The 103,148-nt window shown below is 36.4% G+C and overlaps 1 protein-coding gene across 2 annotated transcripts; it reads left to right on the plus strand.

Moving 5' to 3' along the window:
• The first annotated feature begins 260 nt into the window (after nucleotides 1-260).
• On the plus strand, nucleotides 261-100,651 carry STRN (striatin). 2 transcript variants are annotated; one of them, XM_047852469.1, is made up of 19 exons: nucleotides 261-649; nucleotides 31,482-31,585; nucleotides 39,494-39,567; nucleotides 47,715-47,793; nucleotides 50,241-50,408; nucleotides 52,278-52,413; nucleotides 57,533-57,668; nucleotides 60,425-60,535; nucleotides 62,621-62,707; nucleotides 63,172-63,315; nucleotides 67,838-67,974; nucleotides 73,619-73,794; nucleotides 75,922-75,969; nucleotides 76,756-76,877; nucleotides 80,189-80,356; nucleotides 82,048-82,188; nucleotides 86,631-86,735; nucleotides 88,359-88,445; nucleotides 88,562-100,651. In XM_047852469.1, exons 1-19 carry the CDS (start codon nucleotides 416-418, stop codon nucleotides 88,729-88,731), a joined length of 2,427 nt encoding a protein of 808 aa, XP_047708425.1. In that variant the 5' UTR covers nucleotides 261-415; the 3' UTR covers nucleotides 88,732-100,651. The 2 variants fall into 2 exon arrangements, with proteins under 2 accessions (XP_047708425.1, XP_047708426.1); XM_047852470.1 differs by lacking the exon at nucleotides 62,621-62,707 and having other exon boundaries at nucleotides 262-649.
• The last annotated feature ends 2,497 nt before the right edge of the window (nucleotides 100,652-103,148 follow it).

A 103,148-nucleotide genomic window follows, 5' to 3' on the forward strand; every position in this document is an offset into this window, starting at 1 on the left:
CGTGCGAGGGGGGCACTGGCGCGCAGCCCGCTCGCGCCCGACCGGCGGGTGAGGAAACCCGCGCTCCCGGCCCAGTCGGCCCCCACAGCCGCGGGCAGGGGCGGGCAGGGGCGGGCCGGGGGCGGAGCTGCGGCCGCGCCCGAGTCTCTCGCAGCCCCACAGGCCGCCGCGACCACGCTTGCCGCCGCCCCGCCCCGCGACTACAACTCCCAGCAAGCCCTGGGCCGCCCGCGCGCCGCAGTTGACCCATTTCCCGGCCCGTCCCGGGCTCGGCCGGCCCCCGCGCCCAGGCGGCTGCTCCCTGCTGACTGGGGTGTGGGCGGGGAGCGGCGGAGGCAGGAGGAGGCGCTGCTGGCCGCCGCCGTTGCCTCCGCTGCTGGGCTCCTGGGCAGCTCCCGGGGTTTCTGCGGCCGCCATGGACGAGCAGGCGGGTCCCGGCGTCTTCTTCAGCAACAACCACCCGGGCGCCGGCGGTGCCAAGGGTCTCGGGCCTCTGGCGGAGGCTGCCGCGGCCGGCGACGGGGCGGCTGCGGCGGGGGCGGCGCGAGCCCAATACAGCCTCCCTGGGATCCTGCACTTCCTGCAGCACGAGTGGGCCCGCTTCGAGGTGGAGAGAGCCCAGTGGGAGGTGGAGCGGGCGGAGCTGCAGGTAAAGACCCTCCCGGCCTGGCCCTCTTCATCCCGCCTCTTCGCTCCCTTCCGCCCCGCCCAGGACCCTTCCCCCCTCTCCCCCTTCGGCCCCCCTCGTCCCCTCCCCCTTTGCTCCCGCCCATCCCACTCAGAAACCGCATCTCTTTCCCCCCTTCACCTTTGCGTTTCCCTGACCCCGCTGCCTTGACCTAGGTTCCCACTCCAGCCCCTGATGCGTTGTTTACCCTCCCCGTTCCTTTTCGTCTGCTCCTTCACACTCTTAACTCAGTCTCATTTCAACTCTCTTGCCGTCCCACATTTTAGGTCGTCCCTTTCAGTTAACTAATTGGGCTGACAGTAGTTTTGAGAGACGTCTAGCAAATCATCCTCTGCCCTAGTGAGTCCCATCCTAGGTCTAGAGATGTTCCCTGCGGAAGGTATTGGTAGTTGGCTCCTGTCTCTCTGAAAGGGAGGTGACCAAAGCAGACAACCGAAGTTGTGTGCGTGGGGCCTTGACTTTAGGCAAGAAGCTGATGCTGGGCTAAAGTATTATGAGGGATATCAGCTCCTTTTTGATGTATGTAAACGTTTCTTCTCTTTTCCTCTTCCTCCACCCCCCCCCCAACCCCCCCACCTCCGCGTTTCTTTTAGGTATTTCAGATCATGAAGAACCTAGATGATCACCGTCAGGTGATGGTTCGGAGATGGTTTCCTATTCTCAGAATCTGAAACTTCCCAAGGGTTAATTTTATGCCCAGTGTTTTGTGAGATTGCCTTGTACTTTGAAAGGAACTAAAAGGGACTTTAAAGTTGGTTACATTTCCTTGCATAATCTGCAAGATAAAGCATATCCAGGAAGGAGCTGTTGTGGGCTCTTAGAAGAAAGTGAGGCTGATACTTTACAGGCCATTCTGAATTGCTAAGTGTGTTTCCGAAGCTGATCTTAAAACTTCCAAGGCACACACCAATTTCACAAGGAACTCGGAGAACTGAGTGGCTGTGCCTTTCTGTTTTTTACTGGCTAATCTTGTACACTTCTGAAATCTGAGTATAGTTTTGGTTGGTGAAACACTTGAAGTTAAAATGCTACCCAGCGTGTCACTTTTTTTGGTAACGGGTATTTTCTTTGGCACTTAAAAAAAGAAAAGAAGGAATCTGTTAAATAGAAAATCATGTGCTGGAACAGGGTGCTTTGGCCTAGTGGAAGTGGCTATGGAAAGAGGGAGTAGACAGCGTTTTGGTACCAGCTGTGCTTACTGCTGGCTGTGACCTTGAGGAAATCCTTTAACCTCTGTGAACTTCAGGTTCATCATTTATTTATTCAGTACTTTATTGAGTGCCAGCTGTGTGCCTCGAGGGCCTGGGATGAACACAACTGACAGAGCTTCGGCCCTCATAGAGCTTACGTTTTAGTCGGCAGGCAAACAAGCAGCAAATGTAAGTACATAATATACCGAACCATAATGGCACTTTGGATGAGGAAAATAAATCAGGTACAGAAATAGAATGTGATAGGGACAGCTATTTTATTTGTTTATTTTTTTTATTAAAGTTGTTTACTTATTTTGAGAGAGCGAGTGAGCAGGGGAGGGGCAGAGAGAGAGAGAGAGAATCCTGATCTGGGGTTCGAACTCACAAACTGTGAGATCGTGAGAATCCCAAGTCAGCACTGAGCCCCATCTGGGGTTCGAACTCACAGACTGTGAGATCATGACCTGAGCTGAAGCCAAGAGTCAGAAGCTTAACTGATTGAGCACCCAGGCTCCCCGCAGCTTTTTTATTTTAGATGGGGTGGGTGAGGAAGGCCTCTGGGAGGAGTTGAGTGAAGCGAGGCAGTGACCCATAGTTTCTAAAATTTCTTCTCATTCTTTATTTCCACAGTTCTATGTTTGTATTCTTTGGCAACTTTTTTTTTTTTTTTCAATGTTTATTTATTTTTGGGACAGAGAGAGACAGAGCATGAATGGGGGAGGGGCAGAGAGAGAGGGAGACACAGAATCGGAAACAGCCTCCAGGCTCTGAGCCATCAGCCCAGAGCCTGACGCGGGGCTCGAACTCACGGACCGCGAGATCGTGACCTGGCTGAAGTCGGATGCTTAACCGACTGCGCCACCCAGGCGCCCCAGGCAACTTTTTTTTTATGTCTGCCGTTATGTACTTTAGTATCTAGTCTGTTGGTATTTGTAACTTTTCTCAAAATGAATCTGACCATGTCTGTATAGTGATAAGCAGACTTGAATGCTTCATTTAAATTTATTAGTAATTCACTTTATTAGACAGTGCATTCCATAAATGAAATTGTGGATTTCAGACTTCAAGGAAGTGTTAAAGGCAGGCTTTAGCGTTAACGTTGTTCGGGTGTGGAGAATGATTTTTTTATGTGGCTGCTTAAATTTTAATTTCCAGTTTAGGGAAGGTGAGTCACACTAATTTGGTCAAAAACAAACAAGATAATAACTCTTCCCTTTTTACTTGTGGAGGTTCGGGAGTTTGCAGCTCATCTTACCCTTGTCCTATCTCCCAGTTCTCCCCTTCCACCCCTCCATTTCAACTTTTCAATTTACCTATAATTGTAGTCACTCTTCAGTTTTACACACACACGCGCACACATGCTATTTCTGGGATTTTTAATGGCAAATGTTAAAGCTCAGGTAGGTTTCCAATTGGTGCTCCTCACACTGAAAGCACTACATTTTTACAGTATCTTTTCGTTTGTGCTTACACTAAATTAAGCATCCAGGGAGGAACTTTAAAAATGTGTCATATTTTCCAAACAGAACAAATAACATACTTTTTGGGAAGAGAGTTTGTGGGAATCTCACAACTGAAAACATATTTTTAAAGTAATTTCTTTTTATCAACATCATTAAATGTGAACATACCCCTTCGTTTTTCTTTTGCCATTTAAATTTTTCTAGAAGAAATCGGAAGTCAGAGAATGAGTGGTGATGAAATTTGGATTAATTGATGTCCTCTCTTTGGTTTTTAAATCTCTTCTCAAGTCATTAACACCGAAGTCAACAAAAATACCTTTAAGATTCAGGCTAATTTGTCCCTTCAGGAACCTGTTAGTCTTGCTCTTTCAGATTGTCAGGACAGAGTTGTGCAAGGCAATCCAAGCTGTCACCTACCTGGTCTGCCTTTACCACTTCCTCCCTTCTTCAGGTCTTGGGAGGAAGGAACCAGTTATACTGTGCTGTAAACTTGTCATTTTCCCCTCCTTGCCCATCTCAGTTAATGTAGAATTCTCTCTCTCCTTTTAAAAAATTTTTTTTAATGTTTATTTATTTTTGAGAGAGAGAGACAGAACGGGAGCAGGGGAGAGGCAGAGAGAGAGGGAGACACAGAATCTGAAGCAGGCTCCCCAGGCTCTGTCAGCACAGTGTCCGACGTGGGGCTCGAACTCACGGACCATGAGATCATGACCTGAGCCGAAGTCAGATGCTCAACCAACGGAGCCACCCAGGTATCCCTAGAATTCTCTTTATTTTTGATAATCCCCCTCCTGCCTCACTACCACCATTCAGATGAGAATAGGCAGTTAGTTCATGGGAAAAGAATGGTTAGGGTTATTACTGAGCTTTATATTTGTGAAAGGAATTGGAGTTGGAATACTAATCATAACAATCGAGGGAAATTTCTTTATGTGAGACATTGAGCTAGATGACCTTCAAGAAGTATGCAGTCTAGTTGGAGTGATAGACAAGCAAGATGTAGAAAAATCAGAGTGTTTATCATTGTGGGGGCTTAGATTTTCTTAGAATAGCACAAAAGAGAGCTAGCAGTGAATGGGGAGAATAGCAAGAAGAAAGAACTTAATGAAGTAATGAGAACCTATTTGAAAATTACTGACTTAATAGAAAGCAGGCATGTAAATACAAAACAAAAACTATTGGCCCTAGATTTTGGGGGGTGTGTGTAGTAGGGAGGCTCTGTTATTTACCTGGAAATGTTAGAATTGTATGAAAAAGGTGATATGATTGAGTAGCTTAGGGCATGTGGCATAGAGACTGGAGTATTTATTAATCTGGATTTTGGCATTATTGATTCATATTCAGTCAACAAGTGTTATTCACCCATTTTATGCCAGCTCCTGTTCTAGGCACTGGAGAAACAAGATGGTTAAAATAGATCCTACAGGCAGACAATAATGAATACTTACATACATAAAATGTTAGGTGGTAGTAAGCACCACAGTCATGTGGTTGGTATAAGGGGGATATGGAGTGCTTGGTGGGGTGGAGTGGGGAAGAAAGGCTTACCTGATGAGATGCCATTTGAGCAAGACCTGAAAAGGTGAAATTAAGGAGGGGGTGTTCTGGGAGGGCAGAGAGAACAGTAGGGGGGAAAGGAGCATGCTTGGAATGTTTGAGGAATAATGAGGCACATGTGGCTAGAGTAGAGGAGAAGAATGGAAGAAATGCCATACTGGGTCTTGCCCATTGTAAGGATTTTAGATTGTACCTCAGCCAGATGGGTGACAGTTGAAATGTTTTGAGTAAAGGAACAGCATCGCAAGGGTTTAGAATGCACTTGGAGGGAAGACAATGGTAAGAGAGTCATGGAGTCTAGTTAATAATCCAGGCTGGAGATGAACTAAGCTGGTAGTGATGAGATATGTGAATGTCTATTTTGATACGTATTCAAAATCTAATGGATTCTGAATGCATTTTTGAAGGTAGAACCAACAAGATGTGCTGAAGGATAGGATGTGACGTTTGAGGAAAAAAGAGTCAAGTATGACTCAAAATTATTTTTTGTCACTTTAGTTCAGTATTTCTTAGCTTTAGCTCAACCTTAGAATAATCTGGGGGAACTTTTAAAAATCTTCATTTCCTGTGCTCTACCCCAGACCAGTTTAATCAGAATTTTAGGATTTAGTGCCCCTGGTATTAGTGTTTTTTTGAGCTCCCTCAAGAGAGCACGGATTGAGAACCATTGCTTTACTTGTTTGTTTCTGATTTTACATGTATTGTTTGGACACATCTGTTAGTATTCCAGATATGGATGGCTTTTTATAGAATTGGGATATAATTTTTGTTACGTTTCTATTATTCTTTCTGATGATAGCTGGCATTTTATTTTTAGCCAGTAGAATATTATAATTTGATTCACCTCCCTCTGACTGAGAGAGATAATGATAGAGTAATTTCTGAGCTGGAATGAACTTTGGAAAAAATCAGCTGCAACCTTCTTCCGCAGGTAAAGTGAGGCCCACAGAGAGGTTGAATGACCGAGAATGAAACAGGTTTTTGTACAGACTGTCACTTAAGTCTCCAGATACCTGTACAGTTTTTTCCAAGCCCTTAAATTCATTATCTTGCTTGATCCTTAGACCCTTCTGAGATAATCAGTCACACTAATGCTTACTTATCATTTTTCTTTTTATTTAAAACAACAGACCTGGAGATTTTACTCTGTTCCACTGTTTTCTAGCTTATTTTATTGTCTACATTTAATATTTTTTTCTGGACTTTGTGTTCTGAGTTTCATTATGATGTTTCAGGGTGTATATTTCTTTTGATTTTATTTGTGACTTTGTTAGGCTCTTTGAAAAATCTACATGATCCTCAATCATTATCTCTTTAGATTTCTGCAAAATCATCAGTCACTATCTCTTTATATTTCTGCTTTATCCCATTCTCTTTTCTTTAATCTTTAGGTCTCTGATTACATGTATTTTAGACCTTCTTTATCTGTTTATTCTGACTTATTTGCAGTCCATTAATTTTCTCTTCAGTTGAATTTAATCTTTTAAAGCCATCTGATAAGTTTCTAATTTTAATTATTACTGAAGTTCAGTTTGGTTGCATTTTAAATCTGCTGGATTTTTTCTTAATAGTTTCCTGTTCCCTGAAGATATCTTCAAGTTTCTTTTTCTTTAAACCGAGTGAGTATAGTTGTTTTTATAGGTGGTATATCTGTACTTCCTCTGCATGAAGTCTTGGAGATCTCTTTCTGTGGTCTCTTGTTTTTGCCGGTCCTTGTTCATGGTAACTTATTTCTTTGTATGCATAGTTATTTTTGTGTGCTGCTCACTGTCCTTGGAAAGGTGTTAAGACTAATCTGAGGTCTCAAATAAAGGTGTCTTCTTTAGAAGGTCTTTCATTTGCTCTGATGGGTTTTTGGAGGCATTAGCAATCCACAACCATTTTAAAACCAATTCATTGCTTGAGGTTTTGGACCACCCAACTGATGCAAATTTTGGCCGCAAATACATTTGAGGACCAGCATCCTTCACCTTTGCCTTGAAGGAATATGCTACAGGGTCTTAGCTAAATGTGGGACATATCACCTGTTAGACTTTTTACTCCGGATGGTCCTGGTCTTTAGTTTTTGCTCTTTGGGTCCTATAAGGCTGTCCAAACTTAAGGTTCAGATTTGTTCTGATTGGCTAGTACCTCTAGAGCAAAAGTGGCTTTTGTTCTCTTACCTTACTAGGTTCCCATTTTCCTTTCAATTTTGGCCAAATAATTCCTTACTTCTTATCAGCTTTGCCTTTTAAATATGTAAAAATATTTTGTCCAGAATATTTAACTGTTTTCAGTAGAAGAGTTAATTTGAGGCACTATTACTGAAAACTGAGTTATCTTACTTTCAAAAATTGACAAATAAGAATGGCCCAGTAATTATCTGTAGAGAAATATAATTGATACTTTTTCTCTATTAAGAGATATCCTTATGTGACCCTAAACTTTATTTACTATCTAAGTTTACTTTTCTTTGAGTCCCAGTGGTGGGGGGGAGACTATAACTTCTCTCCAAAATCTTGGTAAAATTAAAGCAGAATTTAAAACAAACAAACCAACCCCTTTATTAATCAGTCCTTGATTGGTGTTTGAAAGTCCAAATAATCTGGACTGATTTCCCTTTGTCAGCTTACTCTCTACTTGATGTCAGGCTTATTTTATTTTATTTTGTTTTATTTTATTTTATTTTAATTATTTTTACTTAAAAATTTTTTCAAAAATTTTTAATGTTTATTTTTTTAGAGAGAGAGACAGAGCGTGAGTAGGAGAGGGGCAGAGAGAGAGAGAGAGAGGGAGACACAGAGTTTGAGGCAGACTCCAGGCTCTGAGCTGTCAGCACAAAGCCCAACGTGGGGCTCAAACCCACAAACCATGAGATCATGACCTCAGCCGAAGTCGGATGCTTAACCGACTGAGCCACCCAGGTGCCCCAGCATACTTTTTGATTTATGAATGTTATTAATGGATTCCAGGTTTCAATTCTGGGCCATTAGAAATAAACTTGCCCTTGGGATCTTTGGAGTTTCTTGCTTTAGTGGTCAATTTGACACAACAGTCTATTGTCATTGTCTCTTGCAGTGTGGCTGTGGAAAGTATGGGCCTTAGTTCCATCATTTCCAGTATATAATTTTTCTGGGCCCCATCTTTGTTTGTAAATATAGCCACCAAACAGAGTAGTTGTAATTTTAGAAAGATAGAGTATGCAAAGTTTGTGACCTATAATAAATGTCCAATAGGGGTGCCTGGGTGGCGCAGTCGGTTAAGCGTCCGACTTCAGCCAGGTCACAATCTCGCGGCCCGTGAGTTTGAGCCCCGTGTCAGGCTCTGGGCTGATGGCTCAGAGCCTGGAGCCTGTTTCCGATTCTGTGTCTCCCTCTCTCTCTGCCCCTCCCCCGTTCATGCTCTGTCTCTCTCTGTCCCAAAAATAAATAAATGTTGAAAAAAAAAATTTTAAATAAATGTCCAATAAGTGGTTTGCTTTTGCTGGTTGAGATTTCTGTGGAGAGAATGCTTTTAACTGTTTTATTTATTTATTTATTTATTTATTTACTTATTTGGTATTATTTATTTAAATTAAACTTTAGGAGCCAAGAACTAGTTTAAGTGATGCATTTGGCATAGTGGCTACTTATGCCACTGTTAATAGTGACAGTAAAACTGACAGTTTAATAATACTGACAATAAACCGACAGTATCAGAAGTAAGGAGCAGGCTAGAGATGTAGTAGTAGATGGTAATAGCTGGAAAACATTGAGGACTGGAGATAGGAACAGAGGAACTTTGCAGTTCAGGAGAGAAACCTGAGGCAGGAGAAGAAGCTAAGGAAGGGGGTAGAAGAAAAGAAGAGACAGAGGGAAGAGAGATGGGGAGAGCAGAGACAGACAGGAGGAAGAAACTGTACACATGAACCTGTTGTTAATTCCTAGAGTATGTATTGTCTGTAGTCTTCATCTTAGCACATGTAACTGTAGAATTCTAGGGCTGACGGGGATGCGTGTGCACACGTCCCCTCTCTTTGCCCTGCATAGCTCGACTCCCAATTTTCTATTCCCTTCATTAGACTAAGAATATTTTACCTCCTGTGGGACCTTAGAACTTGCATAGTCTCATCCCTTGGTTTTTTTTTTTTTTTTTTTGGTGTGGTTTACAAAAGTGATATATTTTTTTTTCTACTTAATTTTATTTATTTATTTTTTAAAATTTGCATCCAAATTAGTTAGCATATAGTGCAACAATGATTTCAGGAGTAGATTCCTTAGTGCCCCTTACCCCTTCAGCCCATCCCCCCTCCCACCACCCCTCCCGTAACCCTCAGTTTGTTCTCCATATTTATGAGTCTCTTCTGTTTTGTCCCCCTCCCTGTTTTTATATTATTTTTGTTTCCCTTCCCTTATGTTCATCTGTTTTGTCTCTTAAAGTCCTCATATGAGTGAAGTCGTATGATTTTTGTCTTTCTCTGATGGACTAATTTCACTTAGCATAATAGCCTCCATTTCCATCCACGTAGTTGCAAATGGCAAGATTTCATTCTTTTTGATTGCCGAGTGATACTCCATTGAATATATATACCACATCTTCTGTATCCATTCATCCATCGATGGACATTTGGGCTCTTTCCATACTTTGGCTATTGTTGATAGTGTTGCTATAAACATGGGGGTGCATGTATCCCTTCGAAACAGTACACCTGTATCCCATGTATAAATGCCTAGTAGTGCAATTGCTGGGTTGTAGGGTAGTTCTATTTTTAGTTTTTTGAGGACCCTCCATACTGTTTTCCAGAGTGGCTGCACCAGCTTGCATTCCCATCTCATCTCTTGTTGTATCAGTTAGGGCCACAGAGAGAATAAGTAAATGGTCCTTGATCACTCTGAATTGGTGGGGATTGACTTTAGAACCCACGAGTCGTACTACCCAAGCCCAGGCATTGTTCTCCATACATCATCTCCTTTTATTGGTCCCTTACCCTGTGTAGCTGCTTCTGATCTGAAGTAGCCAAGTGAATTACAATATTTAGATGATTAAGTATGCTTTGAGTAGCTGTCATAATGTAAATTCTTATATATTTCAAACTTCAAGCAGAACAACTTAGTGAAATGATTGCATTTTAAGGGGCTCAGGAAAGTTTTCAATGATTTGTGTTCCTCAAAGGTGTTTAACAATGTGTCACTCTAGTTTCTTCGAATCGTTTTATTTTTGTGTAGAGAATACTGATGTAAAATGTTTATTTCTTTAAAAAAGTCTGCAAATTCGGATCTTTTCCAGCTTGTTCTGAGGGTAGCCTAATTATGTTGTGTGTGTGTGTGTATGTGTATATCTGTATATACATACGTATATATACTAACTACGCTATATACAGGCACATATGTATATACTAACTTTATATGCTATACTGTATATACTAAACATATTAAAATATGTATACATGTATATTTTATACATATTTTATACATATATATGTATGTATATTTTAATATAGTTAGTGTTTATTGATCGTATATCACCTTTTGTGTAGTGCTTTTGTTATTAGGTTATTCTCAGCCCATCTGTTTTACATATGCTGTTTGAACAGAATAATAATGTCAACCATGTATTTGCTGTTATGCATTAAGGTATTTAAAGAAATAAAATCACTTTCTTTGGCAGACAGTGCTATTTAACTTTTATAACAAAAGTACCTTATCTAAATAAGATGATGGAATATTCGAAAATACTGATATGCAAGAAGGAAATTTTATTGTAGACTGGCTTAGAAGCAGTATGGCTCAAGGAAAAATGAGTAGTGTTCTGTTTTGTTTTATTTTTTTTTTAATTTTTTTTTTTAACGTTTTATTTATTTTTGAGACGGGGAGAGACAGAGCATGAACGGGGCAGGGTCAGAGAGAGAGGGAGACACAGAATCTGAAACAGGCTCCAGGTTCTGAGCAGTCAGCACAGAGGCCCAGGCGGAGCTCGAACTCACGGACCGTGAGATCGTGACCTGAGCCGAAGTTGGACGCTTAACTGACAAAGCCACCCAGGCGCCCCTGTTTTGTTTTGTTTTAGATAAGAACAGGAGAAGAATAAGGAGTAGAAGCCCTGGAATTAAGGGGAGCGCTGGGAAATGTTGAAGAAGGTGGGGTGGAATAGGTATTTTGGGTGTGGTGAATAGGTTCTTGGCATGACTGCACTACAGAGATCCAAGGAAAGGGCCGGGGGAGTGTTACACACAGGCTTCATTAGCACTCATTTACATATGACAGAAATTGGATCCAATACCAGCATATCTAGTTAGGAGAAATAAATAAGATGTCAGATTCCATAAGGGTGATACCAATTTCACCTGATGGAAAATTACAGCCCAGTCTGGGACTTGCTCTCAGTTTTTTTGTTTGTATTTCCTAAATGAGAAGGTTCAGCAGTAAGCAAAGCTTAAATTATATGCACAACCAAAACCTGCTCCTGAGGAATGTGGATTCATGTAAAGCTAAAAGGGAACAAGGAGGAGCCTGGAGATCTGGGTCAGCACACTTATTGAACTTCAAAGAGTCCTTACTTGGGGAAGATGGTACCATGGTCCCAGTACTTTAGCTTTTGTTTCCTCTTCTTTCCCCTCCAACAATAATAACAGTTTTTATTGTTGTTGTTGATCCCTTACCATGTGCTGGGTACAGTGTAGAGCACTTTACACGTGTGATCGATTTTAATCTTTACAAAGCTCTTTGTGGTAGGTAATAATTATTCCCTAACTCATAGAAAAGATAAATAATTTGCCATAAGAAAAGTTTGAGTGGTGGGACTGGGCATGGTAAATGGAAGGAAAAATATTTTGACACTTTTCTTCTTCTCATGCTTTTGAGTCAATGTATAGGGTTGGGATATTTTCGCTCCCTTGTCTGCCTGGTGAATTTCTAATCCTCTTCCAAGTTTCATTTTACTGTCTTTGGGAAACCTCCAGACACAGTGAAGTTTCATGCTCCCCTAAGAGCTTGTATAAATAACAGAAACACCATCCTGATCAGTGATTGGGCAGTTAATCTGGTTGAAATGATACCAAGTCATTTAAGTTAAAAATAATATAAACGCATAGTCATTTGTCACCGTAAGACCAAGCCCACCTGCCCTTCACTTTTTTTTTTTTTTAAGAACACTGATTGGAGTTGTGTGTTGTCTTTCTTGAAAAAGCTACAATTACAATACATTGGTTATGATTTCTGGTTTTGGTTTTCCTTGAGTAAAGTACACAGTACAGAATCCTCGATTTTTATGACTTTTCCCTAGTCTTTCACAGTTGTGTCACCCACATTTAATTTGATAGCAGGTCTCCTGCTTAGTAGGTCTCCTTTGTTGTGTTGTCTTCCCAAAGCATTCAACTTAGTTTTTCTTTTCATACGTATGTTTTATTGGTTTATGTAATGTTTAATTGAATTATGTAATCAAAGCAACAAGTGCAATTGGCATAAACAGGTTTGGGAGGAAACCAGATTGACTCTTGGTGAGCTTATACAACTTGACTGAAAACGCAGTGTATGGGTGAATTATAAAGAATAGCATACTCTAGCTGTGAATACTTAATGTGCCCTGGGCGTTGGGCAGTGTTTTACCAAGGGACTGAAGAATACTGGTTAATCCAGAGGTTTGGTTAAGAGAGGATTAGTGTTGAGAACTTCTGTGTCTCAGTTATACCACCTGTCTCCTGATTTGTGTGTTTCCTCACTAGGTTTTGAGTCACTTAAGCGTGTTTTAAGGTCTAGCAGTTACCGGCACATAGTAGCTGCTTACTAAATGGTTCTTGAATGAACGAATCATATATTAGACTACACTGTTACTGAATATGTATTAAATATATGTGTTTAAATATGTATATTATGTCTCAGCTAAATTGTCATAAGGGCAGGTCCTGTGACTCAGACATCTTTGATATTTACAGCATTTGTCAATTTTGTGAGTGTACAATATATGTTGGCGTATATGGGAGCAGAGGGTCTGTCCCTCTTTCTGCTAGCTAGTTCTGTCTTATGACTTCCCTTGGAAAGGGCCTTTTAGAGCAAGTAGTGTCTGTATTCTGTTGTGTAGAGAGCATTGCCTGGGCCCTGCCAAGTCATTCTGACAGAGCTCATTTTTAGGGATGCCACTGGCTTCATAATTGCAGGTTGATGTTAGCTGCAGCAAATGGTGCTTGGGTTTTGGTAGTTGTGAGTGTAGGTTTGTTTTCTTTTCCCTTTGTGTGTTAAACACTGACTGCCAGGAAGTGTCTTTGGCATGGTGTCCTGAAAAGTCTTTACAATCAGCAGGGTCACATAACATTTTTTTCTTTTCTAAAATCCATGCGTTCAAATTTTATACACGTTCCTTATTCCTTCTGAATAGATAACGAATTATTTTTTTTCTGTGAAGATGAATCTTGCTTTAAATAAAATATGTAGTTTTCATTACTTTGTATTCTACTTTTCCAATTGTATTTATAGTTGCATTATTAATATACTGTGATTTTAAACTTTTTTGAACTCTGCTACTTTAATAAAATAAAAATGCCCCAGTTATCCATAATTTAGAATTAAAATTCGGACTTTTTTTTTTTTTTAACCCCTAAGCCTGCTTCTTTTCATCAAAGATGAACGTTTGGTTTTCCAGATCCTTATAGCTAGCCAAGTGAGAATGAACACAAAAAAGCTGAAGTATGGAAATACCAAAGTTGCCAAAGCTTCATAGAAAATACGTTGTGGTTTAACAGTGGAAAACAAGCAGATATAGTTCCAGCTCCTGTAGAGCTTATCATCAAATGATGATTCTTAACTTTAGAAAGACCTGAATCCATTATGCCAGTGGTAGTATCCACTGTGGCAAGGCCATTTTAGTTTTTCCCATTTAAAAACCAACCAAGCCAATAGGAATAATAAAAGAAACCCCTTTGTCAGCAGTCTTACCCATTAGTAGACTATCTTGTTCTCTTTCATTTCAATAGGATGTTCTCAACATCCTATCTTGTTCTCTTTCATTTCGCTGTTAATTTCTCTGTACAGACCACATTTAGGACCTTTGGTTTTCTACTAGTCTCATTTTCCTCCCTCTCAGTTCCTTTGTTCTCTTTCTCTCTCTTGGGTTATTTATTCCTCAGTCTCTTATGATCTTGCTTTCAGGCCACTGTTCAGATACTTGTTTGCCAGATTATACTGTTTGTTTTTTTGTTTGTTTGGTTTTTGTTCCCCCCCCCCCCAGCTGTTTCTCTTTGATTTGAATCTTCCCACTCCAATTGATTGCTTTTATATAGATAGATGTCTTATAAAATTATATCTCTAGGGGCACCTAGGTGGCTGGCTCAGTTGGTTAAGCATCCGACTTTGGCTCAGGTTATGATCTCGTGGTTTGTGGGTTTTAGCCCTGCATCGGGCTCTGTGCTGACAACTCGGAGCCTAGAGCCTTCTTTGGAGTCAGTGTCTCCCTCTCTCTCAAAATAAATAAACATTAAAAAAAAGGTACTCTTTTTTCTTTTTGCCTATAGTAGGTTTCAAATCTCTTCCATGATTAGACTGTTTATATTTCCTACCTGTTAGGGTACTGTTCCTAAACCAACATAGTTTAATCTTGCTTTGCACATAAGCCACGTCTACTTTTTTTTTTTTTTTTTTAATCATTGCTCAAAAAGTTTCATCATTCTGGAATGTCCTTCCACCACCTCATAGTTTGTATTATTCTTTCAGATTTATATATTTCTTTATTCAGATTTAGCTTAATCGCATTTCCAACATGAAAAGTTTTTGGTTTTGGTTTTGATTGTTCCTTTTTTAATACTTGCTTTGTCATTTGGCACTTAGGATGTGCTATCTTTTACTGTTTACTGCTTTTTATGAATCTGTTCGATTAATTTAACAAATGTTTATTGGGCATCTTCCACATGCAAGTGATTGTTGTAGGCATTGGGAATATAGCAATCACTTGCACAGTCTCTGCCCTCTTGGAGCTTTAGCAGCTTCCTTTGTACCACATTTTTAAAAATTTTTTTTATTTACTTCTAATACCTAGTGCAGTATGTATTAACATTATGTGTTAATAGTGATAATATTACAGTTGAGTTCAGTTTTGCAAAACGGAGCCCAACTAATAAAACAGAAAAAAACCCTGCCTTGCTGCCAACCAAAAACCTCTGATAACTATAGAGAAATCGATAATTTTTCTGGAGAGTGAGGATATCTTTTGGAAGGTGGCTGTTGTCTTTGAATTCAATTATACGTTTTTTTAAAAATTAGCCAAAGTAATACTGCCTTTGAAGATATCAATTCAACTGTATTAGTCCCCCATACAAATAAACAGAATGTAAACAGAAATAGAAAAAAATACTCATTGTCTGGGAATCAGGACTTAACTCACATATCATTTTGTTTTCCACATATCACCTTCAGTTCCGTATAATCACAGAGTGTTAAACTGTTTCCTTGTATAGTTAAGGAAACTGAGGCTCAGAAAAGTTTAATAAGATCATACAGATTAGTGAGAGAACCAGGAGTAGGAATCTCCCAATTCCCATATCAAAGAACATTGAAGTTTTGTATAGTATATTTTAATAATTGATGTGCGTAGTTCTGGTCCTGAGTTACCAAGAAAAATTATGTTCCCTGGCTTTTTTTTTTTTTTTTCCCCAAAACAAAAGCAGGAATTTGTTGATCTTTAAGATTCAGTGTACATCAAAGCTTAAGTTTATCTCAGGTATTTTTTATGTGTGTCTAGTAAGTCTTTACTATTTTCCCTACTTTGTGTTCTCTTGGTTTCTTGTTTGAATAAAAATGGTTACTGATATATTGACCTTATTTTATATATACATTTTTTAAATCAGGAAATGAGTGTTTTATGAAAATCAGGTAGTTGTTAATAAAAGCTTGTTTTTAATAAACTTGACTTCCCTAGTTAAGGAATCTATGCTGATTTTTTAAAAATGTTTTTGTAAGTTTGCTATATTGTGAATTAGAGATTTAGAGCATGAATCACTGACTAAAAACCACCAATTTTTCTATAAAAAAAGTTTTAAGTTTTTAATTTTTATTAATTTTTTTAATGTTTATTTATTTTTGAGAGAGAGGGTGGGGCAGGGGCAGAGAGCGAGGGAGACATAGAATCCAAAGGAGGCTCCAGGCTCTGAGCTGACAGCACAGAGCCCGACATGGGTCTCGAATTCTCGACTGTGAGATCATGATTTGAGCAAAAGTCGGATGTTTAACCGACTGAGCCACCCAGGCACCACAAGAAAGTTTTTTTTTTTTTTTTTTTTTTTTTTTAATTTTTTTTTCAATGTTTTTATTTATTTCTTTTGGGACAGAGAGAGACAGAGCATGAACGGGGGAGGGGCAGAGAGAGAGGGAGACACAGAATCGGAAACAGGCTCCAGGTTCTGAGCCATCAGCCCAGAGCCCGACGCGGGGCTCGAACTCACGGACCGCGAGATCGTGACCTGGCTGAAGTCAGACGCTTAACCGACTGCGCCACCCAGGCGCCCCAAGAAAGTTTTTTTTAAGTTTATTTATTTTGAGAAAGAGAGAGAGTGGGAGGGAAGAGGCGGAGAGAGAATCCCAAGCAGGCTCCACACCATCAATGCAAAGTCCGACGTTGAGCTCAAACCCACAAACTGTAAGATCATGACCTGAGCCCAAATCAAGACTTTGACACTTTTAACCAACTGAGCCACCCAGGTGCCCCCCAAAAAGAGAGTTTTAAACTTTATTTAGAATTCAGAGTTAAACTTAGACTTTATTTTTAGAAACTGTCTAAATTTTACATGTGGCAATACTAAAAAAAATCGAGAGCTGGACAGTGGTTAAGGTGGTAAAAGCAGATTTTAATCAGAGACTTTTGTAATAGGGGGAAAGAGATCTCAATGGGCCCAATTCTGAATACAACAAGGAAAATTGGGAATTTATAGCCAGGGCCAGGATGGTGGTGGTGGTGTCAGTGGATGTAAATTATGAAGAGTAAACGTCAGAGGTAGGGGGATTCTGGCTAAACTGACAGAATCTGACAGGATTCTTGCTGAATCCAGGCCAGAGTGACCAAATGTCACCTGGGTACCGGGGGGGTTGAGGAATTTGATCAGATATATTGAGGGTGAGGAGATATTGAAGGTGAGGGATTCTTGCCAAAATGACTTAGAGTAAGATTGCTGCAAAAATTGGGGGATGTGAAGGTGGACGTGGAAGTCTAAAGATCTGGCCTCGTGGAGCAGAGGGCTCACAGGAGCCTGACTGAAGTTTGGTTGAGGAGAGACTCTTTGTCAGAAGAAATGATTTCTTTAAAATAAGAATAGGTGTACATGTGAAATACAAGATACTCAGCCATATCTCTGGTATCTCCCTCGTTCTAGTCCTTGTCACAAATGTACTCTTTAGAGGTAAATTCTACTAACAATTTAGTTTGTGTCCCTACAGAATTTTATGTGTATGCACACATAAACACACACTTGGGCTTTTCATTGAACTTGCATTTACTTGGCAATGATCATTTATTGCCTTTCTTGTTTAATCTATTTTTATCTCCATTCTCATATTCTCCTTTCATTTTTCTTTATCTTTGTAAAATATTTTTTCTGTACATGCGCTTTTTATTTACAAAAATCAAATTATGTCTATTTTTCCTCTTTTTAGAAATATCCATTTGTGATATTTTGTATACATTAACTGTGTTACTTTGAACTGTTTGAGAATTTCTTTAACATAGTAATGGTTTGTTGGGCATGCATAAACCTAATTTGGCTAAATTGCCGATTGCTTTTGAGAATGACTGCCCTTTCTACATTACCTACCAGAGCATGATCACATATAGCTTGGCATTATCTAGAATTCTACTTTTTTGCTAATCTCATAAATATAAAGTTATATCTCCTATTTATATTAGCTTTCATTTTTCTGGTTATCACTAAGATCAGGCATCTCTTTCTGAGCTTGTTAGCCTTTTGGGTTTCCTCTTCTCTAAATTGCTTATTCATATCCTTTATGAGAGCATGGAATATCTATTTCTTGAGATCATCTTCTGTCTATATTAAAAGTAGGATTAGTTTTTCTTCTTTTTCTATAATTTTGGTAATTTTTCAGGTTAGTGTTACAGTTTTAGCAGGAAACAGAATGGTAGTTCTATTTATTAAAGCTAAATAAATCTAATACTTGTAGAGTAGGTTAAGATAAAGTCATTGGGATTTGTATTTATATTAGGAATATTACTTAAAATAATAGGCATTGTTTTATGTAATGGATTTAATTCTAAAAAGGCATGTTTTCTGGATCTTATTCTCTTACAAATTAAAGAAGGAATATATATAAACACACTCATAGAGGTATCTGCATACATATATCTGTAGACACACACATACTTGTAGCTACTTTAGCTGATTTGGGACATGTCATAGGTTTGTGTATATGAAAATCAAGGTTACCAAAATATATTTCTAGTCTGAAAGCTGCAGTCCTGCCTTGCCTACTGCCTGTAGGGCGTGACCACCTTAATAATAAAATCAGCAACATATAAATTTACATTTCAGTCTTACCCTACTTCACTACAAGGTCTTTAAATTTAACTCTCTAGCATCTGTGTTTTCTTCAGATCTCTGTTAGTGTACACATTTATGTTTTAAACGTGATTGGTTTGGGGGCACCTGGGTGGCTCAGTCGGTTAAGTGTCCAATTTCAGCTCAGGTCATGATCTCACGGTCTGTAAGTTTGAGCTCCACATCAGGCTCTGTGCTGATAGCTCAGAGCCTGGAGTCTGCTTCGGCTTCTGTGTCTCCCTCTCTCTTTGCTGCTCCCCTGCTCACACTGTGTCTCTTTCTCTTTCAAAAATAAATAAACATTAAAAGAAGAAATCTTTTTAATGATTGGTTTGTACATAACTATTTGGTGTCTTTTTTTTGTTTGTGTAACAATGAAATGAGTTAATAAAACACTCAGAAGAATATAACAGAGGAAGAACTCAATAAAAAATGGCTTTCGTTAATTTTATGTATTCATATGTATATATGAATATATATATGAATATATGAAATTAATATATGTATATACATATATACGTACATATATGTATATATGTATATACGTATGTGCATATATATGTGTGTAAATATATATGTGTGTGTATATATGTGTGTGTGTGTATATATATATGTGTGTGTGTGTGTATATATACACACACACACACACACACACACATATATATATATATATATATATATATAGTTGTAGTTCCTGTACTTACTTTCAGTAATTATGTAACCCAGACAGATGTCATATTTGCTTATCTTTCTATCTCTGCATACAGGAAAGTTCAGAAGAGAATTCAGCAAACTGTTCACATTGATTATCTCTAGGTAGTGGAATGGGGGTAAAGGAATGGATTTGCTGGTTTTGGCTTTATATGTTCATATAAAGTTTGAATATTTTCCCCCAGTTTTTGGTATTTTTAATGAGGAAGAAGAATTTTTTTTTAAAGCTATCAAAATATAGCTTATTGAACTACTCTCTTAATGAGTACTTGGATGGTTCTGTTATAGGACAATAGTCAACATATGGCAAAATAGTCAATATTAATAATTGTCATCAAGGAAGTACTCATTAAAGCAATGAGATACTTCTTTCTATCTATGAATTTTTAAAAATCAATGACAGCACCCAATGCTCGGGGGAGATGTGTTAAACTTTAGTTTCATACATTGTTGTTGGCATTATCAACAGTATCTATCTGGTCAGTATCTATTAGGAAACATACTTTGACCTAGTAATTCAGTTGGTTGTGGTCTATCCCAGAGAAATAAATAATTCCCTTAAAAGTCTATAAGCATGAAAGGCAGCCTACTGAATTGGAGAGGATATTTGCAAATGGCATATCTAATAAAGGGTTAATGTCCAGAATATATAAAGAACTTATGCAATTAAACATTCAAAAAACAAATAATCTAATTAAAAATAGGTACAAGACATGAACAGATGTTTCTCCAAAGAAGATGTACAGATGGCCAATGGACACATGAAAAGATGCTTAACATCACTCATCATCAGGGAAGTGCAAATCAAAACCACAATGAGATATCACCTCACACCTGTCAGAATGACTAAAATCAAAAATACAGGAAGCAACAGATGTTGGCAAGGATGTGGAGAAAAAGGAACCCTCTTGGACTGTTGGTGGGAATGCAGACCGGTATAGCCACTGTGGAAAACAGTGTGGAGATTTCTCAAAAAGTTAAAAATAGAACTATCGTATGATCCACTAATCGCACTGCTAGGCATATACCCCCCAAAATACAAAAACTAATTCAAAGGGATACATGCACTCCTATGTTTATTGTAGCATTGTCTACAATAGCCAAATTATGGAAGCAGCCCAAGTGTGCATCAGTAGATGAATGGATAAAGAAGATGTGTTTATATATATGTAAACACAGTGGAATATTTTCAACCCTAAAAAAGAATGAAATCTGCAACAACATAGATGGAGTTAAGTGAAAAAAGAGTATAAAGTTAAGTGAAAAAAGTCGGAGAAAGACAAATACCATATGATTTCACTTATATGTGGAATTTAAGAAACAAAATGAGCAAAGCAAAGAAAAAGAGACAAACCAAGGAACAGGCTCTTTATAAGAGAACAAACTGATGGTTACCAGAGGGAGGTATGTGGGGATGGGTGAATAGATGATAGGGATTAAAGAGTACACTTATCATAGTGAGCACTGAGTATTATGTAGAACTGTTAAGTCACTATATTGTACACCTGAAACTAATAGAACACTATGTTAACTACACTGGAATTAAAATTAAAAGCTTAAAAAAAGTCTATATGCATGAAGAACATCATTAGCAATTTATTTTGTAATAGTGAAAAGTTACAGTCTGAATGTCCAACTATAGTGAAATGAGTATTAGGAAGTGAACCCTGTTAACAGTGACCTAACAAAGGTCGTATATTTCTCACAAGTCTGGTGGTGGGTAGTCTTTTTCTCTGACATAAGCTGGTGCAGTTATTCAATGATGACGTAAAGAAACTAGGCTTTTTTCTGTTATTCTCTTCTGCCATCCTTCACCCCCAGTGTGTTGGCTTATTGTCTTCTTTGTTGCATTATGATTATAAAATTGCAATAGTTACAGACATCAAGGGAAAAGTAGCAAAAAGGTTTGCTTAGGTGTTTTTTGTTGTGTCTCCTTTATCAGTGAATGATAAACTTCCCCATAAGTACCATCCCCATGCCCAGCAGGTATCCATATATATCTCATTGGTTACATAGCCATGTTTGGCCACAACAGAATCTAAGAAAGCATGACTTTTGCTTTCTAGACTCTGTAGTGGGAAGTTACAAGGTAGAAAGTGGTTGGAAATGTGTATTTTGAGTAGCCAGTCCAGAAGATCTGTTGCAATGGTTAAGTAAGTATGGTAACTTGAAGGTCTGTAATAAACTCCATGAAAATGATGGTATAAAAACAGTAATAACACAGAAAATTAGATTAGTTACATACTGTGTTTAGCAGAATGCCTGGTTCTCAAAAACCCTTATTTTCTTGCCTCCTGACTGAACATTAATTTAAGTGCCATAAAGTAGTAAAACAGTATGTACATACAGAGGAGTTTTTCTTTAATAGAAAATAATAAGTACTCTTGGGCTTCAGAGAAGGCTTGAGCTAAATAGGCCAAGACTTGGCATTGGTAGAATTTGAAATTTCAGAAGAGCGTTTGGGGAGGTAGTGGAGATGAAGAGAGGAACATTAGCCAAAGTGTGGGACTGGGAGAGTTCAGGCCATATTTGAAGACTAAAATACTGTCCCCTTTGATTGGAACACAGGATGTGTTCAGGAGAAGGGAATGTGGAAGACAAAGCTGGACAGGTGAGGTGGGAACAGATTGTAGATAGCCTTAAATTCCATTGGGAAGATTTTGGGCTTTAGTTACATAGCATTGTAGATTTATAGGTCCACAATGGAGACATAATGAATGAATGTTTTAAATATGAAAAGTGTTGCCTCTTGAAGACTGTTTCTTTAGAGATTATATATCAATCGAAAGGGAATTCGATTGGTGTAAAACATGTTCAGAACTGCTTTGAAGTTTTCTGACCATAAAATGATACACTGTAGAAAACTTTTCATATGCAAGGAATACTTTCTGAGACTTTTTGTGAATCCTCAGGTTTTAAAATTCAGACCTCTTTGTGTGGGATCCTTGCTTTCTCTGAATTTTATTTCCTTTGAGAGTCACGTTTCATATGTATATATGAATTCCTGTTAAGTTAATAGTCTTCTCAGTGTTAATGAAAGTTTTATTTCTTTTGATGAATCGATTTTGCTCAGGTTGGAACACTTGCTGAGTCAGTTTAATGATTTTTTTTTTTTTTTTTTGTATAGAACAGTTGGTGGACTTGTTCACATTCATACTTACAAGCTGTTACCAAATTTGACATTTTCTGACTAAGAGCTGTCACTTTCTTAGTACTTATGTTTTTCTTCACTTCCAACACCACTGCTAGCCATTTGGCTTTCTTTGGGGTTGGGAGGAGACATTTTTGATAAGCTTAGTTTTTAAAAAATTATTTTAGAGTTATTGCTTTCGACCTTTGAGATGTGAATGCTTGTTTAGGCTAGCATTTACTCTGGATCTGGCCTCTAGCCTCACATCGTCTTAATGGAATGTTTTCTGGGTGGTTCTCAAACAGTGATAACTGTGAATATTACATCTTTGAATGTCAAGTTTATTATACTGCACATTCACAGATCTGTCCCTTGACTGATATCTTATTCTCTCACTTCACTCTGTGTATGTATATGAATATGTACATATTTTTCTTTTTCCTTTTTCCAGCTTTATTGAGGTATAATTGACATATAACATTGTGCAAGTTATAGTGCACAATATGTTGATCTAATACACTTGTATATACACATACATGTATGTGTGTCTACACATGTAATATACACACATATGTATATATACACACATATATATGTATATGAAGTTTCCATTTCTTTGTGCAAATGTTAGAAACATTTGTAAAGATTTGAGATATAGGAGGACATGCCGTGAGAATTGATTGGTTGAGGGATAGAGGAACCTTTATAAGGAGTCAAGAAACCTGATGTGCGATTATTTATATTTTGCCATCACCTGATAATGTGTATGTAATTAATTTAGTGTTTTAAATGTGAATTTGACCAGTGGAGAGTTTCTTGTGTAGGACAATTTATATTTGTAATCATGTATTTAGGGATGGTGGGATTGCTGTGAAAGAATACACCCCTGTCTCTTGTAGAACTTCAGACATAATCTGTCACTTAAAAAAAATTCCTCATCTTTTCTGGAAAGGAATACTAGATAAGTAAAAATAATAGCATGGAGCTTTTATGAGGAAAATTTCAGGAAACTCACTCATTTGTTAAAAGATAAAGCTAGCTGTAAAGTTAATACTAGATTAAAATACAGTTTCTGAGATGAACATCAGTTTTGTACTTGACCCCAGAATTGAATAGGCATCCCACTGTATTTTGTGTTTATTTTTTATATTCAATGCTTTTGCCCATAATTGTGTTTCTGGTTCTAGTTACATACAACATATGCTACTGGTCCATCTGTGTTGTATTCAGCATACAATGGTTCTTCTACTAGACTGTTTTGTTTTGTTACTGTCATAGCCCTAGTGTCAATAACTGTACCTGGTGCAAGGTAGGTGCTCAGTTAATATTGTTAAATGAATAAATGTGAATATTTTACTAAATTTACTACTCAAATCCTCAGTTACTAAGAGACCTCATTTTCTGGTCTTAGCTTTTTTCTTTAAAAATTTTTTTAAATGTTTATTTACTTTTGAGATAGAGAGAGAGGGCACAAGCAGGGGAGGGGCAGAGAGAGAGGGAGACACAGCATCCGAAGCAGGCTCCAGGCTCTGAGCTGTCAGCACAGAGCCTGATGCAGGTCTTAAACTCACAAACTGTGAGATCATGACCTGAACCAAAGTCGGATGCCCAACTGACTGAGCCACCCAGGTGCCCCTTAGCTTTTTTCTATACATACGTGTTCTGGTCTTGCACCATCACTAGATTGGAATCGCACTGTGAGTAGGAACCTGGTTTTATTTGTTTTTCCTTTTTTCTTTACAATAATTTGGACTGTGGTGGGTAATAGGTATTCTCTAAAGATGTGATTTTAACTGAATGAAAAATGATCAATTTTATTTTTTTTATCACGAGACTACAAAAATATAGTCATAAACAAGAAATTTGGCAGAGAAAACAGCTAATGTGTCTTTGTCTGTCAGCTTGAGGGCCTATATAACACTTTGTACTTCTGTGGCATAGAGAGCTGGGGTTCTGGGACAGCTCTGTTTCTTGCTCTTTAACGGCCTATTTGCTTTATTTTTGGCTTTCTAACTATGTCACAGATGGTGTAGGTCAGTGGTTCTCCAAGTGTTGTCCCAGAATAGCAGCATTAGCATCACCTGGGTACTTGCTAGAAATGCAAATTCTCAGGCCCATTCCAGACTGAGGGTGGAGCCTGGCCCGAGCAATGTGTGTTATAGCAAGTCCTCTCTTTGATTCCTTTACAGTACAGTTTGATGTCTCTGAGTGGTCACACTGTCTTTAGGAGAGAGGGCTGCTAGAGGCAACAGTTGTGTGCCAAAGAAAACCAACTTGCAGCCAGAATTTAAGAGAGCAATGTAATCCAAAGTTTTTCAGAGGGAACAAGTGTAGTTTATAAAGGTGTTAGGATATAAAGCAAATTATTGAAACTTCATTGTATGCTATTACTTAGCTTAAGTAAACTGTATTATTCACTTTTATTTTTCAAGGATTTCTCTTGTTATTTGTGAGTTTATGCTCAAACGGAAAGTGAGAAGCTTAGATTGGTCAAGTTTTCTCATACTTCAGATTTTTGCAAAAGTGAGTGCTCTGCCCATTGCAGATGAGCAAGAAACAACTGAAAAGTGTCCAACCCAAGCTAATATTTTGCGTATTTTTCTTTTTTGAATATGCTTTACAGTGATTTCAGTTTTGAATTTGAAACCTTTTAAGATTTAGAGTACAAGATAGTTTAAATGGTTTCAATAAACTAAATGGTACATTTAAAATAATTTGTTTTTAGATATTCCTGTGTGTGCAGATAAACCTTAGATATAGCAGGTTTATATTCCTTATATATGTCCTCTTGACAAATTGGAATTGGAAAGTAATACAGAAATTAATTTTTGTTTACCATGTAGACTTAAGTTGTAAAATATCCAGTTATTGCTGTTTTTATGTTTTTTATTTCTAATGGTTAGGAAATGAAGACCTAATTTTAGGTAAATAATGTAAAATCTTAATAAGGCTTGTATGCGTTCTAACTTTTATTTTCCTTGAAGGTAATTCCAAAGTTTTCTTTTCAAAAATATGTGCCATTACCATTAGGTTTCCCTGTACACATAAATGGATGTATGATGATTTACAATTTAAAAAATATTCTATCTGTAATACTTGAAAGCTATTTTCATACTTTATCTACTTGATCATATTGAATTTACTTCATTTTTCTACTTTTTTTCTTAAGATTTCAATTGCATGTCATAATCTTTTGTTCCTGGAACTCTGGAAAGTTCAAAAGAGTTCACTCCAAGAATGTTGAGGTGACATTAGTGAAGGCAGAAGTGAGAGTTTTAGAAAGTAGGCAAGTTGTAGCTTACGTAGTTCAGAGAGAAGTGAACCGATGCAATGAAAAATTCAATAACTGAATGCATCACTTCCATATTACTGGACAGTATCAGAATATATTTGCTCCCTAGAAATCTGTCTCTCTTCGTTTAGAAGGAATTCTGCTATAGTGGTGTGCAGGGAGAACTTTTAAGGGGCCCTTTGGACAATGTATTGTCTGTCATATCCTTGTTGTAATACTCCCACTATGTTGCATGTGTGCCTTGAGTTTTCCAGGTGGTGATTCATTTATGGTCTTGGACTGTCATCTTAGTTCATTTGTGAGAATGCCGTGCTCTTTAGGGGCATAAACTCAATCTCTTGGTGCTTCTTTTTTTTTTTTTTTTTCTCTTTTATAAAAATAATGTATTTGGATTGAAACATCCAAGACCAAGTGTACAAACTGGTGGCTTGTGGAGCCAGATCTAGTGAACTAGTTTGGCTGTAATCGTTTTAAGTTTTTCAGTTAAGGGACTTTTATGCATAGTAACATGCCTATAGGACAGCATTCGGAAGGCATAAGGAGGGACATGTACATTTAAAGGTAGTTTTAACTCTATTCTTCTTTCTCTCAGCCACCCGGTTGTTTTCTTTGAGGATATTCAGAATGGATACATATTTGTGAATCATTCCAGAGTATTACTTATACAGAGAAGCATAATAGTATATTTACCTTTTTTTTTTTTTTAAACCAAATGGTTGCAAACTACATACGTTGTTCTGTGTTTTGCTTTTATTTTCATTTAATCTATCTTGGAATTCATTCTATATCAATATAATAAGAACTGTCTTCTTTGTAACAAATGCGTAGCTTTCCTTTGTATAGATGTAGCCCACTTTTTTTCCTATTTTCTTTGTTTTTTCCTTTCTTCCTTCCCTTCCATTCTTTCTTTCAGTCTTTTCTTCCCTTCAGTCTCCGTCTTCCTCCTGCCTTTTTCAGTTAAATAATCCAATTCAAACAATAGTATCTTACCATATTAGAAAAACCTTTACCTGGGATTTACCTTTTATTTTGAAAGGGTAGAATTTATGCCAGTTATTATGTTTTAGATTCAGGTGATTTTTATAGAAGAAATTAGTCTGTCAGAACATGTGTTTTCAGATCTTTTGTTTCTAACTTTCTGAGTAGAGTTTTCCAGAGGGAAAAAAATTTAAGACATTGGCTTTTTCTTCCTCTTTTTTTTTTTTTAAAGATATTAGTTGAGGACCTGATTTTCTATTAGTTTTATTCATAATTAAATGTAACCAGTTCCCTGTAGATGGACATTTGGATTATGCATACATTTTGGGGTGTAATTTTTCAATATATCATTTCACACATGTGCAAATATATTTGAAGGGTAATGATCTAGAATTAGAATTGCTGAGTAAAGAGTGTGTGCATTTGCAGAGTGGATGGATGGTACCAAATTGTCCACTGTAGTGAAACTGACAAATGCCTTTTTCCCCTGACATATTGTTTTATTACATTATTGAACTTAGTCTGATAGAAAAGGGGAAATCTGATTATAATTTCAATTGGTATTCTCTTACATGTGACGTTAAACATCTTTTTAATAAGTTTGAGCTTTTTGTATTTCCTTTCTATCAATATGTCCTTTGCATGTTTTTCTGTTGAGTCCTTGGAGTCCTTGATTTTTATCTTATTGGTAGGTGCGCTTACTATATTAAGAAAAGCAAACTCTTGTGATTTGTGATATGACTACATTTTCTATTTTGTTTTGACATTTGTCAAAAAAAGAATTATCTTATTTCTCATAATAGTTTTTCAGTAACTTTTTAATTGCTCTATGTGTAAATATTTTTTGAGATAAAATTTATTAGTCTTTTATGGCTTTGGGTTTTGTTTTATCCTCAGAAAGGCATTCCTAACCCTGAGATTATTAAAACAAAAGCAAACCCTACCTTTTTTTCACATACTTCGGGGTTCTTTGAAAAATTTTTAATATTTTGATGTGAGAAATATTTTCCAGATAGCTGCCCATCAACATTTATTGAATAATCCATGTTTCCCCCAGTGATCTGCAGTGTCCCCTTTAGCTTATACCAAATTCCTATATATATTAGGTTTTTTTTTTTTTTTTTTGATTGCCCATACCATAGCTCTCTGTTCATGCATCAGTACCACCATTTAAGTGACTACAGAAATATGTTTTAAAATATTTCAGGAATTTTAAATAATTTGTTTATTTTGCTTATTTAGTTTTCCACTTATACTTTAGAATCATTGTGTGCTGTATTCTTTGCATGGCTTTTATTTTTTTATTGAAAGATTTATTGTAATCAGCTTATTTTTGTTATTATAAATAGGATTGCTTTCTATAATTATGTTAACTTTTTATAGAAGCTCATTCGTTTTAATTTTTTAAAACTTTTTTAAAGTTTATTTATTTATTTTGAGAGAGAGAGAGAGCATGTACATGCATGCACAAGCAGGGGAGGGCTAGAGAGAGGGAGAGACAGAATCCCAAGCAGGTTCTGTACTCTGAGCGCAGAGTTCAATCAATGCAGGGCTCGAACTCATGAACCAGTGAGATCATGACCTGCAAGAGTTGGATGCTTTACCGACCGAGCCACCCAGGTGCCCTTTATGGGTTTTAATTTATTTTAATACGTAGCCAATTTACTAAAATTCCTCTATTTTCTTAAATACGTTTGTAGTCAGTTTCCTTGGATTTTCCATGTATCCACTTGTATCATTTGCAAATAATGATGATTTTATTTCCTCTTTTCTGTTTTTAAACATTTCTTTCTTGACTAATGGCATTGGCCACCACCTCCAGAATATGGTTAAATATTTGTGATGAAAAATGGACATCCTTGTTTTGTTCCTGATTGTCAGTACCTCTTGGGTTTTTCCATTATGCATGATGCTAACTTTGAATTGAACTTGTATCTTATCATATTAAGGAAGTTGGCATAGTGTTTCAAAATTAAGAAGAAAATTTAGATCTTGTATTGACAGAACTGTCGCAAGGGTAATACCCAATTAAAAAAAATTTTTTTTTTTAACATTTATTTATTTTTGAGAGACAGAGTAAGAGCGTGAGCGGGAGAGGGGCAGAGTGAGAGGGAGACACAGAATCCAAAGCAGGCCACAGGCTCTGAGTTGTCAACACAGAGCCAGATGTGGGGCTCGAACTCACAAACTGTGAGATCATGACCTGAGCTGAAGTCGGACACTTAACCGACTGAGCCAACCCAGACGCCCCCACAGAAACCATTTGAGGACAAGTTGTCAGCTAATCTGATAGCCTGTTGTTTCCCACCAAATACTTTAAAAGTGTTTATTTCCTATAAATAAGTACTATCTTATGTAACAACATATAACCATCAAAATCCGGAAGTTAACACTGGATATATTACTACCATCTAATCCTCAGACCCCATTCATGTTTCATCAGTTGTCCTAATAATGTCCTTTTATAGCCAAATCCAGTTTAGAATCATACATTATACTTGGTTTTCATGCCTTTTTAGTCTCCTTCAATCTAAAACAGTCTTTCCTTGACTTTTATGACCTGACACTTCTGAACATTACAAGAAACCTAATGTAAAATGTCCCTCAAGTTGAGTTTGCCTGTGTTTCCTTATGATGCATTTCGGGTTATGCATCTTCGGCAGAAATACCACAGAGGTGTTCTGTGATCACCAAGAAATAACACAGATATTCCTGTTAATCTTTTTTGTTTTTCTTTCCAGGTAACTCTATCTTCTCTGCAATCTTTCTCTTTAACAGTTCTGGGTCTTTTATTTTTATTAAATATTTAATCCAATATGTGAATTGACAGGAAGATGGAGAAGCAAGTGTACTGGGGAACACAAGGAGTGGTTGGTGGGTTCAGAAATGAGTCACAGTAAAGACTTTTCCAGTATTATGGACTGAAGTTTGAGAAGCATCCAGGGACCACGATGGAGACAGAAATATAAAACTCGCCGAAGGATATATAATGGAAGACATTGATCGTTGATGTTATTATTACTTTGATTACATAATTATGCTGATTAGATTATTATTTTTATTAAAGCCATTTTGAAGAGTATGAAGAATTCTATGCCAAAGCACTGTTTGGTCAAAGCAGTTGGACTATCATATCCTTTTGTCAGGACTTCCATTTTTGTCAGCTTTAGATGAAATTATTATTATGCTTACATAAAATAATGATTGCCTTGTAGAGTACATAATTTCAAAAGGTTTTATGATCATTAAGTGTAGGTAGTGTAGATATTTGATGCCTTTTCCTTGTGTATACAATTGTTTTTGGACGATTTTTAATTCAATAAGATGAAAATAATCCTTTTAATTGCAATGTAACTTTTAAAAATATATAATTTATTGTTAAATTGGCTTTCATGCAACACCCAGTGCTCATCCCAACAAGTGCCCTCCTCAATGCCCATCACCCACTTTCTCCTCTTCCCCACCCCCATCAACCCTCAGTTTGCTCTCTGTATTTAAGTCTCTTATGGTTTGCCTCCCTCCCTCTCTGTTTGTCATTCCTCGCCCCCTCGCCCCCACTTCCCTTCCCACATGGTATTCTGTTAAGTTTCTCAAGTACCACATATGAGTGAAAACATATGGTGTCTTTGTCTGACTGACTTATTTCACTTGGCATAATACTCTCCAGTTCCATCCACGTTACTGCAAATGGCAGGATTTCATTCTTTCTCATTGCCAAGTAGTATTCTGTGGTGTATATAAACCACATCTTCTTTATCCATTCATCAGTTGATGGACATTTAGGCTCTGTAACTTTTAAGAGCTTACTGAAACGAGAACAAAAACAGCACTACCTTCATTTTGAAAGTTATAAGATGCTTGGTGAATTGGATTTTATGTTCATTATGGCATTGAAAAACCAGAAAGGAATGTTATTCAAATGGAGTAGAAGTAAGTTTAGTGGCTCACTCACTAAACCTTGGTTGGACAATCCACAATTTCTTAGGGATGTGGTAAGGTCATCATTAAATACAAGTTATTGCTTGTTAAAGCACTGTGGAAATATAAATAACATTGTCATCTGGGTGAATGTAATAGAAATGGGAGGGGAAAACATGAGAACAGTGAAATTGATATAGCAATCCTTGAGGGCCCTTAAATGCCCTATGTGTTACTTTAACTAGTTAGTGTTTGCAACACAGTTTCAGTTCCTTAAGTGGAAGTTACTATTTCAATTCTACATGTCTTTTTAGATATTCTGGAGAGCCATTCTGCCCAAGCTGTGTTTCTGAAGACATGAGTTTTACAGTTTGTTTACATATTAAACCGTAGGGTTTGTTTTTGTTTTTGTTTTTTTTGTCTTTATTCCTTGGAGGGGCTAGGAACCTCTGGAGGGCCATTGTCTCTGATTTTCCTTTTTTGAACTTTCACTTTTTACCCTGCATATTAAATCTATTAAAAGGAGGTGGGGTGAAAGGTAGGGATTGAGAAAAGGCAGCTACTTTTCATTTGTAGGGGAGGTCCAGAATAAAGTCTTTCAAGACAATCTGAAATCCATCATAAGATTTAAATATGTAGTGAAGCTGTGAGAACTGTTACTTTGCGATACTATTATAAGAACTCATGATTTTATTTTCCCACTTTCCCCATCTTCATTTTTTATAAAAGAGAAATCCCCTTAATGCCACAAACATTTGAGCAAACTATACTGTATCCTTTGCATATGTCTGCATTTATATTGATTGTTTTGGATTATGGACTCTTAGAGGATATACATTACCTGTTTTAACATCCCTAGTCTGAAGTAAAATGTGTATTTAAAAAAAAGTTTTTCCCCCTTGCAATCAGTGCCTTTCTATATGCTTACATATTTTGTGACATATATGTAAAGGAAGCATATTTGCCTCTAAGTGCCCTATCTTCCAAGGGTTCTTTCTTCAGCTGAGTTAAAAACTTTTTTTGTTTGGTCCAAACTGAGTTTTGTCTTCTTCTTTTTTCTCTACTCAGGCCCAGATTGCCTTCCTTCAGGGGGAAAGAAAAGGTCAAGAAAATTTGAAGAAGGATCTTGTGAGGAGGATCAAAATGCTGGAGTATGCTCTTAAACAGGAAAGGTAATTCAGTGGGATGGAAGGCTGTGTTCTCTTTAAAGACTGGACTAATTTTTCTGTTATTCCTAAAACAAATCCAAATGTTAATACTTTATACTTTTGAATTACAAAAATAGTACCTGTAATGCACATTCACAAATGGTTGTAATATTGAATGTTATCGTGACTGTTTAATGGTCATGAACAATAAACTGATTTGTATGATTTTTTTTAAAAGTTTAGCAACATTTTCCCCCTGCCCTGTCCTTTCTAAGGAAACTTATGTGCTTCCTGAGCTGTCATGATCCATTTCTTTATGGGATTGAACTCGTTTTTGAGTTGTAAAGGAAATTTCTCTAATGCCTTTTCCTCATCATCTGGTATTCAGTTCGGTGTATTTTCTTTGGGGAAAAAGCAGACTGGATTGAGAACTTTTTCTAGACTTTTTTGGTATTTTGTTCCTTTGCTATGAGTTATTCATATCTCTCCAAAAGTGAATCTTCTCTTTCTATGTTGCTAGTGTTTAACCTCGGTTCACAGGGAAAGGACAATAGGTCATAGATGAGAGTTTAGGAGATTTTTGTATGAATTATAAGTGTATATGTTATAACAGGTGGTCTTTGGAATTTTTTGTCAGCAACATGAGACAGTTTTTTTGTTTTAGGTAATTGAGTACTTGATAGGTGATACTGAAATTCTCTATTTTGCTTGTTTTGATCACATGCTTTTCTCACTTTTTTTTAAGTTGATGAATGGGCTGTTTGCAAAACTGTCATAAAATAGCATTTAACAGATAATATTTATGGATATCAAGAAATAGATTAAACTTTACTAGAACTCATTTTCACCTTTATGTGAGATCTTTAAATGGCACAAGAAATTGAAAACACGTTGACCTCTTGGTAAAAAAGAGATGATTCTTTTTTATTCCTTGAGAGGTTGATTGAAAGCTGTATTGGAGAGATGGTGTGGGTGAGGAACTACTTTTAAAAGTGTGCAATTTTGGAATATTTGAGATTTTAAGCAATTTAAATTACAGGTGTCATCAAAGAGAAAGAATAATAACATTAATGGCAACTTTATTAAGTACTGTGCACCAGGCCCTGAGGTTTAAAAACTAAGTAACTTGAGTAAGTAGAGTTGCAAAGTTGTAGTACAGCTGTGATTCAGATCCTGCAGGTCTGTCTGATTCTGAAGTCTGTACTCTTTACCATCTATCATAATACAGTAGAATTAAAATATACAGGTACTCAAGTAACCAAGGATATTGCATGCGCGCGGCGTGTGTGTGTGTGTGTGTGTGTGTGTGTGTGTGTGTGAGAGAGAGAGAGAGAGAGAGAGAGAGAGAGAGAGAGAGGCCCTCCTCATTAAATATAGTCATTGCTCTATCCATCCAACTTAAGCACTGTGCTGGAGCTGAGTATAAACAAGGTCATTGTCCTTGTCCTTAAGGGCTCAGAGTAGCAGGAAACAGACTTGTAAACCACAAAAGTGCAGTGCAGTATCATGAGTGCTATGGAAGATGTCTGTACAGGGTACAGTGGGGTCACAAAGAAGGGAGTGGTTATTTGGATCTGGAAGGTAGAAGTAAGTAGAAGTGAGGATGTAACAAGAGGAGGTGAGACTTGAACAGCAGGTGTTTGCCAGATAAGCAAGGTTCAGGAAGTAGAGAGTGTATGTTTGGCAGGGAACAAAGCAGTTTGGTGCGTTCAGAAATTTACAGTCACGGTGTATGGAGGAGGGTAAGATGTTAGTTGTGATTTGATAAGTGATAATGATAGATGTGGGCAAGAACCAGATCATGGAGAGCCTAAGGAGTTCAAAATTTTATCTTACATATAATAGGAAACATTGAAGGTTTTTCAAAACCTTTTATTATAAAATTTCTCAAGCTTATAGAAGTTTCAAGAACTACATGCCCTTTACCCAGATTCACCAGTTGACATTTTGCTATATTTACTGGTATGCTCATTCTGTAGACATACTGCTTTTTTCCTGGATCATTTGCTACTTAGATGAAGACATTATACCCCTTATGCCTCTAAATACCTCCGTATATATCTTCTGCGAACAGGGACAGGGACATTCCCTTTTATAATTACAACTCATTATCAAAATTAAGGAAACTTAGTGTTGATATAGTTCTATTGTTTAATATAGCCCATATTCATATGTTCTGGTGATGATCTTTGTAGCATTTTTTTTTCCACCAAATACCCCAGTAATGATTTTTGTAGTATTTTTTTCCTGGTCTAGGAATGCATGTTGCATTTAGTTGTTGTGCAGTTGAAAGGAGCATGGAATAGTGTGAAGTAGATTTTAGAAAGATCACCCTGACCTCAATATGGGGATGGACTGGAAAGATCTGTTAGTAGAACCAGGAAGATTCTAATAGTCTAGGATGAGAGATTATAACATAGTAGCTGCTAGAATAGAAGAGGCATCAGCTATGAAACATTTTAAGTAGAATCCATAAAAATTGGAGATGACTGGATATAGGGGATGAGGAAGAAAGATGATTCAAGAATGATTCCCAGGTTCCTGGCTTGAGCGAAAGTTTTGTTAAATTATCAAATGAATTAAAGATTAAGAAATGGGGGTTGAGGGGCGCCTGGGTGGTTCAGTTGGTTGAGCATCTGACTTCGGCTCAGGTCGTGATCTCACAGTTTGTGGGTTCGAGCCCCGCATCAGGCTCTGTGCTGACAGCTCAGAGCCTGGAGCCTGCTTCGGATTCTGTACCTCCCTCTCTGCCCCTCCTCTGCTCGTGCTCTGTCTCTTTCTTTCTCTCTCAAAAATAAATAAACATTAAAAAAAAGAAAAAAGGGTTGAAAAGCAGATATGAGAGTAAGGCTCATGACTAGAGATGTATACTTGGGGCTCATTAATACTGTGGATAAAGTTGCAGGAGTAGTTGAAACAAGCAGTTGAACAAGTTCAACAAGTAGTTGAAACAAGTGTTGTGGGAAGAGAAGAATCAGCCAGAACCACAGGAAATGGAAAAGTTTGAGGAAAAGGGAGAGGAAGAAGAACCAGCAAAGGAACAGTTGGAGAAGGAAGGAGAGAGCAGTATATTGCAAGCAAGCTAAAGAAAGTGGGAGTTTGACAATTGTAGATGCCACACCGACTCTAAGTAAGCTGTAACCTGAAAGTAGTCAACCAGATTTGCCAGGTCAGAGCTTGTAAATGGCCTTGCCAGAAGAGCTTCAGGGAGGTAGCAGGAACACAAACCAGATCACAGGGGTTTGAGGGGTGAGAAGGTCAGATAAAGTGGAGACAGATATAGTCGCTTATTTTTTCAAGTAGTTTGACTTTGAAGAACAGAAGAGATAAAGAACTGGCTGGGTCTAGGGAAGACATTTTGTTTTCTTTCAACTAATGGAGTTCTCCTGGAAAAGATTTTGTATCTTCTGAGATTTATGGAATAATTTGAGGTTATTCCTGATGCTATGGCACTATTTAAGTGTAATAAATTAAGGAGTAACAGAGCATTTCTTTGTGGATTAGAGTCTTAAACATTTCAGTTCTTTAACTCTGAAATTATTTTTCTAATGCCCTAACGCCAGGAAGTTTTACAGATTTTGGAGTTGTAGAACATTTCAGTTCTTTTGATTCTGAAATTATTTTTCTAATGCTTTAAGCAGAGAATTTTTAAGAAGTTTTTTTTTGAGGAAAATTTGAAACATAAATGTAAAGAGAGTAATATCTTCTATATACACCCCCAACCCTTAGCAGTTAATGTTCCTGTCAGTCTTGCTTCATCCTGATCTATTTTAGAACAGCAAATTCTAGACGTCTTTTAACCTGACACATTGTCATTTAACCTGACACACCTAAGTGTAAGGATCATAATTTAGAATTGCTGTGTTATTGATTTTCTAAGTAGTCCCATTTAAAAAGATCCAAAATTAAGTGAAACTGAATCTTTAACATTACAGAAAGATTACTCACCTAGCAATGAATTTATTTAAGGCATTCCCTAAAGTATAATAGAATATGCAAAATGAGCAAATGTATATCTAATTTTTCAAGAGTACACAGTGTGCAATTCAAGATTTACTCAGGAACTTCTATACTGAAAAACCTTAAATACTATATAAAATACAATTCTGAAACATTCCATTTTTCCCTGTTTCTCTCTTACATCTGCACTACTGTAAAAACCCATATGTCCTCTTTGCCTGTAATAATTCCATATTCTAATTCATCTTCCACGTTCACAGGATTCACTTTTTGAAATACAGATTGTTCTATCCCTGCTTTAAAATATCTAGCTAATTTCCAAGTTCTTTTTTCTTTTTTATTTTTTTATTTTTTTTTATTTGGGACTTCAAGTTCCAGATTGAATTTTGTTTTTTCCTTCCCAAGTTCTTAGTAGAACCTTTTACAGCCAGGCCCCTTTCTAGTCCTGTACACACACACACACACACACACACACACACACACACACACAGATTTTTTTTGACCCATTGTGTATTTTTCCCCCACTTTTTCTTCTGACAGAAATACTCTTCATCAATTTATTTGACTAAAAACCACTGGCTTTTTAAGGTTTAGCTAAAATCTCTTATGTTACCTTCTTTTTGGTAGCTCTCCTTGACACCACCTTTGACAGAATTAGATAATCCCTTTTCTGAATTCCTATAACATTTGATGTAATGCATAACTCTTTTTTTAAAAATGTTTATTTAGTTTTGAGAGAGAGAGAGCGCAAGCGGGGGAGGGCAGAGAGCGAGGGAGATACAGAATCTGAAGCAGGCCCCAGGCTCTGAGCTGTCAGCACAGAGCCCCATGCGGGGCTTGAACTCACTAAGCATGAGATCATGACGTGAGCCGAAGTCAGACGATTAACCGCCTGAGCCACCCAGGCGCCCCTGATATGACTCCTAACTCTTAACACAATGTGCTGTAGTTATTTTAATCTCTGTCTCTTAGGCATCTCCTTGCTCCGCCCTAAACTGACTGTAAACTGCAGGTCTTTCCCATCAGCCAGCACAGCACCGGACCTGTCATGAGAATTCAGAACCTGTCTGTTGATTTAATCAAGTTATTCTGAGCATGAACATTTAAAATGTGATTTGGATGCTATGTCATATTCCTAGCACATTATAATAGACTTTGAAACAAAAGTATAATGGGACTTCTTTAATTATTATACAATTTTTATGCTTTTTTAACCCAATAAAGGCCAGTTGGAAGGCCTAGCCACGTATCGTACGTAGAGTTCTTAGATGGGAGATCTGCTATTTATTTACAATCTGATTTAGACAAAAAGATTAGGGAACAAGAGGATTGGTAGGTAACACAGATCAAGTATTAAAACTGTAGGAAACAATATGAGTGAATTTAGCATATTGGCTTCAAAAGGAATGTTACTAAGTTGAGAATAGTTCTGGAAGTAAATTATTTTTCAGTGAATTTAACAGTTCAGTAGAGAGACCCTGCTTTAAGGAAACACAGCCTGTGGTAAACACAACAGTTCTTTATTTATTTTGTCTACTTTTTTTTATGAAATGTCAGTTTATAATATGTTGTTTTTGTTACGTATATTGTAAAGAATATTTTCTGTTCCCTTTTTTACATAAACTCTGTTGCAGTTTTTCCTAAGACCACTAGAATGCACTATAGTGTAGTATTTTGCGTTTGAAATGTTTTTCTATATATGTATGTAAATGTACTCCATAATATTTTGTTGATACTTTTATTCTGCCCTCAGACCAGATACTTTCAATTGCTATTTGGCTTCTAGGAGGTATTGTTATTTTGTTTCATTGTAGATGAAAAATCTGAAACTTGACAGTTACATTAAGAACCTTATTTACTTTCTGGTAACTGTAAGTAAAGTGGCTTTAAATATCACTGTCTAATAATCAACATTATTACAAATACATTGAAATAGACTAGGAAATGTTTAATCTGGTGATGAAATCTTTGTGAATCACAGAAGCATTAGGAATAGAGAAAAACATACTCTGGTTAATTTGGAACAAAAATATTTACTAAAATTAAAAAAAAGAAATATATGCATATTGTTAATTAAGCAAATAATACAATTTGGTCTCCTTTATGTATCAGTTCATTGATTTCCTTTCCAAAAGGAAATCTTAGTAACTAATGGCTTATGTATTATGTATCCTTCCAGAACTCTTCTATGCATATTAAATGTATATAATATACATATATAAAGCAAATATCCTTTTTAAATTTCTAATGGGTATATATTATCACAAAACATTTTATACATATGTAAAACATATAAAGACTATTATAAAATCTATTCATATACCCACCATCTACCTTATATAGAACATCAGCTGTTGTAATTTTCATGTTTTCTTAAGATTCCCCTCTGTATAAACTTTGATTTTTCTGTTGTAACTGCAAATGAATATGAATCCAGTACTTTGCATGTTTGAGCAAATAATTTTCCTTTATATCATTTTTGAAATGATACTGAAATATTGAAACTTTAAATATTAAATATTGAAATATTGAAACTTTAAATTTAAATATTGAAATATTTAAACTTCTTTATGTTAAGTACTCAATTAGTTTTATAAAAAAGTTAACTTTCAATCTGGCTATATTATCCCTTCATTCCTTCTTCATTACTTTGGTTTTTCAAATTATTGTGTAACCTTTTTACATTGAATATTACAAGTGGTCTCAATATTTTGGGGAAGCAAACCAATCAAAATATAGAAGTACACGAAGTAAGTATGGACATTTTTGTTGACCTTTACAATTTTTACCTTATCTGCATTATTTTTCTGATCTCAGATGATTAAATCTGAGATAGTGAAATCAGGTTAGACATAAATAATTACATTTAGCTAGCTTTTAAAGGGAAATAGATAAGAATTTCTGTTTATAATTCTTCCTAATTGCTTCCTGAAAAGGCAAAGGATATCTTGACTATTAAAAAAAACATTTATTCATTCCTACTGCAATAGCTTATTCAACATGAGTGATTTGGGCTGGTTCCCCCTCCCTCCTTTGGATTGTTTACTATAATGCATACTTGGCAAATCATAATTGCCTGACAAGGCAAGGGGTATTACAGATGATTCAAAACACTTTTTGGGTATAGTTGATACACAATGGTACATTAGTTTCAGGTGCACAATATAGTAATTCACCATCTCTATATGTTATGCTATGTTCACTACATTTGTAGCTACCATGTGTCACCATACAATGGTGTTACAATATCATTGACTATATTCCCTGTGGTGTGCCTTTTATTCCTGTGACTTATTCATTCCATAACTGGAACCCTGTATCTCCTACTCCCCTTCACTCATTTTGCCCATGCCTCCAGCCCCCTTTCCTCTGATAATCCTCAATTTGTTCTCTGTATTTGTAGGTCTGAGTCTGCTTTTTGTTGTTTACTCATTTGTTTTTTAAATTTCACATATGAGTGAAACCATATTTGTCTTTCTCAGTCTGATTTATTTCACTTAGCATAATACCCTCTAGGGTCCATCCATGTTGTTGCAAATGGCAATATCCCATCCTTTTTTATGGCTGCATAATATTCTATTGTATATACATACCACTAGATGACTTTTCTTTTTAAATATGTAAATTTTGAGAAAGGTTAGTCTTCTATAGGCTTATTTCACAATCCAAACTTATCTACTGCTTTTATAGTAGAATTGTACTTTGGCGATCATCAAGAAAATTTGAATACTATAGAAATTAGAATGTTATATCGTTCATTTGTAATTATACAAAGATTTGTGGTTCTCAGTGTTATTCTATTTGTTATGATGGCACTTGATGGTATGACAACAATAAAATAATAATAATGACAAGCACTTTTTATTACTACTTTGACACCATGGAAGGCTATGATGACTACTCCTATTTCATATCCTAAAGTTAATTTAAATATATTTTAAGATGGTTTGTATTTTCTTATTTCTTTGTTAGAGCCAAATACCACAAGTTGAAATATGGGACAGAATTGAATCAGGGAGATATGAAGCCTCCAAGCTATGATTCTGGTAAGCTAATTTTAAAGGAAGTTTAAGTGATTAAAAAGAAGTTGATACCTAGTTTTTTTGTAGCAATAATACTTATGATGGCAAGTTAATTTCTAATTATTTGCATATTAGTTATTTTTTCTGACCTCCTCATTTTTGGCACTAAACATTTAGTGTCATTTAGATTATTTTCCAACACCTTCCTTCCTTTTCCCTCTTCCCCTTTCTTCCTCCTCGTCCTCCCATTTTCTCCTTTGTTCTCCACTTACTGGAAGGACCAGAATTCATGGAGTAATGCACTGACATAACTGTGTCTTGTTGGGTTTCCCTGATGTTAATGGGAACTTTGAGATGTGCTTTTTAAAGTACATCATGCCCTTGAAATCCTGAGAGAAAGAGAAGGGATGATGGAGTTCAAAGACTTCTCAAATACAGAGAATTCCTAATCTCCTCAACCTCATCCCTCAGCTGCAGGTGCAAGATTGTTTTTGGACTCTCTTACCCATGAGAGTTTTCTGCAGCCAGACCATCTTTTAACAGCTAAAACTTTTATTATCTTTTGTGTTATTTCTTCTTTTTTCTTTTCCTGTCTTTTCATCCCTACAAAAATAGCACTTTGTAAGCAATCAGATATTAAGGAATATAGATGTAAATGACACATTAGTAGGTATAAGGGATAGTAAGAAAAGTTGTTCAAAAGTTACCATGTTTCAAATGAGAATGTTTTGACATAATTTCAGATTAAATTTCAAGATCAAATACCTGATCTCAATTATTGTTTATATCATTTGCTGAAATACATGCCTTGGGCTAGGTGCTTTGTGTATATTAGCTTCAGATAGTTACTCATAAAATAGTTACTCGTAAAGATGACATGGCTCTAATTTTACCTAAGTGAAATTTGAACTCCGAGAAGTGGAGAAACTTGTACAAGGTCACACAACTATTAAGTAATGGGAATATGGATCTGAGCCCTGGTCTGTTGACTCGAAAATTCACATATATATTTTTTAAGTTTATTTATTTAATGTATGTAATCTCTATACCCAGCATGGGGCTTGAACTCATGACCCCAAGGTCAAGAGTTGCATGTTTTTTCCGCTGAGACAGCCAGGTGCCCCATATGTACAGGATCCAAAATTCATATTAGTCCTATTTTGCTACACTGCTTTTTTTTTGTTTATTTATTGTGAGAGAGAGAGAGAGAGAGAGCGAGAGAGAGAGCATGAGCAGGGGAGGGACAAAGAGAGAGAGAATCCCAAGCAGGCTCTGCACTGTCAGCGCAGAGGCCGATGTGGGGCTTGAACTCACGAACCGTTTGATCACGACCTGAGTCGAAATCAAGAGTCTGATGCTTAACCACTGAGCCACCCAGGTGCCCCAACCACACTGCTCGTATATTTGACAATGTATGAAAAAAAATTTACAAAGTAAGTTCTGAACGTGCCACTGATTTTATAATTGAATTCAGTGTACGCATTTCCACAGCTGAATATTGAGTCCTTGAGATTTAGAGTGGTACCAGTTGATCATTGGCTCAGTTTTTTTGCTTTGTTTTTTTAAATTGTTCTGTCTTACTCTGGTGTCTCTTCTTTTGACTTGAGATACACTTAAATTAATTTTTTTTTCTTTTTTTAAATGTAGGCTATTTGTCAAAGGCTGTCCTAAAAGTTACCTTGTCTGATTCACAGAAGGGATACAATCAGTACTTTTATATAAAGTAGTTTATTTCCTAAGTTTTCAATACTAATTTAGGAGTAAACTTTTAATTTAGTTAATGTTTTCAATATTAATTTAGGAGTAAACTTTTAATTTAGTTAATGTTTTCAATATTAATTTAGGAGTAAACTTGCACCTAGTAAAGGTCTAGTTGCAATATATACAACATGTTTATAAGTAAACAAGTGGCTCTAGAAGAAGTTTGACTTTTATGCGTGTAAGTTCTTAACTCTGCCCTGACACTTTAAATACCTGCGGTATTAATCTTTCTGAGATTGTTCTGTTCCTTATCTGAAACTGGGAAAAATAGAGGAAATAATTCCTAACTTTCAGGTTTATTTTCTTAGTATACAACACATAGTACCAAGGGTGATTTCATCTACTGATCTTTCAAACTATTTATTTACAAATATTAAATATGTAGTGCTTGTCAGACCTAGCACCAGATTCAGTGAATGAGATAACAGTGCCTTACTGGATTTTTACAGGGGAGATAAGAAAAAAGTGATTGCAGTAAAATGACCTGTATAATGGGGAAGGTAATAGGTGTTAAGAAGCACAATAGCAGGGGAACCAAGTCTAGGCTTAAGCAGTCAAGAAAGGCTTTTTTGCAGGAAATGAACAGTTAGCGTCTGAAGGACAAGTAAGAACTGGCCAGGGAAAGTGAACTTACTAAATTATTGTTGAATGAGAGGTAGGAGAAAGACAGAGGGAAGATATATGGCACATTTGAGAAATAAAATAACCGGCTAGTAGAGGAAGGCTGGGGAAGGAGTGTTTCTAGATGCAGCTAGAGAGTTAACCAGAGGGGCAGATGGTAAAGTATGTTACACGTGTCTCGTAAAATATGTTAAGGGTTCTCATTTTATCCTAAGAGTTTTGAGAAGGCACTTGAAGGATCTTAACTCTCGTGATCAGATTTGCTCTTATACCCCATGGGCGGCAGGTGTAGCAGGCATATGAGAGAGGATCTGGATGGGTGATGGGACACACCTGGCTGAGTGTGGAAAGCTGCCTTCGCAGGGCACTGACAGTGGAGATGAAGAGGGTGGGTGTGTTCAGGAAGTACTTAGGAAGTAAAATCTGCAGGAATTCGTTCTTGTTTCTACGTAAGGGATGAAAAACAGGGACACTCAAAACTCAAAGATGGCCCCCACACTGCCAGTTTTGCAAACTAGTTCAGATGTAGATTTGGAAAATGATGGGTTCACTCTTGGATTTATTTGTCAGGCAGTCAAGTGAAGCTGGCTGGTAGACAGCTGGCTGTGTGGGTCTGAAGCTCCAACCAGAGGTCTGGGTTGGATATGTAGATTTGAGAGGCCTCAGCATGCAGTACCGAGGGCACTCAGGTCGCTGGAGAGGAAGAACTCACCCAGGGACTTAAGGCACAGTAAGAGGAGGACCAGGATCTCTAATACAAAACTGGTAGAAGAGTAGAAAGCTGGAAAGGAAACTGATAAGAATTATCTTAATGGTGGGAAGGAAACCAGGAGAAGGGAGGGATTTCACAGGAAAGGACTCTACAGCACTGTGAGTAATGGCCAGAGGTTCTGAAGAGTAGCCTTAAGATTTAGTGATACATGGGTCATTATTTTGGGCAGTTTTAGGAGAAGGGTGAGGGCAGAAACAAAGACATGAATGGAAAATGAAGACTCCATGTAGTCATCTTTCAGGAAGTTTAGATTGTGAAGGTGAAGAACAGGGACAGCTGAAAGGATCCATGGGGTCAAGGAAAGTGTGTGTGTGTGTGTGTGTGTGTGTGTGTGTGTACATGCGTGCAAGTGTTTCTTAGAAGAGGAGCAAATAAAAAGGAAAGAGAAGAGGTATTTAAAATAGGAAGGTATCTGAAGAAGTGATAGGGACTGGATTCTGAATTAGCTGGACAATGCTGGGAGGAGTATGTCTTTTATTGTTCCCAAGAACGAATGTAGAAGTTAGGTGTTGGGTTTGTGAGTTTGGGTTTCAGTTTGGTGGTGGGTATTTAATATGATAGCTTTATGTGTAAGACTGGATTATCTGCTAAGAGTGTATGACAGGTTTAAGAAAAGTAGAGAAGGTTTAACATAATAGTGAGCAGGAGGACAAACTGATAACAAATAGTAGGATTGAGAAAAGCTAAGGGTCCAGTCAAGGTGTGTGATCATGAGTTTATATAGAAGCATTGGTTTACACCCTTGACAGCTTGGGTGGAAGTTAAGTAGGATGAAAATAGTTAATAATGGAATTCATTGAATTTATGGAGAGACAAAAGGAAGGAGTAACTTGAGGATATTGGCTAAAGAGCAGTTGCAGTGATAGACCGTGAACTAAGACTAGGGAGGGAAGGAAGTGAAGACAAAAAGGAGGCTAATGGGTAAAAGTAAGGGGATGGGCTGTTGTCTGGAGCAGGCCAGCACACTGGTGTCCCGTAAAGGGCCAAGTAGTAATGTTTGGGCTTTTTAGGCCATATGTTACCTGTTGCAGCTACTGAGCTCTGACATCCTAACATGAAAGTAGCCACAACACAGAAATGAATGAGTGCAGCGGGCCACGTTTGACCTGCAGGCTGTAATTTGCTGGCTGGCCCCTGATCTGAGGTCCCAGCTAAATGAAAGAACTAGTGAGGTGGGAGTATGAGCCTGAAGGATATGCTCAGAGAGTGAGTTTGCATCTGTGTCTGTTCTTCATAATGACAGGATCTGAGGTCTGACAGCTAGAGAGGGTGGTGGTTGTGGGGAGCCTAAGGTGGATCACCCACACGAATGTTAACTGCTCAAGGTGATGTAAACGTTTGGTTGCAGAGGAAGCACGTAAGCCTCGTTCTGAGCTTTATCGAGGGATTCGTAGGTGACAGTGATGAGGACAGTGACGAGGAGAGGGTCGAAGGTGGTGTGTTCACCACAGGGTAAACTTTAAAGAAGCAGGAATTTTCCTAGTGCTTGATCTTTTATCCATTTATACTACTTTTGTTTAAACTGATAATCCAGACATTTTCTGAAACATTTTTCACTGTAAAATTCGTTTCCTTTCTGCCTTTTTTTTTTTCTTCCCTGTTTTGTTCTATTTCCAAACCTTCACATTTCTGTTTTAGGAGAATATTACCCCAGATTATGTTAATTTTATTTATCTTTCCATAGTTCAGTTTCTTCTATTTAATATTAGAAGGTAGGTACTTATTAAAAATAGAATATTTTTATCCAGAGTGACAGATTCTACCTTTTCATCACGATGTTTAAGACCATTTACATTTCACGTGACTATTGATATGGTTAGATTTAAAGTTCCCACCTTGGCTGTTTGTTTTGTTTGTTCAGTCTGTTCTTTGCTCCCTTTTCCTTTTAGATTTCTTTTGGATTCATCTAGTTTTTTTTGTTTTTTTTTTGTTTTTTTTTGTTTTTTTACGGTTCTATTTTCTCTCTTGCTCACTTATTAGCTATAACTCTTTGCTGGTTTGGTGGTTGCTTTAGGGTTAATAGTATACTTCTTTTTTTTTTTTTTAAACCGCCATCTATCTTTGAGTGACAGTATACCACTTCTTTTGTAGCGTGAGAACCCACGTATTTCCATTTCTCTTTGGCAGTTGTTCTCACATATTTTCTTGTATTATATTATAAGTCACACACTACTATCATTATTTGTCGAAGCAATCGATTCTCTTTTAAAGGGATTTAAATAATACAAAAAGTATACATTTCCAGTGCTCCTCATTCCTTTGTGGGGATCCATATTTTCTGGCATCATATTCCATCTGCCTCAAGGGCTTTTATGTATCCTGTAGTATGGGCTGTTGCCGATGACTTCTTCCAGCCTTTGTGTGTCTGAAACATCTTTGTTTTGCTTGCTTGCATTGTTTCTGATGAGATACCTTCTATCAAACTTATCTTTATTCCTCTGTATGTAGAATGTGACCTTTTTCTCTGGCTGCTTTGAAGAGTTTTCATTTGATCATTGGTTTTAAGCAATTTCATTATGATGTGCTATGGTATAGTTCCCAGGTTCTCTCCCCACCCCCCCACCCCCCCCATTATATTTCTTGTGCTTGGGATTTGTGGAGTCTCTTGGATCTGTGGGTTTATAGTTTTCATGAAACTTGGAACTTTTCAGCCATCATTTCTTCAGATACTGTTTTTTGTTCTCCCTCCCTATGCTGTGATCTAGAAACGCTGTCCAGGCAGTGAGCGGGAATAATCACAGGGCTCACCGTGCTTCTCTTCTCTCAGGGATCATCTTCCTCTGTTGCCTGATGTCCAGTGTCTTAACCATGATTTCATCTATTTTGTTTTGTACTTGTTACAAGCAGGAGGGTAAATTGGGTCCCTCTTCTCCAACTGCACTGGAAGTACCACTCAAGTACTTTTAATATTACCAAGCAATTCAACTCTTACCACTTCAAATAAAATCCTCACTTTTTTTGATGTCATTTTTTTTTAAACTTGGTAAGGTAAGAGTGAATCTGATAGTTGATTGAGAGAACTGTGAGTTTTAACTTGGATAAAAGAACGGTGGGAAAAATTAGGTTCTCGTGTACAGAAGTTTTTTTTTTAATCCAAGACTTTAAAAAAAATACGTTACCCAGGGAGTCAGATTTTATATCAGTATACAAATACACTTTTTTTCTTAAAGAGGGTGAAGATGCATTCTTATTTGATTTGGCTTAATTTATTTTTTATTAAGATATAATTTACATAAGCAAAATTTACCTTTTTTAGTGTTTTCACAAACATATATGGTCTTGTTCCTACTACCCTTCTTCCCCACTCTAATCGCTGAGCAGCCGCTAATCTGTTTTATGTTCCTGTAGTTTTGCGTTCTCCAGAAACTCATATGAATTCCAGGATCATACAGAATAAATATAGCCTTTTGATTCTAGCTTTTCTCACTTAGCACAATGCATTTGAGATTCATTCGTGTTGGTGTGTTCATTCCTTGTTGAGTAGTATTCCATTGAGTGCATGTGTCACACTTTGGTAATAACATCATGAGCTGCCAAAGTAGGCAAAGACAGTTGAGTATATCTGAGGATAGTATAGAAAGAATTCGGGCCATTACTGATGGGAAATTAAATGATCTCAAAAGTTCTTTCACATCTGAAATTTTTAGTCTTTTGAAATGCCAATGCACATGTTCTCACTTGGCAGGTATAGGTTACTTACTTCACTTAAAAAGGGGATATATTTAGAACATACCATAGTGTATTCCTGAATTTGTGGGTCAATGGAAGCAGATGTGTTGTTTTTCCTTAATATTGGGACATCATTTTGCCCTCTTTTTTTTTTTTTTTTTTTTTTAAAGTATACCCTCTGAAGTCATCCTATCCCAAAGTACTCTTATCTTTTTAAGGTATCTTAATCCCTCCCACCCCCCACTGTACTGCTATTTCTTTGGTATATCACAGAGCTGGGCCTAACTATTTTAGGAGAAAAACGAAAATGGAAGACCAAATTCTCATTTACTTATTTCTTTAATTTCTTCTCACTGTAGTGAGAGCATGTAGAGGGAAACAACTCTGGAGTCACATGTGATTTCAGCACCTTACAACTGTGTTTCTAACTTGGGAATCTTACAGTTAACTTGTAAAACTCATCTTGCTCATCTTTAAAATGGGGATTTGGGGTTGTAAAGATTAAAAAAGATAACATATGTGTTTTTAACATAGCATCTGGAACATAGTAAATGCTTAACATCAAAATCATAAAACAAATTTTCCCAATCTCTCTTATATCTCCACTTGAATAAAACCCTGTAAGAGATCACAGTTTCTTGCAGTTTGATCAAGGGCTGATGAAAAGTGTGAACTTTTTGGGTTGTTTTTTTTTTTTTGTTTTGTTTTGTTTTGTATTTTTAAAGTTGAGTCAGAGTATAGTTTGGAAATTCTGTAGTCCAGATTTATCACAGAGAGGGCTCTTTTCATTTTACTATCTTAAAAGGGTTCAGTGTCTACCAAATGATGAATTAAAGCTTTACAGGGCTTAGGTGGTTTTCATTCAAGGAACGTCTTCAAAAGAATACTTGAGGTTTTTACTTAATAACTAGTGAAGGAAATAGATGTGGATTGAAATTATTTCTTACCTATATCTACTCTTTACCAGACTGGCTTTTCTGTCATCATTCCTGAGTACTTTGTTCTAGTTCTGATGTGGTGCTCCATAATACTTTCATTGGACTCCTATTGTATGACTTGATTTGAGTCAGTCTTTGTCCTGGAGGAAAATTCTTAGGCTACTAGAGATTGGGAAAATGTCGTTATTTTAGTTCTGCTACTCTCAGGGGAATCTAGTAGCTATAATGAATTTATATTTTGTTATGGAAATTAGATTTAAAAAACAGAATTTACATTGTCCTAAAACATACCTTACAGTGTAGTTTTGCATATTCTGATCTAATAAATTTTTATTGGACATATTTTATGAATTGAGATACTCTCTAATGTACAAAGCAAGGCATTTTTATTATGATTTAATGTTTTCCAGATGAAGGTAATGAAACAGAGGTACAGCCACAACAAAACAGCCAGTTAATGTGGAAACAAGGTCGACAACTACTCAGACAGTAAGTATCCTGTGGTTAAACAAAGAGAAGTATATTTCATCAGGGTACACATATATATATCTATATATCTATATATGTATCTATAGATACATCTATATATAGATATATACATATATATATATTTTTTGCATTTGCAACTCAGTACAATAATATTATCTCTTTTATTGTTAGACTGCTGGTATGAAAAAACTTAATTGAATTACTGTTCCTTTTTCATATTACACATTTTCCCCTGTGGTAGAATTCATTTTTTATTAAATATTAACAAGAATTACCAAGAATAAATTCTTTTATTTTATAATTTTAGCTTTATCAAAGAGTATATCTAATAGTGTTTATTTATTTATTTTGAGGGGGGTTGGGGAGAGGCAGAGAGAGAGGGAGAATTCTAAGCAGGCTCCACACTGGGAGCAGAGCCTGACCTGGGGCTTAATTCCACAAACCGTGAGATCATGACCTGAGCCAAAATCAAGTTGGATGCTTAACCGAGTGAGCCACCCAGGCATCCCTCAGAGATTAATTTTAAGCTTCTAAATTTTAATATATGCTTATGTTTACATTTTAAAGAATTCTGTATTCCTAAAGTTATTTTTGCATCTTTTGTACATGAATATACGTGTGTCCTAGTAGAAGTCTAATCAATATTAAGATGTAAAATTTTGGGTTATGTTTTTTAAACTTTCTATTTTAAATAAATTGAAGAACTTCTTTAATTTTCCCAATTTGCAGATATTGCACTAACATGTACTTTCTCCTATAAAATGTGTTTTGAGACTATAAAGAGGAAACAAAGCTGGAATGAGGTTCAGATGTCAGGTGGTAGGCTATAACCCACTTTACCAGCTCACTGCCTGGTTCTTGCATATCACATTTGAAATTGGTATTCTAATTTGTGCTTGAGTAAAATGAAATTTACTACCTGTTTTGGATTTTGGGGTTTCCTGTGAATAGTCTACATCTGTGGTTTCCAGAGTGGATTTGTACCGCCCATTCCTTTTGACTAATGGCGGAGAGAATATTAAAATGTGCCCTTTTATGTATTTGTTATCTATTCAAAGTTAAAGAAAATGAGAATTCACTAATATTTAATAAGTGGTTTTCACTGGTGCCCTCACTTTGGTCTTAAATATGATTATGAATTTTTCTTTTTATAAATGAGTGTTCTTAAAGTGATGATTTTTTAAATGAGAAGTGAGGGAGAGACAGAATCCCAAGCAGGCTCTGTGCTGCCAACATGGAGCCTGATGCGGGGCTTGATCTCACTAACCGTGAGATCATTGCCTGAACTGACACCGAGAGTCAGACGCTTAACCTACTGAGCCACCTGAGTGCCCCTCATCAAAACATTTCTATAAATATTGGATAGTATTAAAATGAGTGTCTTGATTTGGTAAGATACACTTACTCCATTTCGGTCACACATCTTTGTGAAATATCTCTTTGAGCTGTAATCTGTTAATACCTGATCTTGAAATAAACTGACCTGAAACTAATTATCTTGTCCACCTTTGTTTTCTCTTTCATTTCATAGACTTGATGCTTACTTACAGGTTCATGCCTAATATTTGTCTTTCACATTTGTTAATGACAGTATTTTGGCATGACGTTTGCCTTTTTCATGTTTTTGCTGCTACCGTTTTTGGTCTTTTTTGATCGATCTTTGCTGTTAAAGGATAACGAATGCCTTCTGTATGCCACCCAATGTATTAGATGTGTCACTCTTAGGAGGGAAGAAAGCTGAAGTTCAGGAGAATTAAAGTTACACAGGAAGAAAGTGGCAGAAATGGGCTATAGAACCAGGTCTAGCTCTCAGTACAAACCTATTTTTTCTGTGCCGCTGGCTCTCAGTATCACACACACCCACGTGCACACACGCATCCCACATCCACAATTGAATTGTGGGCTATTTTTACTTTAGAGTTGGCTTAGGATAAAAGCTTCCTTTCTGTAGAAATGACTCTTTGGAATGTACTCTTCTTGTATGTCTTGGAGGAAAGCAGATATGCTAGAAATATTCTCTCTAGCTCTCAGACAGTTGATCCAAAAACACTTTATAGCAGAAATGTAAAAAGAGTACTGGTTATAATAATTACTGTTATAAAATAGTAATTTATTAAGGATCTGAGAGTGAGTTTGCTCCAATCCTGCCTAGAAGAAAGAATGTGCTTTTAGGTATATTAAGGAACAGCTTCTTCTTATGATAAATGCAATGAATAGTGTATTGTATAGTTCTTTGATTTTTTTCAGTGACCGTAGAGGCTGGTACTGCAAGAGACATCTCCATCTGGCAGCTGGAAGATTATTTATTAGCCAGTCTTGCCAGCATAGTACTGTACTGTTAAGTCTTCTGCAGGCAATGGATTTAAAGAAATACTTTTATTTACATGTTAAGTTACAGAATACTGATTCCAAAATGACTGGATTGTAAGAATCCTCTTCGCACACAGGTATCTACAGGAGGTGGGTTACACGGATACTATTCTAGATGTGAAATCTAAACGAGTACGAGCTCTCTTGGGCTTTTCAAGTGACGTCACAGACAGGGAAGATGACAGAAATCAGGACTCAGTTATAAATGGCACAGAGGCTGAAGTTAAAGAGACAGCAATGATTGGGTGAGTATTTTGTCTGGGTTACTAAATAATTTTGGTTTATGGGTGACACTTGTGATACTTGCAATTTTAGATACTGTTACAGGAATAATTTTTTTATAAAGTTTAATTAAAAAATGGAAATTTCATTTGGTAGAAGATAACCTATAGGGATTAGAGTTATTTGTGATTATTATAATATTTTTTGTTTAAGATATTTTTATTTGCTTGAAATTTATAGATTTAATACAGATTTTAATATCTTGAAGCTCAGTCACTTACTGTTAGAACTTCACAAAAGATCATCTTTCAAAATTCAGTTCAAATCTGTAAAAATGAAATTTCATTCCTGGTGACCGAGAACTCCTATAAATTCCTCAAATTTTTTAGAAGTAAAACTTTTAACCATGTTTGTGTATTTAATAATACTGTAACCCCTCTTTCTTTTGAAAATTATCTATTTTAAGTTTATGTTTTTAATTGATAGAATCAGTGTGAGAAATTCAATAGCTATTTGAAATATTTTGTTTTGCATTTTGGATCATATGTCATACAATTACATGTAATTTTGTTTAAAATGAATATGAACAGTTAAATAAGGAGATTCTTTATTGAAAAAAATGTTGGCATGATTCTTAAATAAAAAGCCAAAGATTCTATGAAAGTCTAAATATTATGTTACTTCATTTTAATGCATGTTAAAGCCATAAGAATGGTTTAAATTGAACTCTATACATTTTCTAGTAGGAACAGCGTTTCTGTTAGTTGGAACGTTAAAATTATGGGATATGGGTAAAGGCTCAAAAATAGGACTTATAAGTTCTCTAAACAAATGTCATTGGACCCTTCTTAAATGTATTCAGTAATAACTAAGACTACATTAACTTGTTTTTATAAATGTAAGATTAGATTGTTTCTTTGTGTAGATACAAACAATGCAGGCCTTATTCCTGATTATAGTTTTACCTAAAGGGTTATTGTAAGTCATTGTAAAGATGTTCAGAAAAGACCACTCTAATTGTCTTGTGTTTTGTCCTTGACCTGTGTTTTGAAACTGAAAAGGGTATTATTCTGAATCTGTCTGATTTATGCAGGGATAGAGAATAGGGTGGAAAAAACCCAAAAACATAGCTCTCAACAGATTTGAAATTTGAGATGTATCTGTTTTGAAAATTTTGTCCATAGTTGTGGTTAAATTTTTTTTTTTTTTAAGAAAATGCCTTTTATCTAAAACATTTCCTAATTAACTGGAGAGAAATCATTCTATTCTGGCTATTAGGAAATTATTTACTAGATTTATTTTGAGGGACTAAATTAAAATTGTATATGTTTGAAAAGTCAGTCATTTTGAAAATGAATGGTTTATTCATTAACACGATCAAGTTTTATAGTATTAGTTTGACTAATAAGTTATTTCATGTGCACATTTACTTTTTTTCAGCTCCTTAGCTGTTCAGCAGAAATGTAAGATTGCATTAGAGAAAATTGACCTAGTAGTTATTTTTTTAGTTATAGAAATTGATATTGTTGGAGGAAGAGTTGCAGAGAGTAAAAGAATAGAGAAAAATAGAAAATATTTTTAAATGTTTAAAAAGAAAATATTTTTAAAAAGAAGTACATTAAGTTTGACTTAAGGATCAAAAGAATACTGAATCAGGAGGGGCCATTAGTCTGAATAGTTATGATTGTAAAGTACTTTAAGAGTAACCACTTCCTATAGTGCTTTTCCAATTAAAATCCATGGAAATGTAATGGATAAGAATCAGTGTTGTTCATAACATGATTTGAGGGGTCATAGTTATAATATAGACAAGTTAATGCAGCATATCATGGATTAATTCTTATGTTAAGTATAAAAAATGAACTGAGCAAGACGTACATGTTTTAAACCAGAAAATCCGAGTTAACAGATTCTGCCTCCGTGCTGGATAATTTCAAATTCCTTGAAAGTGCAGCTGCAGATTTCAGTGATGAAGATGAAGATGATGACATTGATGGAAGAGAAAAAAGCATCATTGATACTTCAACGGTGAGTTGGTTACTCACATATTAATATTTTTAGGGATCATTATGTGTACTTTAAAAATAATCTGTGTTCTTCAACCTAAACTCTTAACTTTTTGTGTGTGTGTGAATTTGGGGACATTTAATCTAAGAGGTTTCAGTATTGAGTTAAAATTCAAGAATATTTTTAGGATGGCAGCTTTCTCTTAAAGGTCCTCACTCTTTGGGGCACCTGGCTGGCTCAGTTAGTAGTACATGTGACTCTTGATCTCAGGGTTGTGAGTTTGAGCCCCATGTTGGGTGGAGAGATTACTTAAAATATAAAAAAAAAATCTTGAAAGGTCCTTACTCTTTGACTGGTTAGCTCATTAAACATTTCAGTATTTCTGCAGAGCTGTTGAATGTGGTAAAAATGTGTGTGTTATACCAGTGCAGCGTTATTGGTGCTATAAGACAGTAGAACTGACAGACCCATTATGGTGCCTGATGGCGACTGGCATCACCTCTAACTGATGAGGTTTTTGTGACTTTTGCCTGGGTTGCTTTGGTAGACAGATGTTATAGACTCTCAGAACTCTTCCATTAGATTTCTTCAAACAGATTTAAAGTTATTCTGCAGTTTTGTTTAGATCTTCATAAATTTATTGACTTTCCCATGGTAGTTTCCTGGAATAAGAAGTGTCTCTTGCTTCTTCTCCCTTCTCTTCCCTTCTCCATTCTGTCACCTTCAGCCCCTCTTGTTATTTTCCCTCTCTTCTTTTTTCCTCCCTTCTTTTTCCTCCTCCTCCTCTCTTCTCTCTCTTCTTCTTCCCATCCTTCTCCTCTTTTAAGTAATAGATGAGGTCATGCTTTGTTTAGAAAAATGTTTACATTTCCTCTTCCATGTGTATTTAAGAAGAGTAAGGTAGAAAGCAAGGTAGGGAAGCTGACTGGACCTAGAGTTGAAAGCCTTGGGGTTAAGTTCCATTTCTGTTACTAGTTACCTGTGCTTCTTATCCTTCAGGCTTAGTTTTATACTTTGTAAAACAGAGGTCATAATACCCATCTTATCCTCAGAGGATTTTGTGAGGAATAAATGAGATGTTGTATATGAAAATGATGTATACGCTTTCTGGGTGTAACTCCTCTCTTCTTGATGCCGTTTGCTTCCATCAGAGACTCTCAAATTATTACTTCCAGATTCTTATTTCCCTGAGCCACTGTTCAGTAGCATTCTGCTGGTACAGGCTTGTCATGGGCATTATTTGAACTTCAAGTAGTCACCCCCAATTTTTCGTATGCAAATATGTAGTAATAGCATGTGTTTTAATTTCCTGTATGAAAAGAAAATGCCTAAACTTGTATGATCCCTTTTCTCTGTCCTAGTCATTTGGAAATTTTCTACTGCCTTGTGATTTTTATGGGCTGATTGCATTGAGATCATATTTTCCCATCAAAATACTTTATTCGTAACTCAGTGGTAAATGATCGCTGATTATGATGCTTTACATTATTTGTTAGCCATTATATTGATTTAAATATTAAGAAAATCTGTAAGTTGATTATTCTAAGTATTAAGTATGGTCTTCCTAGAAATTCCTAACCGTAAACTGGTTTCAAGAATTTTTAAGTAATCAAATTCATAAAGATCTCCTATCTTCCAGTTAGTGCAGATTGTAGCAATTCTGTGACCAAGCAGTGAAGGCACAGCTAATATAAAATACTTAACCCCATTTAACCACTGGATTCAAAAATCCTTTTAGCTTTTCAGGAAAAAACATCTCTAAACAAATCATTTCTTTGTAAAGCTTTGCTAATTTTTAGGATACTGTACACTCATTTTCATGGCTGCAGGTTAATAGCCACATACCAAAAGGACTTTCAAAGTCTAACTCTATGTAGCAATGAATAAGCATGACTTAGAAAACGTATCACGAAGCTATATAGAGAATGACTGAAAATTATTCTATTAAAATGTTTCGTGAACAAACAGGTTTTTAAACTATTTCTTTAATCAAAATCGTTTAATGATTCAACTATGAAAATATAGGAACAAAGCCATTAGTAACTTTTATTTGTGTGTAGGCTATAAAATAGTGTTGTGGTATCTTCAAAAAACTGCTGTGTTCTCTTATCTTGCTCTTTACCCTCTATTACAGTTTGGTTGTTCTTTGAGTTACATTCTGGATCATTTCCTCCTCTTTCCTTCTTCTTCCTCATGATCAACCTCTTCATCTTATTTTTCTTTACCATCATGGTCTTCATTCTTATCATAGTACCATTAGTTATGTGTAATAATGATCTTGAAATTATACATGTATACATAAAGTGATTATCTTTAAAATTTTGAAGGGTAACTTCACCAGCAAGATTTAGTCTCCACATTCAGATACTTAGGAAGAAAAGTAATGGGATTAAGAATCATTAATTGTTGTGTTAGTCACAGTCTTGTCCCTATTTATGTTATATTTCTTCTAATGATTTGAAAAGGGACCTTCTATCCCTTTTTCTAATCTTTGTGGCACCCTGTACAACTCCTAACTTTTTTGTATCTGCCTTAATTTCTTAAGCTGATTTGTAAACTCACTGAAGGTAAGAGTGGAGTGGAACCTTAGACGTAAGGAAAAGTAATATGTGCTTATTACAACAAACCCCACCCCTTCCCATTTACTAATCCTACTCTTTGTTGGTAACCATACTTTTCTTCTATGCCTAACCATTAAAAACACAGGAGTTTTGGGGTGCCTGGGTGGCTCATTTGGTTGAGCATCCGACTTCCGCTCAGGTCATGATCTCGCAGTTCGTGAGTTCGAGCCCCTCGTCGGGCTCTGTGTTGACAGTGCAGAGCCTGAAGCCTGCTTCCGATTCTGTGTCTCCCTCTCTCTCTGCCCCTCCCCCCCTCACACTCTGTTTCTCTCCCTGTCAAAAATAAATAAACATTAAAAAAAAAAGAACAACAACAACCAAAAAAACGACAGGAGTTTTAATTTATTTAGGTTGGGGAGACTTGATAGACAGTGATCTGCAGGTTGCCATATTTTCATTCATAAGGTTATGTGGAGGAGATGAAACCTAGAACAGATTAGGAGTTAATTTTGTGACAATACCATATTTAGTAATAAGAATGTTGAAAATACATTCAGACTTTCAATGTAAGTCTGTATTTTCTCTGCCCTTTTTGTTAAGCATCGAGAACAAGAATTCTCTATCTACAAGATGTTGGTGATGGCCTATCTAATTTATATCTGGTGTCCCATCAGGGTCAAGGAAAGAGAGGGATCAAGCCTCTAGGGTGAAAGAAGAGGGATTAGGCAGTGTGTTTGTGGAGCAATGAGGTTAGCATCTTCTCTTGGCATAACTCTTGAGAGATACTTTTTGACCTTGGTCTGGCCGCCCAGGGAAAATTAGAACAAATTATTGACATGTGGTTACAAAAGAATTCACCTTCAGCATGGGTTTTCTATACCACAGTATGTCAAACTGGTCTTGCTTTTTTTGTTTGTTTAATAGATTCATAGATGGGAGATTGGAATATGCTGTAAACATAAAAGTATGTCTTGATTTTAGGGAAATATTCTGAATAGTTAAACCAGTTATTCTAGCAGCATTAAAGAATCCTTGATTTCTCCTATTCATTTTACACACACACACACACACACACACACACACACACACACACACACACCAGGACAGTTAAGGCAGATAAGGTTTCATTCATTGCACCAGCTTTCTTCTTCTGATAGTGGCTTCCTGGAGTGCTGCACTGAGGAGGATTTTTGAGACTGTATCTGATCTTAGATGAAAAGCACTATGATTGGTAACTGATACCAGGAATGAGCAGGAGAACAGGGTAATACAAGTCAGGTATTTGTTACCTCTTAGAGTCTGTTTCTAGACTCTAGTCTGTCCTATTGATGAGTCTGTTGAACCCTTAAAATTTTAAACCACTCACATTACCCCACTGATACAGTTTGATCAACTCATGCTATTTCCATTTTGCATGAAATGAAGAAGCTGAGGTCTGGAGAAGTTGAGATACCGAGTCCATTGTAGCAAAAGAAACTGCAAACCAGTCATCCTAATTTCTTTGGGCTCTTAGTGGTGCAGGTGACTAAAAAGAAAATGATTCATAACAAGTATTGGCATATAGATCTCAAAAATTACCGATGCATGCCTTAAGCCTAAATTTTAATCCTTCAACTGGATTTGTGATTCCAGAGACATTCCTAAATAGATAGAATGAGACATAACAGCCCTTGCCAGATTTTCTAGTAAATCTAAGTTAAGTCACACTCTGAAAGATCAAGGTTTTAGAAAAAGTTTAAATATGTAGAGAGTTATTGGAGAAAACTGATGCCAGGTTGGAACAGTAGAAATAGTAATGGGAACCTTTTTTTCCCCCTCTAACCGAATACTTTCTAAGTTTTAAGGCATGCATTTTGGGATTTTAGATTTTTAAGGGAATGATGTAGTAGAGCTAACCTTTATCATGGTTATATTCTGTAAAACCTTTGCACTGTTGTGTGAAATGTTTCTCATTTTGGTTAGAATAGAACGTCTACACGTTACACAGGCTGCATCCAAGAAATGTAAGAGATGGTTGTGGTTCTCCTAGTACTGTAGTATGTCAGGGACATTTTTCATCGACTATAACAATGTTTTCAATATCTGATTTCATTCGTTTATTTAAAACAAGCCATCATTGAACAAAGTTTAAATGGTTACTTTAAAATGTGTGATGTGTATCTTTTCAAAATGACCCCTGTTTTCCATTGATTTGGCTAGGTATTACAGCTATTTAACATAACAAAGATCTACTTTCTGAAGAAACCAATAGTTGAGTTTTCTCATTCGATGAGAAAGGGATACTGTTTTTCTTTATTTAAATTAATTCCAGGGGCACCTCCATGGCTCAGTCGGTTAAGCGGCTGACTTCGGCTCAGGTCATGATCTCGGCGGTCAGTGAGTTCAAGCCCCGCATCGGGCTCTGTGCTGACAGCTCAGAGCCTGGAGCCTGTTTCAGATTCTGTGTCTCCCTCTCTCTGACCCTCCCCCGTTCATGCTCTGTTTCTCTCTGTCTCAAAAATAAATAAACGTTAAAAAAAATAAAGAAAGAAATTCCATAATATATCCTAAAATTTTAATTTAGCATGTTTTTTCGTTAGATTGTTAGGAAAAAAGCATTGCCTGATAGCAGTGAAGATCGAGATACAAAAGAAGCCCTAAAGGAGTTTGACTTCTTGGTTACATCAGAGGAAGGAGACAGTGAGTCTAGAAGTGCAGGCGATGGAACAGAATGGGGTAAGGAAGCATATGGATCCCACCAGAGACGTTAAGTAAAAGAAACCAGTATTTTACCAGCAGGGCAACATCTTGAAGAACACTGTAAATTTCTCATAATGTTGAAATGTTGAACATCCTATGAACTTTTTACTATTGTCACCTTTTATCCGGTGTATATATCTGTGTGTGTGCGTGTGCGTGTGTGTGTGTGTGTGTGCGCATGTGTGTGTCTGTTTAAAGAAAGTTGTATTGGTTATCTTATTTTTTTTTTAAATATAAGCAATATCCATGAAAATAATTTGAATCCGTATACAGACTGTTCTGTGTTTTCTGCCTAGATAGTAGAACTTGAAAATCTAGATTTTGTAGAAATTGAGTATGAGAATGTAATAGAGGGTTTTAGAGACTCATCTCTGGCATCTTCTGTTCAAAAAGAAGTACAGATTTAAAAAATTGTAGTTACTCATTCTAGGCAGATTTCATCAGTTTGTACGAGGCATAGAAACCAATTGTATGGAAACCAATTTGACAATAAATTTCATATATTAAAAAAAAAAAGAATCTTGTTAGTTTCTGGCAAGTAATAGATTTCACCACACATCTTCTGTGACCTTCCATTACTATTGTTTTGAGTCTAGTGAAGATAACAATAAGGTTTAACTTTTAATTAAAAAAAAATGGAAGACCCTCTAGGATCCAAAAGCTACCCAGTTTAATTTATTACTAAGAGCTGATTGATGAAATATTAACATTTAAAAAAATTTTTTTTGAGACAGAGGGAGATAGAGCTGGAGTGGGGGAGGGGCAGATAGAGAGGGAGACACAGAATCTGAAACAGGCTCCAGGCTCTGAGTTGTCAGCACAGAGCCTGATGCGGGGCTCAAACCCACGAACCGTGAGATCATGACCTGAGCCGAAGTCGGATGCCCAACCGACTGAGCCACCCAGGCGCCCCGAAATATTAACATTTTAAATTGTTAGATCTTTCTGGAAAAATAGAGTATTTTTATTATTGATAGATTATAGTTAGAGGTATAAAAATGTTGAGAGTTTTAAAATTTATTGTGTTTAGTATATTCAGAGGCCCAATAAAGTTTTTAAAACTGTAGATTGAAATTTAAACTTCTTAAAAATAGATTCCTGTTTGTTCTGATTCATTTAGATTTATTCCAGTCATCCAACAAATATTGATAAAGTGCCTTCTATGTGCCAAGTCATTTGGTGAAGATCCTTACCTTTGTGGTCCATATAGTCTGCTAAGGGAATATAGCCAGTAAGCAATATTCTGACAGAAAGTGATAAATGTTGTGGGAAATAGAAAAAGTAGAACAGAGTAAAGCAGATAGGGAGTGCTGGGCTCAGGGTGGCCTGGAGGAGACAGATTACAATTTAAAATTGTATTGGGGTAGGCCCCATTGAGGGGTAACACCTGGACAAAAGACTTGAAGTGGATTGATGGGTTGACAGTAAGATATCTAGGGGAGGAATATTCAGGAAAAAAAAAGCTACAGCAAATGCCCCAGGATAGCAGTAGCCCTCATATGCTTGAGGAATTCTGGGACACCAGAATGGCTGAAGCAGAGTGATTCTAAGGGGAATATGGTAACAAATGATCAAATCGTGTAGGGCCATAGACCACTGGTGAGATGGGGAACTACAGGGGAATTTGAGCAGAAGGGTGACATGGTCTGACTTTTAAAGCATCATTCTGGCTGCTGTATTGAGAAAGACTACCTATAGTAGCCATTGTTGGTAATAATCTTGATGTTAGGGGAAAGGGGGCAATTATTGTAGTAATTCTAGCAAGAGACAGGGTGATTAGAAAAGTAGTGTATGTGCTAAGTAGTCAGATTCTAGATGTGTTTGGAAGGTAGAAAAAACAGTATTTCCTGAAATATTTGATGTGAGGTGTGAAAGAAAGGGAGTTTTTTGGTCTGAGCAAATGGCAGGATGAAACATTGGATTTGGAAAAGGGGGGAATTTGATTTTATATGTTTAGTTGGAGATATCTTAGAATTTCTCATGGAAATGTAGAGTGGGCAGTTGGATATGAGTCTTGAGTTCAAGCAAGAGTTCTGAGCTAACACATAATGTTATATAGTATATAAATTTATACTAAGTATAAAATATGTAACATATTTACTCCTTAAATTTTCTTCTCTTGAAATAGTGAAAATTAATGATTGAATTTCTTATCTGCTAGAAGCTCAGTTTCCTGTTTAAGAACTTATAGGCTAACAAATCACTTAAATTGCTTTAAATTTTGAATGAAGGTTGATTGATAAGTTTACAAAGTGCTGTTTATAAGGCCTGTAAAAAAAATGATTAGTTGATGAACACATGCCAAAAATATAAAATTTTTGAAATGAAAAGATCATTGAAGACTGTTTTGTATAATCTCTTAATAATAATCTTCTCTCATTACATAAATTAATAAGTGTTTTTTTTGTGAGTCAGTCATAACTGAATTCAGAAAATGGAATGAAAATGAGGGCTTCTCATTATAGAGTTGTGGGGCTTAATTTAATAAAAGTCACTCAAATCTTCTAGTGTTTTTTTCTGTTTCTTTCAAGAGAAATTTAATATTATTACCTAGGAAATTGAATTGTCGTTTCTTAGATATTACATTTTGTATGACTTATAAGCAATAACTTTAAAATTAGTGTTACATTGAAGAAAATGGTTGTTGTCATTCAGTGACACAACAGTGAATTGACTTATAGTGTTCAATATTTAATTTAAAAAGGCTATTTCATTTGTTTTACTCTATTTAGAAAAGGAAGACCAGTGTCTCATGCCTGAAGCCTGGAATGTGGACCAGGGAGTAATTACCAAACTCAAGGAACAATACAAAAAGGAGAGAAAGGGGAAAAAGGGGGTGAAGAGTAAGTGGAAAACATTGTATCTGTAAACCATAAATCTTTCCTTTTTTTATATCCCCCAATTTTTTTCCCCAATGTTTTCCTAAAACCACTTACTCTTTTTCTTTTCTGCTCCTGGTCTCTTTCGTTTTCATCTGCTCTCAGGGGTTGAAATTAAGTGGTTAGTTATTTGATTGTGACCTTAAAAAAATAAAAACAACCATGCTTCTGATTATGGAATCATAATATATCCCAATAATAAATCTAGAGCCTTGTGAGAATATGGAACTATATATTCAAAACATAGTGATAATTTCATTTTTAAAGTATATGTGCTTAATTACCACAATGATTTTTCACTGTTGACAGTTTTAAATCTCATCTAGTTTGACCCTCTGGCAATCCACCAAAATTACTGCATATAATTTTAGACCTTGGAGACAGAAAGTTAATTTCTACCCCTGAATATTCTGTGTGTTCATAACACACAGTTCATTTGCTCTCACTACTATATGCTATACAGGGCAGAGAGTCAAATACACAACTTTTAAAAGTATTTATTTTCTAATTTAAGAATTTTGCCCAATTTCATTTATAATAATATTGCCAATTAGCTTTTTTCTTTTTAATAAGATGTCTGCCATATAAAAACTGGAAGCTAAAATGAAATTGCTAGCCCTGTGAACCATATATAACCATATATATATATATATATATATATATATATATATATACACATATATATATAATTATGCAAATTATTAGGTTTAGCAGTAGATCTAATTAAGTATGTAAAGTAGAAACCTTGAAGAAGCTTTCAAGCATCCCTGAAAACCATCTAAAACACCTTTTTAGGACAGCAAAGCTAAACTACCTCCTGTGCTTCCACTCCCGTTGACCATATGCACATGGGTCTCCCTTTTATGGCAAAAGGAATTGCATCCTTTGGGATATTAAAGTAGTGTAAAGTGGGATTAAAATCCAGTTTAGTGAAACATGTATTTAAAAGTTGGAAAAAGCGTAGTTGTTATTGATAAACAATTCAAATCTTTATTTAAAATATGCTAGGAGTTACAAGTATTTAACTTGAATGGATTAAAAAGTCAGTGGCTATTTTTGATGTTATACTTGTAACGATTACATAACTAAGAACTATTATTTGATGCCTTCTCAATATAAATTAAATTATAATGAGAAATATTAATATTAAAACATTAAGAGCATTTTGTACTTTTTATCCAAATGTATGGATAATAAATGTGATCTTAAACAGTAATGAGATATGATTTACTAGGGCTTTTCAGAGCCATGGCAAAACCAGTTACACTGAAATTTTAATGCAAATGTCATAAATGAGAAAGGAGAATATTTTAATTTTCAGGTTGACCTAAGTTGATATTTCTTTAAGTCATTATGCTACAATAATGTTTTGAAATGTAAAAAATCTCTCATTTGGAAGGGTATCCAGGATTTACGTAGAATCCACCTATTATACTGGTTATTCAGTTCTTGTCAAATATCAAGGCATTGCTATAGTTGGCATTTAGCACTTACGATCTAAAATGGCACCATTTGACTGGAACTGTATTTCTACTAATGGAAGCTATTGGCTTTCCTGAATCTGGAGATTATGATCAGCATGCAGGTATATAGCACATAATTTTTTTGTATGACAAAGAAAAATGACTACAGGGGGAGAAATTTTAATATCTTAGGGTAGAGGGACTGCAGGGTGAGGCTCCACACATTTTGTTTATCATCATCAGTTCACACTGTTTTCATAAAATGGTGATCTGGGAACAAGTGAAGACATGGTAAAAACAGAACCGAAGCAAAACTTTGACCTGGTATGAAGCAGAAATTTACAAACCCCCACAAATATTTTTTTAATTGAACGTTTACTGTTGGAAAAATTTGATTCCTATTGATATGGCCCAGTAGAAATATTTCCAGTCAAATTGTGTACTCCAATCATACGGTCTTGAAATATATTTCTAGGTAGTAGTTAAAATTGCTTAAAAATAGTTGTATTCTTTGCTGGTATAGGAAAAAAAAAACCATAATGGACTATGGGTAAGATTTTCCCATTCTTAATTAAACTTGTAACAGGAAAAACTACCGAAGATCTGTTTCAGCCTCTATCCTATATAAAACAGTCAAAACAGGGATGTGGGAGAATGAAGAATCAAAGTTCAGGTAAGTAATCAGTAGGGCATGAGACTTCACCTCGGGTACCATAGCTTCAGGATGTAAGGCAGTGAATGCAACTTCACATAAATGGACAAAAAGGAATGTTGCCGTTTAACTCAGTACACAGTAGCTTCACAATCCCTGGTATCTGTCGTCATTTAGAGCAATATATAAGGATTAAAAGAATGCTATTATTTTTAATGGTCCAAATTGCATATGAATATGATTTTTTATTGAAATAGCGATATTATTCCATTAGCTTAATTTTTAAAATATATGTAAAACATAATTCTTCTCAAGAAATAAACTTTTAAAATAATTTGAAAACTTGGAAAGTAATTACTTTTTAATATGGTAGGGTAGTTTTAAAGGTGAATGTAAGCAAATGTGAATAAGGTTTATGGCACCATTTTGATGCAGTTGGATAATTCCATTCTTTTTTGTTCTCTTCTTCCCTGTTTCTGGGCTAGGGCCCAATAGGTCAAAACTACAAGATATGCTTGCTAACTTGAGAGATGTTGATGAACTTCCCTCGTTACAGCCATCTGTGGGTTCACCTTCCAGACCCACCAGCTCCAGGCTTCCAGAACACGAAATAAATAGGGCAGACGAAGGTAAGTATATGACACTCCTGAGTGCGCGCGCGCGCGCGCGCACACACACACACACACACACACACACACACACACACACACACACTACTGGGAAATGCATATCTAAATTCAGTTATTAGAAAGGACTTTCCTAAGAAAATAACTTTATTTTACGTATGTTTGATCGACATGGTGTTCCCCAAATGTAGGCTTTCTTACATTGAAGGGGTTTGATTCCCCCTTCAATCTGTTAGACTTGAAAAGGGTGCATAAACAGCAAGTCCAACTCCAGATTCTAGTCCACCTCCCTAGAAGCCGTGTATTTGGTATGTACAGGCTGTTTTATTCACCCTACTGCAACAAGAAGAAAATTAAGTCCATATGATAGGTAGTAAATGTTTACTTCGAGATTCACGTAAGTATTTTCAGATGTTTTCTTTAAAGTCTGTCATCGATAAGTGAAAACGGGGGGGGGGGGGGGGGAGGACACCTGAAAGTCTACTCACACTTGCAACTGTGTTTCTTTGTTCCCTTTCAGTCCTTGTCTAACTGTGTGTATTTTTTTTAACAAAGTTACAGTCACCACAGAGTAATTCTATCTTGTTTTATTTATGTAACATAAAGTCCCAAAACAACTTTCATAATTATAATTTTGAGATTACACATTATATTTTAGACTTGATACTTCACCATATCCCTTTTGGATATTTAGGTTCCCAGTTTTTTACAGTACTGTCTTACGATATTTAAATACAATTCTGCCTGTTTTCTAGACATAAGTTCTGACTTATCTATTTATAAATAGATAAAATGCTTATATGTAGAAATTGATCTAAACTTTTTTTTAATGTTTATTTATTTATTTTGAGAGAGAGAGAAAGAGAGAGAGAGAGAAAGTGTATGTGCAAGTGGGGGGAGGGGCAGAGAGAATTCCAAGCAGGCTCTGCATGCTGTCAACACAAAGCATGATGTGGGGGCTTGAACCCACGAACCATGAGATCATGACCTGACCCGAAATCAAGAGTCAGGTGCTTAACTGACTGAGCCACCCAGGCACCCCTAGAAATTGATTTTAAAGTATGTATTTACTGGGGCGCCTGGGTGGCGCAGTTGGTTAAGCGTCCGACTTCAGCCAGGTCACGATCTCGCGGTCCGTGAGTTTGAGCCCCGCGTCGGGCTCTGGGCTGATGGCTCAGAGCCAGGAGCCTGTTTCCGATTCTGTGTCTCCCTCTCTCTCTGCCCCTCCCCCGTTCATGCTCTGTCTCTCTCTCTCCCAAAAATAAATAAAAAAAAAAAAAACGTTGAAAAAAATAAAGTATGTATTTACATTAGCTGAAAATCCAGTATGATGTAAAAGGAACCTTAATGATTAATAAATATTTTTCAATATTTATTTTTTAAAATTGCCTTGAATTTAAATACTGTAATTGTTTGCAGTGAATATGCTTCTTCAAATTACTATTTATTGAATAAAACAGACTGGGAAAAAGCCACAGAAAAATCATAAGTGTTTTTCTTTCTTGGGTTTTAAATTCAGTTACATTTTAGAGAGACATAAACTGATAGAACCTTGATGGACAGATTTTCATGGTCGGAGTACTTTTTAAATGAAACTTTTGACCATCACATGGTTAGTTATTAGAGTTAATTTTATACATAGTATACCTGGAATTTATTACTCATACATTAAGTAACGAAGACTTGTACATTATACCTTTATACTCTAAATACACAATTTCTTTGATATAGAGACGTCTTTTGAATTAAAGATGTGAAGTCATGGGCCTCATTAGGTGTGTTTGTTGTCCTCTAGGAGATACATTCACTTGACACTATCCATGTGAGAATTTTAATCAGTTTGTTATTCTAAGATCAAGTCTAGATAAGAAGTTCATTTTTCTTTTGTTCTAGTAACTCCTAAAGAGTTTTATCAGAGATTTCATCTTGCAGAATTCTAATAACAGAGACAGAATAAGTACTATATACTAAATGACAAATGTATAGAAGCATTACATAAGCCACAGAAAGTGCCCTTCATGGGAAAAAATATTGAAGAACCTTAAAACTGAAGCATTGAATATCTAACTTACTGTCTCTAACATGGGTCCTATAAGCTTTCTTCCTCAGTGAAAGGTTTTCAAAAATATAAAAAGTATGTAAGAAATACACGGTGTATTTAATTGCCCATGAATGATGCCTCTTGGTCTCCAGTTTAGTTTCAGAAAAAGTGTCCATAGCCTGTGTGTGCTATAAATGTTTATCACTTTATTTTTGTTTTAATGGTTTTGTTTTAATTATTTAACTGTAAATAGTAAAGAGGCACAGTTAAATAATTTTGTAAAAGCTGAAGAAATGTGGCCTATCGTCTCAAGTTGTAAGGAGTCTTAGAGTTCTGCCCATGGTCGCTCCCTCTGGCCCTCGGGTGTGCTGGCTTAGCCAGGGAGTGTGCTGGAAGGAGCTCTGCCTTTGTTTCAAGGTTTGACATGGCCATTTTTAGAGCATTGTTTAAATTAGCCCAAACAGAGTGTGTGCTCAAATCCCATGAATCTTAGTCTTGTTTTTAAGAGTCCTTTTTATTTCACACCTGAACAAAGTTGTCTGGATACAGTAGAAATGAAAACAAACAAAACACCTGGCTGAAGACCCAGTCTCATAGTCTCCTGTGAGTCATTTGATTGAAATTTGGCATGAAAATTGCTATTCTAACCTAAACAGTCTCCACCCTGCAGTAGTTAATGTGAGAGCTGCTCAAACCCCTCAGAGGATATGTGGTATGTTTGGGTAAAACCCATTTTTATTATTGCTGCTTTATTGCATGGTGGTTTTAATTGCATAAGGTCTTAATTTATGTTCTCCTTTGTTCTTACAAGGGTTTTAAGACATAACTCTTATGTCTACTATTTTTAAGACATAACTATTCTTTCATTTCTTCAACAAATACTTATGATTGAATCTAAACTTACATAATTTAAAGCTGAAAAACACCTTTAAATCCAGTTTTCTACATATGCTAATTAATATATTGACTTGTTTTTCTTAAGGAAACAAAACATTTTTTTAGCAGCCGGAGTTTAAACTGTTAAATTCGTCTTACCAACTTATAAATGTTTGTTATTAGTAAAGTAACCACCTCTAGAAAACTACTCAAAGACTATCTTTGACAGTTTGCCAGCATAATTGCATTTATAAAAATCAACAATTTACTATTGACCAAATTAGGTAAAACTCCTGTTTTACTTTGGCATTTTGCTTTTAACTGATTCTTCTATGATGGTGATTGGAGGAATTGGATTGGTATGTTCAGTGTCATCTATTACAAAGAAGATAATGGCGTCAGCTCGTGGCTAATGAAACTGTTCAAACGGACACTTCGTTAAAAAAACGTCTTTGAAATAAAAATCCACTTATAGTGAAAAGAAAATGTCTTTGACACAGACATTTTTAACTGAACTATACCTGTGGAAAACTGTAGAAGTGGTAAGGGAGCAGGTCAGTGAATTATCACAAAGTGAACCCAGCTGTGTTACCACTCCCTCGGTTAGAATCTGAACATTACCAGGGTCTTGAAGGGCTGCTTGGGCTTCAAGTTACTGCTTCTCCCCTTCTCTCCAGACACAGTCCTGAGTTCTAACACCAACATTAAGTTTGCCTCATATAGGCATGTTTTATAGTTGTAACTATTTTACTTCTTTCTTTTTTTTTTTTAATGTTGATTTATTTTGAGAGAGAGAGAGAGAATGCACCATGAGCAGGGGAGAGGCAGAGAGAAAGGGAGAGAGAGAATCCCAAGCAGATTCTGTGCTGTCAGCATGGAGCCTAATGTGGGGCTCAAATTCACGAACTGTGAGATCATGACCTGAGCTGAAATCAAGAGTCAGACGCTTAACTGAGCCACCCACGCACCCCAGTTATCATAACCATTTTCGTTTGAAATTTTCTGTATTCTTCCAAGTTACAGAATTAAGCAATTTCATTTTGAATAAGACCAGGAGTGTTCAGATCACTTGTTACTTATGTTTAATATTTGATAGAAGTAATTTGAGTAATTAACATGAAATAGCAAACGAGGTAAGCCTACTTTGCTTTAGTCGTATTATTTTTTTGTATAGTGAAAAAGAAGGGACAATGGTCTATTGGATTTGTTTCCTGTTGTACTTTTCTTTTTTCTCTTTCTTTTTTTTAATGTTTATTTATTTTTGAGAGAGAGGAGAGAGGGAGCCAGAGGATCCAATGTGGGATCTACAGGGGCTGCGGAGAGCCCAATGCGGGGCTCGAACCCACAAACAGCAAGATCATGATCTGAACCAAAGTCAGACGCTTAACCGACTGAGCCACCCACAGGCCCCTTGTGTTGTACTTTTCAAATTAGATACCTTTGCCTATGGTTAAGATACAGAAAAAGCAACCAGTTCTTGAGGATTTTCTGCTCACTGAATTTTACTGTGTTTGAATGCATTTAAAAATAATCAAATATAGACATGCCCTTAAGAGACTGTTTACACTTTAGAAGTTTTTTTATGTGTCTTCTGTCTTCCCCCTTCAGTGGAAGCATTGACCTTTCCTCCTTCTTCTGGGAAGTCCTTCATCATGGGAGCAGATGAAGCCCTTGAAAGTGAACTGGGACTTGGAGAATTGGCTGGACTTACAGTGGCCAATGAAGCAGATTCACTAACTTATGATGTGAGTCATGGTTTTATTTTTGTTGTTTTTTCATTTCTTAAAAATAAAAAGTTAACCTAATAGAAAAAGATAACAGTGGTAAAATTTCCTTACAGGTATAGAATTTGGTTCTGTTTTAATTGCAAACTTTGAAAATACAGTATTTTTCACATTGTGTAGAGATTAAAATGATGGTCTTTGCCTAAATCCGTAAGTTTTTATATCTTGTTTATTGGTTTTAGATTAAGGGAAAGAATTCCCTTTCTGTTACAAGTTTGGGTTTTATGTTTTAAGGCACCAGAGATCACTTGAAATTCATGCCTCCCTAATGGCAACATTTGAGTTTCTTCTCCAGTACATTATCAGTGAATACTTGGTCTACAGGAGATTTTAGTTATTGTTAGGCAGGGATGTCTCCAGGGTGTCTTGCAGATGTTAAGGCCGACCCATCAGTGATTTAGACCAAAACTGAAATCGTCATACCTTTACACATGCATGCGTTTACTTAATCCCAAACACAGTTGTTTTATAACTACATTTAAATTGTCAGAAAAACAGTTGCTTGTTTTATAAAGTATTTACAACCTGTCTTGTCTTGATGAAAATGGTCTCACTTTGATACCTCATTATCTTTGTTGGAGAACACAGTATAGCTCCTACCACATGGGGGCTGTAAAGATGGATGCTTAAGCAAACCATGGATATGAGAAGGATGTGCTCCAAAGAGGAACCTCACCACTCACTCCTCTTCCCACAAATCAAAATTCTCACTCTTTGCTAAGTCCATTAGTAAGTCTTTTGGGTTCTTCCTCCAAAAATACCTAAAATCGTTAGCTGTTTTTTACTTTTCATCCTACTCCATTGTTTTCTTCACCTGGAACTACTACAATAACCTCATCTAAATGGGCTCTTGGTTCCCCATTCTCTGCATATATGATACAGGTTTTTAAAAAATATTTGTTTCCAGTAGTTTTGTGTCCTTATATTCTACATCTGTTGTGTATAAAAACACAATTTAGTTGACTTTTGTTTTTTCATCTAATATTTGACAACCTTTTTATTTTTTTAATTTTATTTAATTTTTATGTATTATGTACTTATTTTTGAGAGGGCGCAAATGAGCGAGGGGCAGAGAGAGAGACAGAATCCCATGAGGGGCAGAGAGCGAGGGAGAGAGAGAGCGAGAGAGAGAGAGAGAGAGAGAGAGAGAGAAGCGGGGCTCACACTCGCCCCATAAGGGGCTGGAACTCCTGAATCACAAGATCATGATCTGAGCAGACGTCGGATGCTTAACCAGCTGAGCCACCCAGGTGCCCCTGACAACGTTTTTAATTGGAGCATTGAGTCCATTTCTTTTTAAAGTAATTACTGATATATTTGGATTTAAGCCCACTGTTTATTTGTGCTACTTGTTCTGTGTTCTTTTTTCTCCTATTTTTAGCTATATTGGGATTCTTTTTTATAAGTCACCCCCACTCCATTATTTGGAGATTATGCAGTCTTTCATTACTCTTTCTATTGTTACCCTAGAGATTACCACACATATCCTTATCGAAATTTTAATGCACAGACCTTAAGAACACTTTTAACTATACTTAAAAAATTCCTACTGTACATATATGTTACTATTACTATATATTTTGTCTCGACATTTATCTCCTACAAGATAATGTTTTATACACTCAACATTCAGTTAGGGTTATCCGTTTTACATGATTCATTTTGCTTTATTCTCTTCTCCCCTGCGCATCTGACTGTCCATCTGGAACACTTTTCTTTTACTCTAAAAACAGTTAATATTTCTCTTTGGTGAAGGTCTACTGGTATCCAATTCCCTCAGTTTCTGGTTTTATTAAATTGTTTATTTCACCTGAGTGAGTTAACTTTTATCTCTGGTATTGAGTTCCAGTTGGCAAGGTTTTTGTTTTGTTTTGTTTTGTTTTGTTTTGTTTTGTATTTAGTTTCACTTTATTTAAAAAAAAATTTTTTTTTTCAACGTTTATTTATTTTTGGGACAGAGAGAGACAGAGCATGAACGGGGGAGGGGCAGAGAGAGAGGGAGACACAGAATCGGAAACAGGCTCCAGGCTCCGAGCCATCAGCCCAGAGCCCGACGCGGGGCTCGAACTCACGGACCGCGAGATCGTGACCTGGCTGAAGTCGGACGCTCAACCGACTGCGCCACCCAGGCGCCCCTTTAGTTTCACTTTAAACATTTTAAATATATTACTTCATTTTCTTCCTTCGTTTTCTGCTGAAGTCAGCTGTCATTTCTTTTATTGGTCGTTCAATGTTAGTCTGATTTTTTTTTTCTTCTATGACTCATAATCTTCCTATGTCTTGACTGTTAGCCAAGGTTTAGTTTTCTTTTTATTTAACCTTCATGAAGTTCTTAGACCTTCTTGGCTTAGTATGTTTTTCTCAGTTTTATATAAAGTTCTCAGCTATTTATCTTCAAATACTGCTTTTACACGTCTCTCTTCTCCTTCTGGAACTCTAGTTATATTGTTAGAACTCTCTACATCCTCTGTCTCCTGCTCCCTTTGTTATGTATTTTCCATCTTTTGTCTCTATACTTCACTCTAGATGTTTTTACGACCCATCTTCTGGTTAACTAATTCTTTCTTCAGTTATGTGTAATGTGTAATTAAACCTATCTACTTAGGTCTTACACTGTTTGCTTCTAGAATTCTTTTTCTATAGATTTATTCCAAAATTTGCAATGTTGTCTTTTATCTTCTTGAACACAGTAAGCATGATTATGTTCCCAGTTGTTTTCATTAAGCTGTATAATCTTGTGTGGGCATGGTTATTTTTTATTGTGTCCAAATAACCATACTTGAAAAAATGTCTATAGAAATAACTTTAGGCCTAGGATGATAACTTCCCCCAGGGAGTATATTTTAATTTGCTTCTCTCAGATGTCTGTAGCCAGTAGAAATCTGGATCACCTCATTTCAGTTTCAGTTTTTCAGATGATTTAAAGCTGATCTGCAGTCTCTGCAAGGGCTTTTGTTCTAGTTCACGCTTCTGTCTAGGATGCAACCCTTTGGACTCAAAACCCAAAGCACAGTGCTTCACCAAGCCCCACCTTCTTGGCAGGCCTTGGACACCAGTCTGTATCTCCTTGCACTGCCCAAGCGTCAAAAGCACAGCCTGACCTCTCAACCATCCCCTCTGGAATCAGTAAATACCCTCTGGGGAGAAACAACTCCAAATATCAGGCTCACCTTTTTAGATTTCTGTCTTCCCCTAAATCCTGGCCTCCTTTTTCTTCACTATTTTTCTGGTTCTCCATTTAAAAATTATTAGCTCTGCTTTTCTACTTGTCCTCAGTACAGACTTGATCCTAATGGTCTAGTCTACATCATGGCTAAAAGCAGAAGTTCCCATGAGATACTTTTGTCCTCTCTATACGTACTCACAAAGATTTTGTCCCATATGTTACAGAATTCAGTCATGTCTCTAGACAAATGTCATTCTTTTTTTTTTTTTTTTTTTAGCTGTTAGTTGTTAAAAACTTAGTGTTATGTCTGTGTTTCTAAAAGAAGTCTCTAGTTCTAATAAATATATTAGTAACCTACCGCTGTGTAACAAATTGCACACGACACAGCTTAAAACAACATTTGTTACAGTTTCTGGAGGCCAGCAATCTGGGGCAGCATAGCTGTGTGGTTCTGGTCTGTCATGTGGTTATAGTAAGCATGTAGCAGGGGTTGCAGTCTTAAATGAAGACTTGGGAAGATCTCCTTCCAAGCTCACTCATGCAGTTGTTCAAAAGCCTTGGTTCCTTGCTGGCTATTGGCTGGGGACTAGTTTCTCACCCAGGAGCCTCTGTGTGGCGTTCTCAGTGGAGCAGCTGGCTTCTCCCAGTGTGGGTGTACTTGAAAAGAGAGTGAGCAAGAACACCCAAGATGCAAGGTTTTATGACCTGATTTTGGAAGTAATTTGCCACCACTTTTGCTATATGTTATTGGTCACACAGAGCAACCCTGTATTGTGGCAGGGGACTTCACAAGGTGTAAATATTGGACGTAGGGCTGAGTAAATTTACACAAGGTGTAAATATGAGGACGTAGGGCTGATCAGGAACCATCTCAGTGGCTGTCTACCACATTAAGACATTCAGAAGGAATCTAATTGTTTTTGTATATGAAAATCTTTCAGCTCTTCAATAAGAGCAGACAAGAGTCAACTTAGTTGTTCTGCTTCTCCCCCTGCTCCACGCACCCCCAACCCCCATGCAAAGATAACCAGCCCCAGATCTTATAGTAGTTCCTTGCATCGTGTGTTCTGTCTTCTTACTGCTCCAGTTGTGACCTGCTCTATCCAAATTTTTCTGCAGACTTTTAAACTTCTGGGTCCTAAGTTATAGTTTGTATTACGAGTGTAGCCTCTTAAGTCAGGCTATTTGGTTTTGAATCCTGAGTCTTCCACTTACTAGAGGGAACTCATTCAGCTTCTCTTTTCTTTACATGTCTGGTCCTTAAAGTGGGGATAATGTTGATTCCTTCATAGAGCTGTTGTGACACTTAAGTGAGTTAATGCGTGTTAAGTTTTTGAAAAATGTATAAAGTAATGAATAATGCTCAAAATAGCAGTTATTATTAGTATTGGTTTTTTTTGTCATTGTAAGTATGGCAATATTTCTTCAGTGTGTTAACCAATATGTGCCCTACTTGTGCTTAAATCTAGAATGCTTGTTAGTCATGGAGTGTAAAGTAATATGTGATAGCATATGTGGTGCTAGTGTAAAGTTAAACATGAACCTCTTTGGCTTTGCTGTTAGTTGGAAATGAAAAAAAAAGTTGGAATATTCTTGGAATGAAAAACTGCATTTTTTAAGTTGTTGAGATGGAGTCTGTGTGGAGAAAAGCAAGATAATGTTGTGCTTTGCAAATGGAATTTATTGTTTTGTAACATCTGATTGTCTCTTTCAGGGTTAACATTTTATGTTTCCAGTTTATAAACGTTGTTACCAATTTGACAAAGAAAATTTAGCTTTTCATATAAAGTACTGAAAATCTAGAAGTAGGATCATATTCTATAATGTTAATAGGTTATTAAAGGTAACTTAGTTTTCAGGTTTTTTTTTTTTTTATTTTTTTATTTTTGGGGGGACAGAGAGAGACAGAGCATGAATGGGGGAGGGGCAGAGAGAGAGGGAGACACAGAATCGGAAACAGGCTCCAGGCTCTGAGCCATCAGCCCAGAGCCCGACGCGGGGCTCGAACTCACGGACCGCGAGATCGTGACCTGGCTGAAGTCGGACGCTTAACCGACTGCGCCACCCAGGCGCCCCAGTTTTCAGGTTTTATCCCAAATTAGTTTCTATACTATAATTTAGGTTGAAATTACTTGTCTGTTGTTTTTTTAAGTCATCCTAGTAAAGACCCATTCTTGTTATTTAGTCTTCTTTCAATTTTGAATTATGTTACTTGTTTTTATGTTGTGTATTCATTCATATTTCTTCAAAGAAAACCACTGTTGACGTACTGTTAATTTTGCCTTTTGATTTGATTATTTGCATTTAGAAATTATATTGTTTTGACAATTGCACAATGTGATGATTTAATGACAAATCAGCAGGAATTAATGTTGCAATATAATTTTTTTCATGTCCTGAACCAGATGTCCGGGTATCTTTCTTTTGTTTCCTTAACAGATAGCAAACAATAAAGATGCATTGAGGAAGACATGGAACCCTAAGTTTACATTACGAAGTCACTTCGATGGCATTCGAGCCCTTGCTTTCCACCCCACTGAGCCCGTTTTGATAACAGCATCAGAGGATCACACATTAAAAATGTGGAATTTGCAGAAAACAGCCCCAGCCAAAAAGTGAGAATATTCTACTTTAACTGTATTTGAGGGTTTTTTTTTTTTTCAGTTTATTTATTTATTTTGAGAGAGAGAGAGAGAGAGAGAGAGAGAGAGAGAGAGAGCGTTCATGGGAGGGGCAGAGAGAGAGGGAGAGAGAGAATCCCTAGTAGGCTCCACACTGTCAGCACAGAGCCCACCACAGGGCTCGAACCCACAAAAGGTGAGATCATGATCTGAGCTGAAATCAAGAGTCAGATGCTCAACCAGCTGAGCCACCCAGACGCCCTGTATTTGAGTATTTTAATTATCAGTTTTCAGCAGAAAAGTACTTAATTATTTGCTATTAAATTTCTCAAGTATACCTTCCAGCTTTTTCTTCTTTACCATGTCACATAATTAGAATTTTTCCCTTCTTACTCACAATCTGATATCAGGTTGGAAAACTGACACTGAGGGAGAAATAGTATTATCTGATAGTTTCCCAGAGCTTGTGAATGCTGTTTACAATCCTTACACAGTATTTTAAATGGTTGTCATATTTGTGGATTCCCTTGTCTATATTGAAGGTTTCTACTGTTGTTGTAAAGAGGTGTAGGCGTGTCATCATTCCCCAGCACAACCTTGCCATATTATTTATTAGGTTTGGACTTAATGATGTGGAAGGGAGGCTGATTGAGGGGTGAAGGACTGTTCTTTGGTATTGTCTTTTGGCCTTGACCTTTTAGGTACTTTCCATACCTACCAACATGTATAGACTGAAAGGCACTGTTATTCCTGTCACTTAACTGCTATTTCTTCCCTCAGCCCCTCGGTTCCTCTCTTAAGCATGAACAGACATGAGTTGTTATAATCTCTTTTATCAGTGACCAAGCTAGTCCGGGTCCCACTTGGTAGGGTACTTACTGGAGGTCGCTCTCCTGTGTCCTTTAATCAGATGGTCCAAACCTAGCATGTGCCAGTAATGGCCCTTCTCTGGTGTCAGGCACTTCTGTTATTGGAAGGAGAAATAAACATGAACTGGCAAAGATTATAGAAGTTTTACTACTGATAGAGGATATCTATTGCCAAGTTTAAACGAGATCAGTGAACATTCCTGCTGTGAGTCCTACATAAACTTGATAAAATACTTGATTTATCAGTCTTCATCAACCAGTTCAACCAGATCTTGCTAAAACCAAGTGACTTCTCATAAGGATCAGGTATCTTCAGCAGAGAGTAATTATTTCTTTGTTATAAATTGTGCCTTTTGTCTTTTTAGTTCTCTGGCCACAATGGGCATCTCATTCGACCAAAGAATGTCAATGTCTCATATATTCTTGACTAAAACTTAGAAAAATATTGAAACAAGTTTCTTAGCTGGTGATAGCTTAGGAACAATATCTCCACATGTAAATAACAGTGACCTGTTTACCTTTGAGCATAAAATTTTGGAAATGCTTGAGGAGAGAATCATATAAAAAACTGTAATACAATATAAGAAACGGTAAGTAATTGACTTTACATCCAGTTTCCATTAACAGTCATGGCCAGTATTAGTGTAGAGTATCTATACATTCAGTGTTCTGATTAATGAATTAACTGATGACTTGGACAACTTTTACAAGTATCGAGGACAGATATCTTAACCTTTATGGAAATGCAAAGAAATTGAAGTGCCATGTGCTGAAATCCTGCTAATGCCTGTTTCTAGCCTAGTCTGTTTTACATGTAGACTTTTATTTAATCCTGTGAGTATTTGGTATTATCCTGATTTTTCAGTTTTGTTTTAAATATGTAGAGGAATCTGAAGTTCCAAAAGAATAAATAATTTGCCTGAAGTTAGCCAGCTAATTGAATCCAGAAATTTATCTCCTCAAAGCCTATGATGCTCTTTGAGTGTGACTCTCTCTTCCTTTAGTCAAATAGACTATGATAATGCTGAGAACACTACAATCAGGTATTATTACTAAACTACTAAACAAGTGTTTCTTGAGGCCACAAAAATATGTGATTGATATCAGATAAGCTGTCTTAGGTGTCCTAGGTTGAGAATGGTATATTACCACAGTGTTGGTATTTCTAAAGGCAATTTTGTGGCATATATTCAGGACTACTGTTTACTACTGAAACTTAGAGTGGTAAAAGTCCTCTCTCTCTTGGATTTAGGAGTACATCTCTTGATGTGGAGCCTATCTATACATTCAGGGCTCATAAGTAAGTATGTGCTTTTTCTTTGTTTTAAGTCAGCATCACTGTACATCAGCCTGATTAGAGTATTTTATTTTCTTTCCCTTAAATATTTGTGTTATATATTTTTTGTATTTAGTAGCTTTTTTCTTTTGTAAATGTAAAAGAAACTGGCAGATAATACAGTGTTAAAAACAAGTTTATCACTACCAGAGATCCTTGCTAAAATTAGGTTTTATTTGGATAATGTTTAAATATGATATCTCTCTTGCTTAAAATAAGTTGATGCAGTAAGGGTTAAATATTATAAATCCTGACCTTTGTTTTCCTTAAAGATAATATAGATTAAAAAAACCCAAGAATTTTAAAATTATGAACACATATTGCATGCTGCTCATATTTCCACATAAGCTTAAGGGTTATACTTATTCACTTGATTTAACACAGAGATTGGCATTTTTTATAGAAAGGGTCGGATAGTAAATACTTTTTCAGCTTTGTAGGCCATATATTTTCTGTTGTATATTTTTGTTTTTAGTTCAGTTTGTTTTACAACCCTTTAAAAAAAATGTAAAAACCATTTTTAGCTTGAGGACTGTACAAAAACAGACCATTGGCTGGATTTGGCCCACAGGCCATAGTTTGCCAACCTCTGGTTTAGCAGCAGAAGAGAGATGTGCGATGCTTCCATAGTATTTTTATTCATCGTAAAAAGCTGAAACATAGAAACCATATTAATTAAGCACTCTTATTTCTAATAAGTCCTATTATCAGATTGATTTGGGGGAATAGAAATTGCTTTTTATCTCCCAGAGGACCAGTGCTCTGTGTGGTGCTGAGCAGCAGCGGCGAGCAGTGCTACAGTGGGGGTGCCGACGGACTGATCCAAGGCTGGAATACCACCAACCCCAACGTCGATCCCTATGACTCCTACGGTAGGTGTTTCCCCCAGGATATGCAAGAATAACTTGTCTTCCTTTTACACATTTTACATAGCATATATAAGGATAAAATGAGATATGTTAATAAATTGGTAAAAGACAACAAGGTCTTTATATGGTTGAAAAGGACTCTTGTATTTAGGAATCAATTTGATATATGATGTTAAAAGAAAAAAGAAACAAAATGGGTTATTCCTGCAAAAAACAGTTCCCACCCTCCCAGAGTTTTGTTGATTAGAAATGGTGGCTATGACTGACCATTGTTTTCTTCATTTTGGGCATCTGTACATTACTTGAGACATTATTACACATTTCATTACTGTTCTTGACAAATAGCCTAAGGAAAATTAATGTTGGCATCATCTTCTTGATCAGTTACTGGAGTGTGTAGAGGGTAATGATTTTTAAGCTCCATGACACCAAAATACTTGAAAGGCCTTAAAAATTAAGAAGTGCCTTTAGTCTTGGGAACAGTACTGTGAAACATAAATCCACATGATAATCTATCTCTAGATTTTACCATAAATTCTTTTGCAAAAACTGTTTAGGAATTGACTCTTTTGGTTTCCTCTTACATTCTCAGATTTTAGAATGGTATGAAGTGTCATATTTGTCATAAAACCATAGTTTCCTCTTCACTTTAGATTAATTTTACCACCAAACCTAAGTAAAGATAAATTCGATAAACAAAAAATTTTCCCAACATATATTTAATAAACATTTAACATGTATTTTGTGAAAGGTAAACCCCCTCTCTCTCCCCGGGTCTCTTTTTTTTTTTTTTTTTTTTCAACGTTTATTTATTTTTGGGACAGAGAGAGACAGAGCATGAATGGGGGAGGGGCAGAGAGAGAGGGAGACACAGAATCAGAAACAGGCTCCAGGCTCTGAGCCATCAGCCCAGAGCCTGACGCGGGGCTCGAACTCACGGACCGCGAGATCGTGACCTGGCTGAAGTCGGACGCTTAACCGACTGCGCCACCCAGGCGCCCCTCCCCGGGTCTCTTAAAAGTTGATCTGTTCCATATTTTTCCTTACTTCCTTTATCTCTCTATGAGAGGATCAGTTGTTCTGTCCCAAGGCAACCAGCCCTTCTCCTTTGGCTCTTGACCTCATTCTCTCTTGTTTCTTTTGAGACTGCACTTGATTCGTTCTTGCTGTCTCTCTTGCTCTCATCTTAAGCCTTGCCCTCTTTTCTCTCTTTCCACCCCCTCCACATATAAGTAAATCCAGCTAGCTCCTCTCCTGGGCAAGGGGAAGCCTTTTCTTGACTTCATTTCCCTCCCTGGCTTCTGTTTAGTCTCTGTTTCCCCCATCATCTGTGTGTGTGTCTCTTTGGTGGTTGTGACTAGAATACACAATTTGGAGTTACTAATTCCATGTCCTTTCCCTGGGCATCATCCCTCTGCAGTCTGTCTTCTGGTCATTCCCCTTAAATATACCAAGATTATCAGTGACTACCTGATTGGCTGATCCAAGGGGTATTTTCCAGTCCTTGTTTTTCTAGACGTATTGGCTATCTGAAACTGTAGAACATTCCATCCTTGTTGAAATTTGTCCACTATTGGCTTCTGTGACAATTTGTTTCCTATCCTTCATAAACTTTTATTTTTCTCACCTTAGATACTGGCATTTATCAAGGCCCACACCCTATTCATTCCTTCTTTTGTATGCATATTCTTTGGTAGACTGAATCCACCTCTACGGTTTTATATGCTGTTGACTCATAAATATCTTCTGTAAGCCTCAGACTGCCTACAGAACATTTCAAAGTCACCATCTCATTGTCCATAAATCCCTGCAAGTGCTGTATTTCTTCTCCCATATATTCTTTATGAGATGGTGGCACCACCACAGTTACCCAAGCTAGAAACCTAACAGTTATCCTTGTTGCCTTGTTCTGTTTGCTATCTGCACCTTATTAATTTCCTAGTAATTAATATTTACCTAATATTCATTACCTAAATATTCCTTGAATACAGCCCTTCTGCTTTGCCCCCTTTCCCAATGCCCTCCCCTAGGTGTTCATCATCACCCCCACCAGACTGCTGGAACAGTTCCCTTGCCGTCATCTGGATTCTGTCCAGTCTGTCTTCTGCACTACAGTGAAGGCTACCTTATTAAATACCTACTTCATCCTACTGCTCCTGAAAAACCCCGTAGTGGTTCATTTTGCTTTCAGAATAACTCCCAACTACCTTGATATGCTGTAGAAATCCCACCTTAAGGTAGCCACTCTCCTCTCATCTTTCTGTCTCCAACTTCACACTTCAGTGGTGCTGAATTGCTTGTAAATTTCCTCACATGTCGTGCTTTCCTTCCTTTTGATTTTGCAGGTGCCGCCTCCTTTGCCAGCAGTGGCTTCCCTCTAGTTTTGACTGGCCAGCCCCCGTATACTCTAGGTGTCATTCTTTCCAGGAAGCTTTCAGTCAATCCTGTTACTCTCCATGGATACGATGTCAGTCACTGTTATTGTACTTATCACAACATCTTTTGAGACCAGGATAGCACTGTGTCTTAATTATCTGTGTGGCCCCAGCATCTAGCATAGTGCCTAACACACCGTGTCTTCAATAAATATTTTATGATATGACAGAGAGTAGAGGACAGATGACATTGACATTTTAAACTTAACATGTGTGAGCCATCTTGAAAGTACTGCTTCATAGAGTCACTGTGAGGATTGATAATTACAGTTTCCAGTTTGACTTTTGTCACGAAACCGTGCTAAGTGAGCCTCCTTCCCTTCATGCACATCATTCACATGTCGGTTAGTGCTGTTAGAGGGGAATACCTGTATGTCTCAGTTCGTGTCCACCGTGAATTCCAGGGACCTGTTGCTCCCAGGAATAACTGCCATTTGTAGTGCGGAGGTACAGGAGGCTGGTCTGAAGAAGCGTGTCCAAAGTGCTGACAGAGCTCAACGAGGAAAGGATCTCTGTTCATTTCCTCGAGGAATAGTTGTGACTTCTCTGAACGCAGATTAAATTCAAATGATGTGTGTTAACGTGCTTTTTAAAAAATCTAGACAAATGGAAAGAAGGGAAGGAGAAGGAAATACCTGATTTTTTTAAGGAGAGAAATATGTACTTTAAAATTTTAATTTATAAGTCCTAGACTCTGCATGTGCGTATTTCCAAGCCTGTTTTTAGTTACTGCAACATTTCAGAAGAATAATAGAAACTAGGAAGCACATTTTGTGCTGTTATTAGACGCTTTTGTTTGTATTTCCTTTCTCTGGAATCTGAGTTACCTTTATGATTTGTTTTTTTCTCCTGATTTTGCATTCTTGCTATTTTGTGTAGATCCTTCTGTTTTAAGGGGCCCTCTGCTGGGCCACACCGATGCTGTCTGGGGCTTGGCTTACAGTGCTGCCCATCAGCGCCTGTTGTCCTGTTCAGCAGATGGCACTCTCCGATTATGGAATACAGCCGAGGCTGCTCCAGCCCTAAGTGTATTTAATGATAATCAAGGTATATGCTTTTTTTTTTTTTTTTAATCATTCAACTGAATCTTTTATAAAGTGTCTAACAACAAGCAAATAAGTAAACGATTCTATAAACTCTTAGAGTTTAAATTTAATTTGAAGGGTTTTTTTTTTAAGTAATGAAAGCATATTTGTTTGAATTTCCAACTTATGATTTTTAAAAGCATAGTATTCAATGAAAGAACACACATTAAAAAATGTTTTTTAAATCAAAATATAACATCTACAGTAAAAATGGATATTGAAGACATGTCTTACTGGGTTTGACAAATATATAACTCTTATACCTCTCAAGATCTAGAACCTTTCCTTCACCTCTTCAAAGTGTCTTTGGGTCCTTCCCAGCCCCTCTTCCCATTTCCAACCAGCGGTGTGATTTCTTTCATTACAAATAAGTTTTATCTGTTCTAAATTTCATAGAAGTGAAATCATATAATATGTACTCTTTTTGTACCTGGCTTTTTACTCTCTAATGTTTTTGTGATTCATCCATGTTCTACATATCAACTTATTTATTTTTATGTTTAATAGTATTTCATTAAACCAGTGTGTTTATTTATTTACCTTTTGATGGACATGTAGGTTGTTTCCAGTTTTTGAGTATTATGAACAAAACTACTATGAACATTCTTTATTTATTTATTTATTTATTTATTTATTTATTTATTTATTTATTGAGCTAGTAAAGAGCTAGAAGTAGAATTGCTGGGAGTTAGAAGTGGTTTTGTGTGTTCAACTTTATGTGAAATTGCCAAACTTATCCAGAGTGGTTGTGCCATGTTATACCACTGACAGCATGTATGAGAATTCCAGCTGTGCTTCATTCTTAATTAATTAGCATTTGGTGTTATCAGTTCATTTAGTTTTAGCCACTCTGGTGGGTGTGTAGCAGTGTTTCATTGTGGTTTTAATTTGCATCGCTTTGGTGGCTAATTATTGTGAGCACTTTTGTGTGTGTGTGCTTATTAGCTATTAATGTATCTTCTTCTATAATATACAGATTTTTTAACTGCTTGCTTGCTTTAGATTTTCAACCATATAAAAAAATCAGATTATATTCATGTATATGTATACATGATATGTATACATCATTCTATTCTTTTATGTTTGTAAGTACACTGTAAGTTTAACCAAGTTTTATCCTATTCTAGATGATAAAGTACCTTCTTTATTCTTGAGCTGTTTTAACCTGTGTCTGGGTTTTGATGAGTTGCCTGCATTTGATATTTGCATGACTCTACCAGTAAATAATAATTTGAAATTTTATTTTTTTAATTCCGTATTTTTGATGAGTTAGAATTCCTCATAAGAGATGGTCTCTTAAAGAATTCCCACAATGCCACTCTAAGCCTCAGGTAAAAGTGGAAGCAACAAAACTTGTAGTCCAGAAATGTTTTCCATTTATTTTCTGAGTAAAGGCCTGCATTCTGTGAATATATTAGCTGAGTAACAGGTAGAAGACTTGCTGAACAGGTAAAGATAATAAAATAGGCTAGGGCTAACAGTAAAAAAAGAAATAATCTCTATTGAATGGCTAATGAGCTAATTTTTATTCTAATGTTGAGCCTTCTTTACTTCTTAAGGAAATCTTGTGACTATTTGTTTTGCTATATTATAAGGACATTTTCAACTAGACCCTCTGATCGCCATTCTCTGAATATGTTCTGACTCTCTTAGAATTGGGAATCCCTGCGTCTGTGGATCTAGTGAGCAGTGACCCGAGCCATATGGTAGCATCGTTCAGCAAAGGATATACAAGCATCTTTAACATGGAAACGCAACAGCGCATTCTCACTTTAGAATCCAACCTAGATACAAGTATGTATACCAATTTTAAGTATTCTTTGTTTGGGTCAAATTTTTAAACTTTCTCAAAATTATAATTACTAGAGTCAACTACAAAAAATACTTGTTATTATAAAGAGTTCTGCCTTTTAAATCACAGAACACAGTTACTTGGATAAAATGATTTACAATTGATTTTAAGACTTTAAATTTATGCACATTTATAACTATACTATTTGGAATAGCATTTGAGCTATTCCAAAGAGGAGTCAAGTCACATCCCCAAAGGCAAAGGAATTAAAAACAAAAATGAACTGTTGGGACCTCATGAAGATAAAAAGCTTCTGCACTGCAAAGGAAACAGTCAACAAAACTAAAAGGCAACCGACAGAATGGCAAAAGATATTTGCAAGTGACATATCGGACAAAGGGCTAGTATCCAAAATCTATAAAGAACTCACCAAACTCCACACCTGAAAAGCAAATAATCCAGTGAAGAAATGGGCAGAAAACATGAATAGACACTTCTCTAAAGAAGACATCCAGATGGCCAACAGGCACATGAAAAGATGCTCATCAGGGAAATACAAATCAAAACCACACTCAGATATCACCTCACTCCAGTCAGAGTAGCTAAAATGAACAAATCAGGAGACTATAGATGCTGGCGAGGATGTGGAGAAATGGGAACCCTCTTGCACTGTTGGTGGGAATGCAAACTAGTGCAGCCTCTCTGGAAAACAGTGTGGAGTTTCCTCAAAAAATTAAAAATAGATCTACCCTATGACCCGGCAATAGCACTGCTAGGAATTTACCCAGGGGATACAGGAGTACTGATGCATAGGGGCACTTGTACCCCAATGTTCATAGCAGCACTCTCAACAATAGCCAAATTACGGAAAGAGCCTCACTGTCCATCAACTGATGAATGGATAAAGAAGTTGTGGTTTATATACACAATGGAATACTACGTGGCAATGAGAAAGAATGAAATATGGCCTTTTATAGCAACGTGGATGGAACTGGAGAGTTTTATGCTAAGTGAAATAAGTCATACAGAGAAAGACAGATACCATATGTTTTCACTCTTATGTGGATCCTGAGAAACTTAACAGAAGACCAAAGCGGGGGGGGGGGTGGGGTGGGAGGGGGGAGGAAGAAAAAGAAAAAAGGTTAGAGAGGGAGGGAGCCAAAACATAAGAGACTCTTAAAAACTGAGAATAAACTGAGGGTTGATGGGGGGTGGGAAGGCGGGGAGGGATGAGCACTGGATGTTGTATGGTAACCAATTTGATAATAAATTTCATATTAAAAAATAATATGGGGATAAAAAAACAAAGAGGAGTCAAGTTTTATACCAAATGATTAGTTTTCAATTCTGTTTGAAGAAAGTAATATTTATTCTGAATATAAAATAAATCTGTTTTTCATTTCTCATAATTTCATTTTTTAAATCAATTTAGTTTTGTATTAATAATATTATTTGACACAGCTCTCTACTGATTAGACTGTAAATCAAGTTGTGTCTCTTAAAATCTCAAATATGAAGCTTCTCATTGGATACAGAAAGTCAGGAAATAATTTCTCAGATTGTGAAAAAGATACTATGGAATCTTTTTGATTTTTGGCTTTTTAACCACTGCTTTCTGTCTTTAGGCTTAATCTAGACAAGTACATTTTAGGTTGCAGTTGACAAAGGAAGCTGTGTACATATATATTGTTGTTTTAATCTGAGAACTAGCTTTGAAAATAATTACCATGGTGTGTTTGTGTGTGTGTGTGTGTGTGTGTGTGTGTGTGTGTGTGTGTGTCTGTCTGTCTGTCTCTCCCTCTCCCTCTCCCTCTCCCTCCCTCCCCCCCCCACTCTTTTCCTTGCAAAAATTTCCCTCATTCCATTTTGACTTTCTTCATTTTCTCTTCCCGATCTGTTGGCCTTTGTTTTTTTCTGAGGTCTTAGGAGAATTGTTTGGGGAAATACACACGAATAGAGTTTTGAACTATTTGGATGTAAAAGAGAGGGGTGAAAAAATAAAAACTGATATTATGGAATAAGAAAAGGAGAAACTTTTTTTTGTCAAGTAATAATCGGTTTTAGACTCTCAATAAATTTAAAATCAATTTAAATATATGACTTAAAGCTACAGTAGTAAAATACAGATAACAATATGAAACTAAGAAAGATGTGAACATTTTTGGAATTACCTTCAGAAATTATAGTCAATTCTTAGAATGTCCTGAGTGGTAAATACTGACTTTAATGACTGCTACAAATTAATAAGATGTCAAGTCTGGTGGATGAGATGGATGAAGTAAACTCGGCAATCCCAATTTTCTCTTTAAGTGTGTGACAATAAAGTCATGTGACTTTTTGCCTGATACTAGAAACATTTTCTGAAGAAAACTGCCAAAAATGTTTTGAACAAAGGCAACATTATTGGAATAAGTGATAATTACTTTGAGTTATAATAATAATATGTCCTGACATTTTCTTTTTTAAATATATCCTTTTTTTTTTTTTTAATGTTTATTTACTTTTGAGAGAGAGCGAGTGAGTGTGAGAACACAGGCAGGAGAGGGGCAGAGAGAAATGAGAGAGAGACACACACAGAATCCGAAGCAGGCTCCAGGCTCCGAGCTGTCAGCACAAATCCTGACATGGGGCTCGAATCCACGAACCGCAAGATCATGACCTGAGCCTAAGTCGGATGCTTAACTGACTGAGCCACCCCAGGCGCCCCTGTCCTGACATTTCCTAAATTATCAGTTTGATTACTTTCGAGTTGTATAAATTATCAGTTTTATTACTTCAGAGCTGTACTTTTATTCTTTTCTACTGTGACTACCCCTGCTTATTTATTTTTTTACTACATTGTTCTTTTCTGTAATTTAGCAGATTTTTTAAAAATTAAAGTTCAGACCAAAAACATGTTTCAAGGTAAAAGTAAATTTCTTATAGAATTAAAAAGGATGGAGGTTTTTGTTTTAAAAATCAGAATAGACTCACTTTCTGTTCATTAATGTCAGTGGTGATTTGTGATAAAGTCAAAGGTATTTGAAGCAGGTAATTGAGGTCTTGTCAGTCCAGTGAAAAGTAAGCCCTTTCTACATTACAAGCTGAATACAAATACTTGCAGGAGTTTTTTAGATTCATTGTTCAATTTATTCCTAGTGTTCTTTGCATTTTGCCTACATGTCTGATTTACTATTAAGTGGAGAAACTTCCTTAAAAGTATTACTAAGTAAAAACTCTTTTGCTTCCTTCCATCATTTGATTTCTATCATAATTATTTTCTAGGTCTCAGCATAATTGAAGCTATTCTCAGAAACCTCTCTCTCAGAATACATGGGATATTTTACTTAAAGTATTTCTTTTCTTTTGTTACTCTCCTGCTAGATCCTACAGAGGATAATGCTCAGTGGTATGTTATCTCTGGAGGAAAGAAAAAAAAAAAACAACTACAGGCTGAGCTTTGAAACTAAAGTCTTTGTTAAGGACCATTTAAATTGAGTATAACTGACTGAGCTTACTCCACGTGGTCAAGTGACTTTTTCTTTTATTCTTAGATATCAGGCTGTTAGTACTGGAAAAAGATTACCTTCAGTTTTTAAGATGTCATATTTTTAGGGACCACAAGAAAATCCAAGAGAGTACCCTAATATTACCATTATTTTTATCTATATTTAGCTATATTTTCTATTATGTGAATGTAAATTCGTAATAACTTTACTAAGATTTTAAAAAGTTTAACTCTTTTTGAAATAATTTTAAATATGCAGAGTTTCAAAAATAGTACAAGAACTAGTTACATTTCACACGGATTCATCAGTTTCTACCATGAAACAGTTCATGTACTGTGATACGGGCCTAATGACATGTGGCCTGCTTCTCTCATTGTGCGTATAATTGAAATTCTTTGAAACTTACTGTATAGGGCACAAAAACTACTGTTAGGATGCTGACTATTTGAAGATTCCAAACACGGTAGACTGTCAAATGATAACCATTTCTATTATGATGAGAAAGAGAAGATTATACATTTCAGAAGCTCTCTTTGTCATATTTGTCTTCAGATGATAACCATGTGATAAAGAATATCTAGAAAGAGTGGAGATTTAAATTTGGTTATCATCTACTTGTAAGTAATGATGGAACTTTATTAAAGCTGCAGAAATATCATAGATCATCAGAGAATGAGAAATGTCTGTGGCCCCACGCTCAGCGCTAGGTGGCACCCATTGATTGCAGGTGGTGGAAAAGAAAATTCTCATTTGTAAGTACCTCTACATTTGTCAGTATGGTATTGTTCAGGCACTTCTTCTTTCCTAACATTGATATTGAGAATACAGTCACAGAATAAATTAACTAAAGACATATTAAAGTCACAAAGTCTCCTAGGTGAGCATTCAGTCCTCTTATATGAAGAAATAGTAGCGTTAACTAACTTTGTTGCTCTTTTTTTTTTTCTTTTTCGCAGCCACTTCTTCCTGTCAAATAAATAGAGTCATCAGCCATCCTACTCTTCCCATCAGCATCACTGCTCATGAAGACAGGCACATCAAATTCTATGATAACAACACAGGTAAGTGTTTATTACAGAGTGATCAGTGTTAAATAAATAAATAAATAAAACCCACTGTAAGTAGGCTGACTTGGGTGTCTGTTAGTGGCTATATAGTCTAGGAATAAGCATGGAAACAAATACTCTTCCAGCTCAGTTTCTGTTCATTCTGTCCAAATCTGCTAAGAACTAGTCTTCATGATAGCGTATAAAATCATCTTAGGTTATTTAAGTCATTTACTTAATGTTTTATTTATTTTTGAGAGACAGAGTACAAACGGGGGAGGGGCAGAGAGAGAGGGAGACACAGAATCCAAAGAAGGCTCCAGGCTCTGAGCTGTCAGCACAGAGCCCAATGTAGGGCTTGAACCCACGAACAGTGAGATTCACGACCTGAGCCAAAGTTGGATGCTTAACCAACTGAGCCATTCAGGCGCCCCTCATCTTAGTTTATTTAATAATAAGTAGATACTATGTTTTGGCCCTAGCACCAAGGTTATCACTAGGGACACAATTGAAAAGGTCATTCAAATACCAATAAAATTGATCTCTTGCTGTGAATATGTTGGGGAAAAGTAGAAACATGTTAGAAGTAAGAGGCATATGATCATTATATTTTGTTTAAAATTGTTCAAGTTTGGGGTGCCTGGGTGGCTCAGTCAGTTAAGCATCTGACTCTTGATTTCAGCTCTGGTCATGATTTCACAGTTCTTGAGTTTGAGCCTCGGTTCATGAGTTTGAGCCCCATGTCAGGCTCCACACTGACACTGCGGAGCCTGCTTGGGATCCTCACTCTCTCCCTCCCCCTCTCTCTCTCTCTTTCTCTGTGCCCCTCCCCAGCTCACAGTTTCTCTGTAAATAAATAAACTTTAAAATTGTCCAGTGTTGGAGAGCCTTAGTGTTGGAGATAGAAACCCCTAAGTCATTTGTTTTTTTGATTCAGTTTTCCATAGACTACTCTTTTCGGTATTATAATATTGACTATCTGGTCCTGATTGATTTGAATTACTATATGTAAGGTGGGGAGGATATGTGGGCTTTCCCATTTTTTATTAGCTTTCATTCACTAGTCAGAAGGAAATTCCTGAAGAGCTGTGTTCGGAGGAAAACACTCCATATTGGCAGCCATATTTACCTGAGTATCTGCTATTAGCTTTGTAGATATATTAACTTTTGCTGACTTTGCTTAGCTGTGAGTAATGAGTAATTTAATATTTTAATCCCTTTCTATATGTTGTTTCCACCAATATTGTGGCTGGGTTTTCCCTCCGTTGCTTTGTCTTTCCGTCTCTTCTGTTCTCACAACCCATATAATTTGCCTGTAGCTAAAGGATGCAAAGTAGGTGATTCATGTCTTAGTCTTAGTTAATGAACATGGCTTAAGGGAATATTTGTGTATAAATGACTGACTTTTATATTGCTATTTGAAAGACAGAAGTATAATCTGAAATTTAAGCTTTTGTTTCTCATTACCATGGCTAGAGCAGGAGGGAGACACATTGTTTTAGCTGTGATGGAAAAAGCTATTGATGCAGTAAGTACACAGAGAGGGGTGACTGGAGAAATCAGTGTAACATGGTAACTGGCGTATGTTCAGGATGAGGAAAGCTGTTAATAAAGAGTAACAATCTCTTTTTCCCAAAGGCAAACTCATCCACTCCATGGTAGCCCATCTAGAAGCTGTTACAAGTTTAGCAGTTGATCCCAATGGCCTGTACTTGATGTCTGGGAGTAAGTACATCAACTATGGATTATTTATTTATCCTTACTATTTTCATGTTAATGTAATTTTTCCTTTCAATTTCTTTTTCTTTTCTTCTTCTTTTTTTTCTTTTCTTTTGATACAGGTCATGACTGTTCAATACGTTTATGGAACCTAGAAAGTAAGACGTGTATCCAAGAGTTTACAGCTCATCGGAAAAAGTTTGAAGAATCAATTCACGATGTAGCTTTCCACCCATCCAAATGCTATATAGCCAGTGCTGGGGCTGATGCACTGGCCAAAGTCTTTGTATGACACAATGCATCATCTTCACCTTCTAGCTCTTTATAAATAATCAACTGCACAAAAGAGATACAGAAGACCAGGGCAAGAAGCAACCTGTCCTGCCCTTTTGTTCTGCCGAAGGAGCACAGAGAACATTTGTTAAAGTATAGTTTTGCAATTCGTATACTGTTTTCTAAAACTAAGGTTTGTTCTGGTTGCTGCAAGCTCAGCTGAATCTGTGAGCCTGAAAACTGTTTCAAAATTTCCCCCAATAGGAGCTATTATTTCTGAGGTTGTTCTAATTCGCTAGGCAGGCCTGAGCGAACATAGGTTTAGCCTGTCCCTATTGAGTAAATAGGGCATGCTATAAGGGATAATTAAAAAGCTTGATGACTGGGAATGATAGAGGAAGAACAGAAATTTAGACCCAGTTCTCCCCTGAGAAATCTTGTTAACCACATTAGGTAGTCAAAACAGTAATCTTTACCATATCTGCTGTACTAACCCCGATGTGCATAATGAGCAGGCAGTGTCCAAATGAGTTTTTAATTTAGCTCTCCTTTCATCTGTGCACATAAAAGCACCTGGCAAAGCATTTTACCATTAGGGGAAAAAAAGAAATGCAATAATATGTTAAATATATTATTATTCAAAAATGCTAAACAAATATTTAGTTTGTAAGCAGATTTCTATATTGTATTACCTTTTTGAAAATAGATTTGGTAACATTGTAAAGTTAAGCTGTCAAAAACAGTCACCATTATCAATAGTCAGTAGAGTCTGCTTTTACTAAAGAATTTAACTTATTCAGGTTCAAGATTCTGTTTATTTTTAAGGGCAAGCAGGGCATATCTTGATAATTTCTATTAATTTTAAAATTCACTTTATTCATGTGATATTTCTAGTACCAGAGTGGTTATCTCATATTGATGAAATCTTACCTTTTAGTGGTTGAAAAGACGGAAGTTATCTGTGAGTACTTGTTTTTCAAAATCCACATAACCATGCTTCGGATGACCTCTTGCTTTTTCTTTGTCTCTCATATTCAAATTATCCGACACCTACCAAAAACAGTTTATAATTATGTTTTGACAGCCCAAAGGGTATGGTTAATGTCAGGCAACTGCTTTTGCAGTACTAAATAAAGCACCTGGTTTGTGCCCCAGAAGTCTTCCATTAATCTATCCAAGAAGAAGAGCCCGCTGGAAATCTGGATGGAAGAGTTCAGTGCATCCCTTGGTTAAAGAGTTTTCTCTTTACCTTCCCCTACCCCTCCATTCTCTAATTGGAGTACACAGCGTGTTTTAATAGGCAGTGTGTCAGTATTGTTTCTGTGGAAAACTGTCATAAAGGACCAGGGTTCCTTGAACTCACCTAGGTTCCTTGAGCTCACCTAGCCTGTGACCCACATGTGACCAGCTCTTAAGATTCCCATGACCCCACTCTTTGGACCTAGTGTCTTCACATTCTTTTGTTTGCCCCAAATGTCAGAGACCAGTGTAGAAATTAGGAATAAATTATTAATGCCCAACTTTTCAGCAAAATGTATATATAGTAGTTTTCATACTTAAAATCCATATCCATAAATGTTTTAATCTTTTAATATAATTCCTACATTCCTCTCCCAACATATTCCATTGTCGTAACAATGACACTTCTGATGATATGTATATTTACTCTGAAAAAGTATTCTGGTGGTGATATGGATAGTAATTGACAATTTTTCTTTAAAATGTCTGCTTTTCTGCCTCTAGAGTTTTGCAGCATACAAGCTAGATTTGCCTCGTTGATAGACAGATATACTTTAATATTTTGACACAGCTACCTTGTCATTTCATCTGTGCTTTGGTTCACAGTGGGCTCAAGGGACTCCTTTCTATAATCGAATGAATTGACCTGGACTTGAACTCCCAGGTGAATGTTTATATTCCCATGCAGATATAGAAGTCCACATTGTGTTTGGTTCATTCCTCTTTTTGGTTCTTCAGTGAGTAAAAAAAAATGGTGTTGCTAACCTAACATTTATATAAGTATACTGGAAAATCCAGTCGGGTGCCCTTACTTGGCATGTTTATGATGGACTAAGCTATTGTTTTACCACTTACTGCTTAAATTACCTCGCAAGGTCTCCAGTGCCTGCTTTACTTACATCACTGAAATTCTCAAAACCAAGAAAGTCTCTTTCCTTACGTTTTATACCTCCTGGTTGAAATTTCTCTCTTCGTGAGTGGAAAATGACCATGAGATAGGTAAACTGTGGTGCAGATGATGGAGCTTTGGAAGTTCTTTAGCCAGCCAGTGCCAGGCCATTGGAGACCCTAGACAGAAACAGATTCCTCTCCACTAGCACTGTGTGATCACAGCCTAGAAATGAGCCAAAGCTGTCTTCCAGCCAGAGAGAAGCATAGACATGTATCTGCTTTCCCCGCCAGCCTATCAGAAATTTAATCCCCCAAATGAACAAATTCAAGATTCACACAGTCATTGAAATGCTTTCATAGTGCTTGGTTTGTAAATATTTTGGGTGAAATGTATTGGGAGAGTATGAAAATCAGCAGGAGACATGGTCCCTGCCTTATTTTCATATGCTATGAATACATCTCTGGGACTTGCAGCACCCTTCTCAAAACCCAGATGTCATATGGAGCTCATTTGCTACTCGAACCCTAGACAGGTATTTAACATAAGTGATATAATGACCTTCAGTATTTTTCTATTGAACAAGTTTAGCGATTTTTGCCATTAAACAGATAATTAGTTATGCAAAGTATTTAGCTTTTATAATCATTTTAGTTATGACTAAAAGGGGGGAAATTATGCTGCATCACTGATAATGAACTTTGTGAAAAATTTTTGTTTATCTGACTTTCATTCCTTCAGTATTCTTGCTATAAATTTCTTTTGGAGATAATGATAAAGATTTATTTGAAAATGTCTAAAATGTATGTATATTTTATAAATATATATTATATATATTGTAGGAATATATATAATATATATAGACTATATATATTATATATATATTATATATATATATAAACCATAGGTGCATTTTACTGTTTTGTATTTTCATTCTTAGAGGTCGTGTACACCACAGGTAATGATGAGTATGATGAGTGTTGTGCTGTTTGCTTTTGCAGTATAATATATAGTTCTAAATGTTTCAATTACTGTATATACTATATTCATTATAGGCTAGCATGCTTGTTTTAAAGACTGTCATTCTAGTTTATTAAAATCTGAATGTAAGAAAACCTGGCTATTCAAATGTGAATTGAAAAATATTCCATTCTCAGTACTGAACTATTTCCATTGAACATTCAGGATTTTTTTTAACAAAACAGATATCATCAAGAAGGCAATAGCTAGAGAATGAGAGGTGCCTTTAAAATAAAATACAAATGCAGCCTTACAGTGAGGATGAGGATTGAGCTGGGGGGGGTGGGGGGGGGGCTATGGCAGAGAGAGATTGAGAGACAGAGAGAGAGTGAATGTGTGTGTGCGCGTGTGCGTGTGTGTTTGCCAGTCTGTGAAGATCCTGATTTGTGACCATCAATGTCTTTTCAGTGTATCTGCTCAACTTCTAGGATTTCAAGGGACATTTCATGCACTGTCTTCGTGCTCTTCTGAGCACCACGTGTACTTTCCAAGGATTTTGAATGTGAATTCCTAGAAATTTCAGTAGACAGGAAAATAACTATTCTTTCATGATAGTTAAGTTCAGGTAAAAGGAGAAATTATTGATTCACCAAAATTATGGGATCTTCTAATGTGGGCTAGGTAATTTTGTAAAAATGTAATTTTTAAAGGCTTACTTTTTTAGTACTTCATATATTTCCCTCTTACACAAGAGCATGCCATGAAATTCTTCTGTGATGAAGATCCAACTAGTAAAAATTATTTTTAGATTAAACACCTGAACTAGTTAAAATACCACCTAAGAATAGTGTTTAAATGGCATCTTTCATATCTACCTCGTTGTCATTGCTGCCATTTTAATGAAAGCAAATCTTTATGATCAGAAATGACTGGATGCAATTTCTCTGTTGGTGCTTTTCTCAGGCTTTGTCATTTAAGTTATATTGAACTAAGATGTCACAAATCAGATTGAAAGACTCAGAGTTTTGGTTTTCTTTTGAAAGAACTGCTTAAAATTTATCATCAGTGTTGATAGTGAGTGGATATAGTTCAACTCTGGTTAGTATACGTCTGTGATATTTTCAACCAAGAGCCAAACTGTTACTGAATTTACATGGAAAAAGAGCTCTAAGTACAGTTTTCTTCAGCTTACTTTATTCTTTGAAAGCTATTTCAAGGCTATTAAGTACATAATCATTAATTTTATGTACTCAGAAGTTGCCTTTGTTACTGTTACTTGTCTAGTTTTTTATATAATTGCAGTACTTTATGTGTTTGACACTGGGATTCAGGTTGTATAAAAGTAGTAGCTGACTGAAAATCATATGTATATTTTTGTGAAATGTATCAATTCCAGAAGTTCCTTTTAGGGGAAGGTCCAGAAAACATGTCCATCTTTAAAAACAAAGGACAGGTCATTGGTAAATGATTTGAATCATTTTTACTTTCAGCACTGGAAGCTTTTTAATTGGCCGTATCCATCATCTAGCTGGACCTCCATGTCAGTGTAAGGGACACCAGATTGACAAAGTATTTAGCAGATTGCATCAGTTTTGTTTTTGTTTTTCTGTTTTCGTTTTTTTTCTTAATCGGAAAAAAAAAAAACCCACAAAAAACAAAAACCAAAAAACTAATCTAGGCCAAACAGAGATCCCTAGATTCCACTTACTTATTCTAGCAGTATTCCTGAAGTGGTGCTTAGGGGTCAGAATTTTCTGGATCTTTGCTAGTTAAGCTTTAGATTTGATTTAACTGGGACCACATGGTTGCCATCCCTGTGATGCAAATTAGAAAGTTCATTTTAATTTAGATTAACTTTAATGTCTGCCTGGATTTTTAACAGGCTGTGAACCAGTGAGTGCCTTGTTAATGTAGAATGATTTTCCCTGGTTGTTAGCTCCTTTCTGAAAATGTCTCAGAGAATGGTATTTTAGTTGACTTGTACAGATCTGCTAAGTTCGGTATTATCAGCAGTCAGAAAGCCTTCAGTCTACCATGTACCTCCCTCCCTGCTTTCTTCTCATTGTTTGGCTGAAGTTTGCCTCTTGTGAGAAACAAATTCGACCCCCCTCTCCACACACTTTTTTCAATCCAGATTAAGAGGTATTCCCTACATGCATTCCAACTGTATGATCTAATATCTGTTTTTAGGAGGAACCACTTCTTTGTAATCCTGAAATCTACTTGTTACTTTACGTCCTTCTTAACTTCAGTTTACTAGAGCTGACTCCAGGGCATCATCAGTTTAGATTCCTACTAACTTCTTTTCTCCACCCCCCCACCCCCACCCCCTCCCCGCAACTGGTGGGCCCTGGACCAGATTGTTTGATCTTCAGGTATTTTTAAATTTAGTTATAATATCAATTAATGTAAATTAATCCAAATGCTAATTTTTGTGGTGCAAGAAGTTTCTTTTGTAAATTCAGGGTATGGATAAGCTAATTAAGATATCTTTATTTGGTGGCTCTAAGTGTATTATTTGTTTTTAAATAAAGTGTACAAATATAGATAATGTGCTATAGGTGTCTCATGAATTGAAATATTTTGGAATCTAGTGGATTTGCAGTTTATTATAAAATACTTTAATACAACTTGATTTTGTTTTTTCCAGTAGGGGTGGGGCAGAAGAGGCATGCAGAGGAATGAAGGAGTATTAGACAAAGTAGATGTGAGTCCAAAGTAATAAGCCAGTCTTAATTATTGATTTTGAGGAAGATAGAGAAATTTATCATTATAGAGTGTGAACCTTTGGAAAGCCAGTAAAATTAAAATACCCCATGAGATTGGATAATTGATACTTTCAGGGACACACATATATTTTTCAAGTGTTTAGTTATATATTTTTTAAAAATTACACATATATAAATTTAATGTGTTTTTATTTTTATTTATTTTTTTGTTTGGCTACTTAACAAACATAAGCCCTCCCCTCCCCCTTGCCTTTTCAGATCAACATTAGTTTTCAAGAGCTCTCTCTGCCCACAGCTCACAGTCTCTTTGTTCCAATCTGAAGCCACCATACTATGTGGAATCTGAAAGTGTCCTTGAAACTATCTGCCGTTCTCTGATGTTTTTGTATTCTGCTGTAGTGATGAGTTTATATCCTTTAGCACGTACACATTCTTCAGCAGCGTCAGAAATACCCCTTTTTGTGCCTTTTAATGAGAACTGAGACATTGCCGGAGTAATTTTTGAGTAATCTAGTACAGAAGGCTAGGAAGATGCCAAAAGTTTTTTCATGGATTAACGGGCCCTCTGGGGTGCCCCAGAGTGTTCCTCTGACCTGCATTGGGTTCCCCAAGACCATCACCGAGGTTTTGAGGGGCCCCAGAGATGTTCTGGCACTTAGGATAGTCCCCAGGAACACTAGGAATCTAGCAGCGCCATGTAACTCAAACACTGTGGCTATGAAGTGCCCCTCCACTTGTTCCTTATTAGTTAACACCTGTTGCTTACAGTGATCGGGATACTCTGATTTTATGGGAATCACTGGTATGCACCTCTAAAAATTAGAAACCCTGTCTTCTGGAACACTAACTTAGTATAGTTTGTATACTTTCAAAACCACAGAATTCAAAGTTCACCAACCACAAAATGACTCACTTTGCATTTCACTTAGATCCTACAACCCCAAGTCCTTTCTCCATCCTAGTGGTTTAATTAAGGGTACTGGTGGTTTTAGTCAGACTTGAAGAAGGATCTATTTGAGTGAACAAAATCTGCAATATCCTGCTAACAGGAAGGGCCTATTTTGTAGAAAATTCCCTTGTCCTCGATGATTTAGCCATTCACCTTACATTGCAGGCTGGTCCAGATGCTAACTCTGCATTGACTTTCCCTGTGTGCCTCTTTAAAGATATAATTAATCCAGTAATGTAAAGGAGAACCCACCATAAAACATCTGTTAAATAGCACTTGGAGCACTGGAATGAGTATGGCTAATTCATGTGCCACAGTTTTCTGTGCTCTCATAAACTGCAGTGTATATACCAGGTTCCCAATCTCTAACCTCAAACCACAGATATTTTTGAATTACCTCATATAATAGCATCACCAAGTTAAGGGTAATGGTAAGGGAAACCCATCATTTACAAATGAAATTTCCCAAACTGAAAAACTTTCTTTAATTAAACACTGCATGGAATGCAAAAATTTTATGTTTAGTATGAGTTGTAAAAACAAGGAGTTTGTGACTTGTGTAAGATGTGCTGAAATGTTAAAGTACACTGACATCTAGCTATTTTCTGAGTGAAATGGACCAAGGCAGTAGTTTTTCATAAGTAAGATTAACTTACTTAGAGCAAAAGAAATCTCATCAGAAAGTTGACTTTGGGTGCTGGCTAACTTGGGTGAGAGTGTGGGGGAAAACTACCGTACCAAGAAGGAAAAGCCACCAGCCCTGCCATCTGGGCCCACCACCCATTGGCTCCCTTTTTTCTTTAAATGACTTGGAACGATGACCTCTAAGATCTTTTGACCTCTAAAAGTGAATGGTTCCAATTCTGCCTTGTCATTGCTCCCTGTTACCTAAATGAAAGATTTTTAGGAAGTACATCAAAAGTATTCTAGAGCTCCCAGGTAAAGTGTCAGCATAGCTTTTATTATATTTTAGGAAGCCATATTAACATAGACCCAAGTATGTTGTGCCACTTGTATATGTCAGAATGACGACCAGAAATGTAAAAATGAGGCCTCTCATGAGGCCAAGTGATAATCCCATGAAAAGATCAGAAAGTCATTTTTGTAGGATGAGTTGTTTTGAGTGATTTTACTATGCTTTCAAAACCATTTAAAAATATATTTGCATGTTTCTCTACAGACTTGAGCCCATATATTTCAGAATATCCTGTTGGTGGAATAATTTTATTCAGTGTGTATTTTAGAAAAAGAATTCAATGGTCTCACATCTTTTGACAGTTATTAATGATCAAACTCCTGACACTCCCTCCCCTTTTCCTCCCCTCCCCGCTGGAACTCATTGGTATGTAGACCAGTAGCATATGTCTCCATGTTTTGGCTGCCTGGAAAAACAGCATGTTGTATAGTTTTCAGATAAACATGGAGCCTTGTATATTTGATACATGTCAAAATGATAGTGAATATCATGTGAATAATGTTAATTAGCAGTGTCCCCTCAGCTAACAACATTAAGGTTAGATTCTGCCAATTACCATTCAGGAGTTTTGAAAGTATGCACATTGAGCTAAAATACCACTTAATTCATTTAAATGGAAACTTTATTTTTCAGTGAAACAGTACGTGTTCAGTTTCCTTGTAGATCTCAGGGTCAGAAGAAATCAGGCTTTCTCCCAACTCTAAAACATTCAGGCTTTCTTTTATTCATTTTGGTCAGCCTTTTAAATAAGCAAGACAATAAACTCCTATTTCTCATATCCTACTATACTTGGGAATACACATCTAATGATTCCAATTAAGAAAAAATAAACCCTGCAAGCAGGCTTCCCCCCACCCCCCACCCCCCCGTCTTTAGGAACATCATTGCTTTCTGGAGGAGAAATTATTTTACTTCAGAAAATGAAGGTGAGAGATCCATGCAGTTTTGTCTCCTTGATATATGCAAGTTATGTACAGCTTTCCTCTGCAGAAAAACACAAATTTTATTTTGTATGATTTTTAAAAGTTATTTTGGAAGTACAAAAATCAGCAAGGAAGATGTGATAAGTTTATTTTATATACTGTCTTTCAAAATCTTAGATTTTTTGTGTTGCATGGGAAGCATGTAGTGATGAATTTTATTATGAATGCCTGGTTTCCACCCCATCCTCAACTCACATTTTACATATTATGTATTGCTCAGTGTCACGTAACTAAAACAGGTAAATGATTGCTTCAGTCTCTATAAGCTCATTTGTTTTTCTTATATTCTGCTTAGCACCTCTCCTGATTCCTTCCCATATAAAAAGTACTCAAATACTATCTGTGGGTTGAGAAATTAGAAAGCACATTTTCAAAACTCTAAATCTATCCAGATCTTCAAAAACAAATAAATCATCCCTGCAGGTTCCTAGCCGATCGCAGATATATTTAGATCTGTGAGGCTGATCCTAAGATTGAGGTCTGTATCCTAACTGAGGAGGAATTTGGATCTCACCTGGAAGGTGGCAGCAGAATGGCCAAGACACCACCCTCCTGCACACTTCCAGTCCTGCCTACGGAATTAAGCAGAGCATGTGGGGGACAAGGACATGTGTCTGAACACTGTTAATGGTGCATCTTCTTTCCCTAACCTCTCTAGCACCAACCCACTGGCCTTTGATCTCTTGTGGGGCAGCTCCTCCAGTCTGGAACTTAAACCTGCCGGGACTGTCTTGGGCCCAGGCCAGATCCACCACCCTTTCCTTGCAACCCTCAGAAGGTCCAGCTATTCCTAACTGGCTGTTTTTTTCCCCAAAGAAGTAGGAAGTACCTCCCAGTAGAAGATTGTCAAGAAAGGCATTCCTCTGGGGGAACTTGCCTTGGATTTGAAGAATCTAGGACAAATCCCTCGGGATGTTTTCAGGGCTGCTTTTTGCCTAGAAGATTTGATGGTAATTATCTAAACGTTTATTAACTCTCCTGGGACCGAGCTCTGTGTTGTCTTGCTTTGCAGCTACCATTCCACCAAGGCCCAAGTGGCTTGCAGCCTTGAGCTGAAAAGCTGAATTGCTTCAGGAGCAAAATAGTCAACAAGTTAGAGACAGACTATATTTTAACAATCAAATGACTTTTAAATCATTAAGAGAATCATCAGAAGAGTAGTGAATTGAATTTTTCACATTTCCATTTCTAAAGGCTTATTATAAATAAAATTGAGTGTGAAATGTTCAATTAAATCTCAAAATAATGTTAAACCTATATATTATGTAAGAACTATTAGCTCTTCAAATTATTAAAAGAGGATTATTTTAAGATCAATCCAGGACAAAGGAAAGAACAGGATTTTGACCTGGACACAGGACATTGTCGGTGAAACTTTAGTGAGACTAACTCTTATGAATTGGTTTCTCATCTATGAAAAGGGGATTATACATCTGCCTGATAGATTGGTTTGAGAAAAGAGATAAAAACACCTGATAAAATGTTGGGCAGTCTTAAGCATCCAACAAATAATTATTCACACCCTGAGTTCAGACTTCTTGTCCATGTAATTCTGTCACACTCCTGGTAACTTCTAGAATATCAGAGTTTTAGGAGAAATGAGGTTAAAATGAACATCAAGAGTAGCCCTAAAGAAGAAGTTACTCCTAAAATATTACTTTCCTCAATATTTGAGTGCCTGCTGTGTGTCAGTCAGTTCGAGGTGCTGACATTCAGCAGTAGACAAAGTCCTTTACCTGATACAGCTTACGTTCCAGTTGGGAGGAACAAATAATATCAATAAAAAATATCGAATATTGGTGATAAGTGCTAAAAGGAAAGGAGATGGGTGTTTCACAGATGTAAATAGGGGTACAATTTAAATTACTGCAATTAACGAAAAGAGAAACAAGGTGCATGTGGCTGGCTCAGTTGGAAGAGCATGCGACTCTTGATCTCCAGGTCATGAGTTCGAGCCCCATGTTGGCTGTAGAGATTACTTAATTAAAAAAAAAAAAAAAGCAACAAGTGAAGTAATGAAGAGACATAATGGCAGAACTCATACCCCACCATACCATTCCACTCCCACCCCATCTTGTAACAGCCCGATCTATGTATCCCTATTTTTGTTCATCCAGATAGGTGTACACAAATACTACACAGGGTTTTGTCTTACTCTACATGTTCTCTGCAACTTGCTTTTAAAATTTAATGTGTATTTTGAGCACCTTCAAGTCCATACATAGACTTCTTTTAAATTCCTTAATCTACACACACACACTCTCGGGTAAATGAAATGAGATTTTTTTTGGTGCGTCTGTTTGCTGTAAATAAGTGGGATAACACATACCCTCTGCATCTTTTCTCATCCAAAAATGTGTGATGGAAATCCCTCCAAGTCTGTCTCATAGCTGTTATTTCATTCTTCTGAATGCTGTATAATACTCTATGATGATGACTTAAACTTCTTCTCTAATTAATGGACATTTACTTTGCTACCGGATTTTCACTATTATGGTAACTATGCCTGTGCACATACTCATGACCATGATGGTGTCACTTCTGTGGAGTAGATTGCCTGCAGTAGGATTTCTGGTTGACAGCTACATAGATTTAAATTTTTTAAATAACTATTGACAGATTATTTCCCAAAAAGGCTGGAGCAATTTATATCTTCATCAGTAAATGTACAGTATAAAAATTACCCATGCCCTTCATCCCCACTAGGGATGTTGTATCATTTAAAAAAATAATAGAAGAAAAAAAAAGACTGGTGGTGTGTATAATGATTTCTCAGTATTACTTTATTTGCATTTTACCTAATTATTGTAAATCTGCATAACTTTTCATATGTTCTTTGGTTATTTGGGTTTCACTCATAATTAAATTACCTTTTGTATTTTCTATTACTGTATAACCGATTAGCACCAATTTAGCAGCTTAAAGTGATACCTGTTTATTATCTCACAGTTATATGGGTTAGAACTTCAATCAGGCTTGACTGGGCTCTTTGTTTACTGTCTGATAAGGCTGAAATGAAGGTGGGTGCCAGTCTGAGCTCTTAACTGAAGGATCTGGGGAAGAATTCACTTCCATGCTCATTCATGTTGTTGGCAGAATCTGAATCCTTAAAACTGTAGGACGGTTGTAGATGGAGGGCTCTGTTTTCTTGCAGGCTGTCAGCCAGAGGTTGATCTCAGCTTTTAGACGTTACTCTCCAGTCCTTGTACATGACCCCTCCCACCTTCCAAGTTAGCAAGGATTCATCAAGATCCTTCTCATGCTTGACTTTCTCTGCTTTTTCTTCTGCAAGCCAGAGAAAACTCTGCTTTTAAAGGACTTATGTACCTAGGGTGAACCCACCCAGATAATTTCTGTATGTTAAGGTCTACTGGTTCGTAACCTTAATTAAGTCTACAGACTCCCTTTGCTGTGTAAATGTAGCATTATCATGGGAGGAACATCAGGGTGAAAGATTATGGGGGCCATCTTAGAATTCTGCCCTACCACAAATCTTCATATTTTTATTTATATCTTTATATTTGTGTCCATGTTTCTATTGTGTTTGCCTTTTTATTTAGTTTGTAGGGGGTTTTTGTATATTACATATATTAAGCCTTCCTACTTTTGGTTGCAAATAGTTTTACCAACTCATTTATAAGTTGTCTATTGACCACTAATATTATTAAGTACTTTTTCCACAGAAAACTTAGCCATTTGGATTTCCCTCTTAAGGTGAATTGCATATTTGTATTTTTTAATTCACATTTAAAATTTTTACTCATTTTTTCATTTACTTGATTTTTTATTAACATTTTGCCCATATGTGCACTGTCTTTTAAAAAAATTTTAAGCACTCTTTCAATCATTATATGTAAATGCTTCATCATATTATTTGCAAATTTTCTCCAAATCTGTCGTCATTTACCATATTTATAATACATTTTCCCATTAAAAACTTTATATTAGTATATACTCAAGTATATTAATTTACGAAATGTGAACACTTGTAAATACATAAAAATTTCAAAGTATTCTGTATTGATTAAGGCCTTCACTTCTGGGTGATGTGTGTAGTCTCCTAGAATGTCTTCTACATTTCATTTTTGTTGTTAGTGTTTTTTCACATTGTTTTTACTCCATTTGGAATTTGGTTTTGTATAGAACGCCAGCTATGGACCCAACTCTCCTTTCTTCCACGTGGGTTGCCAGTTGTCCCAGCACTTTTTATTAAATTATCCTTTAACAATGAAATGAAATACCAACTTTGTCATATATTAAATTTTCATATATAATGAGATTTCTCAGTATACTGTGCTGTTTCACTTATAGTACTCTTTATATGTGGCAATATCACACTGATTTAATTACAGTGGCTTTATGTATAGTCATACAGTGGCTTCATAAAATGGTCAGGCAGAACTTTTTCCCACCCCACGGTCCTGCATACTGTTCTTTTTACTACCTTTCTTGGCTATTATCAGGCATTTCAAGTTTGTGATCATTTTATCCAATTAGGGGTTGAAATTCCATTAAATTTAAAAATTAATTTGGGGAAATTTGACATATGATATTGTCTTCTGTTTTTATTTTTATTTTTAAATTTAATTTATTTTTGATAGAGAGAGACAGAGCACAAGTGGGGGAGGGGCAGAGAGAGAAGGAGACACAGAATCCAAAGCAGGCTCCAGGCTCTGAGCTGTCAGCACAGAGCCTGATGCGGGGCCAGAACCCACAAATTGTGAGATCATGACCTGAGCCAAAGTTGGACGCTCAGCTGACTGAGCCACCCAGGCTCCCCGCCATATGATATTGTCTTCTAAGAACTAACAAAATTATATCATTTTCTGTTTGCTCAGATCTTGTCTATATCATTAGTATGATTAAGATTTGAGAGTTTTCTTCACTTAAGCCCTATGTCTTTTTTTTACTAAATGTAGTCTTGTTCCTTGGTTTTTTGGTCATTATTAAGAACAGATTTTTTTCCCCATTTTCATTTCTAAAGGCTTATTACAAATAAAAAACCTATTTTTTTTCCTGTGTGCTTAAACCTTATATGTAACAAATTTATTATATATACTTACTAAATTTTCTCATGAAGTTTTCACTAGTCTCTTGGGACTTTTAGAAATATAATGATGATACAAATATTATGATACACGAAATCACAAAAATAACTCGTTTTTTTTTTTAATATTTGAAATATTCTTTTCCTCTAGAATCTTTAATGTCTAGAAACTCTATTATAGTGTTGAATGGTAATGGTGATAGCCAGCACCTCTGTCACGGATTTTAATTGAAGTAGTTTATTGAGCTGTTTCGAATATTCATGTTGCTATTTGGTAAATAATCTTATCTAAACAAATTCTTGTTTTACCAAGACATTTTATCAGAAAATGCTACTGAATTTTGTCAAATGCCTTTTCAGCCTTTTTTGATGTGGTTTTGTGTTAGTCTTCTTTAATCTGTTGACTACTTAGATTACATTGGAGCTGCTGATATTAAGCCACTCTTGTCTCCTTGGAATAAAACCTACTTGGTCATAATGTGTTATTCTTTTTTTTTTTTTTTTTTTTTTTTTTTTATAAATCAGTATTCCAGTTGCTAATATTTTATTTAGAATTTCAGCATGCATATTCATACATGAAATTAGTCTATAGGTTTCTTTAGTGGTCTGTTTTTATTAGGTATAAAAAGTTATGCAGGTTGACAAAATGTGGGACTAATCAGAA

Source organism: Prionailurus viverrinus, chromosome A3, assembly GCF_022837055.1.
Source record: "Prionailurus viverrinus isolate Anna chromosome A3, UM_Priviv_1.0, whole genome shotgun sequence".
In the NCBI taxonomy this organism is placed as follows: domain Eukaryota; kingdom Metazoa; phylum Chordata; class Mammalia; order Carnivora; family Felidae; genus Prionailurus; species Prionailurus viverrinus.

Coding starts and splice junctions, on each gene's coding strand:
- STRN (XM_047852469.1), top strand. CDS start 416: ATGGACGAGCAGGCGGGTCCCGGCGTCTTCTTCAGCAACAACCACCCG. Junction 52,414..57,532: donor GCATCATTGATACTTCAACG/GTGAGTTGGTTA, acceptor TTTTTTCGTTAG/ATTGTTAGGAAAAAAGCATT. Junction 73,795..75,921: donor AAAACAGCCCCAGCCAAAAA/GTGAGAATATTC, acceptor TCTTGGATTTAG/GAGTACATCTCTTGATGTGG.